We start from the raw sequence: 110,208 nt of genomic DNA, 5'->3' as shown, positions 1-110,208 counted from the left end.
TCCAGGAGGAGGGACCACTTCGAAATTCTGCCTCTTGTGCATATTAAGTCCTTCCTGCTGCAGGTTCTAAGCCTCATTCTGTATTTCCAGATCCAGAACAGGGAGGAAGGCTAGAGTGTCACCCTGCCGTTGGCTTTCCTGCCACGCTGGTCTTCCTTCATCCCAGTTGCCACTGGGGTCTCTGCAGTTCAGAGAAGCAGAGGCAGTCTCTATATGGAGGACGGAGGGAGGTCCTGTGGCTTCAGGTGGAGACTGAAAGCACCTGTATTTCCTCCAGGAAGCTCCCCTGGATCCCCTGCTAGCCCCTGTACACGTCACTGCAAATCACTCATTAAACAAACATTTATTGAGTACTTTCTATGTGCCAGGTGCCAAGCTAGGCGCTGTTGATACAAAAACTGGACAGTCCCTGCCCTCAAGGAGCTTACAGTCTAGTGGGGAGACAGAGCAGTCAGCAGGCAAGTAAGACCAGAGTCATCTGTGTGGTGTGCTGGAGGGAGACAGGACATTCAGAGTTCCTTGGAGGAAGTGAAGTCTTAAGTTGAGAACTGACAGAGAAGGTATCCAGGTGAGTAGAATGAAGGAGAATCAACGGGGCATTTCTGGATACAGGAGGCTGAAATTCAGAGTGCAAAGTGGCCAGTGAAGAGGCCAGAGAGGCAAGCAGGAACCAAGACTCCACGAGTCTCACGAGCCATGCTAAGGGGTCTGGACTTTATCCTGAGGGCAGCGGAGAGCCATGGAAGGTTGTAAGCCAGAGTGACTGGATCAACTATGCATTAGAAAGACAACTCCAGCTATGGGGTAGAGAAGCCAGAGGAGGCTGTCACAACAATCCAGGTGAAAGCTGATGACCGTGGGAGTGGCTCAAATGAAGAGAGGTTAAGAAGGTAAACTTGACAGTTGTTAGATGTCTGGGCAGAAAGAGAAACCAGGTGTCGGGTTGGGCTCCTGAGTGATCTTCGGGCCAAAGCAGGTACCCAAAAAAGGCAGGTATGCAGAGGACAGCAACAAGTGCTATCTGGGCTACAAGATTTGTCTGCGTGCCCAAAGGCAGCAGAACTGTGGTTCAGAGGACCAAAAGGGATGCTGGGGTTGGAGGTCAGCTCTCAATTCCTTGAAGCCACGAGCAGGGACAGGCTCCTCCAGGGAACCCAAGATAGAACTCTGTGCACAGGGCGAGGGGAGGAGCCTGCACTGGCCTGGAAGGGAGCAGAGAGGGAGAACCAGCCACAAAAGGGCTTGGGAAGCTGGCAGTGATGAAACCTGCCCAACGCTGCAGAGATGCAGAAAGAGCTGTGAAAAGGGTCTGCTGGACTTAGCACAAGGCTGCTGGCAACCCCTGGAACACAAGCAGTGGAGTGAATGGAGGGGCAAAGCTGCCACTGGTGAGAAAGAGACAGCAAGAGACAGCAAGACCGGCTGCTGGCCAGCAGTCAGGAGGACACTGGCCTCCAGCGTCCTTGACCTTGTCCTGCCTTGTCTGCATAGGACAGAAGGGCCTGGCCATCTCAGCACCACTGAGAGGAGGCCAAAATGGCTGCTCCTCCCCAGGGGAAGGCTGATTATTTTTAAGAGAAAGCCAATACTAAAGCCAAGGAAATGAAGGGCTATGGTGGGACTGGAGGCAGGAGGTAGAAACAAGGTTTCCAAGCACAGAGGTCTCCCAGTGGCTGAACGGTACCATAGGCGTGGTGTCCGTCTCTGCACCTGCCTGCTTTGCTCTGAGGTATAGGACATGCCAGTAATGGCTCCCACGGGACTTCATTCCCACACATACTGCTGAGGACTTGGAAGGCACTAGAGTTGGAGTGCAAGGTCGACAAATGCTGCCCTATGCCCAGGACCTGGCCTGTCTTCTTAGAAGACAATCACCTCCTAGGAGCCATGACCACTCAGAAGAGAGGGCCGGCCCTGTGTGCTCTTAGAGTAACAAACAGCTTCTCCCACCACCAGTTTTCTTACACAACAGGCTGTAGTCCAGGCTGCCTGGAAGCCAATTTTTGTTGTTTCTCCTCAAGCCCAAGACAGAAATCAGCCAGAAACCACTCCTCTTCCTTAGGACAAGACTTACAAATAGGATATTATACATGTTCTCCTGAAAAATCTAACCCAGTCCCACACTATCCCCTCTCTGCCCCCAGCATGGCAGTCACAGAGCCCCAGGGGAAAGAAGAGACGGAAGAAGAGAGAAGGGGATTAAGAAAGGTTGCCTCCACTTCCACTCCCCATCCCCCCACCAGGTTCGGCTCATCTCTGTCCCCTTCCCACTATGGGCCACAAGAACGGTCCCTTCGGAAGGGCAAGACCCAAACGTGGAAAAAGAGCCCTGGTGCAGCAAAGCCAGTCCAGGTGGAAGGTCTGCAGGAAGAAAGGAAGATGAACTTTCAGGGTATTAAGGCAAACAGTGCCACCTAGAATCTTTATTCAAATGGGAATCAGCACTTGGACAGAAATCACAGTTCAACAGCAAAAACTTGCAAGTGCTAAGTCATAGCCCCTCCCGTGGCCATCTGCCCACTGGCAGTTATCACTGTCTGCTCTTCAGCTTCATGGCCCTGGCCCTACCTACCCGGGCTGAGCCAGAACTCCTGACTGATCACAGGAGGAAGCAGGAGGGCCACAGGGGCTCGGCTTCTGTGCACCCAGGTGGGTGGTGGCCTCCTGGCTAAGCAGGCCCTGACTCCTCCCTGGCAGCCTCTGAGGTCTCAGCCTCCAGCAGTATCAGATCTGACCTGAGCTGAGCCTCCTGAGGAGGGTGGGGATGAGGGCTTCCAGGGGAGTGGAGGGAAGGAGGGCCATGGTTGGGGGAAGGTGCCGACCAACTCCCGGCCCCCACCCAGTGCGGAGGCCCAGGGGCCTGACTCTCCGGCTCCTGCGCCAGCATCCCCTTCCCCAGGGGGTCAGTATATCTTCTGCCGACTGGGTAGGATGGCCTCTTTGATGAATGAGAAGACAACCAGGATGCCTAAGCGTTTGCCCCGCTTGCCTTTGGTGAAGTAATTGGAGACCACGTCATCTGTGGAGACACAGGCAGGGAGATGAGTGTGTGTACGTGTGTGCTTGTGTGTGTGTGAACACAGTGCTGCCCACCCAGAATTCAAGTGTCTCTATCACAGGGTGGGCTCTGGCTCCCCCAGCAGCTCCGGCCTTGCTGGTGCCCTCCCACCATGACCCCTTCCCACCCTCTTCTCACCTCCTGGCTGCATGGTGGAGGGCAGGACGTTCTCCCCAGCCGAGAGCGACACGAAGAACGCAAACGGGATTATCCACAGACAAAAAGTGAAATAGGCCAGGACCTGGCAACAAAGACACTGAGAAGATGGTGCTCCCCAAGGTGCCAAGGCCGGTCCAGGAGCGGTCACTGTGTATCTTAGAAAGCTGGTCACGTGCACACTGATGACCCCACATGGGATCTCTGAAGGGGACCAGGGCCCAGGAAGCAGAGACAGGACAGCCCCCAGGACAGCCCCAGGAGAAGATTCAGTGGGGAAAGGTGGAGACTGAAGATGACGACGATTCAGGCCAAAATCCCTGAATCCTGGTCACCAGGACAAGCAACTCCTCTGAACCGAAGGATATAGATGGAAGGCAAAACCATGACCGACCCGTATCTCCTGGAGAAGTGACCTTGTTCTTCTCCAGGGTTCAAATTAGAGCAGCAGGCTTCAAGGTTGTGGCCCAGCCCTGCCCTGTGAGGTGTGCATCAGACCAGGTCACCCCACGCCCCTTCCTGACCTTAGGATGTCAGACTGGATCCTGAGAGACCCAAAGGACTCACTGGGAGACAGCAGTGGCCTTCTTCCTCAGCCAAAGGGTCGCTGCTCCTCGTACTCACAGCTTTCTAAAATCATCTACATTATTTCTTCTTAATGTGTTATCCCTGAATAGTCTGTTTCAAATCACAGCCAAATTCACAAAGAAATCACACAAATCCCCTTTACCCCTGCTGTCTGTTAGTAGTCTGAAGACATACTGAAGACTTCTTACCTCTGAGAAAGGATAATATTCCTCTGCAAAAAACTGAAATGCTAGGTAATGATTCACCACCACTAGCCCTGTTGAGGGAATGAAGAGTCAGTCAGTCTCAGGGATGACATAAAATAGACTTTTAGCCTTCACAAGGCCCCGGAGGTCGGAAGCCAAGTCTTGGTCCTGACTTTACACACGACCCAGAGTGCAACGTGGGCCAAGCACGCTACTCTCCAGCACTCAGGTTCCCATCTGTTAAAACGAAAGAACGAGCCCCCATGTGCCCACTGCCGAGTGTATGAGTTAAATTAGAAGTAGATAAAAAACTCCTTGAATGTTATAAAAATGAGACTTCAGTGCTACACAGCCCAAAGCACTGTGCCAAATGACTTGGTCTAGAGCGGCCCTAAGTCCTGAAGAGAGCTCTGCATGGGCGGTGGGGGAGGAGGAAGTCACTCCGAGCACTCGCTCCCGCGTCCCCTCCACAGACAGGCGCTCACTCCTCAGGAATAAAGGGCGCCATCTGCTGGACGCTTTGCGGTGCAGTCTCGGGGCTCCTCAAAGTTCCGGGGACGCGGGTCTCTCCTTATCCTGCCCCAGGATAAGGCTGGCTGATCTGAACTGGTATGTTCTACATCCCCACACACCTCCTTCGTGTGCAGCCAAATTCAGACAGAGGGAGATCCTGGGGACCCGCTGCTCAGACATAGGCGTTCCTGTTGTGGTGAAGTGAAAGGCAGACACCCCTCAAACCCAACACCCCTCACATACACCTCGCCGGCAGCAGCACGGGCCCTTCCTCTTTTCTCCTCTTGCCACTCCCCTTCTACAGCAGAGACAACAGCTCTGCCAGGCCTAGCCATGCTCTAGGGCAAGGGCTTGCCGGAAGACAGGATGGTGCCCCACGCCTACAGGCCTTCAGAAAACTCCCCCAGGCATCCAGAGGGCAAGTTGAGGGAGTGACAACGGGAAGCCAAGGGAGCATGCCATTGTAGGTGGGGGGTGGAGAGCACCCTCGCACCTAGGAAGAAGCAAGAGGGGCACAGTGTCCAAGGAAGGACACCTCACACCAACCCCCACAAATCTTTCAGTGGAATCAAACCAAGGCACTCAGTCCTGGCTTGAACACCATGCCCTCCTGTGAATGACAGTTTCTTTCCAGGTTCTCTCACAGAAATAGAAAAGTAGCTCTAAGAAACCCCAATTCCATCTGACATCTTGACAAAAGGCTATGATGACCAGTAACAACTGAAGGGAGAAAAGGCAATCCTGGTAACCAGATTCTGTCTAGAACCTTTTCCAGAAATAACTAGAGCATCTATGTGCCAAATGACTTTCCCAAATATCACTAAACAGATGGAGACGCTAAGGTCAGAAACTGGTGGCAGAGCAAAGGCAGGAAGGCCAGGGCCCTCCAAACACGTTTGTCTACCCCAAGGCAGCTGTCTGCAGGAGACCCGCAGCCCCACGAAGCTCACCTTAATCATGGCCTACGGCCAGACGACCGGATGGGCGCTGCCTGCAGGCCGGGGGAAGGCTTCGGGCTTTTCCTGGCCAAGTGGTTTCTTAAGGGCTGTAACTACTCAGCCGACCCACTTCTTTTCCCTTCTAGAATCTTTCAAACCCCACCTGCCCCAGGAAAGCCATCCCTCTCTGAGCATCCCAGCCCCTCCAAATTCTAGTCACTAGAGCCAGTGTGGGCTCTCGGTTCCTCACATGTGAGAGTCCCAACTGCCAACCGGCCTGGCCTCCTGGGGGACCTCAGTGGTTTGCCTCCCCCTTCGGTGCCATAGACGGAGCTGGGCACATCCCACCTCAGCTGTCCCTCCCACTCCGTCCCCTCTCACCGCACGACAGGATGAAGTTAGGCGAGGTCAGCATGATGAAGGGGAAGGTCTGGAGGAGGCCAAAGTAGACAAGGTTGGTGAAGAGGCCCACGCCAATCATGTAGGTGGGGAAGCGCTCAAAAACGTAGAGGCCAATCAGCACAGCTGTGGAGAACTGAACAGCGGAGGCGCACAGTGCAGGGAGCTGCTTCCAGGCAGCCTTCCTGGACTCACTAAGCCCTAGCCTACTCAGGGCAACACGCTTCAGTCTTTCCTTGTTTCACAGCCACAGTTCTGACCTCCCCAACTAGCCTCTCGGCTCCCAAAGGGCAGCACTTTTTAACCCCAAAGTTTGTCTGACAGCAGCCCACAGCTTACACTGTGACCCCAGCACACATACATACATGTGATCAAAGTTCAGATTTCAATCTAGTCTTTTCCATCACCCCCTTTTTAATGCTGATAATGACCTACTAAATTGATTGCACAACCCAACAATGAATCACACCTGCAGTTTGAAAACCACCATTCTGAAGGACTTACAGTTGTCAGCGCATAACAAATGGCAGGCAGTTAGCTGAATGAAGGACTAACTCCTGTATCAACACCTATGAGCTGGTCCCTGAACCCAGGGCTGAGAGCTATGGTCTTGTTTCCACAACTGACTCCCTACCCCAGGTCATGCCAGAGAGAAAGTGGCTCTGACAGCAGGTGATTTGAGAGGCAGTGGACTCCTCCTGTTCAAATGTGCCTCCAGCCCCTCCCCAGCCTCTCCTGCAGCTGCAGAAACCACCAGCAGTCTCTCCTGTGGCTTTGACACCAATGGCAAGGATTGTATCTTCTGGAAGAGAAGCCTTCCATGAGCCCTGAGCAGGGCAGGGCCTGTGCCAGGGACGGTGTCTCCCTCTTAGAACAAGTCACTTGGTCCAACAAGTACTCAAAACTGTCCTTAAGGTTCCTCTCAGTTCTAAATGCTGTGAACAGAGCAAGGGGCTAAGACCACTGAAGACAATCAAAGGCAAAGCCATGGTCCTGTCAACACAGAACAGGCACTTGGCTCTCACCTTAAGGAACCAAGAACAAAGCCTGCAGTGAAGCGATGCCACTGAGGAAGGAAGCTCCGGAAAACCTAGGCCCAGGAGAGCAGACCCAGGGGACCAGGTACAGGGGCAGGGAGGTGGGGGATGGTACCCTCAGGAAACAGCAAGGTCAGGGGTCTCATCACCCAGGCCAAACTTTCCCCACTTCCTCCTTTTAAGGCAGGTCAAGAGTGAGGGGGATCCTGGGGAAAGCTGTCACTTACCCAGATCATGTATTTTATGATCCTGCTGGTTGCAACTGTGTATTCTTCTATCAATTCGGCCAGGTAATAAAGTCCGGCGGCTGGAGGGGGGGAGGAGAGCAAGGCAAAGAGGGAGAACATTAGCCAGGGTCACTCCCAACATCCTGATCAGCCCTCTATCTGCAGCTGGGTCCCACCCAACCTTTCATGAGTCCACGAGGTACGGAACAAACCAAACAACCCGTGTGTTACCCTCTCAAGTCGCAAGTAAAACTTTGTCAAGGCAACTAAGGAGAGATTTCGTAAAAGGAATGGAAACCTGTATTTGATGCCTCAGCACAAACCTAACCTGTGGCCCATAAAAGGGAATTTCTTTCACTCATCCAATAAATATGCCAGAAGCTGGGCTGAGAGCTGAGCACACTACAAGACAGACAAAGTCCCCTCCCTGACCCAACTTTGAAGGGAGGCTGGGGGAAGAGGTTGAGCAGTAATGCAGTCAGACGATCCCAGTGTGACAGGTGCTACTTTAGGGGAAGAACAGGGCGCGGCTGGACCATCAAACCTCATAAGGAGGGCTTCTCGGAGGAGGTGAGACCTCAGCTGGGATCAACAGTAGGAACTAGCCAGGAGGGGAAAGCGTGTCAGAGAGTAGGAAGCACGAAGGGCCAGAGGCGAAAGGGCGGCGGTAGGGGTCGGGAAAAGTTCGGCGCGGCCGGCTCTGCGAGGACGGGCGCGACACTGGTTGGCGGTGCGCGGGCAAGGGGCATCTGAGGCAGCCTCTCCCGGGCACCGCTGGGGTGGACTTTGTGACTCCTGGAAGGACCCGCGGTCAGCTAGGCTGCTGGGGCCAGGAGGAGAAGCAGGACCAGGCGGGACAGGAGGGGGGCTGCGAAGGCGGGAGGGCCGGGCGGGGGTCTCGCCGGTCGCCCCGGCGCCCTCGTGATGCGACCCCCGGCGGGCACAGATGCCGGAGCGGGAGCTCGCGCGGGGCCGGGTCGCGCACTCTCACCGACGGCCAGCGTGATGAAGGCCACCTGGATGAAGAGCGACAGCCAGCTCAGCACGTACATGAACCACATGGCGCCCCCGCCCCGCCCGCCCCCCGACCACCGGGACGGGCCTGCGCGCTCCGGTTCGGGCGACAAGGAGCCGCCGCCACCGTCGCCGCGTCCCCGCCCCGAGGACGGTCGTGCGCCGCCGCCGAGAGCAGCCCGGCCCGAGAGCCGCCCTCGGCCGGGTCAAGACTAGCGCCGCCTACCGGCGCGGAGGGCCAACCGCTGCTGCCCCAGCGGCGTGTGCCGGCGGATCGCCGGGCTCCCCCGGCTGCACCCAGAAGACGATACGCAATGCAATCCGGGGAGGCGTGACAGCCGGTCCTGAGGGGCCGGAACGCGGCGCTAGTACCGGAGCTTGAAAGGTAACCTCCGGCCCCTCCCTGTGCACTCTTGCGTCAGCCTGGAGCGTGATCCCTCGCCTCCCAACCCCTCCCCAGCAGCCTCGGACCAGAAGGCTCCAGGCAGGTTGCCCAGGGCTTTCTTTTGCTCCTGGAGGTAAAAGAAACAAAATTCTCGAGTGCCTGGCAATGTGCTAAAGGCTAGGCTGTAGGTTCAGGATGGAAATTAATCCGATCCCAGGAAAGTTACTTGCCTCAGGTTGTACCTCTACAAGTGCCACAGGTAGAAACTGGGGCATCTTTGATTAGCCATCCTGAAGCCTAACTCTCCCTCTCTGTTGACTTCGTCCATTAGGTGCTGAATTTACTCCACATCTGGAAGGGCCAACTGAGCGGCCGCAAAGAGCAGGACAGCCCATCAAGAAGTCCCCCGTCTGGTGGCGGAGACAGGCATGCAAAGATAAGGAATGTATAAGGGGCCTCTGGTATGTTTCTTATCTCAGAACATTTTTCATGCATAAAAATAAATACATATTCCTCAAAAAATTGAACAGAATTACCATGTTATCAAGAAATTTCACTCCAGGGTATATACCCAGAAGTATTGAAAGTACTCTTGAGAGTCCCTGGGACTACGAGGAGATCAAACCAGTCCATCCTAAAGGAAACCAGTCCTGAATATTCATTGGAAGGACTGACACTGAAGCTGAAGCTCCAATACTTTGGCCACCTGATGCGAAGAACTGACTCCTTAGAAAAGCCCCTGATGCTAGGAAAGATTGAAGGCAGGAGAAGGGGACGACAGAGGATGAGATGGTTGGATGGCATCACCAACTCAATGGACATGAGTTTGAGCAAACTCTGGGAGTTGGTGATTAACAGGAAATCCTGGCATGCTGCAGTCCATGAGGTCACAAAGAATCAGACACGACTGAGCGACTGAACTGAACTGAACTGATTCAAGGTAGAGATCCAAAGGAATATTTGCACACTCATGTTCATAACAATGTTATTCACTATAGTCGAAAGATGGAAAGAAAACAATTCAACAGATGAATGGATAACCAAAATGGTACATGCATACAATGGAGTATCACTCAGCCTTAAGAAACAGGGAATTCTGACACATACTACAGTATGAGTGAATCTTGAGGATGTTATGCTAAGTGAAATAAGCCAGCCACAAAAGGACAAATATTGTATGATTCCACTTATCTGAGGTGTCTAAAGTAATCAAATTCATAGAGACAGAAAGTAGAATGGTGGTTGGTTGGAGGGGGAAGGGACAGTGGGTGATAGGGAGTTACTGTTTGATGGTACAGAACTTCTGTTTGGGAAGATGAAAAAGATCTGGAAATGACTCGTAGCGATGCTTGCATAATGTGAATATACCTAATGCCACTGATCTGTACACTTAACATGGTTCAAATGGTAAATTTTGGATTATGTATAGTTTACCATGAATAAAAAAATACATAAGATTACAAAGCAAAAAAAAATTCACTGAAATACAGATATCAAAAAATTTTTCAATAACTGCATGATATAGTCATATATATATGACTTCCCTTATGGCTCAGTGGTAAAGAATCTGTCTGTAATGCAGGAGCCACAGGAGATGCAGGTTTGATCCCTGGGTTAGGAAGATCCCTGGAGAAGGGAATGGTAGCCCTCTCCAGTATTCTTGCCTAGAGAATCCCATGGACAGAGGAGCCTGGTGGGTTACAGTTTATAGGGTCACAAAGAGTCAGACACAACTGAAGTGACTTAGCACACAGCACATACACACACATATGCTTCTTTATGAATGAATAACATAACCCGTTCTAACAGAAAGTCTAGTAACTACCTGCCTGTGACATAATAAGAAATATATACATATATATATATATATATATATATATATATATATATTCAGTCTCTGCCCACAGTTCCTGACACAGAACTCCTAAGTTCCTTGGAATTTCCTGAGTGATAGAAACATCTTTTGTTCTAATGAGGGACTCTTGGTGAGCTCCTGGTTAGCTTCAGGATGGGGGCTGGTCACTAGATTGGAAGTTTGGAACTTTCTTTCTTTTTTTGACCATGCTGCTTGACTTGGTGGGATTTTAGCTCCCCAACTAAAAGGATCAAGCCAGGGTCCTTCGCAGTGAGAGCTCGGACCTCCAGGGAATTCCCTAGAAGCTTGGAACTTTGAATCCTAACCTCTGTCCGGCAGGAAGGGGAGAGGGGCTGGAGATTAAGTTAAAAATCATCAGGAAGCCTCCATAAAAATCTCTAAAGCATAGGGTTCGGAATGGTGAACACATCCACCTGAGGGGAGGGGGGTGCACCCCAACTCCCTGAGAACAGAAGTTCCTGGACTCAGTCCCTTCAGACCTCACCTCTTCGTATGGCTGTTCATCTCTGTCCTGCATAATGTGCTTTATGATAAACTGGTAAACATAAGTAAATGTTTCTGGGTTTGGTGAGCCATTGTAGGAAATTATCCAATCTGAGGTGGGGTATGTGGGACACTTAGTTTTGCAGCCAAGTGGAACAGAAGTGTGGTACCACAGGGACCCATGACCGTGGCTGAATCTGAACTGAAGGAAGTGCTGTGGGACCAAGGTCTTAAAGCTGTGGAGTCTGACAATAACTACAGGCAGATAGTCTCAGAAATGAACACAATTGTAGGGCACCCAGTCTGTGTCCAGAGAGTCACAAAGTTGATGTGCAGAAAAAACCCACACATTTAGTGTCAGAGTGTGGTGAGTAAAGAAACCGTTTTCCTCTACTACCACAATGACAAAGCAGGGATGAGTGTAAATATTTTCAAAATACCTTCAACCATGTAAGATGAGAAAGTCACAGATACTGCCAATTATTTTGAGTGTGTTGGCTGCATTCATAATGGAAGGGAATGTTAAATTTCTGTTAGACCTTAGTGTAAATAAAGGAAGTTTTTTCCCTTCCAGGTTTCTAGAGTCCTTCAGTTTTGTCTCCCTGAATTTTATATCTGCTGACTTCTAAGGCGTCCCCACGCCCCTGGTTAAGAATTTCTGAGGGCTGTGTATAAGAAATGTGACCTTAAATGACTGTGTGCTTATTTACAAGGCTCTTCACAACAGCACTGGGAAAGACCGAGAACAACCTAAATGTTCATTAATAGGAAACTGGACAAGTACGTTTTGGCACATTCTAAAGCACAGCCATAGAGACAATTGAGACTGTTCTCTATGTACCCATATGGGAGGATCCCCTTTTGAAAAAAGCCAAAGAATAAGGAGAAAGAATCTGCAAGGATATTTCTTTATATGGGCTGTCTCTGGAAGAGTCCACTTGAAAATGGTCACTTTGCTTGCTTCCTAGACAAAGACAGAGGAGCTGGAGTCAAGAGTAAGAGATGGCGTTTCCCGCATGTTTTGTATATCCTTAAAGTACTGAACTATGTAAATATATGTAAATGTATCACCTATTTATAAATTAAATTTAAAATGTAAATGTTTGTAGTATGCTGGACCTGCTGCTGTTGCTAAGTCGCTTCAGTCGTGTCCGACTCTGTGCGACCCCATAGACGTCAGCCCACCAGGCTCCCCCGTCCCTGGGATTCTCCAGGCAAGAACACTGGAGTGGGTTGCCATTTCCTTCTCCTAGGATGCCTCAAATTGTCTGTCCTTACTCTGTCTCTTTGTGAGAAAAGCATATGGTGCCTTATAAGTCAGTCAGCAAGCCTTGGATCACGTGATCTGGCCTCCTGTTGGGCCCAATAGGGGAACTTCCTGGTCAAGTTTTTTCTGTTAGATACTTTGTATTTGAGACAAAGAAGTATCAGTGAGTAGAAGTACAATAAAATCTCAATTGATCTTAGTTTTTATTTTCCTGAGCATTATCCTCCCAAGGAAGGAGGAAAATATAATAAAAATATCCCCCCATTCCTCCCCAGAATTGTAGATAAGGGAAACATGAGGCTGGAAAAGGTTAAGGGCATTCAGATGACTGATCCAGGACTGTTATTCCACAGCTGGGCATTTTTACTTCCCCACCGTCTTAAAGCCAAAACTTGCCCTAGGAACCAAGGTTGAGGACTCACATTTCCTCAAAAAAACACAGCCTCTTGAAGTAGGAATGGGAAGAAGCAGAAGGGCTCTCATGCTCAATTCAAGGAACCCAAGAGTGAAAAGATTTGTAGAGTCAAAGTTTTATCGATTTACATATTGACAGACCTTGGTAACTCCATACATTTTTACCAATGTTACGCATACTCCTTTAACTTTTACTGATTCACTAACTCATATGTTACTATTCGATGCCTGGGAGTATGGGAATCCATTCCCATATATCTCATGAGGATGTCCTAGGGAAACTAGACATCAGGTGGATCTATTCTCAGAAAACCATCGCTGCTTTTTGTTTCTTTTTGTAGTTTCTATAAATGCACTCTAGTGCATATATAGTGTTCTTACTCTGTGCCAGACACTGTTCTAGGTGATTTGTATGTTTTAACCCATTTAACACTGACATCTGGCATAGGACGTAATGCTACTGCCATCTCCATTTTACAGATGAGAAACCGAGGGAGGTTCAGTGCCTCATCTAAAGTCTCAACAGCTAGTACTTGAGGAGCTGGTGTTTGAATCTGGACAGTCTGGCTCCGGAGCCACGTGGTTTGCTCTGTTCTCTTAGAGTAACCTGCCTTTGCTGTCGAGGTGATTCTGCCTGCCTGGTCGTGGGCTGGGCCCTGCCTGTCTCCCCGCAGGCTGCCTGGTCCCCTGGCTCTGCCTCTCGTCCCTCTACCTTTATCCTTATAGGAGGTAATGAATACAAAGCGGGGTTCTGACTTTGACCACCTCTGCTCACCTCTGGTCCCCTCCAGCGTCTTCACTAACTAACCTCACACTCTCATACCACTACACCTTCACCGCACCCAGGGCAAGGGACTGACTTTAGTGGGTTCTGTGGTCCGAGTGGTTGTGTGGCTGGGGCCTGGTCATCCCTCCGCGCTGGGAAGGGCAAGGAAACGCGGAGTGAAAAGGCTGGGGAGGGCAGCTCGAGTTCCCCTGGCCTGGCTGTGTTCACTGCCGCCCTCTAGTGGCAGCCAGAGGAGCTGAAGCGGACCAAAGCCGGGGCTAGTTCAATGGAGAGGCAGTTCACAAACACACTACACACACACTCACACACACACACTACACACAATTGGAGACAGGGTCTACATCAGCATCCGGGCCTCTGCTGCCCCTTCCTGGCTTGGCTACAATGGTTGTTGTGTGAGGGACACTATGAAGTCAGAGATAGGCAGGGACAGGCAGGGACAGGCTGGAGACCCAGGCCCCTCTTCCCTCCTCGTCCTCTCGTCCTGCTGTGGGCTCTTGTCTCTCTCCTGGCCAGTTCCCCCGCCCCAAAGAAGCACAGAGTCAGGGATGGAACGATTTAAGGGCATGTGCTACCCCATCCCACTCTACGTGTTACATACAGGGTCTCCACGTGATGGCCCCTCTTTAAGGTGCCCATACCCAAGAGGAAAACGTTTCCTGATATGGTCCATGTAGTCAGGAGGTTTATTCTTTGGCACCTCATCTCTCAGGCCTTGGTTCTGCAGCAGATCAGCCAGAGCAAAATTCTAGGAAGAGAGAAACCACAAACAGTGGAAAACAATAGCCACTCCCATGTACGCATAATCTACAGGCTCATATAATCTAGGCCTCCTGACCCTGTTTCCCTGCTATGCGTCTGCCCCATCCCCCACCCCCACCGCTACACCCCCTAACCCTTTCCCCACCCCCAACCCTTTCCCCACCCAAGCAGCTGCCCTGGTGTTCCTGGAACTCCTCCCCCATCCCTGTCACATGCCTGGGGCCCCAACTCAGGTGGCTGAGTTAAGGAGCTTTCTAGTGACAAGTCTTCAATAGGCTCTATTAATTGCCTCAGCCTTGTCTTCAGCTAAGCTACCAGAACTGAGAGGGCCTGGTCCGGGCTGAGGGAGGGAGATGTGTAAGGGTGTGAGGCTGGGGAATGACAGGAAAGAACAAGTCAGGGAGAGGGAAGCACTCTAACTTGGCAAACATTACCCGATACCCTTGTGGATGTCTCTGTCTTTTGTTGTCACACACACACACACACACACACACACACACACAAGAGCTCCTGAGCAAGGTTGTGGGGAAGCAGCTGGCTGATGGAGGTCCAGTCAGGGCTGGGAGCTCTCCAAGGAGAGGAGGCAGCCCCATGAGCCCAGACAGCAGACAGCCATTCACGCTCGCTTGGCCCTTACTCATCACAAAGCCCTGGAGTTGCAGGCAGAGTGTCTTCCTCTTGTGACTCAAGCAGCTCCAAGTGGTCTCCCATGACAGAGAGTCCTGACTAGAAGAAAAGGGACAGCTCTCTGATGAGCCAGCTCTCCTCCCCTCCCAGTCACAGGCAAACTGGGCTGAGTTGGTCTCCCTAGTCTTCCTGGCACCACACGATTCACCACAGAACATCCTGCACTGGTAACCAGTGCCAGGAAAAGTGAAAGTGTTAGTCACTTAGTCGAGTCTGACTCTTTGTGACGCCACGGCTCCTCTGTCCATGGGATTCTCTAGGCAAGAATACTGGAGTGGGTTGCCATTCCCTTCTGTGGGGCATCTTCCCCACCCAGGGATCGAACCTGGGTCTCCTTGCATTGCAGACAGATTCTTTTACTGTGTGAGCCACTTAGGGAAGCCCAGCTAGTGCCAGGGGGAACTCCAATTAAGAGGAGGATAGCAAAGATCATCACAGCGTCAGCCACCAGAACAGAAGTCCAAACACTTCTGTCCCCTGAATCTTGGTGCTGGAGTCGCCAAGGAAATCACAACACAGTCGAGCCCTGAGTGGCCTTTACTCAGGTGGAGAAAGGGCAAGGGCAGCTTCAGCAGTGGGCCTTGGCCCTTCACGGACCGCAGGTGGCCCACGGGATGGTGCAGCTGATGCAGGCCAGTTGGCCTCTGTGTGCCCCTCTTGTGTGGAAGCAGAAGGACCCCAGCCCCTCCTTCCTGAAGTTTGAAATAATGAAAGCTGGGGGTTTGCAGGAGGGCCATGGATGTAAATAAAAGCAGAAAAAGGAGCACAAACTGAGCTGCAAACGGGAAAAGATGTTCCCACATGAGGCAATAAGCTCGGCATAGGCTGCATGGGCTTTTTATCTCTTGGGGAGGAAATGTTCTGGGCCCAAGGCCTGTTCTCCAGCCCAGTGAGGGTAGAAAGACTGTACAAGAGACTGCCTTTCTCACCAGATACACTGCTTCTGGATACCTACTCTCCAGATATTTCTCTCTCTCTCACACACACACACACATGCCCCGCTACCGCCACCAAGCCCTCTCCTTCCCGTCGTTGTCGCATGGAACACTTTCACCTCCCATGCCAGCCTCCTCCGCTTCTGCACACTTTTTGTGGTCTGCATGTCGTCACCTCCTGCCATGGGCAGAGTCAGGTGCTTCCAGTACAAGGAAATGGAGATCTGGAGGCTGAGGGCCTGCTGCCAATCGCCCCTTTTCCTTCCTAACAGACCTTCTGTTTTGCTTAGAGCAGCGATGTGCCCTGCTTCTCAAATAAAACAGGAGGTATGGGCAGCAGGGCGTGACTTGGTGTTTCCAGACCCCAGAACCCTTCCCATCCCTGCTTCCTCCCCACCATTTAGTTGTAGGAGGCACAAAGAGTTTCAAGAGTCCTAACTGCCCCTAGGGTGTGGTGGGGGAAGGCTACCAGGGCCCCAGCTTCCCAACAGCAGTTGCGTCCACGTCCCCCTGGTGGGTTACTCTTTCTGAACGGAGAGTTCGGGGCTTCTCCATTTCACTTGCGCAGCCTAACAACTTCTGAGACCACTGGAATTAGACTCCGGGCCAGGGCCCAGGCTGCGGCAGTTTCTGAAGTGCTCCCATGGCGCAGGAGACCCCACTGTTTGCACAAGGCTTCCGCAGGGCAGCCAGGATGGGAACCGCTGCCCTGGTGGGGAGAGGTGCCCAGGAGAGCACAGGGCACTGCAGTCTTGAGGCCCTGCCCCGCTCAGGTAGTCCAGCGGCCATGTTGGCTGAGGAGGGGCCTGCATGTGAGGCGAGCCCACCCAGTCCTCCTCCTTCATCCCCTTCCTTCCAGCTCCTACTCAGCAAAGGGCTTCTCCCTGAAGTTTTCTTGGCCCTACTCCCACTCCCACAGAAGACACTGAGTCGTGGCCCTGAAACCCTACTTCTCCCCGGCCCCCCTGTCCTGCACCCTCCTCTCTCAACTCACAGTGTTCTTCCTGTCCCTCCTCTCTGCCCATCCAGTTTCTACCAGTCTTTCAAGACCCATTTCATATTCCTCCTCCAGGAAGCCTTCCTGAGTGCTCCAGCCCATTCTAGCTCCCATCTTCTCTGGCCTCGTGTTCACACCTGGAGTCTATGGTCCTCACCAGGCTCATTTACGGCCTCCTAGTGACGCCTTCCCTCCCCGCCAGTCTGTGAAACCCATGCCTGCCTCTCCCCCTCCCCGACCCCTTGCCCCCACCCAGTCTGGTCGAAACCAGGGCAAGGCACTTAGAGAGGTTCTGAATCCAGGGCCCTCGTTGCCCCTCCCAGCTCCACCTTCTCCCCTCCCTACTCCCAAGTTTCAGTGAGGGTCCACTGTTAGGCGGGTCCAGAGAGAGTCAGGTTCAATGGGAACACACAAAGATGCAGCTGCGGCCACTGGGACGGATACACTGCGCAGAGGGCTAGATTACTTCTTAATTTCCTCCAAATTTAAGTCTCTGAACCCCCCACACAGCTGAGCTGCCATCCAGCCAACCTGCCTCCTTGCCCCACCACCACACTCCACACCTCTTCAGGGTAGGCAGCAGCCGGGACGGGAGTCTGAGACCACAGCCAGAGGTCAGTGAGAGGCCAGGATGAGTGTAGGCCTGGTTTGGGGGCTGCCGGTCTGGCCAGCCATGCTGCAGCGGGTAACGTTGATAGCAACAGCAAAGGCAGAGCTAAAGTGCAGGTCTCTGCCGGCCAGCCCCGCAGCCCCGCGGCCCCCAGAGCTGCTGTCTCCACCGCCCTGACGAGAGTGGAGGCGGCAGCTTCTCCCCGAGAGCCACGGGGTCACGCTAGGGAACAGGGTGTTACCGTTTCAGAGGCTAACAGGTGATAAACCGCAAGAAACCTCATGCACTCACACCCAGAAAGGCACGTACCCAGAGAGGCCCCCACACAGCTGGCACCTGCGGGATCCACAGAGGCACCCACCTGCAGACATACAGGCATGGGGCCTCGCTCACAGACACACAACCAACCAGGAAGGACCCAAGCTGACACAGTCACTGGATACACACAAGTATATGCACTCACACAGACCCGCAGACAAAGCTTCCCGGGGAGACAGACACAGGCCCCGTGCCTGCCGTCACCCTGAGGCACCCCAGTCAGGCTGCCCCAGCGGAAGCAAGCCTTTGGCTGGGTTGGTGTGGTGACAGTTTTGCTCCCAGAACTCCTCCCTCTCCTTTCGTCCACCCAACGTCTCCCAGAGGCCACCTGTGGCGGAGCCCGCTAAGCTTCCCCTCCTGGGCCTGCAAGGCTCCCTGTCCAGGGCTTCTGGGTTTGGGAAATGAAAGACAAGGTCTGAAGCCAGCTCTGGCGCCTTTGCTGGGGTCTAGAGCCTGCCCTTCCCACAGGGAGGCGGTGCGCAGAGCGAGGAGGCCTCCAGCTTTCCCCAGCCCCAGCCCTGCCAGGCCTCCCAGGTCTGGGCTGAGAGAGCGTGGTCCAGGGTGTCCACTGTCCCCACCAGCCTCTTTGCAGTCCCATCACACCATCTGCCAGTGGTTCCTTGCGTCAGAGCACCCACAAGCAGCCTCGCCTCTGGCCTCTAGGATGCAGCTTCAAGGCCACTTCGGAGCCCTTTTCTCTCTCTGTGGGCAGTGGCTTCTCTGGTTTCTGGCCACCCCGTGGACACATCAGCAGAGCTGAGGGGCCCACCTGGGGAGGCCTGGCTGTGCTGGACAGTGGGGGTGGATTTAGCAAGCTGAGTTGGACAAGTAGGTTCTCACTGAGGGCTGTTCCCAGGTCTGGCCTGTGAGATATCCCCCCAGCTGTGGGGTCTCCCCTTTCCTCCCATCCACATCATGCACAGTGGAACCCTCGCTCCTTCACTCTGGCGCTGTTTCTGGACTCTGTCTATAGCCCTCTGCTCCGGAAAGTCTTGAGCTGCCTCCTGCTCGTGTAGATCAAGATCACCTCCTCCGAGGGGCCCTCCCTGATCGCAGACTCAAACGGGAACCCCTGTCCCATCTCCTGTTTGCCTTTCCTCTTAGCACTTTCCTCTACTGCGGCCACAGAGTAGTTGTTCACTTGTTTCATTTTGGTCTCTCCCACTAGAACATAAGCCCCTTGAGGGCAGGGACTTTGGCCTGCTCAGTCCTAGAATTCTCAACTCTCACGAAGTAAACACACAAAGCACGCACTAAACATGCTGAAGGGACATGAGCAGGTGTGTGCATGCACACTGACATGTAAGTCCTGGATGATGAACGGGTAACATGCACCACACACGTGTATACACACTACACATGCATGCACACAGCACACGTGCACACACACGTGTACACATGCACCACACGTGTGTGCACACACCACACATGTGCACACATGCACTGCACGTGTGTGCACACACACCACACATGTGTGCACAGGTACCAAGTGTGTACACAGACACACTAACTCTCGGGCAGAGGCACGCGTACGCCCGCGTCTCACTTGGCCCAGCTGCCCTGAGCCCAGGGGAAGTGTTATCACCCACACTCCGCAGTGCAGGCAGCCTCCAGCCAGACTCCACTCAGCCCTCCTGGTGCTAACTCAGGCTGACACGCCGGTGGCACATGGGGCTTCTCGTGGAAGCCGCAGCAAGCCCACTGCCACTGTGGTGGCTGCTAATTGGCTCTCTGTTGAGCCCTGGGTCACCGCTCGGTCAGCCATGGCTGATACCTTCTTCCCACTTGTCTCAGGAAAGGCGCTGCTGTCCCCTCTGCTTAGGCCTCAGACAGCCGCTGAACCGCACATGCCCGGCCACGGGGGACTGGCCAGGCCAGCGAGCCCTGCTGATGGTGGCTCCCGCTCCTCACACTCCTGGGAGAGCGCAGAGATGGCTCAGCGCACAGGACTGGCCTGGGGGGATGTGGTGTGATGACAAGGGTGTGAGGAAGGCTCCAAGCCCAAATATCTATGAAGGATGATCTGTTCAGTGTCTGAAAAGCCATTGTTAGAGGGACAAATCTCTAGGTCCACCTTTGCTCTCCCTCATCTGTTCAGTTCAGTCGCTCAGTCATGTCCGAATCTTTGCGACCCCATGGACTGCATCATGACAGGATTCCCTGTCCATCACCAAATCCCAGAGCTTGCTGAAACTCATGTCCATCGAGTTGGTGATACCATCCAACCATCTCATCCTCTGTCATCCCCTCTCCTCCCACCTTTAATCTTTCCCAGAATCAGGGTCTTTCCAAATGAATCAATTATTCGCATCAGGTAGCCAAAGTATTGGAGTTTCAGCTTCAACATCAGTCCTTTCAATGAACACCCAGGACTGATCTCCTTTAGGATGGACTGGTTGGATCTCCTTGCAATCCAAAGGACTCTCAAGAGTCTTCTCCAACACCACAGTTCAAAAGCAGCAATTCTTCAGCGCTCAGTAAGGCTCTCCTTCATGGTTTCTCTTAAAGTGCACATCCTCTAATGGGAGTGTGTGGGGAGAGGAAACCCCGCAAACTGAAATACTACAGTCGATCTCTGCTGACATGCATCTGTCAGGGTTCATACAGATGCCCCTGGCACCCCATTTCCAGGGATTTTCTGGGATTTTCCAGGGATTGAGTAGAAGCAGTTGCCCAGCTTCTTGCCATCCCCAGCATTAGGGTTCTAGGGAAGATGAAGTGGCTTTTCCTCAGCCAAGGCTGGAATCCTCAGTGGGAGCTGGTTTACAATGTTCCTCTCAATGAGGCTTGATGGTGGAGACTGGGGCAGTGCCCAGGCCATGAGAAAGCTTAAGACTTGGCCTCCTGAAAGGGATACCTACCTCATGCCCACCTTTCATGCCTCCAGAGCCCATCTTGGACCCCTTCACACTTTCACCAGGACCCAAAGTCTCCCATCAGTTTGGGATTAGAATACCTCCCACTCTGTAATCCGTCCCCGAATCCTGCCTCCTTCAGGAAGGACCCTCCTGATACTCTGGCCAGATCTTATAACCTTTGTCTACATCCTTACCCCATCTATCCTACTCAGGGGATTGCAGAACTCGGCATATTTGGGTGCTAGCATGCTCCTCCTGCCTTTCACCCCTCAATGCCCTAGCTCAGGGGTTCATGACTGCAAAAAACAACAACAAAATCCCACCTGGTCATCCACTCCAATGGCCTCCTTTGATATATTCCACCACTCAGAGAGAGGCAAGACATTGGGGAAGGACCAAAAGAGGCTCTGGGCAACACTTCCTAAGCCAGTCATGCCCTTGCTCTATGTCTGGAGAGCTGAAGGCCACACTGCCCTTCCTCCTTAGGACTCAGAAAAGGCTGGGGCCAGCCAAGGTCTTCCTGAGCCAGTATTTGGGGAAAAGATTCTGTGTTGCCCCAGAGAAGGAGGTAAGAGGAAGGGAAGGCGTGGAGGAGGGCAAGGCCCACCTGGCTGGGCCATGGCTTTGTCCATCTTCCCCAGGCCTTGGGCCTCCAGCAGAGATGACCGGGCTCTGGGAAATGGTCCAGGGCTGCTGGGGGTTCCAACCCAGAGGGAAACAATGTACACCTGGGACTCTAGGGTGAGGCGGCTTGGAGAGCTGAAAAGCCCAACTTTTAAATGCCAGTGGATGATCAGAGAGAAAAAGAAAGAAAGTGAATAATAGAAAATACACTTCCAACTGGATTACCCTATGAGATCACTGAGCTGGAAAAGGCCTCCAGAACCATAAAACAGATAACCCTGTAGATCAATATTCTCTTCCAGAGTTTTCAAACTGGAATTAAAAGAAAATGTGTGTGTGTGTATGTGTGTGTCCATGTGTGTGTTGGAGGGGCAGAGATATTAGGCACCTCACCTCTTGTGAGATAAGACTTCCTTGGCACAAGTGTCAAGTATAAATTGGCACTTGCCATGGGTGCTTGCCATCTACCTCTATAAGGGTTAAATCGTGTGTTGTTGCTGACCTTTAAGACCCCCCTGAAAGGAGTTCAAGGTGGAGAGCTGAAATGAGGCACTCTGTTCTCCAGGAAAACTGGCAGAGCAGATCTTTGGATAGATATTCTTAGGACTGATTTTATGAGCCCAACTTTTGTGTCTCCTCATATCTAGATAAGCTCTAAAATCCATCACGGTGACACTGTTCCTCATGGCTAGTGAAGGCTTTCATGAGACTAGCAGAAATCTTCTGGAAAATTACATGCTTGATTGTATGTATTCCACCTTTGCCCAAAATCACATATATACACTGACTTTCCCCCCGACCCCCTGCCTCTTTGGAGCAGTTTCCCAGATCTATCTAAGCTGCTATCTCCTGGACTGAAGGCCTTATTTTGCCTGAAATAAAGACTTGTAACGCTCACGTTGTGCTTTTTTTTTTTTTTAAGTCAGCACACGTATCCTTGCTTATTGAGCCATTAAACAGGATGAAACTGGTTGTTTTCCTTTGGGGCTTTTCTGAGCCTTAATGTGTTGATGGGCAACAGGACTCCCCAGGATAAGGGTGGGGCAGGAAGACTAAAGAGGACTCAGTATTCTGAGGGACCACAGGAACACTGTTCTGGAAGTACCAATGAACATCTCTCACGGAAACATCATTTGGGAAACAATGCTGAATTGATCTGTGGAACAATACCTCATTCTCTTATTTGCAGTGACATGTAAATCCTGCTCTCTTAAATTACTGGAAGACAATTTTATTGAACTGAAAACTCAGATTTTCTCCTCCTAAAGACACCTGAGCCATATAATCTGTCTTGGGTCATTGGGGCAACTGACAGAGTTGCCCCAGGACTCCTCTCCAGGAGTGATTTTTTTTTTTCAGAGTGACCAACTCATCCTATTTTTAAATAAGATGAAGTCCCTCAGTTCTGAGCAAACCAGACCATTGGTCTCCCAATTTCTTAACAGCTATTGAAATAGCAGGGATTGGCTCCAGTTGAAGCCCTTTGAGATCGGCAGGCAGGTCATCATGAAAGGGACTGTTTTAACTGATTAAGCTTTGCAAGAAAGAGTGTGGGGCATGAGAGGATGGTCACTTCCCAGGTCTCAGATGAGTCCCTGGGACTAGGTTCTTAGCTTTGCACAGGAAAGAATTCAAGAACAAGCCATAGTAAAGAGAAAGAAGGTTTATTTGGGGGAGATACACATTCTGCAGACAGAATGTGGGCCATCTCAGAAGATAAAAGAGGCCTGGAAACACAAGGTGGCTAGTTTTTATAGGTTGGGTGATTTCATAATGAGTGGGATGAGTGGGATGGTTTGTTATTGCTGTGGTTTGGTCACTCAGTGGTGTCTGACTCTTTGAAACCCCATGGACTGCAGCACACCAGACTCCCCTGTCCTTCACTATCTCCTGGAGTTGGCTCAAATTCATGTCAATTGAGTCAGTAGTGCTACCTAACCATCTCATCCTCTGCGGCCCTCTTCTCCTTTTGCCTTGAATCTTTCCCAGCATCACGGTCGTTTCCGACAAGTTGGATCTTTGCATCATGTGGCCAAAGTATTGGAACTTCAGCTTCAGCATCAGTCCTTCCAATGAATATTCAGGGTTGATTTCATTTAGGATTGACTGATTTGATCTTCTTGGTGTCCAAGGGGGCCTCAAGAGTCTTCTCCAGCACCACAGTTTGAAAGCAACAATTGTTTGGCACTCAGCCTTCTTTATGGTCCAACTCTCACATCTGTACATGACTACTGGAAAAACCATAGCTTTAACTAGAGGGACCTTCATCAGCAAAGTGATGTCTCTGCATTTTAATATGCTGTCTAGATTGGTCATAGCTTTTCTTCCAAGGAGCAAGCATCTTTTAATTTCACGGCTGCAGTCACTGTCTGCAGTGATTTTGGAGCCCAAAACAATGAAATCAGTCACTGCTTCTGTTGCCCACCAAAATCTTGGCTTTCTCTGCCCACGGAAGCCGAATAAAAAGACAAAGAAAGTTTGAAGGAAATAGAAAGGTGCCTTTAATCCTCAGCCAGTGGAGGAGGGGACCACAGTAGGCTCATACCTCAAGGACTGTGGGCCCCCTTCCCATAAGGAGTCTAGGGGCTTTATATAAGATGAGGGCTTGCAGTCCGGGGTCTGATGAGGAACAAAGGTGTAAGGATCTTGTATTCTTCCTATCCATTGTTTCCAAAACAGTCATAGGCTGGAGTCAATAACTCAGTAATTGAGTCTGGCAGTCTGGTGGCCCTGCAGCCTTCTCTTTATAATTCAAAAAGAGGAAAACTAAGAGTGGTGGTCTGTGATGAGACTGCCATAAAGGTAAGCACCAGATACAGGATGTGATTAGCATAGAGTCAAAGGATAATAGGTGCAAAAGGTAGTTCATTCAGAGTTAGGGGCAGAAAAGAAAATTTAGTAACAGACTAGAGATTAGGGCGGAGAAGGCAATGGCACCCCATTCCAGTACTCTTGCCTGGAAAATCCCATGGAAGGAGGAGCCTGGTGGGCTGCAGTCCATGGGGTCGCAAAGAGTCAGATATGACTGAGCGACTTCACTTTCACTTTTCACTTTCATGCGTTGGAGAAGGAAATGGCAACCCATTCCAGTGTTCTTGCCTGGAGAATCCCAGGGACAGGGGAACCTGGTGGGCTGCCGTCTATGGCGTTGCACAGAGTCGGACACGACTGAAGCGACTTAGCAGCAGCAGCAGCAGCAGCAGCAGAGATTAGGAACAAGTAAAAATTAGGAATGTTCAGAAAGACTAAACCCTAATAAAGGAGTGGGACAAACTGGGAAATAGGAGTTGGTGAAACGTTTACCACTGGCTTTACATGTGACAGACTTCCTAGAAGTTCAGCTCACAGCCCTCCCTCCACACACACTTATTTCTGGGGTTCCTGTTGTACCATAGTGTCAGGAGAGGTACCAGCTGCTGCAAAGTCGAATGATGAAACTGGGAATTCTATAATTATTTGAGCACGCATCATGACCCAGGTTCGATACCTGGGTTGGGAAGATCCCCTGGGGAATGGAATGGCAACCCACTCCAGTATTCTTGCCTGGGAAATCCCATGGACAGAGGAGCCTGGCAGGCTACAATCCATGGCATTGCAGAGTCAGACAGGACTGAGCGACTAACACTTCACTTCATTTCATGACCGAAAGCATGTACCAAGTGCTCCAAATCCACGGAGAATTTGGCCCGTCTGGTAGAATGGAAAAGGCTTTGGAGTCAGAGAGAACTGGTTCAAACTGGTTCAAATCTTGGCCCCTGACCTCTGGAGTTTCAGCCTCGGTAAGATTTATCTTATCAGGGACTTTGTGGTTAGGGGATGCGATGCTGCTTCTCTTCTCCTGCGATTCCTGTATGCAGCAGACTGCAGGGAGAGTCCAGGTGCCCAGGAGAAGGGAAAGAGCCTGCCCTGACACCTGCCAAGAGGATAGGTTTCAAAAATGGCAGTGTGCTCTGGGAAACTGGATGCTTCATGGGCCGAGGGAATCTCAGGAGCTGTTAGGAGACTGGATGCAAATGAGCAAAGACCCTGAAGGGAAAACCTCAGATCTCAGCAGATGCCTGGAGCTGCCCTTACCCACAGCCCCCTGGCCCTTAGACACAAGCGTGAGAAACCAAGAGGAGGAAGAACGAGAGGTCAGTCAGTCTAAACCGAAACCTGAAATCACTGAGTTCTCCTGTAAGCGGCTTGATTAAGAGTGAAGGGTTGAGACAGAAATTATGCTTAGTTGTAGGAAAACAGGTGCATTTTGAACCCCCAAGTCTGTAGTCTAAAATAATGGACCCATTACACAGGACATGCTTTCACGTATGTACTTCTATACTGGGGTACACAGACCAGAGACCACCGTTGCTCTCACACACTGCAAACATCTATCCAGTGTGTGCTGCTAACGGTCTAACAGCCAGCTTTCTGGGAAATAAAAATAACAACAATGTGATTGGTACCAGTTGCTGATTTCTGTGCTGTAAATACTCCCACGACGGTAATTTAGAGCTATCAATGCCATATCACTGAACAGTTAGAAAAATATGCACAATTAGCTCTTTGTGATCTAGTGCGGGCCAGCTCCAGCACAACGGGCAAAGTTACACTTGTACACCTATGCAGCCACTCAGAGGTACCTAGATGTGCAGGACTGTTTAGGTTCCTTTGAGAACTGAAATGCTAATTCTGTACATACACTAATACAGAAACATGCATAAAGATACAATCTCAAATACATGCCCTTGTAGATGAATTTAGTCACTTAGAACATATACAAATAAGTAATACAAATATATATATATATATATATATATATCTACATATAGATCAATACAAGCCAAAACATGCATATAAACACATATATAAACACCCTCGTGCCTAGGAAGAGGGAGAAAACCAACCTGATTTTCTGGGATAGCTGGCTTGACCTAAGGCCCCCCCTTTAAGAAATGCTTCAGATCAAGGCAGAGAGGCTTGAAGGGCAGACTGTGTACAATCATCCACACTTGCTTCTTTGGACACCTCACCCCTTCTGGATTGTTCCTGGTGGACCTATAGGTGTGGAAGAGCTCTTGCCTTCCAGCTACCAGCCTCAGAGTTCCACCTCCGCCCTTAATCAGGCAGCCCCTCACCCCTCTCTCTTTCCCTGTAAGAAGCCAACTCCAGCCTGTCTCTGCTCTCATCCTAGAACAATAAAGGACAAGGTCAGCATGATCCCCACCCAACTTCAATCCCTCCCCATGACTTCTGCCCTGCTCCTCATCACTGCTCCTCATCACTTCCTTGTTCATCTCTTGCCTGAGTCATTGCCCCAGCTTTCTGAGTATCTTCCTGCTCCAGGCTCTTCCCTCCCATTTGTCCTGCTGTAAGGAACCTGCCAGATTAATTATCCTAGAGCACAGTGCTGAGGTCACACGGGCAGGACACATTAGGGCTCAATCCCTCTGAGGCCCTGTGACCACTTGTCCAGTGCCCACTTGCCCAGTTCACAATTTCACTTCTATTTTCTCCAAACGTCTTCCTCTCCCCGGTTTGTTCTGCAAAACATCTCTGCTGCAGAATCTGCTTGCTTCCATCTTTAGTTCATAGTAGTATTAACTACCTCTCATATTTGTGGTACAGTGCTTTATAGTTTATAAGTACTCTTAAAACCATTCATGGACATCCTATTATATGCCTAATACTGAGGTTAGACCAGGAAATACAGTGCTGAGTGAAAAGAGATGTGATTGTGCTTTCATGAACCAAGCCAACATACCCTTTTGAGTGTCTTGGATCCTCAGACCCCCTGCTCCAAAATCATAAGCGGATTTGGGAGGGAAGATACTTTTCCACTATCTATTTTACCTTACTCCTCCCCCACTCCTCAGGAAATATGGCCTCCCTGGAGTCATGGGGATTAAGTAGAGAAGACAGAGAATGAAACTGGCTTGCAGATTCTTGGAGGACTTTACCAATCTTGTGAGCATCACAGGAGCAGCTGCTGGGGCATTGCAAGGCCAGTACAAAGGGGCGCTACACCTTTGCAAAGCTATATAGCCGTTAACACTTGTCTGCATTGCAACATCTTTATTTCCTTCCCATTACAGTAACTACCCACACCCATTTTAAGCAACATCTTTTATTTGTGTGAGCCTAAGCTAATTACTTTGATTTCACAGTTTCCTCATTTGTAATATGTGGTTAGAAATCTGCTATTTTCATGGGGTTGTTGGAATGATCAAATGAGATAAAGATACATAAAATAACTTTATAGAACTTTAATGTACAACACAAATGTATAGTCATTTATTCAACAGTTTTCTTCTTTAAATCAATCCTATTTCATAAATAGGTACTTAAAAACTTTGAAATATTCTGGCCCAGATGGCTAGGAGACAGGATACAGAATAGCACAATGCTAGTGGTAAAGACTATGCCAAAGCCTTTGACTGTGTGGATCACAATAAACTGTGGAAAATTCTTCAAGAGATGGAAATACCAGACCACCTGACCTGCCTCTTGAGAAACCTATATGCAGGTCAGGAATCAACAGTTAGAACTGGACATGGAACAACAGACGGTTCCAAATAGAAAAAGGAGTATGTCAAGGCTGTATATTGTCACCCTGCTTGTTTAACTTATATGCAGAGTACATCATGAGAAACGCTGGACTGGAAGAAGCACAAGCTGGAGTCAAGATTGCCTGGAGAAATATCAATAACCTCAGATATGCAGATGACACCATCCTTATGGCAGAAAGTGAAGAGGAACTAAAAAGCCTCTTAATGAAAGTGAAAGAGGAGAGTGAAAAAGTTGGCTTAAACCTCAACATTCAGAAAACGAAGATCATGGCATCTGGTCCCTTCACTTCATGGGAAATAGATGGGGAAACAGTGGAAACAGTGGCTGACTTTATTTTTTTGGGCTCCAAAATCACTGCAGATGGTGATTGCAGCCATGAAATTAAGATGCTTACTCCTTGGAAGCAAAGTTATGACCAACCTAGATAGCATATTGAAAAGCAGAGACATTACTTTGCCAACAAAGGTCCATCTAGTCAAGGCTATGGTTTTTCCTGTGGTCATGTATGGATGTGAGAGTTGGACTGTGAAGAAAGCTGAGCACTGAAGAATTGATGCTTTTGAACTATGGTGTTGGAGAAGACTCTTGAGAGTCCCTTGGACTGCAAGGAGATCCAACCAGTCCATTCTAAAGGAGATCAGCCCTGGGTGCTCATTGGAAGGACTGATGCTAAAGCTGAAACTCCAATACTTTGGCCACCTCATGGGAAAAGTTGACTCATTGGAAAAGACTCTGATGCTGGGAGGGATTGGGGGCAGGAGGAGAAGGGGACGACAGAGGATGAGATGGCTGGATGGCCACCGACTCAATGGACATGAGTTTGAGTAAACTCCGGGAGTTGGTGATGGATAGGGAGGCCTGGTGTGCTGAGCAATTCATGGGATAGCAAAGAGTCGGACACAACTGAGCGACTGAACTGAACTGAGTGGTAAAGAATCTTTCTGCCAAAGCAGGAGATGTAAGAGATGTGGGTTCAATTCCTGGGTCGGGAAGATCCCCTAGAGGAAGGCATGGCAACCCACTCCAGTATTCTTGCCTGGAGAATCCCATGGACAGAGGAGTCTTGTGGGCTACAGTTCATCAGGTTGCAAAGAGTTGGAAGCAACTTAACATTCATGATTGAATTGATTGAAGCAACTTAACATTTATGCACATGCAGTAGAAATGTGAGTCACATATGTAATTTTTAAAATTTCTAGTAACTATATTAAAAAAAGATAAAACAGACTGGCAAAATTTAATAACATATCGTTTTAATTCACTATCTCCAAATAATATCAACATGTCACTTGTGTAAAAATTACAGGAGATACTTTTATATTCTGTCTTGGTACTAAATCTTGGCAGTCCTGTATTTTATACTCACAGTGCATCTCATTTGGACTAGCCATATTTCAAGTGCTTAATAGTCACCTGTGGCTACTTTGTTGGGCGGCAGACATTAATTAGCAACGCCAATAAAAATTAGTTAAGATCTATGTAGTACTTTGATTTCCACAACCCTTTTGATATATAAATCCCATGTAAGTCAGAGTAGGTGGCTGTTTAACATCTCCATTTCACAGAGGAAAAGCATCAGCAATTCTGTGTACTTTGCTCAAGGTCATCCACTAGCAAATGGTGAACTCAATTCTTATCTTCAAACATTTCTTGTGCTTCCTTTTCTAACAAGAAGTACAAAGTGAAACTTTAATATTATCATATACATAGATCCGAAGGCTCATTGGAGAAGACTCTTGAGAGTCCCTTGGACTGCATGCAGATCCAACCAGTCCATTCTAAAGGAGATCAGCCCTGGCATGAAAAGGAACAGTTCTTTCAAAATCTATCTACAATTTCCTCTTCAAAAATCCTGCCAGTTTAATCTCACCAGAATATTTTACTTCCATTATTCTAAAAATGTGCTTTGGATAAACACATTCCAGGTCTGAAGTACTATGGATGTAAATGATACAGGGGGCTTAAAAAAATCCTACCCGTCTCTCAGATACGCTCTATAATGTAGGGCTCTACTTTTAAGTACTCTTAGGGGTTAAACTGAAGTATTTCAGAGTCCCAAATAGGTAAGAAATGAAAAGACTCCTCTTTTCTAGTTTAAAAAGCACACATGCCCCAAATGTTCAAAGCACAAACAGATCCAGTTGGCTGTCAGGGGAAGAGGCGCCTAGTGCTGGGCTTCTTTTATAAGATCAGCAGGCATGTCCCGGAGATGTGGGTGGAGAATTGAGACAGGCTAGCTTGAGAATTGCCATGTGAAGCCCCTCTCCCTAGACTGATGTTCCTGAAGAGATGCTAATGGCAGCTGACTGCCCTCCTAGCCCAAGCTGCTGCCCAGAACCGCCTGGAGATGCCCACGGAGGTGTGCAGGTGCCCCGGCTTGACTCCCAGACCTGACTAGTATTGTCCCCTTCCGACCTCCCTTTCCCTGTCCCCACCCCTATAAAGAATGAGAGCTCAGTGGTGGCTGGAAGGTATCAAAAGGCTTCTAAATCCTGTCAACAACAACAAAACAATCAGTCGATCTAAGAAAGAAGTGGAAAACTTTATTCGAGCCAAATTTGATGATTATTAACTCAAGAAGAGCATCTCAGAAAGCTCTAAGAATTGTTTCACCTGTTAGAAGTCGAAGCACAGTAATACAAATTTTTTGAAAAACAGCTGTACATTAAATGACATATTATTGACAGTTTACGGAATCCAGATCTAAGTGCCATGTGACCCCCATCAAGAATAAGTGTTATCTTTAAGGAGTCGTCTTACTGATGCCAGAATTTTGCTCTTCATGGTTAAGCAGGTTTTTCTGCCGAAGGGGAGGTTCACGGAGGCTAGGTCCATGCCTAACGCAGATACACAACGCACCATAGGTGGGGGAGAGGAGACCACAGGGCAGATAAGACTTTGGAAGTTTAAATTTTTCTTGCCAAAAAAATACGAGTTTTATTTTACAAACCAAATCTGCTGGTTTGCCTGGCAGACTACAGCCTCCAAATAGCCTCCACAAAGAACCCAACTTTCTCTGTAAGACAGCAAAAGCTGAACGCTCCCTTCTCGGTTTCCAGGACGCTTCTAGTTACTCTTGGTTACGAATATTCACAGAAGCGAAGTGTAAAGTCTGCGTGGGTACTCATGGGCGCATGGTGTGACTCTGCCATCGTCGGGCATGTGTTGGGTTGACCAGTGCGATAATTCTTTAAGACTTCCAAGGATCCCCGATCCCACACCGCGAAGGGGCTCTGCCACCGACCTGCGTCAAGATCCGTTTCACCTACAGTCTACGTGGCTCCCAAGCTTTGCGCATGCGCGAGGCGGAGCTGCCACCAACTTCCGGGCAGTGAGGGGCAAGCAAGGTGGTGACGGGTCTGGGGCGGGGGGATCTAGCCTGAACACTCCTTTCGGGCTCCTGCACTTGGGATCCCGTATCCGTCTCCAGAAGCAGGGCCCAGGAGGTGGGAATGGAACCTGCAGGAGCCGCCGCTGACTCCACTATCCCGCCGGGTGCACCAACCCGACCTGCCGCTCCGGGGCTGGGGGCGGGCCGCGGAGCCACGCCCCACGCACGAGCGCCGGGAGTCAGCTGGACCGCACCGGTGTTCACGTGACGCGGAGCGGTGCCCTGTGGACTAGAGGGAGGGAGTCTCAGCCGGGAGGGAAGCGAACGGCGGGATCCGCGGTGGCGGTAGCAGCAGCATGGTTACGCTGTACGGGGGCGTAGAGGGGTGAGTGCGGTCCGGAGCGGGGAGGCCGGGAGGGGCGTCTTGGGCCACTCTGGCACGAGGAGAGGGGGCGAAAGGAAGGTTGTAGCCCGGCCGGCAGGCTGGTGATCTCCCGCCTCAGTGAGGGTTCGGTCACCTGGGCTTTGGGGCTGCGGGGCCTTGCGGAGGAGGTGTGCAGGCGCAGCGGTGCCCTTGGGTCGAGTACTTTGCAGGCACTGTTTGCCACGGCCACACCCCGGGTGGGTCCTTTGTGTTTTGTGGCGGAAACACTCCCCTTTCTCGCACGAAAGACCCACTCCACCGGAGTTCAGCTGGAGCAGCTTTCTTTTTTCCATTACTGCTCCCGAGAGTTTTGCAGAACAGGTGTCAGGTGTGAAGTTGCTGGACTCGGGGTGGGGAGCGGGAGTGTGGTGGAATCCGGAACAGTGAGCTTTGCCAGAAGGTATCTGGCATCTAAGGGACATCACAGGTGGCGCAGTGGTGAAGAATCCGCTTGCCGCTGCAGGAGACGCATTGCATTCCTAAGTTGGGAAGATCCCTTGGAGGAGGAAATGGCAGCCCACTCCAGTAATCTTGTTTGGAGAACCCCATGGACAGAGGAGCCTGGTGGGCTACAGTCCATAGGGTTGCAAAGAGTCAGATGCGGGGACACACACACACACACACACACACACACACGACCTGAAGCTGGGGCTAGCAGGACAGCTGCTAGCCTGTCCTGATGTCTGAAACCCCTCCATTCTTTTCTTTGGTTTAATCCTCCCCGTTCTTATCGGCACTTAAGCCTCCTCACACTAGATCCAGCCCTCTTGTTCTTGCATATTTCCTGCTGGGAAGCTTGTCTGCCAGACTTTTTGTAGTAACTTTTCTCCTCGGTATCACCATGGGCAAGACTTTTGCCCTGTCTGGGCTTCAGTTACCACATGTGTGAAGTGAGAAGAGCAATGAATAGAATGATCGCTAAAATTCCCTGCCAGTGACAACATTCTATGAATCTGGGTGTGTCAGATCAGAGTAGAGAGTGGCTGTTGTCTGAGCTAGAGCATTTTTTAATCTGAGCTTGGATTACTTCTATAACAGTCACATCTCACTGCAGACACATGGGCCCCAGAGTCTTGTCTTTCACGTGCATGGTTATGATCAATCTCTCCTGCCCTATATCTATCGCAGTTTTTTAAACTAAGTACAGAAGTTTGTATTCATCCTGGTCATATTCGTGTGTAACATATAAACCTTTTTACCAGTTTGTTAAGTTCTTTGGGGACAGTGTGCCACCTCATGCATTAACTACCCCTTGAAACTTCTTGTCATCTTTGAGTTTGATCAGCAGGTCTTCAGTGTCCTCTTCTGATAGTCTTAAAAGTACTGAACAATAAAGAAACATACATCACACCACCACAGACCTCCCTCCAAACTACCATGTCCCAGCATTTGACCATTAGTTGCTTAAGCAGATATTAACTCTCCCTCCCAACTGGTCAGTGTCTCTTACAAGGGTGACTTAAAGACCTTGGCAGCTGAATCTGCTAAAGGCAACCTTTAGCTATTGTGAGAGAAGTAGAGAGACATGCCATTCCTTTTATCTACCTGTGCCAAGTGTGAGGGTAAAGAAATGATCCAGAGCTTGACCCCATGGACCTTGTAGTTTAGTGAGAGGCAGACAGGAAAACAGCTTAACACACTTTTAATACAGAGGAGTCCGGGGTGCGTGGGGTGGGGGACACTGACACGGCTGAACTAATGGAGCTCTGGTGGCTGGCTGGCCACACATCAGAGGTTTCAAGGGCAAAGGGTCTTGAAGGATAAGTAGGATGCTCCCGAGGGAAGCTGAATGGGAACTGCATTTCGGAAGTCCAAGCGCATAGCAATCACCCAGCCACAGAGGAAGGTTTGGGAGTGGTAACTGGGTTTGCTGAAGCTATCTCCCTCACACTGGGCTCTGCCTGTGACAAGGACTGCACAGGGTTTGCTGTATCTGCAGGTTTTTCCGAGTTAAGACTGAGTGCCCCCTTGTGTTCTGTAGGGGAGGCACACGATCCAAGGTCCTTTTACTCTCAGAGGATGGGCAGATCCTGGCAGAAGTGGATGGACTCAGCACAAACCACTGGGTAAAGGCCACACCGAGGGGACTAGTAGGCTTGATTGTGGTTTTATTCTCTGTAATTCCTGTTAAGGTGGTGGCTGGGGACTCACTTAGCAGCCTTTGGGGCAACACAGGTCATGCACGCCTTTGTAACACCTCCTTCCCTTGATTGGGGCCAGCTGATCGGGACAGACACGTGCGTGGAGAGGATCAACGAGATGGTGAACAGGGCCAAACGGAAAGCAGGGGTGGATCCTCTGGTTCCTCTCCGAGGCTTGGTGAGTCTGGGTAGCGCTTGGAAATTAGGTCACAGCAACGCTGAGACAGTGAGTTTGAACTTGAGGAGTCTGGTGACTGCAGAGGGAAAGACGTACATTCTTGTGGCTGCATTGTCACCTACAAGCCACAGGATTGGAAGAACAAAGGGCTTTGGAGAGCCTTAAGGCCTTGGTTTGAATCCCAGCTTTGTCACTCAACATCTGGGTGACCCTCAGCACGTTACTTATCTTCTCTAAGCCTCAGTTTCTTCATTTGGGAAATGCAGATAACAGTAGCTACCTCAGTTGCTGGGAAAGTAAAATGACATGATACATCCCAAAGTGGTTCGCACAGAGCCTGATGCATGAGCGCTGATTACATGTTAGCTAATATTCCTGGCTGAGAGCTTACTTTCAGGCCACTGTAGCTCTGGCTTCTCCCTGGACGTGTTTGTGAGATGTCCTGCAGGCATGGCGAAACGCCATGCATTCCAAACCAAGCTCCTCTTTCCTCCGCTTGCTCCTCTGCCTGTTTTTTCTAAGGGCGCTGTTGTCCTTCCCAGCTCCAAACCTGGTGGTGTTGAATCCCTTGTCTTGTCCATGCTCAGTCCCGGTTCTTGCAGCCTCAGCCTTCTGCTGAGGCACTGTGTGGGGTGGAAGGAGGACTGGGCTGCATGAACAGGGAAGGCCCAGCTGTAGCAGGCAGGGGCAGTCATCAGGAGGGGAGGGGGCTGAGAAAGGAGCTGGATCTGGGCTTCTGCTTGCTCGCTCACCTCCCGCATGGCCTAGGGCCTATCCCTGAGCGGTGGGGATCAGGAGGATGCGGTGAAGACGCTGATGGAGGAGCTGAGGGACCGATTTCCCTACCTGAGTGAAAGCTACTTAATCACCACAGATGCCGCCGGCTCCATCGCCACAGCTACGCCGGATGGTGAGGAGGTGGAGGGAGGGGTGAGGTTGAGAACCGGTTTTCTTGGGGAAGCCCCTTAGGTTTAGCTGGCAGAACTTGACTTGCAAATGTCTGGGGAGCAGCCTCCACATGGCCCCCACTCCTTTCATTAGCAGAAGTTTGCCTAGAGCAAGGACTAGGCAGAGGAGGGAGGGCAGGAAGGGTATCTTCAGAGGAAGTGAGACAGGAGTCAAACACAGGAGTCCACTGCAGAGGAGGAATGGGCCGTGCAGTGATGAAGCTGGCTGGGGACAGCAGCCAGTGCTGAAAAGACTGGGAGGAACTGTTGGGAATGTAAAAGCTATGGGATCATGAGATGGCCTGTTTTGCCAACTGTCCCATCTTGGAGAAGTTACAGAACTCTCTGAATTTCAATTTCCTCATCTAGAAAATGGGGATAATTGTATTCTTAAGGTGGTTTAGAGTCTTGAATGAGTAGCACTGTGTGAACAGGGTCTCACACAACCCCTGGCACATGGCAGGGACTCAGTAAAGCAGGTAGTCATTTGAAGGCTGGCTGGGCACGGAGACACAGACTCGGGTTCCTCTTTGGAGAAGGTCTCTGTGTGACTGGAGTTCTTTTGAGACCCAGGCCCTCCGCCTTCAGGCGGGAAGCTAGCTGGGCTGGGTTTTCTCCCCAGAGCTGGGTGGTGATCCATTTGCTTGGGGCTGGTTTCTGTCCGTCCTTTCCTCAGTTGGAAGCTGTGAGCTCTGTGCAGAGTCAGCCACGCTGAGCCTCCTGTGCCCTTTCCAGGTGGGATCGTGCTCATCTCTGGGACAGGCTCCAACTGCAGGCTCATCAACCCCGACGGCTCTGAGAGCGGCTGTGGCGGCTGGGGCCACATGATGGGAGATGAGGGCTCAGGTGAGCTCCCGCCGAGTGGGCCTGTCCCAGGGTCCTGGACCTTCCCTCCCTGCGGCTCCCCATCTTCCTCTCCCCTCAGCCTGAAGACCCCTGGGGGCTCTTGGGGGGACAGCGCCTGAATCTGAGCACAGGGTAATGACTAAGATCGTCGAGATGCAAATGCTGGGTTAGTGGCAGGCCCTGCTCTTCAGCAGTAACTTGCACCCTGGACTCAGACTCATGCCTCAGCATAACAGCTGTTGCTATCTGTGTTGACCTTTGGAGTCCTTTGGAGGGAACTGACACTCTGAAAGTTAAGGCCATGGATGTCACGAGATGCATGCTAGTCTGCTAGCGGGAAAGGGGTATAGAAACTCCTTCCACCGTCACCTCTTTATAGGTAGCAGGTGTACATGTTCATGAAGGCCGTTATGGTCTTGTTCCTGGCCGTGACGACAGTGGTTTTAGGCGCAGCTGGCTGACCCGGTCTTTATTTGGGGATGGGAGCGGAAGTGACACAGCTTCACCTGTTCTATCTCCCCCTCCAGCTCTCCCTTATATCGATCAGATACAGTTTAATTAGAGGACTCCAGACTGGGAATCGGGGCACCTAATTCTCTGTAATACCCAACCCTGTCTAGGTCTGAGTGTCCTTCCCTGTGAACTTGGGGAGATTGTCCTGTCTTCTTAGTCCTCTCTGCTCTCTGCAGCCTACTGGATTGCACACCAAGCAGTGAAAATAGTGTTTGACTCCATCGACAACCTAGAGGCAGCTCCTCATGACATTGGCTATGTCAAACAGGCCATGTTCAACTATTTCCAGGTACTTGTACCCAGTAAACATGCCGTGTGGATAGGACCGTGGGAGACGGAGCAGGAGTGGATTCGGGAGAGGGACTGGGTGGGCCGGGGAAGTCGGAGTGAACTGTGGGTCAGAGCTGGAGGATGGAGAAGTCGTCAGTGGGGACAGGATTCAGAATGAGGTGGATGCTGCTTTCCCCGAGGGTGGCAGGCATGAGGAGTGGGGCCAAGCTAGACTTCATCCTTGGGCAGCTAGACTCTGTGGGGAGGTGAAGGCAGATGCCATTTTAGGCTGGAAGGAGAGGTGCAGGGTGAGATTGGGAGCCAGTGCACACAGACCCAGGGGCAGCAGATTCGGTCTGATCAGGTCCGATGGACCATGAGCCACCTCTGGCCTGTGTGGTCAGGGAGGAGAGCCTGATAAAGAGGTGGGCAGGGAGAGTTCTTGGGTAGGTACAGCCTCCCACCCAGGGCGGCAGGGATTGACTGCCCTTGGCTGAGCTGTGCTCATTTGCAGTGGGTTAGGAAACAGCTGCCTTTAGCTGCACTAGAGGTGGAGGTGGGGAGAGGAGAAGGGAAATCAGTTTATTTGATAGGCATCTCTCTGGCTGAGGGCCCTATGAGCAGGCAGGGGTCTGACCTGACTCAGCAGATTGGTTCTGAACTCCACTAATGTGTCTGCTCCTCCCTCTCTCATCCTTTAGTCATTAAGTCGTTACAAAGATTAATTGACTAAGGGTGTGTAACATGCTTAACATGCTCAAATTTTAGCGCCCCCACCTTCCGTTTTAGTAATGTTGTCTAGGGAGTCCCTCATTCTTTGGGACCTTCAAAGGCGTCATGGGTGTGTAAGTTTGTTGTGATAGAAGATGAACCTGTGGTGAAATACGTGTGGGGAAAACAAATCCGTTTCTTTTTGATCTACCCTGTGCCATTTAAGGGGGAGGTGCGGTGAGCAGTAATCGTCAGCACCTGAAGAAACTACAGAGCACTCTCTGGTGAGACCAGACCGCTCTGCGTCGTGTTCAAGCGACCCCTAAAGAGCAGTAGATGCCATGCTGGGGAAAACAGAGAACTTCTCTCAAACGACACATCTCCAATCCTTGTACTCTCTCAAGCTTAAATGAATATTACTCCAGCTCTTATAACAGTAGAGACAGCAGGAAGGCCAGCTGGGTGGGCAGGCTGGGAATTTTCCTCTGCCTCTGCTGACTGTCTTGTGCCCTCTCTGTCTCCCAGGTGCCAGATCGGCTAGGAATCCTCACCCACCTGTATAGGGACTTTGATAAATCCAGGTTTGCTGGGTTTTGCCGGAAAGTTGCAGAAGGTACTGGAGATGGGGCAGGGTTTTGTCTGATTTTGTTCTGCAAAGACCTCCCTATTTGGAGGATGGAGTAGGATTCAGATGGGGATTGGAAGTCAGTTTCCCTTTGACCAAGCAACCTTAGTTTTCTGCCACCATGGGCCTTCGTACTGGTGGGCCACAGGGTGGGAGCAGAAGGACGCTCAGGTTGTGTGGACAGTTGTTTTATGTTGCCAGTTTCTCTTCCTGACAGCTATCAGGGCTTGTGCAGGCTGTATGTCTGTATCTGAGACATTCATGAAGCAGTTATCCTTTGGGCAAATCTATAACTTTCTTTTTTATCCAGTGATACCCAGAGGACTAGGGGATTACAGAGAGGTTAGGCTTATTTGGTTGGGTATCAGGAGAAGTTGAGCGAGGTCTCGTGTGTCTGCACATTGCTTTTTCTCCACTGTATGGTCCACACTCCCCTCATTTCCCTGAGGCTGATTCCTGCAGCCTCAGGGCATTGTAGGGCCCCCTTAGATCCTGCTGGCCTGAGGCCCTTTCAGAGCAGAGCCAGGGAAGGGGCTGGGCTGACCAACAGCAGACTGTTGGAGGTGGGTGGGGGGCCCCGACAGCAGTACCAGCTAGCTGTTCAAGTTCTGGCTTCCCAGAGCTGAGAGACCTGCAGGGACAGACTGAATGACTCAGTGAAGTTAGAGTACAGACCAGGCACCAGTGTTTTGCCCAAGGGGGGCGCCCTTTCTTGAGTGTCTGGAGTGAGCCACGTCTGTGCAGGACACTATTCTGGGGTGGAAGTCCCTGGTGGGGGCGGGGGGAGTGAGGACGAGAGGCCCACCTGGAGGCTGGCTTACCACCTGTCAGCAGGCGAGCCCCGACTCCTGACTGAGCCCTCTGCTAGCTGTCGGCTCTCCCCCAGAGAAAGCCGCAGAGAAAGCGAACAAGGCGGCAGCCCCCTCGGTGCTCACCCACTGCGTTTCCTCCTCCCCACCCAGGCGCTCAGCAGGGAGACGCCCTTTCCCGTTACATTTTCAGGAAGGCCGGGGAGATGCTGGGCAGACATGTGGTGGCAGTGTTGCCTGAGATTGACCCGGTGAGTTGAGGGGGGAATCGGAGGTTGGGAAGCTGCTGACCCAGATCCGGCTCTTTCCTGTTAGGATGAGGTGGTCTCATCAAACTCTTTGTAAACTGGATACAACTCTAAAGTAACGTAGGGTATGAGGAAAATTCTGTGGGAAGTCTGTAACCAAAAAATGGTTTGGTTCGGTGCCTGCCCTTCGAGGCTGGTCCCATGGTGTTTGTATATATAACAGATTGGCTGGCTGTGGGGTCTGTGCTGTTGCGTCTCGTTCAGTCCTGCTTCTGTCCCTTCCCCTCCCTTCTCTTTCCTTGCTCTCTGTTGGTCCTTAACCCATTATTCCTTTCCCTTCTTTCCCTTGCCTTTATGAGTCTATTTTCCTTTTCCTTGAGTCCACCTTCTGGCTCTTGGCTAGAGGGAGAGTGTCTAGGGTAGGTTGGGTTGGTCCTAAAAAACTGCCCCCTCTGGCACTGGCGAGGCTTGGTCACCCCCAATTTCCATTTCTGCTTTCTGCCAGGTCTTATTCCAAGGAGAGATGGGCCTTCCCATCCTGTGCGTGGGCTCTGTGTGGAAGAGCTGGGAGCTGCTGAAGGAAGGTGACCATAGGCTGGGGGGCCTTGTGGGGATGGGCAAGGGCGAGGGATGGGGCTGGAAAGCGGGTGGCCTGGGCAAACTGCCTGCCTTGGGGAGGATTTGGGACCTGGGCCCCGAGGCCTGGACAGGCTACTGATGTCTCAGGCCAAGACCCTCAACCTTCACTCTTCCAGGGAGCCTTTTTTCACTGTCCCATCCAGCTTCCTCGAACTCTTAAAAAAAGTTCTTTTCCAAAGGATTTACTAAATAAGCCCCGCCTTTTAAAAATTAAAGACAGATCTAACTTGAAGTCAGAGCTTCTGACCAGCATGTCGTGACAGCCCAGTCATTATAATCCTACCTCGAAGGGCAGAAGTGTGCCTTCTACCTCGCAGCTTGTTAAGTGGCTGTGTGGTTTTCATAACACTGCCGTAGCTCTAGGACCCGATGGAACCCCCAGGTGGCTGGGGGGCCGTGGGCTCCAGTCTCCCACAGCCATCCCTGGGTCTCTGCTGCCTGCTGCGCCATCTGTGAGGGGTTTGGCGCGTGGGTCCCCTCAGGAGGCCTCTGAGCCTGGCCCTCTTCTTTGCCTCCCTCTGTCCCCACCTTTTTCCTGGTCTCTTACCTCCTCTGCATTTTTTCCTCCAGGTTTCCTTTTGGCGCTGACCCAAGGCAGAGAGATCCAGGCTCAGAACTCCTTCTCAGGCTTCACCCTGTTGAAGCTTCGACACTCCTCCGCCCTGGGTGCGGCCAGCCTTGGGGCCAAGCACATCGGGCACCTCCTCCCCATGGACTACAGTGCCAATGCCATTGCCTTCTACTCCTATACCTTCTCCTAGGGCACCGGCCCTGGCTGTACCCTCTCTAAGCAAGCCCAGTGGACATTGGGTGCTGGAAGGCAGGAGGCTTTTTCTCCTTTTCCTTTTTTTTTTGTAAAAAAAGAAACATATATAGAAGAAAATAAATGCACTTTAACCACTCCCAGCTGGATTGTTACCAAGCACATTTGCTGTGTACATCCTCAGCTTACTTGCCAGCAGGTATCCCAGAGGGCTCTGAAATGGTTTAGCTTGGGGTTTAAAGCCCCATGCTCAGGTGCTTGACCTGTGGTCTGCAGTCTGCTCACCACACCGTTAGATAATCCATCTGTGTGCTGCCCCTACCCCTCATGCTAGATACTCATGACGTGTGGCCGCCAGTTAACCTGTGATCTCAATTTTCTCCTGTCATACTGGGTAAAAATCCTTGCCTGACCATGTTTAGTGGAACAAAGTGTTCTCCATGGGGAATATCACCAGGAATAACCTTAGACGTATCATAGCCTCTCTTGATACTTCCAGTAGGATTTAGGGGACAGGAGACAGTTCTAATCTGGAAGAATTGTTACCTCACTGGATTTTGGATTTAGAATCTGAAACTATTGGTGAAGAATTTAAATAAGACATACTTACGTTCTTCAGGGAACAGCCATCACTTCATACCACTGTCAGGGCTCTACTATTCCAGTTGAACAGTGGAGGTCTGAGAGCACAGCGAGGAGCACAGCTTGATTGACTTTAGTGCCAACCTGGTGGCTCAGACGGTAAAGCGTCTGCCTGTAATGCGGGAGACCCAGGTTCGACCCCTGGGTTGGGAAGATCCCCTGGAGAAGGAAAAGGCAACCCACTCCAGTACTCTTGGCTGGAAAATTCCATGGACTGAGGAGCCTGGTAGGCTACAGTCCATGAGGTTGCAAAGAGTCGGACACGACTGAGCAACTTCACTTTCACTTTCATGTTGAGTCACTCAGTCGTGCCCGACTCTTTCCGACCCCATGAACCACAGCACGCCAGGCCTCCCTGTCCATCACCAACTCCCGGAGTTCATTCAAATCCATGTCCATTGAGTCAGTGATGCCATCCAACCATCTCATCTGTTGTTCCCTTCTCCTCCTGCCCTCAATCTTTCCCAGCATCAGGGTCTTTTCAAATGAGTCAACTCTGCATCAGGTGGCCAAAGTATTGGAGTTTCAGCTTCAACATCAGTCCTTCCAATGAACACCCAGGATTGATCTTTAGGATGGACTGGTTGGATCTCCTTGCAGTTCAGGGGACTCTCAAGACCAACACCACAGTTCAAAAGCATCAATTCTTTGGCGCTCAGCTTTCTTCACAGTCCAACTCTTACATCCATACACGACCACTGGAAAAACCATAGCCTTGACTAGACGGACCTTTGTTGATAAAGTAATATCTCTGCCTTTTAATATGCTGTCTAGGTTGGTCATAACTTTGCTTCCAAAGGGTAAGCGTCTTTTAATTTCATGGCTGCAGTCACCATCTGCAGTGATTTTGGAGCCCAGAAAAATAAAGTCAGCCACTGTTTCCCCATCTGTTTGCCATGAAGTGATGGAACCGGCCAACTCGTGAGTGCTCACTAAATACTAGATGAAAAAATGAAGGCAACACTAAAGTGTACAAGGTCAGATGTGTTCCTGTTTCCTTTGGCCAAAGGAGATGTGATGGGGTAGCTTATTCTCCAGTCAGGCTCTGTAATGCAGAGGTTGTACGGAAGGTCGTTAAGTTGTAAGTGATTTTTAATGAGATTCTCCTTTAAATATATAATCTCCTTCCCTAATAAGATAGGATAAATTAATGGAATTCCATACTGCCAAGCCACTGGGAATGCATGTATTCATCTGAGCTCAACAGCCAAGCAAGACAGCTGGGAACAAAAACTGCACGTGACGAGGCCAGCATTGCCTCACTACCTGCGTTGCCTCGTGGACAGCGTGGCCGCATGTGCGCCGCCCCATCAGCAAGCGTTCACTGAGATGTCTGCCAACTGATGAGTGCTCTGAAGGTTTTTAATACAAAGATTAAAAGTGAATGATACCCTTATACCAACAGAAGGTTTGGTGAAAATGTATGGACTGTACTGTTTACAGTATCTGTACTTAGTTTAATGAAAATTTTGAATGAAAGTTCTGAACGATGCATATCTTAAAGGCTGTGAATCGTTCAGGCCCTGTATAGACATGACTGCAGTATCTCAAAAAGCTGTAAATAGGCAAGTCAGCTCAGATTTTTAGAAACCTGATTGTAAGGAGGAGGCAAAAGCACTCAAAACCCATGGGCTAGGGTCTGATCCCCTGATCCTTCTACCATATAGAATAAAGCCTCTCAGAGAATCAATGGAGGTTCAAGCCTGGTGTAAACAGTAACTAACCTCCACAAGAGCAGGAATGATGCCTGCTTATTAACATCGGCAGCCCTGGTGCCTAGAACAATGCCAGGTACTTAGCAGGCTCTCAGACTCGTTCAGTAAAGTGAAAAGTGAAAGTCAAGTTGCTCAGTCGTGTCCAGCTTTTTGAGACCCTATGGACTGTAGCCCACCAGGCTCCTCCATCCATGAGATTCTCCAGGCAAGAATACTGGAGTGGGTTGTCATTTCCTTCTCCAGGGGATCTTCCCGACCCCTGGAGGAGATCAAACCCAGGTCTCCCGCATTGCGGGCAGGTGCTTTAACCTCTGAGCTACCTTGTTCAGTAGTTGAAAGGCAAATACAGAATCCCTTTACTTGTTTATTCTAGAGAGGAGTAAGTTTTGCCCAGGAACAGGAAAAATAACAGCTATCCTTCAAGCTCAAGGATTTCCTGTTACCGCCTCTGTTCAAAGGTACTCATATTATTGCCAATATTACTACCATGTATTAAGTGCTGATCATATGCCAGGCTGTATTTGAAATAAAATTTGTTCGACTTTTCACAACAGCCCCAGAAAGAAGGTGTTATACCTTGACAGATAAACAGGTTCAGGCCAGAGGCACTAAGTGAGGGAGATGGGATTCACTCAGGTCTGACTTCCAAGACAATGCTTTTAATACTTTGGAACACTTTTTAGAGTGGAAAATTGTGCAACTGAAACTGATTCATATTGAGACAAAATCACACACACATATCCTCCTCTAATATAATGACCCCACTGAAGGAAAAACAGTACCACTGCCAGCAAATGCATTTTATTCTCATTTTAATGAGAGAGATTTTCAACAGCTGCCACTTTGTTTGTATAGCAAATTCTTTAAAAAGTAACTTTTTTCCATTTTTGATATTTTTATGAAAATTATTTTCTTCAATTTTAAAGCTCTGCCCCTCCCACAAAGAAGTATTAACAACTACCATGTAATGTATACATAGGAAAAAAAGGAACAAAAACAGCTTTTAAACACCTGAGAAATAGGGGAAAAGGTCCAAAGTCCAGGCCTGGGCCTGCTGGAGGTGCTGAGCTGCCCTGGCACCGTCAGCACTTCACCGCCCACTCCAGCAGGTGTGTGGGCCGTGCACAGACCCGCTGGGATGCACCACAGAGTTCACTCCCTTTCTCCTCTTGGCCTCCTCTGCTGGCTGTCCTCTTCTAAATCGATCCAACAAAGGCGGCATGATCTTAACACATGTTCAGCTTTGTAATGGAAATAACATTGTTTAGAAAGTTCAGCGATTCCTCTGTCTAGCTGAGGAGAAAAAAATATCCAACGCAGTATTGATGGTTCCATTTCTTCCTGCTCAAACACATGCTCATTAACTTGTTAATTATCAGATGCTGTTAATTATCTATGCTGACATAGACAGCATGAAATTTTCATACAAAAAATAAGATGCAAAATTGTAAAAATTTCTGCAGCAGTTCAGGCTCCTCATGGAGCTGCTGATGATGGAGCTGGTTCTGACAAGCAGTTCCTTTGACATGCACAGCAGCTCCCCCATGAGTCCTATGTTCTCAGGGTTCCATGTAGACCCCAAGAGGTTGAAATCCAAGTTTAGTAAGACTCCCTGCTGACAAAATGTGGTATATCCATCAATGGAATATTATTTAGCAGTAAAGAACAAACCAGTAACATAAATTATATGTCATGGATTAACCTCAAAAATACACTAAATGAAGAAAGCCAGATACAAGAGACCAGATTGTATGATTCCATTGAGATTATGTCCAGAAAAGGCAAATTTATAGTAATAGATTAGTCGTTGCCTAGAGCTAGGCAAATACCACGGGTACCATGTAAATAGACATGAAGGATCTTATTAAGGGGGATGCAAAGGTTCTAAAACAGAATTGTATGTCTGTGCCACTCAGGAAAGTTATTAAAATCACTGACTTGTACACTTGAAATAGACGAACTTTATGATAACATGCTTCAATAAAGGTGTTAAAAAAAAAAGTCCCTGTCTTGCAAACCACCCATCAAGTATTAAACATTTCCGAAGGCCCACAATCAACAAGAGAGGATTCTCAATTAGTGTTGAGTTACAGAGTGAAAACATTTTCATTACCATTTACAATATTAAAAGGGAACCAGTAAGGTAGGACTGGGAAAGAAAGCTCAGCAGACCTCACAAATGAGACTCCTGATAACAAAACATAAAGGGCCTTTTTCTTTGAAGATGGTGCATCTGTTCCTTTGTAGAGTTCTCTTCTGTCCCCTGGGGGTGTGGTGATGAACCTGTAACACCCTGTCGAGATCAGTGTAGTTAGCTGTCCCAGTGTATGACACCCCACCTCCCCCGGCAAAATCTGGACTGTGGATAGCTATGGAGGATTGGGCAGTGAGACCAGGTGGAGCTAGTGTGGTAAAGAGACTTGGGTCCGACTCTAGGCTGGGAAGATCCCCTGGAGGAGGAAATGGCAACCCGCTCTAGTATTCTTGCCTGGTAAATCCCACAGACAGAGGAGCCTGGTGGGCGTCCATAGGACTGCAAAGAGTCGGACACAACTGAGGTGACTTAGCACGTACACACAAGTAGTGTGAACTCAGGATGTAGTGAGCCATGTACAGAGGCCGTGTCGGAAGCCTGAATGTGTCCCTGGGTCAGCCTCCAATTCCCCCATCCTTTGTCACTAATGGCAGCTTCAAGATGGGAGAAATAGAAGATTAAAAACGAGGGGAAAAAACCTTACTAAATTGTGACTAACCAAGCCTGTGGATGAAATTTGCAAGGCAGCAGGGCAGTGGCTGCAGAAAGTACACTGTGTGCCACACAGGGACCAGGAGAGCTAACAATCTGTGTGGGCAATGAGAGGGGAAACGGTTCACGTGGTTCACACGGGTGACTGTGGGCAAAGGGAGGGGAAACCAACATTCCTGACGCTCACCAGATCTCAGTCAGTCCTCCTGCTCTCCGCCCACTTCCCAAACTCATGAGCTCTACATCTACCCCGGAAGAGAGCGGCCAGGGATATACAGTCTTTCCCAAATGCTCTCCAAATCTTGGTCAAAACTGTCAGGTCTCTGGCTGAGCTCATACATCAACATAATCCAAATCAAACACCACCATTAAACGTGATGCCAGGACCCTTAGTGAAGAACACGTGCCCCCTCCCATCTCAGCAGTGTAGAGTCCTGGGCTCCTGGTGTTTACATACTGGCCTTGCAGCAGCACTAATGCAGTTTCCTTTGGCTACTTCTTCACACAACTTTCCTCCCTGACATACATGAATTTACACTCTGAGGTCAAAGTGTTTGACTGACCTTACCTCCCAGCATCTCCCAACGCAAGACAGAACTTTGCCATATAGTAATACACAATTTGAAAAATGCTGGTTACCTCTAAAAACACTTTAAAGTCATAATTAGCATTGTAACTTTAATAAAAGAGACCCAAGCTGTTTTGACTTTGGAAACTAAAGGTGCTGCAAAGGTCCAGCCTTTTCCTTACAATTTTTTGGGGTTTGACCTTATGTAATACCCTAAAATCAACTGCTGCAGTCAGAAACTGGCCCAAAGACCCAAAGCCGCAGCTGCTCAGGCCTAGGCTATGTCCATCAAATTCTCTGTTGCAGTTCAAAGGGCTAGAGAAACTAAAAGGCATTTCTTTTGTTTTTTTCTCCTTGATGAGCAAGAGATAAAATACTTTTCGTTTTGGAGTTTAAGAGTCCAATAACCATGAAATCAATCACTAATAAAATAAGACTGGGACCAGTCAGAATTGGCAATTGTTAAAAATACATGTTCTGTTTCTATACTTAAACTTCCAGTTGCCAAAAAAAAAAAAAAAAGTAGTGGCTTAAATTCAACATCAAAATCATCACTTACAATAATACCAGCCTCATCCTGAAAAGGTAACGGTATCTAGTCTGGCTCGCATCCGTAATCTCTCCTATGAGGAAACGTCTGAGTCCAGCCTTTCTTCGCTGAAGGCCCAGGAAGAGCCACATGCATTTCCGGCTAAGGAGGCGGCAAACTGGCGACAGCTGCACCCGCGGTCTGGGTGACGGCTGCGCCCCCACCTCGCAACACAAGAGACGGAGAAAGTCAGAACGCAAGAGGAACCACTAGAAGCACAAACATGCACATTAAAAAGGCGGCCACACTGCTAGCTGCTTCCTGATCCCGGGGTCAGCACACTGTGTCTCAACAGGACTGGAAAGGCCAGTCCTCGGGTTCCATTGCTTATCTGGCAGGAAGCTTCCTTAGTCCTGACCAAATGTGCCTTGTGAAACCATGCTGACATCCAAGATGAAACCCACAGCAGAAGGGGAAGCAAGCCACTTGGACCACACCTAACAGCTTAGCCTAGGTGTCAGAAGGGCACGCCTTCGTCAGGATGAGGACCCTTGATGCAGATCCCTAAAGGACTTCCCAGACCAGGAGCCACATAAGAAAGAATCCGCAGTCCTCTCTGTGATGGAGACACCATGGTCTAGAAAACGGCTCCTGCTGCAATCCCAACACACTTTGAGCAGCCTTTAGAATTCTGAGCTTGGACAAGTTAATGCAGGTTGAAGGAGGAACAGCAGTCCTGGAAGAAAGAGACCTTTGTTTCTATACTTCCAAGGCCCTCACTTTACCAGAGGCAACCATTCCAGCTGAAAGCTGAAGCTGGAATTAAGACGTTTTCTTTATTTGTAGCCCTCCCTGAACACAAGTTAAAAGAGTTCCATTCTGTCAAGGTAGAGGCTTTGCGAATTCAGGAGCCCATCTGGAAATATGGGTTCATATTTTCAATCTGACATTAACCTGTGGCTGTTAGAAAAGTCAGCATGGGACCTCATAAGAGAAAGGAGAAATTCTTAAGTTTTCCAGACCCTAGTCCTTTCCTTCCAACCTCTGTCCCATAAACACATACTGAATTTACAGACTTTATTCAAGTTCCATGATCTTTTCCTGACAGGCTTGTCATACAAGACAGTGGCGGTCATACAGATGGGCCACTGTTCTCCTCAGGCCCCTGCCAGTCCTTGCCCATCCTGGGAGAATGGCCAGGACCAGACACGCCCTTTTTAAGACCTGACTCTGCCACCAACCTCTCCAGCACACAAAGGCATATCCTGGTGCCCAGTTTAGTTCCTTATGAGTATCAACAACAACAATAACCAAAACACCTGTGACCTGTGGGCAGGAAAAGAATATACCCAGAAAGTTCAACCCAGAAAACTCAAAAAGCTGGGTGTGTGGGAACAGCAACACTTTATAACGGCTGAAACTGTCCCGGTGTGTCACACAGTCACAGGGTCAAGCGGGACTCACTCTCCTAGGCTTTTCTGGAGTTCTTTTGCATAATTCTGTAAGGTGGGGAGAAGCATCAAACTGTGAATTGAGCTTCTTGCTAGCATTCTGAAAAATACATGGACTTATAAAAGTACACAAACCTTTCTAAGGAAAGGAAGATACAGGTGGACCAAGTCTTCACAGGGCTAGGAAAAAACTGTCAAAATAAATTTAAGATGATAACTATCAGGATTCAAGGATGATCTCTCCAGACTGAAGCTGATGGCCAGCACCACATGCCTCTCACACACCTTTGGTAACAGTCTCTTCTTAAAAACAGAATAGAGTTTGGGGCAGAAGGGAGACAGGGGATTAGACACCATGAGAGACGAGGTGGCAAATCCACCCTAGAACTCTTATGCCTTGTAAATAATGAGTCTGATGGTAGCCATAAACAGAGGCTTAAGAGTAGGTCAACAGTAAATCAATGACTCAAGTGACATCACCATCCCAGTCCTCTCCCTCTGTACTTTCATTAACCATCAAAAGATGGTTGATGAAAGTCCGTTTATCAACCATCTAAAGTACTGGTAAACCACTACTTTTAAGCCTGTGTTTTCTTGAATGGGGTTCAGGCAAGGAGACACGGGCTCAGCAGGCCAGTGGTAATCCCAGCACATTGCAGGAAACCCCCAGGGGTCGGGGAGCTGTGTACTCTGGTTTACAAAACCTGCTTCTTCCAACTGTCCCTCTTCCCATCCAGCGCAACAGACTGAATATGTAGTGCTCCAGGTGTTCATTGCCCTTGGTAAGTAGACAGCAGGGTGGGTAGGGCATTTGTAAACACCCAGATTTTCTTGGTCAGCTTATTCTTTTAAACACACACAGCAGAACATTCTTGATGAGGGCATGGGGAAAGACTGCAATTTCCCTAAATCGAAAGCTAATAAAAATAATAGGAAATTGCTTCAAATGAAAGTCAGTAGAACAAAAGAGAAATACTCAGAGGCTTGTAGAGAAAGACTGAGCACATCAGTTACTCTAGTCACAGTGTCGAGTTGAACCACTGTTCCCTTCCCCGCTGCACACCCCCTGCCCATCCCACCCCCCTCTTCAGCTCCGCCTGTTTGTGCAGCGCTGTCCCCGGATGTGGGGACACACAAGTCCTCCTCAAAGCTTTCTGTCAGCTCAGTACTTCACTCCTGGTATGAATTCCTTGGCATCCGGATTCAGGTTACTTTTGCTCTGAAATAAGAACCAAGAGATAATAAATCCCAAGGCAAGCTGCACTTTAGCACTTTAAAATTTATTTTCTCCTTGCTTCTGTTATTACCAGTATCTTCCTCTCAGCCCAAAGGAGAGAAAAAAACAGAATTCCTTGCAACTCAGGCAGTTATTCCTGGACTGTTCTCAGTGGCTCCTGATGGACTCAGCCCCTGCTAATCTCATTTTCTCCTCCCTGCTTTAGACTCCTGTTCCCTTCATGATGCTTTCATTAGAGGCTTGTTAACCTGGACTCAAAAAATAATTTTTTAGTTCACAAGTACCTTAACTCGATGAAAATCAGAGTACTCCATCAAACTAGGTTGGTTACCACAATCCCTATATTATTTTTGTCTATCCTCTCTTTGGTTATCTACTCTCTTGATTCACAACATCTTGATCTAAAACCTCAGCAAACTGCCAGGCAAAATCACTCAGACATGAATTGTGCAAGAACAATCTCACTTATCGAATTCTGACATTAAGTAAACATGGAAGGCAAGGAATTCATTTATCTAGTCTTCTAATTATAAGCGGAAAACAGTCTCTTAGGAGTATATTCCTTCTAAAATGAACCAGCAGTTTTTATAACAGAATCATTCAAAACTATAAATACAGATTTGAGGGACAGTAAAAGAAAAGGACAACAGCAAATGATAATTTGAAACCAAACCTCTTCCATGTTCAAATTTTTATCCTTAATCCCAATTCTGTTTTGAGAATCCCACTGGAGAAAATGAGAGCTGGTGATGCTGCCGCAATCACATTTGCACAGTGCTGTAAGAGGTGCCGTGCGTCTCCAATGCACCGCCTTGTTAATGCCAGGCGGTGAGTGAAGAAACAGTGACTCAGAGGGCGCCAAAGCTTGCCCAAGGTTGTTGGGCCAAAAAGAGACGTGGCTCCAAATCCTATATTCTTTCACTATGTCACACGTGGAACTACGTATGCTCTTACCAAAATATCTTCAGAATCATGACCATCACTGACGGACAGTCCATTTAACTGTTGCTGCAACTGCCCCATGGCCTGAGGCAGGTCTCGGGATGGAATAAACCAGTCTTGGTCTTCCTCGTCCAACATCTCCTGAAAGCAGCGGTCCAAGAACTCTTGCTCCTGCAGCTCCTCCTCCACCTGGCAAGCAAAGCAGAAGAGCTCAGACTTAACTGTCCCAGTGGGACTCACACTTTCTAGTTCTTTTCTACCTCTTTCTTTCAGAGGTTATTACTTTGCAACTAAGAATGATCTTGTATGAGATCTACTAAGAATTATGATGCTTCTAATGAAAGGCTAGAAAAAATATAACTTTTAGTATTTTCAATCAAATTCCATAAAAAATAAGACAGGAAATAGTCCAAATAGCAGAAATTCCAGTCTTCACAGATCTAATACGTGACACAGATATTTTTCACTCATATGGCACTTAACAGAAAATCATTTTAAAGCTTGACACTTTTTTTTCAATCTTATTGAGAGGCAGTTCTTAAATTTCCCATTTTACAAGTACGAAAAGGGTTCAGGAACTATGTATCTAGACTACTACCTGGACAGTGGAGATTAAACCAAAACCAACTCCCAGCTTCTGGCCCACTTTTCTAGTAATAAAGCCCCTTCGGGAGAAAAATACTTTCAGAACCTTAGAAAGATATAAAGAACACTTTCTGGCATACCAGTAGAAAATTCTTTCAAAACAAGAAGAAATAATACAAATATTTAAACAACTTGCATATTTCTGAAAAAGAGTGTCTTATACATAGCAAGGATATTTTATACTTCTTTGTAGACCCTGTTAACTCTTGGTAAAGAGTATGCTTCACTCTGGAGATTAGTGTGATTTTCACAGGCCTCCCGCTTCATGTTTGGCCATCCCCTTCCTGCAGGCTGCCTGGTGACTGATTCACAGCTCGTATGCCGCCACCAGAGGGCTGGTCAAGCAAAAACAATCACCCAAACTAGCCAATATAGTTGAATCCAAAGGAAAAGTCACTTGTAGCAAGACTTAAACATACAATTTCAACATTACAATTAACTATACTTTTTATTTTTTAATCTCAAGTAAATTAGTTACAAAGTACTTAAAATAACAACTGAAAATATTTTCAAACTACAAGATTTAACATGACTGCCCTAACTCTCCCCGAGAGCATAACAACATGTTCTTCCATAGTAAGTCTACCCTTATTCACAGGCACAAGCCACAGAAGCAGTTACCTGGGCCCAGGGGTGTCATAGGAAGCATGGTCTACGAACTGTTCACACAGATCATAACACAGTGAGCCACAGCGGGTGGAAACTCCTGGCTCTTTCCTAAACTTGTTTCCATCTCCCCAAAGCACCAGTTGTTCAGTTAAAATCGAATCTCCTGTCTCCCATGCTGGATATGGCCATGTAACTATAATCACATAATGTCCCCAAGAAGGGATGTGAGCACTCTGGCATCATTTGGTTAAAAGGAGACCCTTTGCCTTGACATTTGGCTCTCTCCCTTTCCTATGGCTTGACTTCCAGTTATCCTACAGTTGCCAAATGCCCTAGGAGTGGCAGGGCATCATGATGGAGGGCATCAAGTGGTTGCAGAGTCACCTGTCTACCTGGAGTGCTTACCTGGGGCTGTTAAAACCACAGAGGTATAAGACAATTGATTACTGCTGGATCTTTGTGGAAGCAATCTAGCCTTTCCCCACCAAATACACTATCTCAGACTTGCATTCTGCCAGTCCCTGAGTTCCTACTTGGGGCATGCCAGGCTGGTCTGCTGTTTCCCAGGAGCCTACACCAGAACACCATGGCATTGGATCCTCTTTTAATTAGCATGATAGAAAAATTTCAATATCGTCCTCCAAGGTATCTTCAATTTGGTCTCTTAGCAACTGAAGTTGCTTTTTGGTCAGCCCTGACCAAGTGTCTACTTATTTTCAAGTTATTCTAAAGCCAATGAACACATTTCTCTTTTGACAGACTGATGGTAAAATATAGCTGTTGAACTACATGTATCATTAGCCTTTCACTTCTTTACCTGTCTGTTGAAATCCTCTTCATTCTCCATCCACATGTACTCTGCGAATGGGTTTTCCTTCTCATCATGCCCATTTAACACCTGGTCCTCTTTGGATTTTACACTGGGTGATGTATTTGCCACACTGGATCCATTCATCATGACAGAACCTACACAGGAACAAAAGAAAGGATGAAATGATACAAGGATCAAGGAAACGAAAAGATTCTTCCAGATGCTTCTGATGTTCTAAATCAAAGTTATTAACTACAGATAAACAGAAAACGCTAGTCTGTAACTAGTTACCTATACAGATGCACAATTCTTTAAGAGTTAAAAGAAAAAACATTTTAGCTCAGTTAGCCTTTCTAGGCAAGTGGGATGGAGAAGGCAATGGCACCCCACTACGGTACTCTTGCCTGGAGAATCCCATGCATGGAGGAGCCTGGTAGGATGCAGTCCATGGGGTCGCTAAGAGTAGGACACGACTGAGCGACTTCACTTTCACTTTTCACTTTCATGTACTGGAGAAGGAAATGGCAACCCACTCCAGTGTTCTTGCCTGGAGAATCCCAGGGACGGGGGAGCCTGGTGGGCTGCTGTCCACTGGGTCGCACAGAGTCGGACACAACTGCAGCGACTTAGCAGCAGCAGTAGCAGCAGCAGCAGCAGGCAAGTGGGATGGGTGCTGGGTGGGAGGGGACCTTTTCAAGTCAAATTTCTGTAAGTTCTAGAACCTAAGCAAGATCATAGCTTCCCTAACATTTAAATAGGTAGAAAAAAATACATTCTTAATAAACATTGTAAACAGTTGACCCTTATTCTGATTTTTTTATTTTGTTTTCTTCTTTTTTTTAATTTTTTTTTGTGTGTGTGCTGGGTCTTAGCTGTGGCACGCAGGATCTTTAGTTTCAGCATGTGAACTCTTAGCTGCAGCATGTGAGATCTAGTTCCTTGACCAGGGATTGAACCCAGGCCCCCTCCACTGGAAGCACAGAATCTTAGCCACTGGACTACCAGGGAAGTCCCTATTTTGATTCTTATTAAGCTCTGTTTTTCTTTAAAACCTATTTCAAAAAATAATACATGTTTATCACATTGGAAAGCAAAATGGAAAAAAATAAGGCCATCAGCTGTCTAACTATATAGAGTTAAAAATGATTCACAGTGTGGTGGATATAAGTTTGCTGACTTCCCCTATGTACATACAGACACATATACACACACCCATTCCCCAAGCACCCATTCTTATGGTAATAGCATGATGTTCCATCATTTGCTTTTTCTCATTTCCATATTAATATAGACATTCTGTCAGATGGTGTGTTTCCAACATTTCTGTATTATAAAGGTGGGATGAACTTCTTGTGTTCATTTTCTCTAATGATTTTCTTAAGATAATTCCTAAAAAATAGAACTGCCATATAGGAAAGAATGTTTGTTTAAGGCTTGTGATTTACTGCCAAGCTGCCATAGAGTTTAAATTCCCACTGGTATTATGTAAGTGCCTGTTCATCTGCACTTATGAGTATTCTTTTGGCTTCCAAATTCATTTTGGTATGCTTGCTATCATTTGGAATGTATTTATTTTCAGTTCTTTACTTAAAATTTAACCATTCTTCAAAAACAGTTGTAGGACTTTCCTGGTGGTTCAGTGGTGAAGAATCTGCCAGCCAATGCAGGGGACACAGGCATGATCCCTGGTTCAGGAAGATCCCACATGCTATGGACCAACTAAGCCCCCGCACCACAGCTACTGAACCCAAGCGCCTAGAGCTCGTGCTCTGCAACAAGATAAGCTGCAGTGAGAGGCCCTTGTACCGAAACTAAAGCATAGCCCCAGTCACTGCAGCTAGTGAAAGCCTGGGCACAACAATGAAGACCCAGCACAGCCAAAAATAAATAAAATAAAAATTAAAAAACCAAAACAAAACATTGTACTCTTTACGCTCTATAGTACCTCCCCTAAGCTCTTGTAGGTAATGTGCATGGTGTTAATACTACTTAACTATTCTGTTTCATATGTATAATTTTTCTCTTCTTAATTAGATTCTCAACTCCTGAAACACAAGATGAAAAGTTTTTATATTTTGTAATCTTCCTTAATATTAGGAACTTCATAAATACCCATGGATCATTGTGCTTAGGCAATTTTCCCTTTCTAGCCTGTCTCCTTTCAATCTCAGCTCAGTCCTCTCCCCAGCACTCCCTGGGGCATCTTTAAGTTTTAATACATTATTTTTCATTTATTTCTGTCTTGGTAACATTCATGAAAAAGTTCTTCTCTCCTTCTGGGTACACTAAAAGTTACTGAAGGTTTTTCAATTTTCAAACCTGTTATGAACATTAGAAAATATAATTTTAAAAGACTAAGTACAATTATGAAGAGTAATAAGAATATGGGCTTCCCTGCAGGGGACACTTCGATCCCTGCTCTGGGAAGATCCAACATGCTGTGGAATAACTAAGCCCATGCGCCGCAACTACTGAGCCTGTGGTCTAGAGCCTGGGAACCACAACTGCTGAGCCCACGTGCCCGAGAGCCCGTGTTCCACAACAAGAGAAGAAACAGTAAGAAGCCCTGCTCACCCCAACTATAGAAAAGGCCAGTGCACAGCAACGGAGACCCAGTAAATAAAACTGTATAAAAAAGATGGAAAAATAATTCATTGATAGTTCAAAGAGAATTTAAGACAGAACCCATGTAATTCACTGTTGGTTTAATTAGGGCACCTAGTAAGAAATATATCATTTAATATATTTTAGACAGAGACAAAAGAAATCAATGATTATTTCAAATACTGCTCCAGAATAATAATCCCATAAGGCTATAAAAGGGGGGAAACCAGTTTTTATTTTTACCACTTCCATTTTCAGCATAACAATGATAGAAGCAAGTATGTTCCGAACGTCAGGGCAACTGAGTAAATAGGTATTCCTAATCAGAGACTTAACAGGTCTTGGACCTTGATGGACAGCAGATTACACAGCACTTTCCAAAGATTCATTTGGCAGTTGTTTACTATTCTCATAGCTCAGTTGGTAAAGAATCTGCCTTTAGTGCAGGAGACCCCAGTTTGATCTCTGGGTCAGGAAGATCCCCTGGAGAAGGGATAGGCTACCCACCCCAGTATTCTTGGGCTTCCTTGGTGCCTCAGCTGGTAGAGAATCTGCCTGCAATGTGGGAGACCTGGGTTCAATCCCTGGGTTGGGAAGATCCCCTGGAGAAGGGAAAGGCTACCCACTCCAGTATGCTGGCCTGGAGAATTCCATGGACTGTATAGTCCATAGGGTCACAAACAGTCAGACACGACTAAGCGACCTTCACTTCACTTACTGTCAACACAGTGATTTCTCCCCACATTATGGAAGTCACCCACAGAGAATCAGAGATCCATTTTCTAAAACATCTGCCTTTGCCACCAAAATAAATCCTGAGTGCCCATGACCGTCAGGAGAAAGGGAAAGCAGAGGAAGAAAGAACAGAATAATTCTAATTCAAGAGAAAGGCAGAGCACAGAGAATACATTGCAGGATATACCTGTTCATGAGAAAGGAAATGGAAAATTACCAAAAACTCAACATGGGGATATTATCTAATTTAACATAAACATTTTTTAAAGTTGTTTTTTTTTTTTTAATTTTTAACACAAACACTTTAGAAAAGTAAAAATCACTGTGATTGGGACAGTCAATACTAGAAAAATTGTTCTCTCCACAGTAGGTTACATAGTGTTGATTTGTATTTTATACCGTTCCACCTTTTCCAAACAATTGGGAAGTTTGGTTTCTCTAAACAGCAGCAACCCAAGAGCTTAATTTGTATAGTGCTTAACAATTTATAAAGAAATTTCATATTTATGCTATAACTTAAGGTACATATTCTGTCCAACCTCACTTTAAAAAAAAAACACCCAGACAGTGCTAAAGACCAAAAAAGGTACTGGTTCAGCGGTTAAGCAAACTGGGTTGCTGGGTTGGTTCAATAACAACACTGGTTTGTGGGCCCACTGTGTGACAGTGACACCTGGTGCCTAATGTGCCTCTTGACACTAGTGATGGGCTGAGCATGGGGAGGTTTGCTGAAGAATGGTAAATCCTAGGTAAGACACATGGGAAATGCCATCCAACTTGGGGAAGACAGCAGGTAAGATGGGACCATCGCCTGTAACTTCCTTGACTGTCCTGTTTCCAAAGTTGCATGTAACATTCTGTTTCCAGCTCCTCTCCAGCTCACCATCCATCATGCTTGCCTTCCAAAAGCACAGTGTTTCTCTAACCATCTTATTTTGATATTTCATGTTCATGACTTTGATCCTCCCACACCAAGTCACATCACTGTGAAATTCTAGTCTAGTGGAGACAAAGAAAATATCCCCAAAGCTTCCAGAGATGGGGAAAATGCTTGGTTACAAAAGTGGGATCACAAATCAGAATGGCTGCTATGTTGTCAGCTACACTATGGAGAGGGCCATGTGACTAGGAATTCAATTTTTTTTGTTGTTTTTTGGCAGCTCTGCTTGGCTTGTGGAATCTTAGTTCCCCAACAAGGGATTGAATTTGAGGACCCCAGCAGTGAAAAAGCCAAGTCCTAACCACTGGACCACCAGGGAATTCCCAGTTACTCAGTCTTGTTAACAAGCATGCAAGTTTCGAAGGTCATCTTCCCACCATCAGGTCCTCAGATGAGACAGCCATTCCAGTCGACCACTTGAACTTTATGAGATCCTGAGGTGGGGGCACCCAGCTGGGCTGACCCATAGAACTGTGATACTAAATGTTTATTGTTTTAGCCTACTAAACTTTGGGGTAAGTTCTTATATAATAATAAATAAATAACACAGGTATTCAGTAAACACGGTCATCTAGCTCTGCCATACAAACCACCAGTTGCCACTCATCTATTAAGAAGACAAACATGTAGTCTGAAGCGGGTCATTGAGGAGTTCTTCAAGAACTACACCGCAATAGCACATAAAGGAGTTGATGTCTGGTCTGTATCTAAACTGCATTAAGAAATCTAAGAACTATTTGTGCAGAAGCTTTTAAGTTTAATTAGGTCCCATTTGTTTATTTTTGCTTTTATTTCCAATATTCTGGGAGGTGGGTCATAGAGGATCCTGCTGTGATGTATGTCGGAGAGTGTTTTGCCTATGTTCTCCTCTAGGAGTTTTATAGTTTCTGGTCTTAGATTTAGATCTTTAATCCATTTTGAGTTTATTTTTGTGTATGGTGTTAGAAAGTGCTCGTTTCATTCTTTTACAAGTGGTTGACCAGTTTTCCCAGCACTGCTTGTTAAGCTTCTGCACAACAAAGGAAACTATAAGCAAGGTGAAAAGACAGCCTTCAGAATGGGAGAAAATAATAGCAAATGAAGCAACTGACAAACAACTAATCTCGAGAATATACAAGCAACTCCTACACCTCAATTCCAGAAAAATAAATGACCCAATCAAAAAATGGGCCAAAGAACTAAATAGACATTTCTCCAAAGAAGACATACAGATGGCTAACAAACACATGAAAAGATGCTCAACATCACTCATTATTAGGGAAATGCAAATCAAAACCACTATGAGGTACCATTTCACGCCAGTTAGAATGGTTGCGATCCAAAAGTCTACAAGCAATAAATGCTGGAGAGGGTGTGGAGAAAAGGGAACCCTCTTACACTGTTGGTGGGAATGTAATCTAGTACAGCCACTATGGAGAACAGTGTGGAGATTCTTTAAAAAACTGGAAATATTGGAGAAGGAAATGGCAACCCACTCCAGTATTCTTGCCTGGAGAATCCCATGGTCAGAGGAGCCTGGCAGGCTATGGTCCATAGGGTTGCAAAGAGTCAGACACAACTGAAGTGACTTAGCACACACACACATCTTATCTCTAATTCCTGCAATTTCTCACTTCCTTTGTAGCTCTCCAATAGTATCACAAAATTTAAAATATTTAGTATTTTCTTCCACCTTTTTTAATTCACAGAGGGAGTGCTGGTACAGACTACCTACACTGCCATTAGCACAAAATTTCTATTTACTGAGATAGCTGTTCCTGGAATGCAGAGTTCAGAAACATATATATTTTTTAAATTATCAAAACTTTCCAACTAACATAAAAATGAAAGTGCTGTGATTTGTAACATGACTTTACTCCCAATTTTTGTTGCTAGAAGTTGTCATTCACTCTTGTGTTAAATACTTTATAAACTAATATGAGAAAATTACTTCTGGTGGTATAAAATTTTATTATAGTAACTGTCAAACTTTAGCAAAAGAAGGAGATTGGCAAGGAGTCTCTTAGATTTCTTTTTTGAGAGTATGTTTTTATTTTCTTTGGATGATTAATAAAAAATTAAGTTAATGAAAAAAAAAAAAACTGGAAATAGAACTGCCTTATGATCCAGCAATCCCACTGCTGGGCATACACACTGAGGAAACCAGAATTGAAAGAGACACGTGTACCCCAATGCTCATCGCAGCACTGTTTATAATAGCCAGGACATGGAAGCAACCTAGATGTCCATCAGCAGATGAATGGATAAGAAAGCTGTGGTACATATACACAATGGAGTATTACTCAGCCATTAAAAAGAATACATTTGAATCAGTTCTAATGAGGTGGATGAAACTGGAGCCTATTATACAGAGTGAAGTAAGCCAGAAAGAAAAACACCAATACAGTATCAAATCAGATCAGATCAGATCAGTCGCTCAGTCGTGTCCGACTCTTTGCGACCCCAGGAATCGCAGCACACCAGGCCTCCCTGTCCTTCACCAACTCCCGGAGTTCACTCAGACTCATGTCCCAATACAGTATACTAATGCATATATATGGAATTTAGAAAGATGGTAACAATAACCCTGTATACGAGACAGCGAAAGAGACACTGATGTATAGAACAGTCTTTTGGACTTTGTGGGAGAGGGAGAGGGTGGGATGATTTGGGAGAATGGCATTGAAATACATATATCATATATGAAACGAGTCGCCAGTCCAGGTTTGATGCACGATACTGGATGCTTGGGGCTGGTGCACTTGGACGACCCAGAGGGATGGTATGGGGAGGGAGGAAGGAGGAGGGTTCAGGATGGGGAACACATGTATACCTGTGGCGGATTCATTTCGATATTTGGCAAAACCAATACAATATTGTAAAGTTTAAAAATAAAATTAAATTAAAAAAAAAATACAGATCCCAACTTAAAAAAAAAAAATCTAAGAACTATTTGAAACTCATTCCCCGCCTCCATCTCACTTTCCCTCTTAAATGTGTGGCAAACATGCTGAAAATAGAAAATAATGATTGTCATTTGGCTGAAGATGGTAAAGCATGTAGTCAAAACAGAAATGCTAAGCTCCTGCCAAGCATATGATTTAGCACTTTACCTTGGTCAAGAGTTTGTGTTTAAGATATTTGGCTTGAAATAGAGGTCTTGGTTCCCAACCACAAAGAACTTCAAGACTTTTAATATACCTAGGATATTTCCAGAATACATACTTCATCAGTTCAACACTTTGAAAAACCACAACTTTCAGATCCAACAATTTTTCCAATCCAAAACTTGGCTATTTTTTTTGAACCTAGATGAGATTTTTTTTTCAGAAGCTAAAACTAGATTATGCCCAGGATAACAACTTGACTGTCAAGAATACTTGGAACTATTGACTCAATTATTGGGAAAAAGTCTATTGAGTAGTTTATATTAAAGCTAGTCTCTACTATTATGTTTCCTATAGTTTTGTTAACTTCATTCAGTCTGGTGGTTGTCGTTCAGTTGTTAAGTCGTGTCCGACTCTTTGTGACACCATGGACTACAGCAAGCCAGTCTCCTCTGTCCTTCACTATCTCCTGGAGTTTGTTCAAATTCATGTCCACTGAGTTGGTAATGCTATCTAACCATATCATCCTCTGCCGCCCACTTCTCCTCCTGCCTTCAATCTTTCCCAGCATCAGGGTCTTTTCCAATGAGCCAGCTCTTCACATCAGGTGGCCAAAGGATTGGAGCTTCAGCTTCAGCATCAATCCTTCCAATGAATATTCAGGGTTGATTTCCTTTAGGACTGACTGTTCGATCCCCTTGCAGTCCAGGGGACTCTAAATTCTCCAGCATCACAATTCAGTCTGGTGAATATCATTTGAAAAATTAAACATTGTGGGTAACTGTTTTACATGTTATTTTACTTCAAACATGTTGCCACTAGATTCAGGCTTTGGTCTTTCCCAGTTACATCTTAATAACTCAGGTCATTAGATGCGCTCACTCACTAGAATCTGTGTGTCTACCCTCAGCCCTGTGCTTGACAGCTATTTTCACAAGGTACACAGTTGTTTCACTGACGGTATTTACATTCTCTCAGGAGAGAGATAAGCAAATAGTTAAGAATAACTAGTATTAAATTAAAAGGAGAAGCAAAAGGGACTATTACAAGACAGGAAGACCCAATCTAGTTCAGGAGTGGAGGATGGCTAGGAAGGGTTTCCCAGAACAAGCAACACTTGGATTGATACCTGGAAAATTTGTTAGCTAGCAGGAGGGAAGAGAGGGAAAACCATGTGCAAAGATTCAGAGGCAGGAGGGAACTTTCAAGAACTATAAGAAGGTACGTACGCATATAATTTAAGAGTCAAAGGAGAACCAGTCGGAGAACAGCCAAGGAAGAGAGATGAGGTTGCAGAGGCAGATGGACCTGATCATCTAGGATATCAGAGGCTACATGAAGAATTTTGGAGGTCATCCGAAAAACAATGAAAGCCACTGAAAATGGTTCTCAGCAGCACAGTGACATGACTCAATTCATATTTTGAGGTTACTCAGGCTGCCATATGGAAAATGGATTGGAGAGACTGAGAGAGGATAATGGGGGACCAGTAAGGTAGCTAATGCACTAACCCAGATGAAAAACAAAAGGTAGCTGCTTAAACTAGGACAATGGCAGTAAGAAGAGAGTAGGTTCCAAAACTATTTTAGGCTTTTCTGGGGAGGAACTGGATGTGGGGAGACAAGGCGAGGCAGATATCAGGGATGACTCTGGCACAAACAACTGGGTGAGGAGCAATGTCACTCGCTGAGCTAGGGAACTCCATGGAAAGGGCAGAGTTTTCTTGGGTGGGGATGGGGATTTGAGGTACAAAGGGTGATGAGTTCTATACTGGACACATTAAATGTGTAATGCCTCTGAAACACTCAAATGGTGACATAAGTAGGTTGTTTGTATGCATCAATAGGAGAGGTATAACTAAATATAGAAATTTGGAATAGTCATCTACCTACATGGTAACTGAAGTCATGGGCCTAGAATATTGCCTAGGGAGAGAGGGCAAAGTCAGATAAGACAAGGAGATAGAAGAGGAGACTGAGAAGGAAACTAGAAGAGTGTGATATCACAGAAATCAAGGGAAGACAGAACCCTTCACTTATAGTGAGTTGAAAGGTAGCCCCCAAAAAGATATGTTTAGATTCTCATCCCAAGAATCTGTGAAGACTACATTATTTAGAATACGGGTCTTTGTAACTCAATTAAGGACCTTGAGATAAGTAGATCATCCTGCATTATCCCAGGAGGCCCTAAATCCAATGGTAAGTGTCTTGTAAGAGAAAAGCAGGAGATTTGACATGAAGAAAAGGAGGCAATGTGACTGGGGAGGCAGAGATTGGAGTGGTGGGGCCACAAGTCAAGGAACGCCTACAGGCACCACAAGTTGAACAGGCAAAGAACAGATTCTCCCCTGCAGTCTCCAGAGAGAGAGAGAGTCCAACCTGATTTTTTTTTCTTGACTTTTAATTTTTGACTTCTAGCCTCCAGATGGTAAGAGAAAAAATTCATGTTGTTTTAAGCCTCTAGTTTGTGGTAATCGGCCACATTAGACGGAAGAAGGCAATGGCACCCCACTCCAGTACTCTTGCCTGGAAAATCCCATGGACGGAGGAGCCTGGTAGGCTGCAGTCCATGGGGTCGCTAAGAGTCGGACACGACTGAGCGACTTCACTTTCACTTTTCACTTTCATGCATTGGAGAAGGAAATGGCAACCCACTCCAGTGTTCTTGCCTGGAGTATCCCAGGGATGGGGGAGCCTGGTGGGCTGCCGTCTAGGGGGTCACACAGAGTCGGACACGACTGAAGTGACTTAGCAGCAGCAGCCACATTAGACACAGAGGACCGATACACCCAGTAAGGCAGGTATGTTGAAGGCTGAAGTGAAAAGTGAAAGTCGCTCAGTGAAAGGGAAAGTCGCTCAGTCGTGTCTGACTCTTTGTGACCCCATGGACTGACTATACACAGTTCATGGAATTCTCCAGGCCGGAATACTGAAGTGGGTAGCCATTCCCTTCTCCAGGGGATCTTCCCAACCCAGGGATAGAACCCAGTTCTCCCGCATTGCAGGCGGATTCTTTACCAGCTGAGCCACCAGGGAAGCCCACACAAGACAAGAGAACAAAAGCAAAATAAAAGAACAAAAAGGAACTACAAATACAAACAATAAAATGGCAATAAATACATATCTATCAATAATTACTTTAATGTAAAGAGACTAAAGACTCCAATCAAAAGACAAAGAGTGGCTGAATGGACTATAAAAACAAGACCTATAGGCTTCCATAATAGCTCAGTTGGTAAAGAATCCATCTGCAATGCAGGAAACCCAGTTTGGATTCCTGGGTTGGGAAGATTTTCTGGAGAAGGGCTGGCTACCCACTCCAGTATTCTTGGGCTTCCCTTGTGGCTCAGATGGTAAAGAATCTGCCTGCAATGTGGGAGACCAGGGTTATATACAAGGGCTTCCCTGGTGGTTCAGACGGTAAAGTGTCTGCCTGCAATGGGTGAGACCCAGGTTCAAGCTCTAGGTTGGGAAGATCCCCTGAAGAAAGAAATGGGAACCCACTCCAGTACTCTTGCCTGAAAAATCCCACAGACAGAGGAGCCTAGTAGGCTACAGTCCGTGGGGTCACAAAGACTCAGACATGACTGAATGACTTCACTTTCACACATATATATACTACCTACAAGAGATTTACTTCATACCTAAAGCAACATACAGACTGAAAGTAAAGGGATGGAACAAGATACTCCATGCAAATGGAAATCAAAAGAAAGCCAGGATAGCAATATCTGTACTGATAAAATAGAATTTAAAACAAAGACTGTTACAAGAGACAAAGAAGGTTATTACATAATGATTAAGGGATTAATCCAAAAGGAAACCATAGCAACTGTAAATGCATATGCACCCAACATAGGAGGACGTACATATACAAAGCAAATATTAATATAACATAAATATAGACATAAAGGGAGAAATCAACAGTAATGAAATCATTGTAGAAGACTTTATCACCTCATTTACATCAATGAACAGATCACCCAGAGAGTAAATCAATAAGGAAACACTAGCCTTAAATGATACATTAGATCAGATGGACTTAACAGATATATATAGAACACTCCATCCAAAAGCAGTAGAATACATTCTTTTCAAATACACAGGGAGCATTCTCCAGGACAGATCACAGCTAAGCCATAGTAAAATTAAGAATATTGAAATCCTATCAAGTATGTTTTCAACCAGAATGCTATGTGACCAGAATATTAACTATAAGAAAAACACTGAAAAAATATAAACATGTAGTCCAGTTCAGTTCAGTTCAGTGACTCAGTCGTGTCCGACTCTTTGCAATCCCATGAACCGCAGCACACCAGGCCTCCCTGTCCATCACCAACTCCCAGAGTCCACCCAAACCCATGTCCATTGAGTCGGTGATGCCATCCAACCATCTCATCCTCTGTCGTCCCCTTCTCCTCCTGCCCTCAATCTTTCCCAGCATCAGGGTCTTTTCAGATGAGTCAGCTCTTCACATCAGGTGGCCAAAGTATTGGAGTTTCAGCTTCAACATCAGTCCTTCCAATGAACACCCTGGACTGATCTCCTTTAGGATGGACTGGTTGGATCTCCTTGCAGTCCAAGGGACTCTCAAGAGTCTTCTCCAACACCACAGTTCAAAAGCATCAATTCTTCAGCGCTCAGCCTTTTTCACAGTCCAACTCTCACATCCATACATGACCAGTGGAAAAACCATAGCCTTGACTAGATGGACCTTTGTTGACAAAGTAATGTCTCTGCTTTTTAATATGCTATCTAGGTTGGTCATAACTTTCCTTCCAAGGAGTAAGTGTCTTTTAATTTCATGGCTGCAATCACCATCTGCAGTGATTTTGGAGCCCAGAAAAATAAAGTCCACTGTTTCCCCATCTATTTGCCATGAAGTGATGGGACTGGTTGCCATGATCTTAGTTTTCTGAATGTTGAGCCTTAAGCCAACTTTTTCACTCTCCTTTTTCACTTTCATCAGGGGTTCTTTAGTTCTTTTCACTTTCTGCCATAAGGGTGGTGTCATCTGCATATCTGAGGTTATTGATATTTCTCTGGCAATCTTGATTCCAGCTTGTGCTTCCTCCAGCCCAGTGTTTCTCATGATGTACTCTGAATATAAGTTAAATAAGCAGGGTGAAAATATACAGCCTTGACGCACTCCTTTTCCTATTTGGAACCGGTCTGTTGTTCCATGTCCAGTTCTAACTGTTGCTTCCTGACCTGCATACAGATTTCTCAAGAGGCAGATCAGGTGGTCTGGTATTCCCATCTCTTTCAGAATTTTCCACAGTTTATTGTGATCCACACAGTCAAAGGCTTTGGCATAGTCAATAAAGCAGAAATAGATGTTTTTCTGGAACTCTCTTGCTTTTTCCATGATCCAGCGGATGTTGGCAATTTGACCTCTGGTTCCTCTTCCTTTTCTAAAACTAGCTTGAACATCTGGAAGTTCACGGTTCATGTACTGCTGAAGGGCTTGGAGAATTTTGAGCATTACTTTACTAGCATGTGAGATGAGTGCAATTGTGCAGTAGTTTGAGCATTCTTTGGCATTGCCTTTCTTTGGGATTGGAATGAAAACTGACCTTTTCCAGACCTGTGGCCACTGCTGAGTTTTCCACATTTGCTGGCATATTGAGTGCAGCACTTTCACAGCATCGTGTTTCAGGATTTGAAATAGCTCAACTGGAATTCCATCACCTCTACTAGCTCTGTTCGTAGTGATGCTTTCTAAGGCCCACTTGACTTCACATTCCAGGATGTCTGGCTCTAGGTCAGTGATCACACCATCATGATTATCTGGGTTGTAAAGATCTTTTTTGTACAGTTCTTCTGTGTATTCTTGCCACATCTTCTTAATATCTTCTGTTTCTGTTAGGTCTATACCATTTCTGTCCATTATTGAGCCCATCTTTGCATGAAATGCTCCCTTGGTATCTCTAATTTTCTTGAAGAGATCTCTAAGTCTTTCTGTTGTTTTCCTCTATTTCTTTGCACTGATCGCTGAGGAAGGCTTTCTTATCTCTCCTTGCTATTCTTTGGAACTCTGCATTCAGATGGGTATATCTTTCATGTTCTCCTTTGCTTTTTGCTTCCCTTCTTTTCACAGCTATTTGTAAGCCCTCGTCAGACAGCCATTTTGCTTTTTTGCATTTCTTTTTCTTGGGGATGGTCTTGATTCCTGTTTCCTGCACAATGTCACAAACCTCCGTCCATAGTTCATCAGGCACTCTGTCTATCAGATCTAGTCCCTTAAATCTATTTCTCACTTCCACTGTATAGTCATAAGGGATTTGATTTAGGTCATACCTGACTGGTCTAGTGGTTTTCTCCACTTTCTTCAATTTCAGTCTGAATTTGGCAATAAGGCCGTCATGATCTGAGCCACAGTCAGCTCCCAGTCTTGTTTTTGCTGACTGTATAGAGCTTCTCCATTTTTGGCTGCAAAGAATATAATCAATCTGATTCGGTGTTGACCATCTGGTGATGTCCATGTGTAGAGTCTTCTCTTGTGTTGTTGGAAGAGGGTGTTTGCTATGACCAGTGTGTTCTCTCAGCAGAGCTCTGTTAGCCTTTGCCCTGCTTCATTCTGTACTTCAAGGCCAAATTTGCCTGTTATTCCAGGTGTTTCTTGACTTCCTACTTTTGCATTCCAGTCCCCTATAATGGAAAGGACATCATTTTGGGGTGTTAGTTCTAGAAGGTTTGTAGGTCTTTATAGAACTGTTCAACTTCAGCTTCTTCAGCGTTACTGGTTGGGGCATAGACTTGGATTGCCATGATATTGAATGGTTTGCCTTGGAAACAAACAGAGATCGTGCTTTGCTGGAGCAGCCATGAAGAGATACCCCACGTCCAAGGTAAGAGAAACCTAAATAAGATGGTAGGCACTGAGAGAGGGCATCACAGGGCAGACAGACGGAAACTAAAATCACAGAAAACTAGCCAATCTGATCACACAGACCACAGTTTTATTGTCTAACTCAATAAAACTAAGCCATGCCGTGTGGGGCCACCCAAGACAGACAGGTCACGGTGGAGAGGTTTGACAGAATGTGGTCCACTGGAGAAGGGAATGGCAAACCACTTCAGTATTCTTGCCTTGAGAACCCCATGAACAGTATGAAAGGCAAAAAGATAGGATACTGAAAGATGAACTCCCCAGGTCGGTAGGTGCCCAATATACTACTGGAGATCAGTGGGGAAATAACTCCAGAAAGAATGAAGGGATGCAGCCAGAGCAAAAACAACACCCAGTTGTGGATGGGACTGGTGATAGAAGCAAGGCTCAACGCTGCAAAGAGCAATATTGCATAGGAACCTGGAATGTTAGGTCCATGAATCAAGGCAAATTGGAAGTGGTCAAACAGGAGATGACAAGAGTGAACATCGACATTCTAGGAATCAGTGAACTAAGATGGACTGGAATGGGTGGTTTAACTTAGATGACTATTATATCTACTATTGTGGGCAGGAATCCCTTAGAAGAAATGGAGTAGCCATCACAGTCAACGAAAGAGTCCGAAACTTGTAGAGGATAAACAATATGCTATTAAACAACCAGTGGATCACTTAAGAAATCAGAGAAGAAATTTAAAAAATACCTGGAGACAAATAAAAACAAAAACACAATGATCCAAAATCTATGGGATGCAGTCTGAGCAGGTAATTTTATGGTGATATAAACCAATTTCAGAAAATAAGAAAAATCTAAAATAAACAACCTAAACATGACTGAGCGACTTCACTTTCACTTTTCACTTTCATGCACTGGAGAAGGAAATGGCAACCCACTCCAGTGTTCTTGCCTGGAGAATCCTAGGGACGGCAAGCCTGGTGGGCTGCCGTCTATGGGGTCGCACAGAGTCAGACACGACTGAAGTGACTTAGCAGCAGCAGCAGCAGCAAACTTACACTAAACAAACTAGAAAACGAAGAACAAAGCCCAAAGTTAATAGAAGGAAAGATATCATAAAGATTAGAGTAGAAATAAATGAAATAGACACTGAAAGAAGACAAAACGTGAATGAAACTAAGAATTGGTTTTTTGAAAAGACAAATAAAATTGATACCATTAGCCAGACACATTAAGAAAAAAAGAGAGAGGGCCCAAATAAATGAAATCAGAAATGCAAAGAAGTTATTACCAACAACACAGAAATAAAAAGGCTCATAATAGATTAATATAAGCAACTACATGCAAATAAAATGGTCCAACTAAAAGAAAAGGACAAATTCCTAGAGATATACAATAGCCCAAGATTGAACAAGGAAGAAAGGAAAAATATGAACAGATTAATAAGCAGTACTGAAATTAAATCAGTAACAACAACAATGCCCAAGAAACAAAGTGTAGAACCAGATGGCTTCACAGGTGAATTCTACCAAACACCTGAAGAAGAGTTAACACCATTCTTTCTCAAGCCATTCCAAAAATTTGCAGAATAAGAAATGCTTCCAAACTCATTCTATCAATCAGCATCACCCTGATACCTAAACTCGACAAAGATATAACAGAATAATAAAATTATATGCCAGTATCATGATAAACATAGAGACAAAAATCCTCAATGAAACATTAGCAAACTGAATCCAACAATGCTTTAAAAGGGATGCTTCCCTGATGACTCAGTGGGATAAGAATCTGCCTGCAATGCAGGAGACACAGGAGATGTGGGTTCAATCCCTGGGTGTGGAAGATCCCCTGGAGAAGAAAATAGCAACCACGCCAGTATTCTTGCCTGAAAAACCCCATGGACAGAGGAACCTGGTAGGCTACTGTCCAAAGGGTTGCAAAGAGTCAGACACAACTAAGGGACTAAGTGTGCACGCACACACACCAAGATCAAGCGGGACTTACCCCAAGGATACAAGGTTGTTCAATATCTGCAAATCACTCAATGTGGCACACCACATTAATAAACTGAAGAATAAAAATCACTGGTGAGAATTGTGCTTGACTCTGACACAAACAGGAAAATATTTGTCCTTAAGGCTAAGTTGTTATAGGGTAGAGGTCCGGTAAGCAGATAGACTGTTACTGTTATTTTAGGGTAGGGGTTCCATAAGTATTCTGAGTTTCTAGCAGGTGTTCTGGATGACTTCGTCAGGTCAAAAGGTCTGATTCCATTCAGGCTAAGATGTCACTTCACTAATGGCCTCTCAAGAACAACAACAATAACAACAAAACAAACTAATGGGCTCCCGGCTCCATTTTAAAGAGCTCTCTTGGCAAAACAGACTCCACTTTGATTTTCCTTTCACAATGTAGGACATTATATTTTGCACTAATTTATGTGGCTCCTTGTTTACAAAGTTTTACTAAGTATATAAACCCATCAACTTTTCTCCATCATCTGGTGGAAGATCGAGGTGTAATGGAGACAAATGAGTGGTTCAACTTTTTCCAGGTGAGGAGGGTAGGGAGGACAGGTAAGGTATGTGTACAGAGATATTAAAACAAGTTTTAGGTCAATCTTGAATTAGAATGACCTTGTCCCCTCTATTTCCATTTCATTTCTTCTCACAGAAGCTGCATGGCCTTTAACAGAAAACAAGTAAGTAATCACACGCCTGCTGCTGCTAAGTCGCTTCAGTCGTGTCCGACTCTGTGCGACCCCATAGACGGCAGCCCACCAGGCTCCCCCTTCTCTGGGATTCTCCAGGCAATAACACTGGAGTAGGTTGCCATTTCCTTCTCCAATGCATGAAAGTGAAAAGTGAAAGTGAAGTCACTTAGTTGTGTCCGACTCTTCGCAGCCCCATGGACTGCAGCCCACCAGGTTCCTCCATCCATGGGATTTTCCAGGCAAGACTACTGGAGTGGGGTGCCATTGCCTTCTCCGGAATCACACTGCTAGGCTTTCCTACACTGACCTCAATACACAAATGCTCCATCAGTTATCTTTCATTGGATGCAAGAAAAGAACTTGCCAAGAGAATGTTAATATGCTTGCTAAGCAATATAATTTGTTGGGCCTGAGCCAAAGCCCAACATTTGTATATATACATATATGTATTTTTTCTTGGTAAATATTCATTTCTTTATTTTTGGCTGCATTGAATCTTAGTTGTGCCATGTGGGTTAGCTCCCTCACTAGGGATCAAACCTGTGTCCCCTGCATTGAAAGGTAGCTTCTTAACCACTGGCCCACCAGGGAAGTCCCCCAACTTTGTATTTTTGCCTATTAACTGCTATAGGTGATTCTGATATACAGAAAGACTAAAGACTGAGAACAATTCCTCTAAGACAGTGGCAAACACTATGTGAAATAGAACAAAGCCCAATTTTCCTAATTCTTACATGTCAGCAGTTCTCAAATTGGTGTTTTACAAAACATCAACCTTGTGAATGCTCTTTGCAAAAAAATTTTTTAATTAAAAAAAATTCATGGTTTCCAGTAGTTACGACTCCACACTTCCACTCTGGGGGACAGAGGTTTAATCCCTGTTTGGGGAACTATGATCCTGCATGCTGCAAGGCGAAGCTAAAAAACAAATTAATGGCCAAGTATAATAAATTCTTTGATCTGAGAAGTCTTAACTACCAAGTATTTCACTAATTAATTAATTGCCTTATGTACTTATCTGATTATTATTATTATTATTATATAATATTATTATTATTACATTTTAAATCTAACTACCAACTCACAAAACCCACTCCAGTGTTCTTGCCTGGAGAATCCCAGGGATGGCGGAGCCTGGTGGGAGGCCGTCTATGGTGTTGCACAGAGTCAGACATGACTGAAGCGGCAGCAGCAGCAACTCACAAACCTTTATAAACAATGCCTAGGATGTTCTGTGATATTACAATTATTCTACTGGAAATGTACAGAACAGACATCAAATATTCTCTATACAGCATTTAAAGCCACTTCCAAAGGCAGAATCAACGCTTGATTACAGTCAATAGCATGTTCTGCTTCCCCAGGAAAAGTCCATCAATTGTCTGTCCTCCCAGAATAACATCAAGCAGTGGTTGGGGACTTTGACATCTCCATATACAGTACTAAATGCTGCTGCTGCTGCTGCTAAGTCACTTCAGTCGTGTCTGACTCTGTGCGACCCCATAGATGGCAACCCACTAGGCTCCACTGTCCCTGGGATTCTCCAAGCAAGAACTCTGGAGTGGGTTGCCATTTCCTTCTCCAATGCGTGAAAGTGAAAGTGAAGTCGCTCAGTCATGTCCGACCCTCAGTGACCCCATGGACTGTAGCCTTCCAGGCTCCTCCGTCCATGGGATTTTTCAGGCAAGAGTACTGGACTGGGGTGCCATTGCGTTCTACTAAATACAAGGTATTAAGTGCTACTAAATGCAAGGTATTAAATGCTACTAACAGGGAAGATATTGCAAACTGAAATCTTTAACAGATAACATTAGCCAAAATATTCCTATAGGCAAATTATTACATATGAAATGTGTAACTTTTCTGAATAACAAAGGCTTCTAAATGTCTTAGACTGATATGATGGCAGTTTAACTTGCTTTTAAAATGTATAAATATATAATAGTATTAGAAATGCCACTATAGAAGCCTAAATACAATCTCTGCCTAAGGTCTCCCCCACCTCCATCCCTATTTTACAACTGATTATACATATACTCAAGTGATAATTACTCTCTATTTATTTTGGGAATGGTCTATTTATAACCTTAGAAGTTTCCTGAGGGCAAAAATCAAGTCTTTTACACTTTCTGTATGTGTGTTAGTCACTCAGTTGTGTCTGACTCTTTGCGACCCCATGGACTGTAGCCTGCCAGGCCCCTCTGTCCATGGGATTCTCCAGGCAAGAATACTGGAGTGGGTCGCCATGCTGTTCTCCCTGGGATCTTCCCGACCCAGGGATCAAACATGCGTCTCCTGCATGGCAGGCAGATTCTTTACCCTCTTGAGCCACCAGGGAAGCCCCTTTACATTTTCTAGCATGCTTTTATGTGCCCACCAAGTCTTTAATAAACAATCTGTTGACAAAGTACCGTTTCTAGAATGCTATATTCTAAATTCCACGTCTTAGGAAGGGAAGCCCATGCTTTCAGGGGCCTGGACATGGGCTAAGCATTCTTCACTGAGTATTAACAATTATTCCCTACAGCCAGTGAGTGACAGTATCACTCAGGAATCTGTTTTTACAGGTTAACTTCCTCGAGCTGAAAAAAAAAAAATCTCCTAATTCTATTCTTTGAAAATATTTTACATGTTCTTGTTTACTATTTTAGCATTTAATAACACCAGGTGGCTATAACATTCTCTTCACTAGCTGCAGAGTCTTACCAGAGAGGATTATCTAAACTGGAAGAAATCCATAACATGAATCTCAACAAATATCACCAAAAAGGACCACATACTCATTTTATGTGATATATTTCTAGAAAAAAAGAATCGTTTTCCACATCATAGCAGGGAAAAAGGAGCTAAGCAGTTGAAATGCACGTGTAATCAGGTTAAGAAAACTGTATTCACTAGAAATCTTTTTAGGAAAGGTACCATTTAGGGTGGGAGAAACTCCTTTAAAATTAATTTGCTGTAGAAGGTGAGCCTTGAGAGACCAGAGTAAGAGAATTGCTTCATGGGAGAAAGTCAAAGACTTCCCTGGTTAGTGGGAACACAGTGCTGGAGTAAGGTAAAGATGAAAAAAATGAGTGGTACATTTCAGATAGTGAGACGCCTCATTCTGCATAATGTGGACTCTACCCTAAGACACTCCATTTTTGGTAAAACTACTAGCTCCATATAAAGGTTAGGAGTTTCTGGATTTTTTGGTGTGGAAATCACTGATGAGGCAGGATTTGATGTCTAAGACACAAGAATGGAACAGAAGCGGGTCATGAATTGGGAAAGTGTAGCAACCCAGAACCTCTAAGGGAAAGAGAGGGTACCACATGAAAATCCAGTTACATAGAGGGAAGCACATAATCTACCCAAATACCAGCAGGAAAAGATGTGAATAAAACAAAAGCTCTTCTAAGTACTTCACTAACATTCTCTCTTAATCTCCACAGCAATCCTATTGAGGTAGATGCTCTGGTTTTTCAGATGAAATCTCCAACATTCAGAGATTTGTTTTAAAGTTAGGTGCAATCTAGTGAGTGCCAGAATTGGGGCTTAAACTTAAGTATTTCTGTGCCCAAACCCCACACTCTTAGCCACTACTCTACACTCTCACACTTCTCACTTTAATTCCAGATGGCTCGGATGTAAAACTGATTTTTCACAAAGATTGCAAATGGGAGTTGGGGGAACCAGGCTGAAGAAAAATGCCCTCAACAAAAGGACTAGTCTTTGGAAGGAAAATACAAATGAGGTCACATCACACACTAGTGTGTTAAATCAGAATAAATTATTCCCTACCATAAACACACTCAGCTCCATTTAACTTGAAGCTTGCCGGCACTTTGAGGTTGAGAAAGCAGACGCCAAATACGTCCATCCTATTCCTATGCACAACTCCAAAATCCAGAAAGCTCTAAAAGCTAAAAAATGTCCATATGCTTTCATGTCAAAACTCAGTTGACAGTAGAACTTGGCCTGAACTGATGTGAAGCTATATATAGCCTTCATTTATCTTACTGAGAGTGAATACTCTTGCTTTCCTCAGAAATATTAATGCATGTGACTACGGGTTCTACGCCAGACCCCTGAGGCATTATATAACATACAGAGAAAGCATCTCTAAAATCTGAAAAATTCTGAATTCCAAAATTTATCTAGCCAAAAATTTAGGACTCTCTATGAACCTGTATTTCAAAGTATTTAAAAAGCGACTTAAAAAGAATGAGTAGATAAAAGATACTCAATCTTTAGGATTTCACAGACCATTCAATTTTTACAAGTATTTCGAAGACAACATAAGATTATAATTTGTTTTATCTAAATAAGGGTGATAGAAAACATCCTTGAAAAGTGAAAAGTGAAAGTGAAAGTCTCTCAGTTGTGTCTGACTCTTTGCAACCCCATGGACTGTATGCTGCTGCTGCTGCTGCTGCTGCTGCTGCTGAGTCGCTTCAGTCGTGTCCGACTCTGTGCGCCCCCATAGACGGCAGCCCACCAGGTTTCCCCGTCCCTGGGATTCTCCAGGCAAGAACACTGGAGCAGGTTGCCATTTCCTTCTCCAATGCATGAAAGTGAAAAGTGAAAGTGAAGTTGCTCAGTCGTGTCCAACTCTTCGCAACCCCATGGACTGCAGCCTACCAGGCTCCTCCGTCCATGGGATCTTCCAGGCAAGAGTACTGGAGTGGGGTGCCATCGCCTTCTCCGCATGGACTGTATAGTCCATGGAATTCTCCAGGCCAGAATACTGGAGTGGGTAGCCTATCCCTTCTCCAGCAGATCTTCCCGACCCAGGGTCTCCTGCATTGCACGTGGATTCTTTACCAACTGAGCTATGAGGGAAGCCCAGAAAACATCCTTATCAACATAATTTTATAAAAGGATATTTTAAACACCACAAAATATAAAAAGGCCTTAATTTAAGGCAAAAACTCCTAATTCTTTTTATTGAATAAATGTAATTTTATAAAAAACACTATGTGGTCCTAACTTTATTTTACCACCTGCCCGACTGCTAAGTTGCATCAGTCATGTCTATCTCTTTGCGACCCCATGGACTGTAGCCCGCCAGGCTCCTCTGTCTGTGGGATTTTCCAGGCAAGAATACTCTAGCGGGTTGCCATGCCCTCCTTCAGGGGATCTTCCCGACTCAGGGATAGGACCCTCATCTCTGTCTCCTGCATTGGGAGGTGGGTTCTTTACCACTAGCGCAAGCTGGGAAGCCCTTTATTTTACCACTGCTGGTGAAAATTCACCCAGGACCAGCACTGGTATAGCCTGAGGCATAGAGTCCATCTGGCTACACAAGATTTCTTCAGGAACTTGTTAAAAATGCAGCCCCCAGGCTGCATTCTATCAGCTCGAGACTCAGAAGGTCTCTGGGTGGGGCCCACAAATATACTGCACATTAGAGAGCCAGTGGGTTGTTTCTGATGTGCAGCAAGCTTCAGAAGCACTGGCCTGACCTGTAGGATCTAGTTCTACTCTCCTTTTCTTCCTCCTAATTCTCCTCTGTGGGGGTGGGAGGAAAACAAGGACGTTTCCAAGTAGGGAGTCTGTCCCACCCACTGTCTGTAATACCAGTTATTCCTCCAGCAGTCAATGAGGGACCAGCTGGTCAACTTGACAGCTAAGGGTGTCAGCAGTGGGACAACACAAATGAGGTAGCAGACAAGTGAGAAAAACCTGTTGAAGCAAAACTCCTTCAGGAAAAGGTGTGGCTTCCAGAGTCGATGCCTAAATTCAGAACAAGTATTTTTGTCTTTAGCTAAAATAATAACTGTAATTAAAAAATATATATATATAATATATGTGTGTGTGTGTGTGTGTGTGTAGATGTGTGCATATATCTATCTATTCCTTCATAGCTGTCTCCTGCACCCAGCTTCTATGCCAGGTCTATGATTTTGGCCTTCATTTTTTATCTTCAGAAGGATTATGAAAATTACTAGTATTACCTCAAACAATGTAATGCCGAACCACTTAAAAAAAAATCCATAAAATGCTTGATGATTTATGAAGCAGATGATATTCTCCAACATATAAAATAATTCCAGTGAGTTTTATTTTTCAAAAAATAGTTTTTCTTATTCTCTTAAATGACTATTTAAAAATTTTTAAGAATATAGCTAATATCTTTAAAAACACACAAAACTCTCATTTTAATAAGCACTCAAAGCACTTTCCCAGTTAAAACAAACATCAGCCCTTCTAAAGCAAGGCTAAATGTTAAGTGGGGAATATAGAAGAGACACAAAAATAACCCCCATTCTTATGGGATTAATCACTTAATCCTATTTGACCAAAATCCCCTGGTCTCTAAGCTTTGCAAATGAAATAAGATTTCTCACTTGATATTTGGCTAGGATTTCCAATCATGAAACAAGAATTGTGTCATATCCCTATATACTGCTCATTTCCTGAACTCAGACACTGTGCTTAGCAGAAGCAGTTGAGTCTTTCATGATCTGCTCCCTAACCTCCTCACTTGTTACACTCCCAGACTAAATTCAGCTTTCTTCTAGAACCAGATTTCTAGAATTTACAATTAGTATACAGCAATGTGCCAGCAAATTTGGAAAACTCAGCAGTGGCCACAGGACTGGAAAAGGTCAGTTTTCATTCCAATCCCAAAGAAAGGCAATGCCAGAGAATGCTCAAACTACTGCACAATTGCACTCATCTCACATGCTAGTAAAGTCATGCTCAAAATTCTCCAAGCCAGGCTTCAGCAATACGTGAACCGTGAACTTCCTGATGTTCAAGCTGGTTTTAGAAAAGGAAGAGGAACCAGAGATCAAATTGCCACCATCTGCTAGATCATGGAAAAAGCAAGAGAGTTCCAGAAAAACATCTATTTCTGCTTTATTGACTATGCCAAAGCCTTTGACTGTGTGGATCACAATAAACTGTGGAAAATTCTGAAAGAGATGGGAATACCAGACCACCTGACCTGCCTCTTGAGAAATCTGTATGCAGGTCAGGAAGCAACAGTTAGAACTGGACATGGAACAACAGACTGGTTCCAAATAGGAAAAGGAGTACGTCAAGGCTGTATATTTTCACCCTGCTTATTTAACTTATATGCAGAGTACATCATGAGAAACGCTGGACTGGAAGAAACACAAGCTGAAATCAAGATTGCCGGGAGAAATATCAATAACCTCAGATATGCAGATGACACCACCCTTATGGCAAAAAGTGAAGAGGAACTAAAAAGCCTCTTGATGAAAGTGAAAGAGGAGAGTGAAAAAGTTGGCTTAAAACTCAACATTCAGAAAACAAAGATCATGGCATCCAGTCCCACCACTTCATGGGAAATAGATGGGGAAACAGTGGAAACAGTGTCAGACTTTATTTTTGGGGGCTCCAAAATCACTGCAGATGGTGACTGCAGCCATGAAATTAAAAGATGCTTACTCCTTGGAAGGAAAGTTATGACCAACCTAGATAGCATATTGAAAAGCAGAGACATTACTTTGCCAACAAAGGTCCGTCTAGTCAAGGCTATGGTTTTTCCACTGGTCATATATGGATGTGAGAGTTGGACTGTGAAGAAGGCTGAGCGCTGAAGAATTGATGCTTTTGAACTGTGGTGTTGGAGAAGACTCTTGAGAGTCCCTTGGACTGCAAGGAGATCCAACCAGTCCATTCTGAAGGAGATCAGCCCTGGGATTTCTTTGGAAGGAATGATGCTAAAGTTGAAACTCCAGTACTTTGGCCACCTCATGCGAAAAGTTGACTCATTGGAAAAGACTCTGATGTTGGGAGGGATTGGAGGCAGGAGGAGAAGGGGACGACAGAGGATGAGATGGCTGGATGGCATCACTGACTCGATGGATGTGAGTCTGAGTGAACTCCGGGAGGTGGTGATGGACAGGGAGGCCTGGCGTGCTGTGATTCATGGGGTCGCAAAGAGTCGGACACGACTGAGCAACTGAACTGAACTGAATTGATATAGCAACGGTTCTCAAAATTTAGTCCCTGGCCCATCAGCATCAGTATCACCTGGGAACTTGTTAGAAATGCAAATTACCAGGCCCCAGCCTGCTGCTGCTGCTGCTAAGTCAGTTTAGTCGCATCCAACTCTGTGCAACCCCATAGACAGCAGCCCACCAGGCAATCCACTCCAGTATTCTGGCCTGGAGGATTCCACGGACTGTATAGTCCATGGGGTCGCAAAGAGTCAGACATGACTGAGCAACTTTCACTTATGGATACCAAGGACGGAAGGAGAGTGGGATAAAATGATAGATTGGGACTGACATATATACACTACTATGTATAAAGTGCACTTCCCAGGTGGTGCTATTGGTACAGAACTCGCCTGCCAATACAGGAGACTCAGGAGATGCAGGTTTGATCCCTGAATTGGGAAGATCCCCTGGAGGAGGGCATGGCAGCCCACTGCAAGGCTGGAGGATCTCAGGGACAGAGAAGCCTGGTGGGCTACAGTCCATAGGGTCGCAAAGAGTCGGACTCAGCTGAAGCAACTTAGCATGCACACACATGTATAAAATAGATAACTAATGAGAACCTACTGTATAGCCCAGGGAACTCTACTCAATGCTTTGTGGTGACCTAAATGGGAAGGACGGAGAAGGCAATGGCACACCACTCCAGTACTCTTGCCTGGAAAATCCCGTGGACGGAGGAGCCTGTTAGGCTGCAGTCCATGGGGTCGCTAAGAGTTGGACACGACTGAGCAACTTCACTTTCACTTTTCACTTTCATGCACTGGAGAAGGAAATGGCAACCCACTCCAGTGTTCTTGCCTGGAGAATCCCAGGGACGGGGGAGCCTGGTGGGCTGACGTCTATGGGGGCGCACAGAGTCGGACACGACTGAAGTGACTCAGCATAGCATAGCAAATGGGAAGGAAACCCAAATAAGAGGGGATATATGTGTATGTATAGCTGATTCCCTTTGTTGTACAGAAGAAACTAAAACAACATTCTAAAGCAAATGTACTCCATTAAAAAAAAAAAAAAAACTAACTCCATAAGCATGCCAGAAATATTTTAACTAACAAATGTCATGGGCTCTAGATTGAACAACCAGGGAATAGTGAGTCAGTGTGTGAAAAACTTGTTAATTTTCAAACTAGCAGACTTCACTGAAAATTAATTTAAATGTGTTATGAGGTTGGAGCCCTAGCAATATTCACATACCTTTTGATGAACTCAGCCTTATTCATGTTATTTGGAAAATTTAATGCTCTTTGTGTTCTATAAGTTAAGAATGTCTTAAATATACTTTTAGAGACAATATTTTTAAAATATTTTCCATGCTACAAACATATAATTTCAAATAAAACAGGATCAAATAAAATCAAGCAAATTATTTAAAAATAAAACAAAACAAAAAAGTTATGATCAAATAGGGTTCAGCCCAGAAATGCAAGGGTGGTCTAAAATTAAAAAATAGAAAAAAACACAAACCTCTACCTAAGCATTTCAACAATTGAAGAAAAACAAATATTATAATTCTACTTTTGGAAAGGTTTATATGCATAGAAAGATCTAAAAAGCAAAAAGTAGAATGTTTTTGGTGGCAAAATTAAAGATTTTTTCCTTTTATTTTGCATTCTGAATTATTACTTAAAAGTGTGGTTTTTATAATCAGGGGCAAATGTTATTTTCTTTTTCTTATTTTTTCTAATGTATGTATGTGCCATATAAACTAGAGGGCTTGAATCTCCTGCCTCTTGAGGTAGCTCAGACCACTTTGGGAATGTGCACTATACAAAACTGCCCTATCTTCCTTTTTTTTAAAGGTCCTCCTATAGTGACACAGAAAAAAAAAAAAAAACTAGGTAAGTTTAAAAATGTTAGAAATGTAAATGCAATTAAAAATAATACATATGCATATGTAAAAATACAAGTGAATATGAAAAAAAAGCAATTGAAGCAATGGGGACTGCCATTTGGCAGTTTCAATATTTTTTTAAATATACAAAACTGAGTAAACAAGAAAAATAAAGCTGCCAAATCCTCCCTGGGGCCTCTCTTCTAATCTTTCCCACTATACTAATACTATGTATTCACCTGATACTAAAGACACGGGCAGCATCTCAGATCCCTTTTTCTCCTCTCTTTCTCTTCACTCCATTTCATTCATTCATTCATTTCTTCACTCATTTTTTGGAAAAGGTAATACAAATATATGATTCAAAAAAATTTTATAATATACATATATGGGCTTCCCAGGTGGCAGTGATAAAGAACCTGCCTGCCAATGAAGGAGACATAAGAGACATGGGTTTGATCCCTAGGTCAGGAAGGTCCCCTGGAGGAGGGCATGGCAACCCACTGCAGTATAAGAATACTGGCAAGAATTCTCCAGGCAAGAGCCTGGAGAATCCCATTGACAGAGGAGCCTGGTGGGCTATAGTCCACAGGGTCGCAAAGAGACAGAACAGAAGCAGCTTAGCATGCATGCATATATAAAGGCATATATAGTGAAATCTGATCCCTACTTCTATTTCTTTCATTGGTTTCTTATATATCATTTCAGAATTTCTTTTTGCAAATTATAAGCAATGTATATTCTTATTCTACCCTTGTTTTTCTCTTCCTCATTCTTTTTACAGCTATACAATATTCCATGGTTTTGGATGTATCAAGGTTTACTTAACTAGCTCCTGTTGATACATTGGAGTTATCCTTTTCATGCTACTACAAACAATACCAAGCATAACTATGTAAATACATTAAGTTCATTTCTGAATGTGTCTTTCATGATGCTTTGGAAGTGGTGCAGGATATTAGATTACTGCAAGGTGACACATTCCACCAGGCTGAGAAGTCAGCTCCTGTTCTCATTATACACAGCAATATGTAGCAAAAGACTTAACAATTTCTTGAACCAAGCAAATGTACTCTTAGGGGACCTAGAAAAATAAGGTGACCCCAACAAAACACCCAAGATAAACCTGTTACTATTAAATAATGCATATGCACAAACAAATACGCACAGAAAGTATACATCCATCAAAATGTTAACCATTGTCTCAATATGGTAGATTTATGAAGTGCTTTGTAGCTTTTCCCTGCTTTTACCTATCAATATTTTTCAATTTTACTATAGTGAATAAGTACTATTTTTATAATATAAAATTAAAGACTAAAAATGTTAATGAAAATTAAACTGGATGCATTTATTTAGTCTTTTATTTGTATACCACTTCAGAGTTCATAAAGTGTTTATATGCATCATTTAATTCTTATATTACCCCTATGTATTTTCACTTTGTCAAAATGGGAAAGGAAAAAAAATGTAAAAAGAGGCTACAGATGGTGAGGCAGCTGTTACCCAAGGTCATTCAGATAGAAAGTTGGCAGAGACAAATCTCAAACATAGATCTGACTTCAAATTCATATCAAAAGCATGATCATTGCTTCCTTAGTTTCAACAATACCGTGGGAGTTAACTCATAATCAGAATTTGACAAATTAAAATTATGCAGCAAGGTCATTAATTAATTCTCATATAATCAAATCTTATTGAAAAGAACACACTGGCAATCAACTCCTGAAATTCCAGACTCAGAAAAGGGTGTGGATTTTCAGTATGCTCTTAAAATGCCCTACTGGCAAAATGTACGTCTAATATGGCCTAAAATGAATGCAAAACAAAAGCAGCATTCTCTCAAGATGGAAGAGTGCCACTCTAAGGCGGCTCTGCCTCTGCCCCCACCACTGATTCCTGCTCTGGTTCTGTACCTTCCCAGGATGTGTCTGATCACCTTATAGAACTTCAAAATATGAACAAGCCATACTTTTCAAGGGAGGAGATGATCATATAATAATTATGTATTAAATTTGGGACGTATTGACTAAGATGATAATAACTTGGCTAGAATGTATTCTTTCTCTCCAAATGTCTCTCCTTCCTCTCCTTCTTATCTATGAGATTATAGAATTATACATTATTTTACAGTGGACATGGAGACTACCGATAAATCTTGGCTTGTTAAAAATACATTGTAGGGAGGAGCCAAGATGGCGGAGGAGTAGGACGGGGAGAACACTTTCTCCCCCACAAATTCATCAAAAGAACACTTAAACGCCGAGTAAATTCCACAAAACAACTTCTGAAGGCCGGCTGAGGACATCAGGCACCCAGAAAAGCAACCCAAGTCTTCGAAAGGAGGTAGGAAAAAATATAAAAGACAAAAAAAGAGACAAAAGAGGGAGGGACGGAGTTCCGTCCCGGGAAGGGAGTCCCGTCCCGGGAAAGGAGTCTTAAAAAGAGAGAAGTTTCCAAACACCAGGAAACCTTCTCACTGCCGAATCTGTGCTGAGCTTTGGAAGCACAAAGGGCAACATAACAGGGAGGAAAAATAAACAATTAAAACCCGCAGATTGCGAGCCTTACGGTAACTCCCCACAGCGGAAAGGCAGCACAGACGCCTGCATCCGCCATTAGCAAGCGGGGGCTGGGCAGGGAGGCACAGAGCGGGCTGCATCACTTAGGGTAAGGACCTGGCCTGAATACCCTGAGCACTATCTGAGCGAAATAATTTGGGCTAGTAAACCAGACTGTGGGATATCTACCACGCAAAAAGCCAGCCCTAACTTAAGACGCCACCAGGACCGCGCATGGAACAAAGGACTGAACAGAGATAGCCGGCTGCAGACCTTCCCCCTCTGGTGACAGGCAGTCAGAACCGGAAGGGGGCAATCGCAGCCCCAGAGAGACATTATCTATAAAACTGTAAGCAGGCTTCTTTGCTAACTAAAACTTCTTGGCGGTCTGGACGGTCAACATCTGCCTGAGAAGGCGTGCCGGTTGTACACCTAGATAAACGAGCGGCGGGGAGGCGATAAGTCGCAGCAGTCGCGCTCGCCAAACACCTCATCACCTGAGCTGCTCGGACCTGCGAAGGGCACAAAACGCAGGCCCAACCGAGTCTGCGCCTCTGAGGACTACCGGAGTGCCTGAACCTGAGCGGCTTGGACCTGGGAGGTACAGGCAGCCCAGGGCCGGCCACGGATAGTTCCCGGCGGAGCAACCTAGAGCCTGAGAAGTGTGGGCAGGGAGGCTCTGCCCCGCGCCGTGAGCGGGGGCAGACCCAGTGTGGCTGAGGCACTGCGAGCGCACGCCAGTGTTATTTGCAGCATCCCTCCCTCCCTCCCAACAGCGCTACTGAACAAGTGAGCCTAAAAAAAAAAAAAGTATCCTCCACCATCCCCTTTGTGTCAGGGCGGAAACCAGACACTGAAGAGACCAGCAAACAGAAGAAGCTATAACAGAGGGAACCGCCTTGGAAGCTACAGGCAATAGATTAAAACCTTGTGCTTACTACCGACTACATAGGAAGGGGCCTATAGATCTTGAGAAATATAAGTCGGACCAAGGAACTAGCCAAAAATGAACTGAACCCACAATACTCACAACAAAACCAGAGAAAGTCCTGGATATATTTTTACTATTTTTACGATCATTCTTTCTTTCTTTCTTTCTTTTTTTTTATAATTTTTTAAAAAAATTTTAAGTCCTCTATTATTCCTTTAATCTTCACTTTTATAACCTATTACTTTGCAAAAAAAAAAAAAGGCCCTATTTTTTTTACAGCAAACTTTATATATATATTTTTTATAACTTTTTGACCTTGTTTTTTTTTCTTCTTCCTCTCTTTAACATTGTATTTTTGAAATTCCAAACTCTACTCTAGATTTTTAATTTTAGCTTTTTGATATTTGTTATCAATTTTGTACCTATAGTTTTTTTTTTTATAATTTCTGTGACTTTTTTTTTTTTTTTCTGTTTCTCTTCTTCTTTTATATAACATTGTATATCTGAAATTCCAAACTCTACTCTAAAAAGATTTTTAACTTTTGCTTTTTGGTATTAGTTATCAATCTTGTACCTATATTCTTTTTATAATTTTCACGACCTTGTTTGTTTTTGTTTGTTCGTTTTTTCTCTCTTTCTTTTCCTTCTTCTTTTCTTTAACATCGTATTTTTGAAATTCCAAACTCTACTCTAGATTTTTAATTTTTGCTTTTATGTATTGGTTACCAATTTTGTACCTTTAAGAACCCAATCTTCAGTACCCATTTTTCACTAGGGAGCGAGATTACTGGCTTGACTGCTCTCTCTCCCTTTGGACTCTCCTTTTTCTACACCAGGTCACCGGTGTCTCCTCCCTAACCCCTCTCTACTCTACCCAACTCTGTGAATTTCTGTGTGTTCCAGACAGGGAGAACACTTAGGGAACAGATTACTGGCTGGATCTGTCTCCCTCCTTTTCATTCCCCCCTTTTATCCTCCTGGCCACCTCTGTCTCCTTCCTCCTCCTTCTCTCCTCTGCATAACTCCGTGAACACTTCATTGCACTCCAGAGAGAAGAAATCCAGCTCCACCCACCAGAACACCGACACAAGCTTCCCTAACCAGGAAACCTTGACAAGCCACCTGTACAAACCCACACACAGCGAGGAAATGCCACAATAAAGAGAACTCCACAAACTGCCAGAATACAGATAGGACACCCCAAAATCAGCAATTTAAACAAGATGAAGAGACAGAGGAATACCCAGCAGATAAAGGAACAGGATAAATGCCCACCAAACCAAACAAAAGAGGAAGAGATAGGGAATCTACCTGATAAAGAATTCTGAATAATGATAGTGAAATTGATCCAAAATCTTGAAATCAAAATGGAATCACAGATAAATAGCCTGGAGACAAGGATTGAGAAGATGCAAGAAAGGTTTAACAAGGACCTAGAAGAAGTAAAAAAGAGTCAAAATATAATGAATAATGCAATAAATGAAATTAAAAACACTCTGGAGGCAACAAATAGTAGAATAACAGAGGCAGAAGATAGGATTAGTGAATTAGAAGATAGAATGGTAGAAATAAATGAATCAGAGAGGATAAAAGAAAAACAAATTAAAAGAAATGAGGACAATCTCAGAGACCTCCAGGACAATATTAAACGCTACAACATTCGAATCATAGGGGTCCCAGAAGAAGAAGACAAAAGAAAGACCATGAGAAAATACTTGAGGAGATAATAGTTGAAAACTTCCCTAAAATGGGGAAGGAAATAATCACCCAAGTCCAAGAAACCCAGAGAGTCCCAAACAGGATAAACCCAAGGCGAAACACCCCAAGACACATATTAATCAAGTTAACAAAGATCAAACACAAAGAACAAATATTAAAAGCAGCAAGGGAAAAACAACAAATAACACACAAGGGAGTTCCCATAAGGATAACAGCTGATCTTTCAATAGAAACTCTTCAGGCCAGGAGGGAATGGCAGGACATATTTAAAGTGATGAAAGAAAATAACCTACAGCCCAGATTATTGTACCCAGCAAGGATCTCATTCAAGTATGAAGGAGAAATCAAAAGCTTTTCAGACAAGCAAAAGCTGAGAGAATTCTGCACCACCAAACCAGCTCTCCAACAAATACTAAAGGATATTCTCTAGACAGGAAACACAAAAACGGTGTATAAATTCGAACCCAAAACAATAAAGTAAATGGCAACGGGGATCATACTTATCAGTAATTACCTTAAACGTAAATGGGTTGAATGCCCCAACCAAAAGACAAAGACTAGCTGAATGGATACAAAAACAAGTCCCCTACATATGTTGTCTACAAGAGACCCACCTCAAAACAGGGGACACATTCAGACTGAAAGTGAAGGGCTGGAAAAAGATTTTCCATGCAAATAGGGACCAAAAGAAAGCAGGAGTAGCAATACTCATATCAGATAAAATAGACTTTAAAACGAAGGCTGTGAAAAGAGACAAAGATGGTCACTACATAATGATCAAAGGATCAATCCAAGAAGAAGATATAACAATTATAAATATATATGCACCCAACACGGGAGCACCACAATATGTAAGACAAATGCTAACAACTATGAAAGGAGAAATTAACAATAACACAATAATAGTGGGAGACTTTAATACCCCACTCACACCTATGGATAGATCAACTAAACAGAAAATTAACAAGGAAACACAAACTTTAAATGATACAATAGACCAGTTAGACCTAATTGATATCTATAGGACATTTCATCCCAAAACAATGAATTTCACCTTTTTCTCAAGCGCACATGGAACCTTCTCCAGGATAGATCACATCCTGGGCCATAAAGCTAGCCTTGGTAAATTCAAAAAAATAGAAATCATTCCAAGCATCTTTTCTGACCACAATGCAGTAAGATTAGATCTCAATTACAAGAGAAAAACTATTAAAAATTCCAACATATGGAGGCTGAACAACATGCTGCTGAATAACCAACAAATCACAGAAGAAATCAAAAAAGAAATCAAAATTTGCATAGAAACGAATGAAAATGAAAACACAACAACCCAAAACCTGTGGGACACTGTAAAAGCAGTCCTAAGGGGAAAGTTCATAGCAATACAGGCACACCTCAAGAAACAAGAAAAAAGTCAAATAAATAACCTAACTCTACACCTAAAGCAACTAGAAAAGGAAGAAATGAAGAACCCCAGGGTTAGTAGAAGGAAAGAAATCTTAAAAATTAGAGCAGAAATAAATGCAAAAGAAACAAAAGAGACCATAGCAAAGATCAACAAAGCCAAAAGCTGGTTCTTTGAAAGGATAAATAAAATTGACAAACCATTAGCCAGACTCATCAAGAAACAAAGGGAGAAAAATCAAATCAATAAAATTAGAAATGAAAATGGAGAGATCACAACAGACAACACAGAAATACAAAGGATCATAAGAGACTACTATCAACAATTATATGCCAATAAGATGGACAACGTGGAAGAAATGGACAAATTCTTAGAAAAGTACAACTTTCCAAAACTGGACCAGGAAGAAATAGAAAATCTTAACAGACCCATCACAAGCATGGAAATTGAAACTGTAATCAAAAACCTTCCAGCAAACAAAAGCCCAGGTCCAGACGGCTTCACAGCTGAATTCTACCAAAAATTTAGAGAGGAGCTAACACCTATCCTGCTCAAACTCTTCCAGAAAATTGCAGAGGAAGGTAAACTTCCAAACTCATAATATGAGGCCACCATCACCCTAATACCAAAACCTGACAAAGATCCCACAAAAAAAGAAAACTACAGGCCAATATCACTGATGAACATAGATGCAAAAATCCTTAACAAAATTCTAGCAATCAGAATCCAACAACACATTAAAAAAATCATACACCATGACCAAGTGGGCTTTATCCCAGGGATGCAAGGATTCTTCAATATCCGCAAATCAATCAATGTAATACACCACATTAACAAATTGAAAAATAAAAACCATATGATTATCTCAATAGATGCAGAGAAAGCCTTTGACAAAATTCAACATCCATTTATGATAAAAACTCTCCAGAAAGCAGGAATAGAAGGAACATACCTCAACATAATAAAAGCTATATATGACAAACCCACAGCAAACATTATCCTCAATGGTGAAAAATTGAAAGCATTTCCTCTAAAGTCAGGAACAAGACAAGGGTGCCCACTTTCACCATTACTATTCCAACATAGTTTTGGAAGTTTTGGCCACAGCAATCAGAGCAGAAAAAGAAATAAAAGGAATCCAAATTGGAAAAGAAGTAAAACTCTCACTGTTTGCAGATGACATGATCCTCTACATAGAAAACCCTAAAGACTCCACCAGAAAATTACTAGAACTAATCAATGATTATAGTAAAGTTGCAGGATATAAAATCAACACACAGAAATCCCTTGCATTCCTATACACTAATAATGAGAAAATTATTAGAAATTTCTAATAATTAAGGAAAGAGAGAGAAATTAAGGAAACAATTCCATTCACCATTGCAACGGAAAGAATAAAATACTTAGGAATATATCTACCTAAAGAAACTAAAGACCTATATATAGAAAACTATAAAACACTGGTGAAAGAAATCAAAGAGGACACTAATAGATGGAGAAATATACCATGTTCACGGATTGGAAGAATCAATATAGTGAAAATGAGTATACTACCCAAAGCAATTTATAGATTCAATGCAATCCCTATCAAGCTACCAATGGTATTCTTCACAGAGCTAGAACAAATAATTTCCCAATTTGTATGGAAATACAAAAAACCTCGAATAGCCAAAGCGATCTTGAGAAAGAAGAATGGAACTGGAGGAATCAACCTACCTGACTTCAGGCTCTACTACAAAGCCACAGTTATCAAGACAGTATGGTACTGGCACAAAGACAGAAATATAGATCAATGGAACAAAATAGAAAGCCCAGAGATAAATCCATGCACTTATGGACACCTTATCTTTGACAAAGGAGGCAAGAATATACAATGGATTAAAGACAATCTCTTTAACAAGTGGTGCTGGGAAATCTGGTCAACCACTTGTAAAAGAATGAAACTAGAACACTTTCTAACACCATACACAAAAATAAACTCAAAATGGATTAAAGATCTAAACGTAAGACCAGAAACTATAAAACTCCTAGAGGAGAACATAGGCAAAACACTCTCTGACATACATCACAGCAGGATCCTCTATGACCCACCTCCCAGAATATTGGAAATAAAAGCAAAAATAAACAAATGGGACCTAATTAACCTTAAAAGCTTCTGCACATCAAAGGAAACTATTAGCAAGGTGAAAATGCAGCCTTCAGAATGGGAGAAAATAATAGCAAATGAAGCAACTGACAAACAACTAACCTCAAAAATATACAAGCAACTCCTACAGCTCAACTCCAGAAAAATAAATGACCCAATCAAAAAATGGGCCAAAGAACTAAATAGACATTTCTCCAAAGAAGACATACAGATGGCTAACAAACACATGAAAAAATGCTCAACATCACTCATTATCAGAGAAATGCAATTCAAAACCACTATGAGGTACCATTTCACACCAGTCAGAATGGCTGCGATCCAAAAGTCTACAAGCAATAAATGCTGGAGAGGGTGTGGAGAAAAAGGAACCCTCTTACACTGTTGGTGGGAATGCAAACTAGTACAGCCACTATGGAGAACAGTGTGGAGATTCCTTAAAAAACTGGAAATAGAACTGCCTTGATCCAGCAATCCCACTGCTGGGCATACACACTGAGGAAACCAGAAGGGAAAGAGACATGTGTACCCCAATGTTCATCGCAGCACGGTTTATAATATCCAGGACATGGAAGCAACCTAGATGTCCATCAACAGATGAATGGATAAGAAAGCTGTGGTACATATACACAATGGAGTACTACTCAGCCATTAAAAAGAACACATTTGAATCAGTTCTAATGAGGTGGATGAAACTGGAGCCTATTATACAGAGTGAAGTAAGCCAGAAAGAAAAACACCAATACAGTATACTAACGCATATATATGGAATTTAGAAAGATGGTAACAATAACCCTGTGTACGAGACAGCAAAAGAGACAATGATTTATAGAACAGTCTTATGGACTCTGTTGGAGAGGGAGAGGGTGGGAAGATTTGGGAGAATGGCATTGAAACGTGTAATATCATGTATGAAAAAAAATATATAAAAGTTATTGAAGAAAAAAAAAATACACTGTAATTCATCATTCCTCAAATTCTGTCTCATATAATTATGTTCCAAAAGATGTTTAGGTATGCTGTGGGGGGTGGGTTGAATACAATATTTTGGAGAGCCATTAAGGATGTTAATATAATAAAGACTTTAGAGATGCCCTGCATTTCAGAAAACTTTAACCCAGTTTATTTTGACACAAAATTCTACTATGGCATAATTATTCACTTCTTATGCTCACAGACACTGCCTGAACAAATGTAACTATTAACTGAATGCCCAAAACAGATATAGCAAAAAGGGATAATTCTTAAGTCTTTCCTACCACTAATTGTCTTCACAAAGTCCCTATTTTTGGTCTAGTGCACTCCACCAAGGCACAGATCAAAAGCCACCTCACTTGAGAAATCTTCCTCCAGCGTTTCATATTATGAAATACTCCTTTCTCCTGGTTCAGATAGCACTTTATTCCCATCTCTATTACCTCACTTACACAATAAAAATCATTTATCTGTCTCCTTGCTAGCTTGTTAGCCTCTTGAGAGTAAGTTTGATTACATTTTCAGTACCTTGAACAGTGCATACACATGTATTCACTACAGTGTAAAAGTTCCCCAAAGTCAATATTTGTATTTCTAAACTGTTGATACTCTGCCAACAACCTGAGGATATTATACTTTCTCCCTAAAATTTGCATCTGTTACTGAGCAGCTATGATCATAAGTTAATTCAGTTGTGACATGCCTTCCGACCAAGCCCACTGATTTTGATTTTTGTTTGTTGTTTTAATCTGCTAGGAGTATACAATAAACTTCATTATCTTTTTATATATCTGTGTCTTTGCAACTGCTAGTCCCTATTTGGAATGCTGCCTCAAGGTTTTATTCATCTAGAAAACCTTCCTACTCATTCTTTAAGAACCAGCTTAAACAACATTTTCTCTGGGAAGCTTTCCTATCCTTCCATCCTTGCAGGAAGAGTTAAGGAATTTCTTAAGTCATACATTTGTGCGTTTATTACCATGCCTCAGGCACAGAACTAAGTGCCAAAGATAGAGGATGAAGATGTTAACCCTCCCTCATGGAGAATAGTCATATAACAAGCCAGCCATATAAGCAAATAACCACACTATAATAATGTCAAATGCAACATCAAAAGGAAGATCTATGCAATATTTGACATGTAACAATTACTTTGTTAGGTGCTTTATTAAACACTGTCTATGATCATGGTAGACAAGTATTTGAATAGGACAGAAATCCATGAAGCTCTAAGGACCACTCTATACTCAGTTGTTTTCTGAAGAAATTGTCACCAAGGGGTTCTTTCTGTATATGCTTCAGTCTGTGTCATAGATAATACATGAAACCAATCCACTTCTTTGGCTATAAACTCCTGGACCAAACTCAGAACTCTAAGGACAATCTACAGGCTGAACGTGAGGAAGATCACTTAGGACATGGCTTGGTTCAATATTTTGCTGGATAGGAGTCCTCCATTTTGGAAGGTGACAAAACAATCCAATCAGATACTCTCTCTTAGGAAACACAAATGTTGAGTGAACAAAACAAAAGAAAGTAGGTCTTCAGAGCTTAAATCTTAAACCTATCCTAAGGTTCTGAGAGCACTAGGGCCAACAGACAATATGGTGGTTAAGATGATATTCCATTCTAGTTTACTTTAAACCCTCAGCATCAAAAGTAATATGTGTGTGTCTCTTCCTCTCTACCAACAAGGGCCTAGCACATCAGATCACCACTTCTGAAATCAGGAAACAGGCTTTAAAAGTTCAACAGCTTGACCAAAGTCACTCAGGTGGTAGGTGGCAAATGCAGAAATTAAAGACCAGATCAATCTGATTCTTCTACAATATCCTACCATCTATATGAGTAAACAGCCTCAAAATCAACTAATGACAAGTAGAGAGGCTCAAAAGGAAGAGTATATGCATGGGGTAGAACAGAAATGTAGTGGAAATCAGTATGTTAAGAGGATGTGAAATGGGAGGGGCCCCACAGGGCTTTATCTTGGTCAAATTAATCTCTAATTCCAAACTAGACCTCTCTCCTGAGCTCCAGATTGTTAGCTGTCTGTCTTTGTTATTCAAATAGAGCATCTACAAGGGCAGCACCACACCACAGTCTAAAACAGAGCTTGGCTTACAGTAAGTGCTGAATAAATATTTGTTGAATAAATGAATAAGAGAATGAATTCTCAAAGCAGTTAAAGGCACATTCTACAGTGAGTTGCTGGGAGGGTTACCCTGAAATAGATTCCAGGGCTCATTTGCAAGTACACTGGATCCTCATTATTTGTAGATCCTGTATTTGCGAATTTGCTGCTGCTAAGTCACTTCAGTCGTGTCCGACTCTGTGCAACCCCATAGATGGCAGCCCACCAGGCTCCCCCGTCCCAGGGATTCTCCAGGCAAGAACACTGGAGTGGGTTGCCATTTCCTTCTCCAATGCATGAAAGTGAAAAGTGAAAGTGAAGTCACTCAGTCGTGTCCGACTCTTCGCAACCCCACGGACTGCAGCCCACCAGGCTCCTCCGCCCATGGGATTTTCCAGGCAAGAGTACTGGAGTGGGGTGCCATTGCCTTCTCCATTTGCGAATTTGCCTACTTGCTAAAATTTACTTGTAACCCCTAAATCAACACTGATGGTGCTTTGGCAGTCATTCACGGACGTGCACAGAGTGGCAAAAATTTTGAGTCACTCCTGAGCACGTTCCCAGATAAGGTCAAACTAGGCAGTGCTCTGCTTTTTAGTTTCAGCTTTTGTGGGGATGATACAGGATGCAGGTCAGTAGGGGGCAGTGCAGTGCAGTGGTGGAGGGGTGGGCAGGGTTTCTGAACTCTGGCACCTGTTAGGGGTTGGCCTCAGGCAAGTCACTTAACACTTCTGTACCTCATTTTCTCTTCTGTAAAATAAAGAAATAGAATCTACCAGAATGAGTTGTATTTAGGAAAAGATTAAAATCTATGTGAGATATGAACATACTTTCCCTAGGAGCAATCGTTCAGTATTCACTAATTTAGTGCTCTGTGTGATTTTATATATTCTCATGAATAGCGAGAATCAACTGTAATTATTTATAATGAGATAACAAAAAATACAGATAACAATTATTTGAATGGAGGGGAGGCAGTGTGAGGCTTCAGTAAGATTTTCAAGTAGGACCTCACCAGGCACAGAAGGTACGGAAAAGTCTTTTAAGAGAGAACAGTACCTACAGAGAAAAGCCCAGGTATGTGAAATAAGCAGGTAGTTTGGGAAAAGGCACTTCAGAAAGTCCACAGCAGTGGGACATGAGGCCAGAACACCATGCCACAGTGCCTCTCTACGTCCTGTACACATCTTCCACTATGGAACCTCTCCCTCTGCGTTTAATTCTTGGTTTCCAGGTCTCTCTTCCACCAAACTATGAGCTCCTTAAAGGCAAGGTCTCTGAAAAAATCATAGTTATGGCTCTAAATTTGCAAAGGAGTAATTACTAAGCACAAATACATCTGAAAAGATGGTACAAAAAGTTTGGTTTTCAACTGCAGCCTTATACCAACTCACAATAGTGTAATAACCAATTCATAGATTTGTAATTTGCCTAGGACTTTTATTTGATGATTGCTAATAATTCTGTCATAATTCTGTTGCTGTTGTTCTAGACATCTAGGCATTTATTAGAGCAGTTTTAAGATTTTCCTCTTTTCAGTGTGATTTTCCATATTAACAGAGCTCAAACATATGGTTTCAGCATTAGACAATGCTGCCTCTTCAGATTAAAGACTCCTTTTAATTCTATTAGACTTACTTCTCTATATATAAGATACAGTTTTACCATAGTAAAATACAAGGCAGTACTGACATATGTCACAAATAAGGAAAACAACACGAATTTCTCACAGAGGCTTGTAAAATTCTGGCTAAAACACAGCAGGCACCATGTTAAACTCACTGCTTACATTTCCCCACTAAGAGCTAGGAAAAATAACTTCAATTTATGTAAAGTCATGAAATGAAGCAGAGTTTGAATCTACAAGGCTTTGGACACCTGTATTTTCTTTCTTCCTCCCTTCCCCCACGCACACAGGATAAAAGACCCATCCGGCTCATCCACATACTTCAATTTCATCCATCCCCTCAAACAAAATCCTCACTGTCCAACATTCAAATTAATATTTTCAAAACCCTAAAGTCTCAGTCAAAACTGAATATGATAGGTTACTTTTTCCCCATAAAAATTCTTGGCATATTTTATTTAGGCACAACATAGTTTGTACTTTATCTAGAAACATATGGCTAGAACCACCATTAATGAAACCCAAACTGATACTTATGAAAGTGAATACAAAATGCCGTTTTTAAAGAGATTAATGCTATATTATCCAAATCACAGTGCCATACAGCCAAAATATGTCCTATATTTTATGACAAAGTAGGGTGGTCAAGCCATTACTTATACTGCAAATTCTCCAACACTCCAGTTAAGCTGTTTCAAGTATAACCCAATTCTATTTAAATAAAAAAATAATAATACATTTAAAACTTTCTTGCTGCCAGTAAACCCTTCTCATTTGCGTTTTCAAAAATGATCACCAAACAACTATAATGGGACAGATTCCAAAAAGGATATAATAATCAAGTGCCATTTTCAGGAAGGCAAGAAGCGGCTACCATTAACAAAACTGATTAAAGTCCCCAACCTTCAAAAGCTCCCCGTACTGTATATTCCGCGTCTCTTGGGTTCACCTTCCAGCTGCTTGGTAGGGGCAAATGTTAGTTTCTATGAGAGATGAGGACGAAATTTAGGGGGTGGGAGGGAGCAAAGGGCCGACTCGCTGAAGGGAAGGATGAAGAGAAGTGGTCAAGGTCCCTAACTCACTAGAGGTATCAACAATGAAGGCTAGAATAACGCGGGAAGCGGAGAGTGTTTAGGAAACGCAAATAAGGCGAGGGATGGCGGGGGTGGGGGGGGAGTGGTTGCCGGGGTTGGGGGGGGGGGGGTCCCGCGAATGGGGGAGGGGCGAGATGCGCAACTCCTCCACCTTCCCATCTCCGCGAGAAGGACGGCAGGAGGCAGCACTGGTCAGTTTGCCTAGCAGTGTGGCACGCACTCGGGCACTGAAGGGACACGCAAGCCAGAGACTTCAGTCCGACTATTAGAAGGGGACAGGGGAGTTGAGGGCGGGGTTAGAATAGCGCGCGGGTGCGGGGAGAAAGGGACCACAGACCGCCCAGCGCCCCCGAGGGGCAGGGGCTGACCCCAGCGGTCCCCCTTCTCGTCGAGAGCCGCGATGTGGGACCTGCCGGCTTACCCTCCCCACAGGAGCTCGGGCAGGCGGGCACCATCCCTCACAGCCCCGATGGCAGCGCAGAGGGAGGCGCAGGGGCCCCCAGAGCCGGGAGAGTGGCGCTTCCCGTGGGTTCTCTCTCCGGCAGCCCGGCGCACGAGCCCACCTGCGTTAACTAGAAGCCCCTCCTCCGGACCGTCCTCCTCTACTCTTTCGAGAATCTCAGCCGTCGCCGCAGAGGTCGCCGTCGCCAGAACAGTCTCGGTCCCCAGTACCAAAGCGTGAGCCACAGAACCGGGGGAGCGCCTCTACCCCTAGTCAGGTTACCTCTTACTGCACACTGGCTTCTCACCCCGCCCCCGAACCCAAGCCATTGGTTGCTGGGCACCGCCCCATTTTTCTATTGGGCCAAAGAGGATGCCGCTCAGTCACCTAGAAGGGCACGTGTGCTGGTTATTGGCCTAAATGTGAAGCAGTGCCCGCCCACTCCCTCAGAAATTTCAGCTTCTGATTGGTACTAATGTCTGTCTTTTCGCTCCCTTCGTTCTTTCCCTCCCGGTGGAGCGTCTCCTTGCGAGAGGCACCAGCTCTGATAGGTTGGATGGACGCTATGCTTTTCCCGGATAAGGCATTGGGCCAAGGATCCGTCCGGCCCCACGTGGGGGAGGAGCCCAAGGCCCAGCATCTCTGGGTTTGTTTACACAGGCTCCTGCTCCCGTTTCCTTCCATTGGCTAAAACAGCAGCCACTCCTACCGGTTGTGCCACTCAGCCTAGCGTGGGGAGGTGGGGGTGGGGGGTGGGGAACGGGGCATGGAGGCGGGCTTCCCTGGGATTTCCCCAGCTGTCCATTACCAAGGGAGGTTCTTTGAGCAAGGCTGGCTGGACCCTGATGTAGCCCTCCGTTGAAAAAATTTGGGAACTTGGGCTTTTTGGAGGGGCTGGAGGGAAGCAGAGAGACTCTTGCATATGTCCAGAGACAAATCTAGCTTCTTGAATATTTAAAAAATGAATAAAACCTTACTATCCCCTTGGATTCACGGTGTCCAGTCTTTACTTGCCAAGACTTAGAAGTTTATCCTTTCAGGGAGCGGGATTTCTTTATGGAAGTTTTTATACATCTTTGTTCCTCCCTACCTCTCATGTTAGCTGTATACATAACATAAAGTAGAGGCTAAGTAAGTGATTGATAATGATCCAAGCTCCAATCCAAGCTCTGAGTGAATGATATGGACAAGACAGTGAAGCTGCATCCGGGGTGCTTATTCTGTAGCTGAGGAAACTGACAATAAACAAGTAACAATAAATAATAAAACAGCTCAGTCAGAATGGCCATCACCAAAAAGTTTACAAACAAATTGCTGGAGAAGGTGTGAAGAAAAAGGAACCCTCCTACACTGTTGGTGGGAATGTAGATTGGTACACCCACTCTAAAGAACAATATGGAAGTTCCTTAAAAAACTAAAACTAGAGCTACCAGGTGAACCAGCAATCCCACTCTGGTGTATATATCTGGAGAAAACAGTAATTCAAAAAGATATATGTGTCTGAATGTTCACTGCAGCACTATTTGCAATAGCCAGGACATGGAAGCAACCAAAATATCCATCAACAGATGAAAGGATAAAGAACATATTGTACATGTATACAATGGAATATTATTCAGCCATTAAAAGGAGTGGAAATAATGCTATTTGCATCAACATGGATGGACCTAGAGATTATACTGAAGTAAGTCAGAGAAAGACATAGCATATGATATCACATATATGTGGAATCTAAAAAAAGGATAAAAAATAAACTTAATTACAAAACAGAAACAGACTCACAGACTAAATAAACTAAGGTGGATGGAGGGATAAATTAGGAGTTGGGGATTAATATGTACACAATATTATATATAAAACAGATAATCAACAATGACCTACTTTAATCTGCTGATGGGTGGGGCTGTGCTCACTCCCTGTAGTTTGGCCTGAGGCAGCCCAGTCCTAGAGTTTGCAGTCTCTATGGTAGACTATAGGCTCTGTGGTAGGGGTAATGGCCACCTCCTTCAGGAGGACTTAGGCCAGCACCCTGAGCCTCCCAGGACTGCTGCAGTCAGGGCCCCTGACCCCGTGGCAGGCCACTGTTGACCCATGCCTCTGCCAGAGACTCCTGAACACTCACTGGCAAGCCTGGCTCAAGTCTCTTGTGGGGTCACTGCTCCTTTCTCCTAGGTCCTGGTGCGCACAAGGTTTTGTCTGTGCCCTCCAAGAGCCTCTGTTTCCCAGTCCTGTGGAAGTTCTGTAATCAAATCCCACTGACCTTCAAAGTCAGATTCCCTGAGGATTCCCAGGCCCTTTGCCAAAGATTCCCAAATTGGGAAGGCTGTTTCAGGGCCTAGAACTTTCACAACAGTGCGAGAACTTCTTTGCTATAATTGTTCTCCAGTTTGTGGATCACCTACCAGCAGCTCTCAGTTCAATTCAGTTCAGTTGCTCAGTTGTGTCCAACTCTCTGTGACCCCGTGGACTGTAGCATGCTAGGCATCCCTGTCCATCACCAACTCCTGAAGCTTGCTCAAACTCATGTTCATAGAGTTGGTGATGCCATTCAACCATCTCATCCTCTGTTATCGCCTTCTCCTCCTGCTTTCACTCTTTCCCAGCATCAGGGTCTTTTCTAAGGAGTCAGCTCTTTGCATCATGTGGCCAAAGTATTGCAGTTTCAGCTTCAGCATCAGTCCTTCCAGTGAATATTCAGGACTGATTTCCTTTAGGATTGACTGTTTTGATCTCCTTGAAGTCCAAGGGACTCTCAAGAGTCCTTTCCAACACCACAGTTCAAAAGCATCAATTCTTCAGTGCTCAGCTTTCTTTACAGTCCAACTCTCACATCCATACATGACTACTGTAAAAAGCAGCTTTGACTAGACGGACCTTTATTGGCAAAGTAACAAAGACGGACGGCTCTTGGTGGAGAGTTCTGACAAAATGTGGTCCACTGGAGAAGGGAATGGCAAACCACTTCAGTATTCTTGCCTTGAGAACCCCATGAACAGTATGAAAAGGCAAAAAGATATGACACTAAAAGATGAACTCCCCAGGTCGGTAGGTGCCCAATATGCTACTGGAGAAGAGTGGAGAAATAACTCCCGAAGAATGAAGAGATGGAGCCAAAGGAAAAACAATGCCTAGTTGTGGACATGACTGGTGATGGAAGTAAAGTCTGTTGCTGTAAAGAACAATACTGCATAGAAACCTGGAATGTTAGGTCCATGAATCAAGGTAAATTAGAAGTGGTCAAACAGGAGATGGCAAGAGTAAACATCGACATTTTAGGAACCACTGAACTAAAATGACTGGAACGGGTGAATTTAATTCAGATGACCGGCAGCTCTACAGTGGGGCTAATGGTGACCTTGAAGAGGACTCATGCCACATGCTGCGCCTCCCAGGACTGCTGCTGCCAGTGTTCATGTACTGCAGTGCTGACCCAGGCCTCTGCAGGAGACCCTCAAACACTCACAGGCAGGTCTGGCTCAGTCTTTTGTGGGCTGCAATGCTCCTTTCCCTGTGTCTTGGTGCACACAAGGTTTTTCTTTGTGCCCTCCAAGAGTCTCTGGTGGGTATGGGGCTTGATTTAAACGTGATTGCACCCCTCCTACCATCTTACTGTGGCTTCTCCTTTGTCCTTGGATGGGGGGTATCTTTTTTTCGTGGGTTCCAACATCATCCTGTCAATGGTTGTTTAGCGGTGTTCTCACAGGGGAAGATAAGTGTACATTCTTCTACTCTGCAATCTTTCAGACATGATATTGTACAGGGAATTCTACTCAATATTCTGTAATAACCTAAATGGGAAAAGAATTTGAAAAATTTTAAGAGGAATTTGAAAAAAATTTGAAAAAGAATAGATATAACGTGAATCACTTTGTTGTACACCTGAAACTAATACAACATTGTAAGTCAATTATACTCCAATATGAAAATTTTTTTAAAAACATAATAAAATGCTATGCTTTAACTAAGCACTACAAAGAAAAATAAAGCAAGGTTAAGGGAATGGCTGTTTTAGGTTTAACAGTTTAAGAGCTGTTTGAAGAAGGAGCATTGAACAGAGACATGAATAATGTGAACAGTGGGAAGGGGGTACCATTCCCAGGGTCATTATGCTGCACAACTAGAATCACTAGTCATAATCCTTCATGTATTTCCAACTTGGGTTATAAGGTATATGTCCTTTCAGGATTGTCTACTCTTGTTTTAAGCGCTTTTTTTTTTTTTAAGCTTTATCTGATTAAATAAATAGGTCTTGTCAAAAACACATTTCTTTTTTAGTTTATTTAAAATTTTTTTATGTCTTTATGAAATTTGTCACAATATTGCTTCTGTCTTATGTTTTGGTTTTTTGTCCACAAGGCATGTGGACTCTTAGCTTCCCAACAGTGATTGAATCCAAACCTCCTGCATTGGAAGGCAAAATCTTACCCACTGGACACAACTGTATCTCAGTAAAAGAAAATAATTGAATGGATATGTCAGCTATATGTATGGCTGTACTAACAGGCAGTTTTATAGCTTCAGATGAGTTAGTGATAAATTCATAGAAGACTAAGAGGGTCTTCTATGAATATGCAGACTAATAAGTGCAAGAAAAAGAAAAGGCACAAAATCATACTACTTTTGGTGGCTTAGCTACAAACAATAATAGCAAATACACACACAGCACTTACTGTGTGTTAGGCACTGTTTCAACTGTTTTACGTTTATTAACTTTAATCTTCACAGTGGCTTCGCAGGTGTCTCAGTGGTAAAGAACCCGCCTGCAATGCAGGAGACCTGAGACTCAGGTTAAATCACTAGGTCGGGAAGATCCCCTAGAGGAGGGCATGGCAACCCAACCCACTCCAGTATTCTTGCCTGGAGAGTCCCATGGACAGGGAAGCCTGGAGGGCTGCAGTCCATGGGGTTGCAAAGAGTCGGATGCCACTGAAGTGACTTAGCATGCATGCACGATCCTCTTAGTAGCTCATTTTTTTTAAATTGAAATTTACCTCTTGGCTTTAAAAAATTATTTGATTCATTTATCACTGCACTGCTTTCTCTAGTTGTGGTGAGCAAGAGCTACTCTCCAGTTGCAGTGTGCGGGCTTCTCACTGCGATGGCTTCCCTTGTGGAGGATGAGCTTAGTTGTCCAGTGGCACGTGGAGGCTTCCTGTACAAAGGAATGAACCTCTGCCACCTGAAATGGTAGGTGGATTCCTAACCACTGGTCCATCAGGGAAGTAATTTTGCAGATAAGAAATCTTTGGCAAAAGGACCTTGTTGAAGGTCACACAGTGTATTCATTTCCTCTTGTTACTCTAACAAAGTACCACAAACTTAATTGTTTAAAGCAATATACATTTATTATCTTGGAGTTCTGGAGCCTTGAGGTCCAAAATAGGTTTCAATGAGCAAAAATCAAGATGTCTGCAGGCCTGCATTCTATTTGGAGGCTCTAAGGGAGAGTTCATTTCCTTGCTTTTTCCATCTTCTGGAGGCCACCTACGTTCCCTGGCCCATGGCCTCTTCCTCCATCTTTAAAGTAAGCAGTGAGGCATCTTCTCTCCCTCTGACTTCTACTCGCATTCTTACATCTTCTCTCTCTGACTCTTCTGCCTTCCTCTTAATAAGACATATGATTACACTGGGTCCACCTGGTAACCCAGGATAATTAGTCAAAATCCTTGACTTAATCACATCTACAAAGTCTCTTTTACCATGCAGAGTAAACTAGCCACAGGTTCTGGAAATTAGGGCATTGGCATCTTTGAGAAGATATTATTTAGTCTAACACACACAGCTAGCGGTGGAGGCAGGATTCAAATTCAGATAATCTGCCTCCAGAGTTCTTACTCTTATTATGCTGTTGCCTCTGTGGCAATATTTATATAGTCAGCCTCGTGTTAACACTGAATATGGATTAACACTGGAAGGCAGGGAGTGGGAAAGTAGATACGGGCATATGAGAGCTAATTTCCCTTATTTCACAGCAGAAAGGCACTAGCTAGACTAAACAGATAGCTTAAAACTAAAACAAAGAATTCAAGAATATATAACCAAATTATTAACATATGAAGATACATGTATCAAAAGAAAAGGCTAAAAAGTTGAAAGTTTGCCTCCATGGTAGAGAATGGAACTGGCAATTTTCATTGAAAGCCTTGGAAAACCAACTGATTGTAAAATGTGTGCAGGTATTACTTTGATTAAAGAGATTTAATTAGAAAACCCTAAAGTGTGAATATGGGACCTTGTTTACGGAGTTTCTATTTGCAGCGTCTGCCCTGCTGGTTTTCACTCTCATGTTCCCCGGCTCCCTGACCTTGTCTCAGGATCCTGTTTCTTGCCTCTGGCTCCTTCCATGGTGACTAGATTTGGCTGAGTTGCTCAGCCTTGGCACTCTTCCTTGGACACAGCTTTGGTATTTGTCCTCCAGCTGCAAGTCTGGGCCTCTGAGTATCTAAACCTCCACTGTCAGAAAGGGGGGAAGACAAGGACTAATCTAGCTTTGGTAGGTTCCAGCCATGACATGTGGGTACAGAAATTCTTTCCGATTTCTATATGGGCTGAAGACAAAAGGCAGAGACCAGAATCAGAGGTAAAAGTAGGGATCCTACACCTGGGAGTTCATCTTAGGGGCAATGCAGAGAGCAGGAGCCAAGTCATACAAGCCAATATGGGATGAGTGAATAGGGGTGAAAGAATGGAAGTTTCTTCCAAGAACAAAGAGAGACAGAGGAGACCAGGGCACTGGGGTGGGCCTTGGCCAGGGGTGACAAACAAGTGGGCCATAGCCCAATGGGCCTCTCATTAAGATCATTAAAAAATACTCCAATAATTTTTTTTTCTAGGTTCATGGTAGATTAGACTTTGCCTTCCCTTTAAAGTTAGACATAGACATCTGATTTGCTTTCTCCAGTGAAATGTGAGTGGAAGCTGTATGTGTTATTTCTGGTCAGGTGTCTTAAGAGCAAGCACATTATATGCCACACCTTCTTCCTACCACAATCATGTAGGAAGAGAGCTGAGGCGCTGAGATGGAGCCTCCATCAGCTTGGGTCATTTGAGTACCTACAATGAGCACAGCCCCCTGCCTCCTCACACCAGACATAGAGAATAAGTGACAGACTTCGTTGTATTAAGGCTCTGAGACATTGGAATTGTTTGTTACCACAGTCTGACCTTACCTATCATGGCCGATGTACCGGAGCAGTGGGCACAAGGTGGGGATTTCATAAAATCGATGGATCAAGCCAGAAAACCAAATTCATTCAGTGGATACAGAAGGTAGGAATAGTGATGGCAAAGTCAAGAATCAAGAGCTGAGGAGAGCTGGGATGAAAACAGGTTGGAAGTAAAATTGAGGATGCCAGTTAATTTCTAGGGAAGGAGCTGAATTAAAGTGAGAAACTCTTATCTTTATTATTCGCTCATTTCTGACCCACAGGCTCATCTAATGGGTTTGAAGACTCCGGGTCATGTGGACATGAGAGTAGTTGAAGCGTCGTGACTATGCAGGTTGGTAGTGGAGGGGAACATGGAAAATATAGTAGGGGTATTCTAACTAGAGAGCTGAACATAAACCCTGCAGGGACAAGGAGCTTTACAGAGCCACAGTGATGGCGATGGTAGGTTTCCTTTGAGCTTTTCAATGAGATGTTCTCTTTGGTCATCACTGTGTGTGGTGAGCAGTGTTCAGGTGGACAAAGATACACTCCTCTAAACTGAGAGGTGAACTGGGGGCTAGGTCAGAAGTCAAATGATTCTGAAGGAAGATTAACAGATTGGCCTTGGAGGCAAAGATAGGGGCTAATATAGAAAATGTCCATGCTAGGAGGTTGGGTCAGAAACATGCAAGGAAGCACTGGGAGTTAGAGAGAAGGCAACAATTCCTCATGCTTCCCATGCATCTCTTGACTTCAGGATGGACGTCTCATGTAGCAGTAATGCACAGGATGTCATTTTTGATTCTGTACTTCATGGACTATATTCAGGGCTAGCGAAATCTAGTCGAGAAGCATGGCGACAGAACATCAACCTGAACAAATGCTCTCTGGCAGTTTTGGTTGTCTAGAGTGTATGGGTTTGAAAATGCAGAACATTAAAAAGAGGTGGCCTGCCAAGTGTGAACAGAACACCCTGCATGTGGCAGCTGCTACTGGCTGTGATGCGATGCATGTTTTAGCCTCAGATGCAGGGCCCTTAGGAAACCATGACTAAAATCTGATTTTAGGCTAGAATTCCATTGCCTGGGGTAACATTTGGCCTTCACTGGGGTTCTCTTCCATAAGAAATGGGTATAGAGTTGAGGTTAACAGACCTGACAGCCCCCTGAGATACAGTTGCCCTCATAACTTTGTAATAAAGCAACTATAAAATACCAGACTGGCTGAGATAAGGTCAGGGCAGAGATGAAGTCTGCAGCCTGTGGATTACAGAGCAACTTTCTGGGACCTAACAAATCACCTTGTCTTCTGAATTAGTCAATTGTGGTACTTTTAGAGTAGGAAAGGAGTGAATGAGTATTAGTAATATCAATGACCCCCAGAGAGGATAATAAATTATGTTGAAGCCTTGGTGGTCTTTGTGAGAGGTCTGTACAAAGATCACTGGTGTCTTGCCTGGAAATGAGTGTCATGGTATGTGAGCAGAGCTTCAGCTTCAGAGGGAATGCAGCTGCTTGGCAAAAAGTCAGGCTGGGCACATGTTCAACTGGGCACTTGTACCAGGGAGGGTGGTGATAATGGGGCAGCTCCTCAGCTTTCCTGTTGACTGTGTACATCTAGAATCTCTGACACTGAATGGCAGGGGAGCTGGGGTTCCATGGGCCCAAGCAATGCTGGTGGACAGCAGGCATGCTTCCTTCAGGAGAGGCTCTGGTTATTGGTCTTGTCCAGAGAGGCCAAAGAACTCAGAAAGTGTGGGCAGCATGAGACCAAGTGCTGGCTTTGGATACACTGCCTCCAAGAGCAGCTGGAATGAAGTGATCTAGGTTACTGTCCTCTCTCTCTGGCCCTCCCTCCATTTCAAGTTCAGCAATATTGCCTCCTCTCATCTCTCCAGTTATTTTTTAAGAAGAGTGGGGCCAGTTAACTGCAAACTTTTATTTTGTTGAGTCAAATACGCAAGTGGTATATGACATCTGTAGCCATATACCACACCTATTGTCCTTCTCCATGCCTCTCCACACAGCATGTAACTCTTTCTCTAAGGAAACACTGAACAAATATTCCTTAAGCATCGACTTAATGAAGCTTCAAATTGTTAACTTCCCCAGACACCTGTGTGTCCTGATCTGGCCCTTATCTACCCACCCTAAGAAGGAAGACTCTGCCCAAATACAACTGGAATACAGAAAAACCCTTTTTATAGTTGAGCCTGGAGCACAGCACCAAACATAAGGTTCAATGAAGCATCAATCTGAAGATGCCAGATGGAGAGATGGGAGCAGGAATGAGGCCATGGAAGACAGGGCAAAGACAGGGTATAGTTCAACCAATGCCCATAGTTCAACTGGCATGGGCTGAACTATGATCATCAGATCCTCCATGGAGCCTGGAATCCACACCACTCAGGTGAGCTAAATGTAAAAGGGTTCCAGCCCACTCGATAGGGACTCCAGTAGACCTCAAAGGCATAGTTGGCTGATGTTGGCACTGATTTGGTCAAATAAATTAGAAGAGCTGAGAGAAAGAGATCCAGAAGCAGGATCCAAAAACATCCCAGAAGAGAGCCAAAGTCGAGATCGAAGAGAGCAGTGGTGCCAGGGCTGAGAGGTGAAAAAAATCAGACAAAATTTAAAAGATGGAAGCCAGGTGAAAGGAAGATGAGGAACAAAAGCCAAAAATGGGGGAAAGAGTGTAGCCAGGACTTGTAAAGAGGGCTGAGACACTCTAAATTCTTTTGTGTTAGGTGTCAACCTAACACAAGATAGGAGAGAATATAATGTAATTAAGAATCCAAGTGATACTAGCAGTAGTAATTTAATGGTAATGATGATTTCAGCCATCATTTAAAAAACAAGCTAAAACAGCTATGGAATATATTTGGAATAGTTGGGAAAATACAATGGTGTACTAGATGCTAGCATTAGGAAATGATTGTTCATTCTGTTGGCATAATGGTGGTATGGTGGTTAATAGGAAGAATATTCATAATTTTTTAGAGCTGCAAGATGAAATATTTTAGGATAAGCTATCATAATAATAATAACTTTGATATATTATAATATAAAATATTATAATAATATAATAATAATAATAATAAAAATAATAGTTTAGCAATACGGGCACATATACTCATTGATATAGTCAATACAACAAAATGTTAACTATTTTTGGACTTAAGTGATGAGAATATGACTGTTCCGTGTACTAGACTTTCTACCATTCTGTTTAAATATTTTTCTTAATAAAAGTTAAAAATAGGCTAAAACATTAGCTTTTATGAATGGGTCAATCAGAAACTAAAATAGAACTATGTAATAAGTGATTATCCTAATGAGAAATCAAGACTGTGTGCGTGAAAATATGTTATCAATTATTAGTGTTGACATCCATTTGGCAAAAGGTCTTTAGCATAGAGACTTTGCAGACTAAATGAAGTTAGAGCTGGATGATAAGATAATTTCTGAATTTCTACAGCAGTTTCTTAGATCTATCTTGATTTCAATGATCTAAATATTCATTTACAAATTCATATATTTTAAGGACATTGAGAGTGATTACTTTTTTTTCCTCTGGAGTGCTTGCATCTATTTAATGAACCTTGTCATTTTTGTCTAGCATTTTTAATTATATGTTGTGACTGCCTGATTTATTCCTCAATAATATTGCCACCTTTTTAATGATCATGTTTTAGAATTCTTGATTTCTCTACCTCCCAGGCACATGTCCAACAAGTATCTATTTATGGGTGAACTTTAAAGATTCATGTTGTGAATACATTTGCAGAGCACACAAACACCACTACTACCCAATTTATCTTTTGCAAACCATTATGTTTGTATAGAAGCTTGCATTCTAAACGCAAATCTCATCCACATTCCCAATGATCGAAGGGTTTCACTATACTTTAAAACAAAAATTCCAAGAATGCTTCCAGGTTCCAAATTTACCCCTCCTGTAATGGAAAATCCAGGGTTGACCTCTCCTGCTGAGGTGGTAGTTTCTGATTGCACAATATCGTGTTCCCTTCCTGGTGTTGCAGGAGCCCAAATACTCTTTTGAGAATCCCTCCCCTCACTAGAAACACAGACTGTTCATTTAGCAATTAGAGCTGTCAGCATAGCAAGCTGGCAAGACAGCAAGCAGCTTCTGGCCCTGGGCAGGGAGCCCTTGGCAGAGACAGGACTTCAGGGCCTAGGGAAATAGGTAGGACAGTGACTCTAATTTGTTACTTCCCCAGCACTTATTTGCATCTTGAATCCTGGCAAACGACATGTGTATTAAGCATACTTATATGGTAGAGAGGAAAGTTAGGAAGGAAGTATAGCAAGAAGGTAAGAACATGAATGGTCTGTAGGTCTCCAAGAGCTCAGATCTAGGTGATGCTGCCTCATCCATTCATTCCTCCATTCAACACCCACCTACTGACCATTTATTCTATTCTGCAAGCTTGGTGCTGGGGACTCACTGGTGAATGTGACCTGGTTCTTGTCTTTGAAGAACACACAGTGGGTGGAAATGACTGAAATATAAATAAGAGCAACAACAGGTTTCAGACTTTATGGGGCATAGAGAAGATATACAAATAGGACCAGAATAAACTGTGGGTCTCTACAGCTTCTACCTGCCCCTTTGTCCAGAGGACCTACATTTCCTAACTGTTTCAGTATGCTAATACTTTCCAAGATTCCTCTTTGAGGTTTTCCATTACCTGAACAGGAACTCTTGAAACTCCTCAATTTTTTGTGGTACGTGCTATCTGTGTATTTTATTTTGACCTGTAAATGGTGTTAAGCCTGGGATGGCTATTTAGGTATCACATATACATACATCTTGTCACCAAGATTTGATGGCAGTGATTATCTTGTACTCTTACATAATGGCAAGCACAGTGCTAATTATATAATAGCTACTCAATATGTATTTTGAATTTAATAGTTACTGAATTATCAGAAGGCCCTTCATCTCTCTTTCTCAGATAGTTAGTGTTAGTCGCTCAGTTGTGTCCGACTCTTCGTGACCCTATGGACTGGAACCCGTCAGACCCCTCTGTCCATGGGGTTTTCCAGGCAAGAATATTGGAGTGGGTTGCCATTTCCTTCTCCACTTTCTCAGATATACAATGTGAAATATTAAGAGAATTGCCCAACCCTCCTTACCTTCTAACACTGATGATCAAGACTTCTGAAGAATGAATATATTTTGTCTGGATAACGGTGAATAATTAGCATGCTCCATTTCATGGAATTCAGGACATAGACATCAGGGAAGGATCAAGGTAGTGCCCTTTGCTAGTTAAGATTCTTTAGACACAACTGACGGAAACCCAACTTGGAATTCCCTTAAGCAAAAAAGGAATTTGTTGGTTTATTAAAGCCTCAGGATTATTATTAGAATCAAGTATCACTGGATCCAGTTATTCAGACAATGTCAGCAGGCCCTGTTTTTCTTTTTCTCTGTCTTCACTCTGTTCTCCTCTGTGGTAGCTCCATTGTTAAGCAGGTTCTCCAACTCTCGTAGGAAAGATGGACCCATGCAGCTTTTGGCTTTATGATTCTCATAACATCAATTCCAGAAAAGGACAGAGCCTTACTCCCCAACCACGATCCTAGCACATTTCATGTAGGGACTCCAACTGGCTATAGTTGTGTCCCATGCCCACTCATTTGACTGACTACTGAAGACAGTAGGAGGAAGCAGCAGAATCGTCTAGGCCTAGGTCACCTTCCCACCCTTGCACTGGGGTAATGTTACTAGAACCACTAAGGATGGGGAAGGGAAAGTTCTCCAATAGAAAAAGGGATATTGGGCAGACAAAAAACAGATATCCACAGGCTTCTTGATAATATTTACCTAATCTAGAAGCTGGGAGAATTCAAGTGCATGTAGGGCAGTGGAATGTACTGAGGGACCATTATTTATCCTTTGGAGGAGTACTGCATCTTGATTTCCTTTTAAACACTAGTGGCATCTAACTGGTAGAAAGTGAGCTAACTGCTCCAACTTGTTCTTTACTAGTTGTCCTCTCGCATGCACAGTAGATGAAGTAAGTGAAGTGAAAGTCACTCAGTCATGTCCGACTCTTTGCGACCCCATGGACTGTACAGTTCATGGAATTCTCCAGGCCAGAATACTGGAGTGGGGAGCCTTTCCCTTCTCCAGGGGATCTTCCCAACCCAGGGATCGAACCCAGGTCTCCAGCATTGCAGGCAGATTCTTTACCAGCTGAGCCACCAGGGAAGCCCAGATGAGGTAAGTAGGCTTCAGATAGGTTGTACTCCTTTTGCCAACTTACAGGAAGTTGTGGTTTATTTTATAAGTGGGTCAAAGTCCCACATAGCCAGGTCACCCCAGAGTAAAGAATGAGGGGAGAGTATGAAACAGGTAGCAGGCCTCAGTCTACATGGAGCCATAGTGCATGGTGCCCATCTCAAAGCCTAGTCACAGACTGGGCCCTTCAAGGATGCAATTTGATGAGCACAGGGGTTTAACTCAGGGGTTTATCAGAGACCAAGCCTATGAGCAAAATAAATTTCCCACCTCAACAACTGATGGACTAGGGTTACTAATAGTTTCCGGCCTTCCCAAGTCTCCTCCCTAAGAAAGAGAAATTACTGATCTGGTTAATCATATTGTAGAATTGTAATTGGGTCCTGTTCATTACTGATCAAAATCATCACGGGCTGGAAGATGCTCACTCACATAGCTGGTAGTTGATGTAGCCTCCGTTGGGGCTAGCAGCTGAAGTGTCTTGGCTCTATTCCCGAGACTTCTCCATGTGGCCTGGGTTTCTTTCAGCATAGTAACTGAGTTCTAAGAAGTATTTCCTCAAAAGGAAGCAGAAGTTACTCATTCTTTCAGGCTTTTGTTTAGAACATCATCTCCATCTCGTTCTATTGACAAAAGCAGTCACAGTCCAGCCTAAATTCAATAGGAGAGAGAATAAATTTCACCTCTTGATGTGAGGAACACTATGCATAGAGAGAAAGAAGGAATTTTGCTGTTGCCGGAGGCCATCTATGGACAGTAGCTACCACAGACAGTTTGGGCTTTACCCTATCATAATAACATGATGTATTTTTAATCTTTAAAAAATTTCCCATTTGATAGTCAAACAATATTATCTTTACTAATATTTTACTAATATAAATGTAATATCTAATATCTTAAATATTACATTTAAATATAAACAGTATTTAAATGTATACATCCTTAATCACTAATGAGGTTATAAAATACATACATACATATAAAGGTTTTTAGGCCATTTATGCTTTTTTTCGGAATTGTCTTTATATTTTTGCTCATTTTCTCTCTTATGATATTTTATTGACTTATAGGAGCTGTTTATATGTCACGGATATTAATCCTTTGATGCTTGTTTCAAATATTTTCTTCCTATTTGTCTTAAAAAAAAAAAAACTTATTTATTTATTTATTTGGCCGCACCGTGTCTTAGTTGCAGCATACCAGATCTTCAGTTGGGGTATGCAAAGTCTTAGTTGTGGCATGTGAGATCTAGTTCCCTGACCAGAGATCGAACTCTGGCCCCTGGACTGGGAGCACAGAGTCTTAGCCGTTGCACCACCAGGGAAGTCCCCCCATTTGTCTTTTAACTTTATTCTTTTGCTATTTCAAAAAGTAGTCAAATCTACCAGTGTTTTACTTTAGGTATTCTGGGGTTCATGTGCTCCTTGGGAAGCTCTTCCCTATCTTAATATCATAAAAACATTTTTCAGAATTGAGGTGCTGGTGCCACTGTTTCCCACTTGAAATGCCAGTCTTAAGTGCTGGGGGCAAGGCCTCTGCATGTAGATTATAGTCAAAAACAACTCTAACATGGGAAAGGAAATAGTCACCCAAATCCAGGAAGCACAGAGTCCCAAACAGAATAAACCCAAGAAGGAACATGCCGAGACACATATTACTCAAACTAACAAAAATTACATACAGAGAAAAAATATTAAAAGCAACAAGGTAAAAGCAACAAATAACATACAAGGGAATACCCCTAAGGTTATCAGCTGCATTGGCAGCAGAAACTTTGCAGGTCAGAGGGAGTAACACAATATATTCAAAGTGATGAAAGGAAAAAACCTACAACCAAGACAATACTCTACCCAGCAAGGCTCTCATTCACATTTGATGCAGAAATTAAAAGCTTTACAGACAAGCAAAAGCTAAGAGAATTCAGCACCACCAAACCAGCTTCAAATCAAAACCTAAAGAAACTTCTTTTGGGAGGTGGGGGCAGGGTAAGGCCACAACTAGAAAGAAGAAAATCACAAATGGGAAAATTCACTGGTAAAGGCAAACATAACTGTAAAAGTATGAAACTATCCAGGTACAAATATGATATCAAAACCAGCAACTCTGAGGAGATCACAAATACAAGAAATAGGAACTGTGTTTGAAATTAAGAGAGAAGCAAGTCAGGACAACCTTATGTATACATAGACTGTTATATCAAAACCTCATGGAAAATACAAACCAAAACATTACAATATATACAAAAAAAAGAGAAAGCAACCCAAACATAACACTAAAGATGTCATCTAACCACAAGAGAAACGAGCAAAAGAGGAAGGGAAGAAAAAAGACGTACAAAAATAAACCCAAAACAATTAGGAAAATGGCAATAGGAACATATATATCAATAATTACCTTAAATGTAAATGGATTAAATGCTCTAACCAAAAGACATTAACTGCCTGAATGGATACAAAAACAAGATCCATACATATGCTGTCTACAAGAGACCCACTTCATACCTAGGGGCACAAAAGACTGAAAGTGAGAGAATGGAAAAAGATATTCCATGCAAATGGAAATCAAAAGAAAGCTGGAGTGGCAATACTCATATTGGACAAAATAGGCTTTAAAATAAAGACAGTTACAAGAGACTAGGAAGGACGCTACTTAATGATCAAGGGATCAATCCAAGAAGAAGATGTAACAATTATATATACATATGCCCAAATTATAGAGGCACCTCAATATGTAAGGTAAATCCTAAAATCCATAAAAGAGGAAATTGACACTTACCACAGTAATAGTGGGACTTTAACACCCCATTTACACCAATGACTAGATCATCAAGACAGAAGATCATGAAGTAAAAGCAAACATTAAAGGACACCCTAGACCAGATAAAATTAATTCATATTTATAGGACATTCCATCTGAATGCAGCAGAATATACTTTCTTCTCAAATGCATATGGAACATTCTCCAGAACAGATCACATCTTGGACCACAAATCAAGCCTTGGTAAATTTAAGAAAACTGAAATCATATCAAGCATCTTTTCTG

The 110,208-nt window shown here is 44.8% G+C and overlaps 3 protein-coding genes across 5 annotated transcripts; 1 reads left to right on the top strand and 2 right to left on the bottom strand.

Moving 5' to 3' along the window:
* Positions 1-2,395: 2,395 nt before the first annotated feature.
* On the bottom strand, positions 2,396-8,271 carry TEX261 (testis expressed 261). Its single transcript, XM_006066653.3, has 6 exons — positions 8,093-8,271; positions 7,102-7,181; positions 5,820-5,973; positions 3,991-4,058; positions 3,197-3,299; positions 2,396-3,019 (listed from the first exon to the last, which is right to left on the bottom strand). The coding sequence occupies exons 1-6, from the start codon at positions 8,160-8,162 to the stop codon at positions 2,904-2,906; spliced, it is 591 nt and encodes a 196-aa protein (XP_006066715.1). The 5' UTR covers positions 8,163-8,271; the 3' UTR covers positions 2,396-2,903.
* A 22,757-nt stretch (positions 8,272-31,028) lies between these two features.
* Positions 31,029-40,255, top strand: NAGK (N-acetylglucosamine kinase). Of its 2 annotated transcripts, XM_006066654.4 has the most exons (10): positions 31,029-31,383; positions 33,404-33,488; positions 33,643-33,741; positions 34,510-34,651; positions 35,424-35,534; positions 36,224-36,336; positions 37,554-37,641; positions 38,616-38,713; positions 39,216-39,294; positions 39,920-40,255. In XM_006066654.4, the coding sequence occupies exons 1-10, from the start codon at positions 31,355-31,357 to the stop codon at positions 40,108-40,110; spliced, it is 1,035 nt and encodes a 344-aa protein (XP_006066716.3). In that variant the 5' UTR covers positions 31,029-31,354; the 3' UTR covers positions 40,111-40,255. The 2 variants fall into 2 exon arrangements, with proteins under 2 accessions (XP_006066716.3, XP_044781721.1); XM_044925786.2 differs by lacking the exon at positions 33,404-33,488.
* A 2,999-nt stretch (positions 40,256-43,254) lies between these two features.
* Positions 43,255-94,052, bottom strand: PAIP2B (poly(A) binding protein interacting protein 2B). Of its 2 annotated transcripts, none has more exons than XM_006066655.4 (4): positions 93,870-94,052; positions 52,014-52,162; positions 49,955-50,131; positions 43,255-48,982 (listed from the first exon to the last, which is right to left on the bottom strand). In XM_006066655.4, exons 2-4 carry the CDS (start codon positions 52,152-52,154, stop codon positions 48,926-48,928), a joined length of 375 nt encoding a protein of 124 aa, XP_006066717.1. In that variant the 5' UTR covers positions 52,155-52,162; positions 93,870-94,052; the 3' UTR covers positions 43,255-48,925. The 2 variants fall into 2 exon arrangements, with proteins under 2 accessions (XP_006066717.1, XP_025116626.1); XM_025260841.3 differs by lacking the exon at positions 93,870-94,052 and adding an exon at positions 93,728-93,850.
* Positions 94,053-110,208: the final 16,156 nt, after the last annotated feature.

Source organism: Bubalus bubalis, chromosome 12, assembly GCF_019923935.1.
Source record: "Bubalus bubalis isolate 160015118507 breed Murrah chromosome 12, NDDB_SH_1, whole genome shotgun sequence".
NCBI classification, from domain to species: domain Eukaryota; kingdom Metazoa; phylum Chordata; class Mammalia; order Artiodactyla; family Bovidae; genus Bubalus; species Bubalus bubalis.
This window is presented reverse-complemented; position numbering and strand designations above follow the sequence as displayed.

Coding starts and splice junctions, on each gene's coding strand:
- NAGK (XM_006066654.4), top strand. CDS start 31,355: ATGGTTACGCTGTACGGGGGCGTAGAGGG. Junction 37,642..38,615: donor TTGCCGGAAAGTTGCAGAAG/GTACTGGAGATG, acceptor CTCCCCACCCAG/GCGCTCAGCAGGGAGACGCC. Junction 39,295..39,919: donor CTGGGAGCTGCTGAAGGAAG/GTGACCATAGGC, acceptor TTTTTCCTCCAG/GTTTCCTTTTGGCGCTGACC.
- TEX261 (XM_006066653.3), bottom strand. CDS start 8,162: ATGTGGTTCATGTACGTGCTGAGCTGGCTGTCGCTCTTCATCCAGGTG. Junction 4,059..5,819: donor TAACTTCATCCTGTCGTGCG/GTGAGAGGGGAC, acceptor TTCCCTCAACAG/GGCTAGTGGTGGTGAATCAT. Junction 3,300..3,990: donor AATATTATCCTTTCTCAGAG/GTAAGAAGTCTT, acceptor CTTTGTTGCCAG/GTCCTGGCCTATTTCACTTT.
- PAIP2B (XM_025260841.3), bottom strand. CDS start 93,761: ATGGTGCCCGCCTGCCCGAGCTCCTGTGGGGAGG. Junction 50,132..52,013: donor AAGAGGATTTCAACAGACAG/GTAAAGAAGTGA, acceptor TTTGCTTGCCAG/GTGGAGGAGGAGCTGCAGGA. Junction 48,983..49,954: donor ATGATTCTGAAGATATTTTG/GTAAGAGCATAC, acceptor TTCTTATTTCAG/AGCAAAAGTAACCTGAATCC.